This window comes from Mytilus edulis, chromosome 7 (genome assembly GCF_963676685.1).
Source record: "Mytilus edulis chromosome 7, xbMytEdul2.2, whole genome shotgun sequence".
In the NCBI taxonomy this organism is placed as follows: domain Eukaryota; kingdom Metazoa; phylum Mollusca; class Bivalvia; order Mytilida; family Mytilidae; genus Mytilus; species Mytilus edulis.
In genome coordinates, this window is record NC_092350.1 from 9,161,828 (window position 1) to 9,281,116 (window position 119,289).

The window sequence follows — 119,289 nt, forward strand, 5'->3', positions numbered from 1 at the left end:
AATTTGCTGAATCATGTCATAGTTGTTTTCAAGAAGACACAGGATTCCAGACAATAACTTGAGTATAAGTGACTGGATCTCTATGAAATTTTACCAGAAGATTCAATACACAAAAGGAAGATTAGAATTGATTTTTGGGTTGTGGTACATCATTATTGGGGTGGGGTTTTTTTTCAAAATTTTGAGTTTTTCTTCCAAAAATTACCTTATTTACATTGATCATGTTGATTATACTCATCTAGTAAATATAGATTCAACAAATACTGATTTTGCAGGAGACACACTCAAAATTGGGTGTTTTAAATATTTTATCTGTAGTTTTTCCTATGATTTGTACTTCTTGATAATCATGATAATGTTGATGTGAGTATCATGATAAAGAAAATATATTTGGTAACTGTAAGTTATATTCACAATTGACATGCACCTGAGCAGGAAAAGGATCTTCTGTCCCTTTATTTCCAAAAATGCACATGATTTTTTTTCACAGAAACACAAGTTATTTGGTAAATAAAACATTTGTCAATGTTTAAAACTTTCAGTAATAAAAAATTAGTTTAGCTTGTTTAAATGTTTCACTGATTGTGTGAAAATTTTAACAGCAATGTACAAAACACTTGATAAAATTGCATTATCTGCAGAATTATTGATAACTTTCCTCACAATAAATTCACAAGGACATAGAACTAACACATTGTCCATGCTATTCTGATCTGAGTTTTATACATACATATACTCATAATAATGGCATGGCTGTGCTGTTTCAAGTTGTCTTCTATTTCTGTTTCCTAAGAAGTATTTGTTTAACCTGTTCAGTCACTATAGAGTGTTACAATTCTTATTTAGACGCAACACATAAATAGTGACCAAAAAGGTTCTGCTTTCACACGAGAGGAGCTAGAAACAAAAATTAAATGTACACATTTTCAATAGTTTGTAGGACTTACTATCATATGGAATTAAGGAGATATGTACATGTAGTTCAAGACTTCTGCTGAATAGAAATATGTGGGTCTACCTGTGCCTGTTTTCAAATTAGTCCATATTGAAGTTTAAAGAATCCAAAACTAAAATATGTTTGATTTCAACTGACATAAAAAAAAATTGGTGTTATTTATATGCTCAATATACATCTGCGGTCGTATCAGGCTGTGCATGGCAAAGCATTTTATTGCCTTTAGGTTTATACTTTTATTTTTGTCATGAAAATAAATTTGCTAACATGAGAATACCCTAATTTTACCTAAATTGTCAGTTTTTTTTACCAAACTTTTTTTTATGTACCAGACAAAAGTTTATTCTGTGCTTATTTTGTAGACTTCCCTTGTTTACAATAGAGTTATACCAATTTAATTTTGAGTCCATGTAGAGTCATTGGAAATTGAGTTTGAAATAACATCCAAACAATCCATGATCCTGTAATGAGACCAGTACCCAAATTCCATACATCTTCACATGTATGGTTAATTTCAAATCCTTTAATCTGGGATATAAACAGAGATTTTGTTTTATTTCATGCTGTAACTATTATTTTTGGAAGGAAAGGATGTTCATGGTAACACATTTAATTTGCTCATTTTATTGGAACCCAATTGAACCTTTCCATAGATTCACCTGATAGTTAATACCTGTCCATTTAAACTTTTTGCAGTTCTATTGTCGGATGTCCCATTGAACAAATACAACAGGTATTGTTCTCCGTATAGTTTATAGTCACTCAGACTTTTAAATTTCTTCTAAGAGAAATCTATCACTTATTAATTAATCTACCAGAGTAAAAAGATGATAATAAGATAATTTCACATGGTGAAACAAAACTTGTATGTTTTTTGCAAGTATTTTTTGTTGAATAGGTGCAATTTGGTTACTGAGTACAATTTTTGTACTGTGATGTTATATCATAAGTGTGTATTGCTAAATTGGTTGAAATGTGAACCTGATAGTGATATAGTGATAAAGTACTTGGTAGAGTGAAAATGTTTTGATCAGGGATAAACTGATGCATAAAATATGCAGGCGACTGCTGCAGCTTGAATTTTAAAGGATGTAGCCCAAATTCTTCCAAGTAACATGCCCTATATACACATCATGGTTTATTCTCATGGGTTATCATAATAACTCCATCTTCCCATAAAATCCAATTTTGGACAATATTGAAGCATACAGTATATACACTAGTCAGTTCTAAATGTACTACTCAGACTCAAGTCTCCTTTTATGATTAAACTTAGAGAGAGAAAACAAAAAAGTTTCCATTTCCTTGGACTGTATAAGGTGTGACATAATCAATGAAAAGATGTCTTGAGAGTTTACCATTTAGAAAGTACAGAATAAGAAGATTGTGAATTATTTGAATGTTTTAACTTAAAAGTTTTGTTAAGTTTTGAATTAGTCTGTGGACTACCAAAGAATCCAGAGGGAGACCATTTTCTTGGGAAAAAAATGATGATTATATAGGGAATAACTGAAGCATGACTAGAGCCCCCCCCCCCCCCTTTATGAAAAATGCTGGATTCGCGATTGACTACATGAATAACCGTGATCACATTCAACTGTATAATGATCACTGTTCCTTGGTGTGGGGAATAATAATATGTGGCAGATGAACATAAGGAGTCATGGTCAACCAGTGCACCGGAGTTTACCCCGCATGCCCGACATGGCCAATTTGTAAAAAGAAATGCGAAATATATTGCTTGCAGAGTTTTTTGCTGTGTTCCCATGGCTGGACGGAACTTTTACGCTAAATATGTTATCGTTAACTATGATTTTGTGACTTTTGAATGAAGTACCTGTGATTATTTAGGACATTTGCTTTAACCTCACTGATAATGGAATGTTGAAGCAGACGAAACATGGCGTCGGATGTTGTTGTCATAACTTCGGTAATTTCCGTGGTACAATAAAATTTAAATAAGCTACACAAGTAGCCAACATTTCTGAATTCTTGTTTTTGCAAACAAATAAAAATTCATGTCGTATTTAACATCGAATTTGTTCCGTTCTGCCTGTTTTTACAAGATCGCGATTGAACGAGAATTTTGGCAGCCATTAAAAAAAAAATCGTACGAGATTTAACGAGAGTGACGAAACTTTTCAGATGGGTCGTCTAGCAAGAGTTATCGTTCTTTGTCCCAAAACGATGCTTCTACCATAAGTGCCAGCATAGCTGGCATATTACCATCTCTGTGTCCATTTTATTTAGTCAATGAGAATGAAGATCTATCTATCTTTAACTTCTTTATTAATTGATGTATTAGTCATTTTGCTTATATTTTCTATTATCTGTTCTGACATCGAACTCAGACTTCCTTTAAAATAAGTTTAACTGTGTGTATACTGTGTGTTTGTCAATCTATAATCGATAGAGGTTTAAGGGGAGGGTTGAGTTCTCACAAAACATGTTGAACTCCACTGGCGTTTAACACCGTTGGCGTATGGTAATTGTGTATAATTTTTTTTTTATTTTAGTTCATTTATATTTTCTGGAGATTAGTATGACTTACAATTTCACTGAACTAGTACATCATTTTATTAAGGGGGCAGCTGACGCCCATCACTTGGTGCGGGGTTAGCTCACTTCTTTGAAGACCCATTGGTGAACTTCGACTGTTATCTGCTCTTTTGTTTGGTAGTTTGGTGTTTCTTTGGCATTTTCCCGATTTCTTATTTTAATTTTATTTCAAACTAATCCAAAAGAAAGGCGAAAATACAAAAAGGACATTTAAACTTATAAATGGAAAACACATTGATTACTCAATGGCTAAAAAAGAAAAACTTACAAACAATTGTTCTCAAAACATAGCGTATGAAACTAAGACAGAACAACACAAACCCCACCAAAAAAAGGTTACCGTGGATTACAGTTGCACCCGTCATGTTGCTTATGTTAGTACATACATGGGTATAAGTCTTATTCAATTTGTCACATTCAAGGCAAAGGGGTGTGATAGTAGTTATATTTTTTTCGTGAAACTATTGTGTCAAAATGTAATTTAAGTTTTATAAAATTATAAAATATTTTCTTTAAGGAGTTTTGGTACTCAGTTACAAAATATAAATCATTTCACTGGCACTAGTATATATTGACAGGTGAATAATAAAGGAACCAAGAGCAAAACAAAATATAGGTCAATGTGCTTGTTTTCGAAATATTACCTATTGAAATTTTGGCAGGTATAAATGTTCACTCTTGATTTTTCATACCCTTATCATTGATAAGTTTAAGTTCTCAAAAAACTACTTAAAAATAACAAAATAATGTAAGACTTTTACAGATAGCTTATTATTAAACATGAAAAAGATTTATAAAAAGAAAAATGGAGGTTAATGGGCATTTTTTTTATTTTTTTTTTTTGGCATTCTTAGTATTTCGAAAATCTGACAACAATAACAAAACTTGACAGGCGAACATCCTTAATTTACGAGTACAAAACATTGACACATCTTATATGGAATGTACTGGCAAACAATTATCGTGCAAAAACTTGTCGGGTGCGAATTTGCTCGGTTCGTTGAAGACCTACTGGTGGCCTTTTGGTTGTCATCTGCTCTGTGGTATAGTTGTTGTATCTTTGACATATTTTCAATTTCCATTCTCACTTTTTTTTCATGTTCGTAGAAACATTTTTTTACATGCCTTCCATTCGAAATATTTCCGTTAATTCCTTATGAATAAGTTTCACTTTTTTTATGTTTTTGATTGAAAAAAATTAGTGTGTTTTTTTTGTGTTTTTTTTCCTTGAGAAATTTTAAGAAATTTGAGAAACACTATATACAAATAAATAACAGATATACAATTGAAAAAGCACCTAAATTATTGTCCATCTTCTACGTTGTATATACACGATTTCAAATCAATTCATCTATCTAAATATCCTACTTATGTACTAAGCTATTTTTAAACATCATAACCCATTATATAAAACAATAAAATGAGAACTATAAGTCTTAATCAGATATACAGCTATTGACAAATAAATCAGTTTATTCAAACATATACAAAGACAAAATACGGATGGGATCTATTCCTGAAATTTGTCCCTCAATTTAGAATACGCTTTTTAAGATTTATTACAATAACTGCCATACGTTAAGTTTTATTTTACTGCACACACAGTAAATTGCCAAAAGGAATTACTTTTAAAACACCACGACCTGTCAATATGCAGAAGTTCTTCGACTTTTGATTTTATATATTTATTCTCGGAACGGCGAACATCTCTAAATCGGTTAACGGCAATCATGGTGTTGTCAATAAGTCTCTATTCTCATCCCCTGTTATAGGGAAAACGGTAGTATTTAATCTGCCATAGGCGACAATACTAACATTTTCTATATTTACCAGTTTTTATAATAAAAACTTGGATAAAACAGTTATGTGTGGTGTTTGTACTTTATTACTGTATTCTAAAAATTGAAGCCAAATAGTATCATGACCAATTTCCAACGGAGCTGGTTTATGTTATCCATGGCCACCGTCATTTTGCACCAAATTTATGAAATTTTGGAAGCCTTTTCAAATAATTCTCTAGAAAATATTTCAATAGGTTTTAAAATTTATATTGTAAATATACAAACTGCAGTTATTCATAGATAAATAAAAAATATATTGTTCCCTTACATCCAATCACAGCGCTCATAAGTTGACTTCCTTCACCTGTCTTGGGTACACAAAAGGCCAACCTAATGCTGGGAAAATGTAATACTACCGTTTTCCCTATACTGTTATATGTCTGACATTTTTATCATTAATCAGATTCCGTAATTTATAGTTTTTCTCATTTTGACCTTGCCTATGATAAAGTCACCGTCTGACGTACGACTGTAAACCACTTTTTCGTAATGAGTTTCATTATACACGGACTTTTACAAGTTATGATCAACTTCGGTGTAATGTTCATACTCGTCTATTATACTACTAATAAGAGCTACTAAAGGTTTTGGTAAATTTTCCATCTAAACTTCTCCTTTACTGAACCTCCGTGTTTACACTTGAAGATTTAAACTAAAAATGAAGATTTACCTTGTCTATTATCAAGATTATCATTTAAAACACCTAATATAGTTGATTCTTTAACTTTTCTGTAGCATATACAATATAATGGACATTTTAAAACGTTAATGTTTGTTTCATAAAATTTTGATATATTACTCCACATCATCCTTATTGATAATGAGTATACAATATAAGTTTACATAAATGTCACAAATCGTTACGTTATGTTGTCTGTTTATCTTTTAATAAAACATATGTTCCCCTTAAGGTGATACATGGTTCTGAGATTATAATTCTTTATTTGTTTACTATTACTTTGTTTTATATAAGATATAATGTTTGTGATATGGAAGATTTCCATCTACATGTAGCATCATCTATAAACAAATAAAGTTGTTCCTCTCACACGTCCTCTATAATTATATTCCAATTTTTGCAAAGCTTGGAAAGTATAATGTTGTCTTTTGTACCAGTTTTTGTTTACGTCATTTATTCCCTGTCTCGTATGTGTGTAACTTCGTCACTTTTTATTCATCAATGTACAACATTAACATGTAGGACAAACAAATGCATTTCACACTATTTATCATTTAATTTATAGATACTTCTGAGTAATCTAGAATCACGGAAATCCTCTTTATCTTTGTACATCATATTAAAGATAGGATTCAAGCGTTGGCTCGAAGTTTTATTTAATATATACATAGCATAATGAATATAACGCATAATAACCCCAATGAAACGAATACAATGCGTGATACTAACAGTATGGATCAGCATATCTATTTAGATTTTGACAATAAACCCGACATTAAGAAAAGTAAACGTTATGTAAAAACAATTGGACTGTGCGTTATTGCCATTTTCACGACAGCTGTTTTATCATCAGGACTTACGTTTGCCGTTCTGTATTTTAATGGAAACTATAATTCAGAGGTAAAACATCGGTGTTCTGTGGTAAACATAAGTCAGTCTAACGAACATATGCCTTCTTTGGAAAACATAAGCAAGTCTCATGAACATATGTTTTCTGTGGAAAACGTTAGCCAGTCTTACGAACATTGGTCTTCTGTGGTAATCAAAAGCCAGTCAAACGAAAACTCTGCAGTGGCCATTCTCGGAAACAAAAACTGTACACTGTTTAATGATAAAACGGTTTCAAACTTGAATTTCCGTGTAAAACCTATAGGAACACGTTGTCCTATTAATTGGTATAAAAATGGAGATGCTTGTTATCTGATACTTTACGAAAAGAGAACATGGTTACAAGCAAGAGATTTCTGCCGAAGCCATGGATCTGATCTGATAAGTTTCCATAGTAAAACTGAAGTTGATACGTTTCCGAAAAAACAATTAAAAGAAGAATCGTATTGGACTGGATTGAGTGAAAGTGATCATAAAGGTACATTTAAGTGGAGCGATGGGACTCCACTGGATTATATTAATTGGAATCCCCACGTACCGAATAATTGGAACAACTTTGAACATTGTGTAGAAATGGAAAAAGTTCCTAACAGAAAATGGAATGATGGTAATTGCTATATTTCCCAAAGTTTTATCTGTAAATTGAGTCTTACTGAGAAATGTGGACACGGAAATTGGTCTCTATATAATGGATCGTGTTACCTGTTTGATGACACGAAGTTGTCATGGACAGCCGCTCGTAAATTATGTCTAGATAAGGGTGCAGATTTAATCAGCATTGGTTTGGATAATGAATTGTCATTTGTTCTGAGTCAAGCTTTTCGATTATCTACGTCAGTCAAATGGATAGGTCTAAATGATTTCGCGTTGATTGGCAAATATAAATGGCTTGATGGAACTGTTTCGAAAAATCTAACATGGGCCAATGGAGAACCAAACGATGACAATGAAAATTGCGTCTTCTTTACACGACTTGGTAATATGTATGATGCAGACTGTAAAACAATGAATGGGTACATTTGTGAGAAAGTTTTGTGAATTTCATTTTATGAAATTATAAGATGTTCGTTGGCTTAGAAAATAAAAAATGCATAACTATTTTGAATCTTGTAAATTCTATTATTTATTTTTTTATTCATTTGTCCTTTTTGCGTCTAATGTTTCATGTAATTATATTATGATATCATTGAAAAGGGGGACCATGCCTCGAAAAATAAAAATAAATTATCAACCTCGAATTAAAACGTCACTTTTTCTTCTATCTTTTTGCTGTTTTTATCTGACCGCACTTCTTTAAAAACATGATATTCTTCGACTTTTGAAGAAGGTATAAATGTTATTCCATTTAAACTGATTTATTTATTCCTCATCAATCAGTTAACCCGTGCAGAATTAAAATCAGAAAAAATTAAACTATTTTATTTCAATCTATGCACAGGAAATTGAAATTGTTATACAAGACTTGTACATGAACCTAAAATCAATTAAACAATTTTCAAAAAATATACATAAGAAATATTTTAGAAAGAATATCAATATTCTGACTTGTAGGCAAACTTAATTTGGAAATTAGTATGGCGTTCATTATCACTGAACTAGTATATATTTGTTTAGGGGCCAGCTGGAGGACGCCTCCGGGTGCGGGAATTTCTCGCTACATTGAAGACCTATTGGTGACCTTCTGCTGTTGTGTTTTTTTTATTTTGGTCGGGTTGTTGTCTCTTTGACACATTCCCCATTTCCATTCTCAATTTTATTATATATGTCTTACTGAATAAATGAGGCTTGCATTACATTATTAAGGCAATACCCTTTAGGGATTTCCAAGGACATTTTTTTTTCTTTCATTTTGGCTTACCTTTGCTTACAAAAAAAACAAAGCTTGTAAACTTTTTTTAATTGTTTGCTTATGTGTAATTTTATTGTACATAATACAAAGGCGTCAACGCATTACTCATTACGATAAAAAAGCAAATTCAGTGAATATATATTTCCCATGAAGAACAAAGCAGACTGGCAGAAGACTTTCCCGGTTTCGGCTATACTTGTTTTTCCATTTTAGCTTAGACGCTCTTCATCTTTTGTTAAGCTTTGGATTTTGAAATATTTTTGCCTTAAGTATCACGAAAGAGATATTGATTGTCAAAATACGTATCTGGTGTAGACAAATTGGTACCGTTTATGTGATTACTGCCACTAGGTCTAACTGGTGGACTTATAGTCCCGAGGGTATTACCGACCCAATTGCCAGTACTTTGGGTCCTCAATGCAACGAGAAACTTCCGCACTCGGATGCGTCTTTCAGCTGGCCCCTAAACAAATATGTAGTGCAGTGATAATGGACGTCATACTTAACTCCGAATTAAACACAAGAAACTAAAATAAAAAATCATACAAATGAAGACTAACAAAGGCCAGAAGCTCCTGACTTGGGACAGGCGCAAAATTGCGACGGAGTTAAACATATTTTCGGATATCTCAATCTTCCCCCTATACCTCTATCCAACGTAGAAAAAACAAACGCACAACAGTACGCACAGTAACACTTAATCTAAGAGAAGTCTGAGTCCGATTTAATTCTCGAATCTCCATTTTTCGAATTATTTTATTTTAATCGAAAAGGGAGCTTTTTAGCTAAAATATTCATTTTACAATAGTTTTAAATGGAGATTATGAATGTATCAGCTAGTTGATTTTTATTTTGCTATCTGATAGCGGAAACAAATTTCATTTGGACTTAATATGGCAAATTATCTTGTTTCCCTTTTTCGGAGATTTCAGGATAAAAATCTTAGTAATGACATAATACGAAAATGTTCGATGGACGTCAAGTTGATTAATTATTCCTTATTCCTTATTCATTACATATCCTTATTCCTTATTCGTTACTTATTCCTTATTTCCTGTTCGTTATCTATTTGTTACTTCTTCTTTATTCCTTAATCGTTACCTATTCGTTACTTATTCCTTATTCCTGGTTCGTTTTTTCATATCCTTCCCTCTTTTTTAATTGTTTATATTCTTCTCTCTGGTAATAGTTCTCAATTTGTTGAGATAAAATTACCCTTTTACCACCTATTTATACGTGTTTGTGCTCAACCGATCCTGTTACTTTATGTTCGATACTTATTTGTTCCTTATTTGATTTTCTACCGGTTATACCTTTTAACTGCTTTATATTGGTATATATGTTTGAAGATTGTTCTTGGTTATAAAAAAGAAGAAGTGGTACAATGTATGATTGCCAATGAGACAACTCTCCACAATAGACCAAAATGACACAGAAATTAACAACTCAAAGTTCAACAATGAGAAAAGCCCAAACCGCATAGTCAGCTTTAAAATGCCCCGACATGACAATGTAAAAAATTCAACCAAGAAAACTAACAGCCTAATTTATATATTAAAAAAAAGAAATAAACGACAACCACGTAAGTTCAGGCTCCTGACTTGGTACAGGCACATACTTAAATAATGTTTGTGAGATTTAAACCGTTTCGGAGCTAGATTAATACTTTGTTTTCAATGTTTTCCTTATTCGCTTATAATACGTGTATTATACGTTGCACCTTAAAATAAATTCTGGTGGTAAATATTTGTTAGAGATGGAATAACCCTATATCCACGTATGTACTCGTTTCAGCAGCGCTCGTCTGATACCCTGGTACTAATTCGTTACTTATTGGCTTATAAAACATTTGTAATACGTTGCACCTTAAAAAAATAAAATCTTGCGAATTGTTCTTGTCTCTGGTGGTACCTATGTATTCATACAGGTCAAATAATTGCTATTAGTGTGTATGTACCCGTTTCAGTGCTCGACTAATACCCTGTTACTTATTCGTGCCTTATTGGCTTATAAAACGTGTGTTATAGGTTGCACCTTTAAACAAGAAATATTTTCGTATCTCTGGTGGTAACTTTGGGTTCTTATAGGAGAAAAACCCTATTAGAACTTATGTACCCATTCCAGCGCTCGATTGATACCATGTTACCTATTCGTTCCTTTTTCGATTATCATGTGCGTGCTAAATGTTGCACCGGTCTAATCTATATAAACAAAACGAGAAACGAAAAACACGTATATATTACATAAACAAAAGACAACTACTGTACATCAGATTCCCATTTGCAGCGGGGTTAAACGTTTTAATGGATCCAAACCTTCTTCCTTTTTCTGAAACAATAGCATAATGTACCCATTTCTGCCCTCAACAGATACCCTCTTACTTATTCGTTACTTATTTGCTTATAATCTTGCCAATTATTCTTGTCTCTGGTGGTAACTATATATATTTAGAAGTAAAACATTGCTATTAGTGCGTATGTACCCGTTTTAGACCTCGACTAATACCCTGTTACTTATTTGTTCCTTATTCCCTTATAAAACGTGTGTTTTAAGTTGCACTTTTTATAATAAATATTTTTGTGTCTCTGGTGGTAACTTTGGGTTCTTAGAGGTGAAATAACCCTATAAGATTTTATGTTCCCGTTTCGGCGGTCGACTGATACCCTGTAACTTATTCGTTCCTTATTCGCTTAGGATACGTGTGTTATACGTTGTACCTTTTAAAAATGGTTATCAATCGTTTTCTTGTCAGTGGTGGTAGATTTGGGTTTTAAGAGGTGATATAACCCTATAAGCGCGTATGTACCCGTTTCAGCGCACGACTGTTACCCTGTTACTCATTCGTTACTTATTCGCTTATAATACGTTTGTTATACGTTACACCTTTTAGAAAATGATTTTCAATTGTTTTCTTGTCTCTGGTGGTAACTTTGTGTTCTTAGAGGGCAAATAATCATATTAGCGCGTATGTACCCATTTCAGCGCTCAACAAATACCCTATTACTTATTCGTTACTTATTTGCTTTCAATACGCTTGCGAAACGTTGCACTTTTAAAAGGAAATATGTGTGTGTCTCTGGTGGTAACTTTGGGTTCTTAGAGTTGAAATAACCCTATTAGAGCACATGAACCCGTTGTAGTGCTCGACTGGTATTTGGGTTAATTTGTAAAAGATATACTTTAGTTGCCGTTGTGCTATTCATTACTTTCCCTGCATTAAATTGTACTAAATTTACGTTGTAGTATACTAGTCAACTAAAGAAAAAAGTAAAATCACAAAAATACTGAACTCAGAGGAAAATCAATTTGGAAAGTCCATAATCACATGGCAAAATCAAAAAACAAAACGCATCAAAAACGAATGGACAAGAACTGTCATATTCCTGACTTGGTACAGGCATTTTCAAATGTAGAAAATGGTGGATTAAACCTGGTTCTATAGCGCTAACCCTCTCACTTTAATAACAGTCTCATCAAATTCCGCTACATTTACATGATGCGTTAAATAAACAGTCACAATTAATAAAATAGTCAAAATATGGGTACATCAGTCATCCTCGTATAACTATTTTAAAAGGAACAATTTAACAGGACACAAAAACATCTACTATCTACGAACACATGAATTGATACGATACACGACTTAGGAATCAAATTGATCTAAAAGAATTTAAATATAAATCAAAATGAGATGCATTATTTTAAAAAAAAATATACATTTGCCATGTATGTGCATATGATTATGAAAATCAAAACCTGTCGGACAGAAACTAAATTCCGCATTAATTATCACAGGATTCAAATTATTTTTGCGGAAAATTGGATTAAAATCGACCAACAATTTTCATAGTACTCAATAAAAATTCAAATTTGTTTAAAAGTATGCAACAAGCTAATCAAGTTATGTTCATATTGTAAATTATGGGTTGACATATTGTTTTGTTTTTTAAATTATTATTTTGTATGAAAAGTGTTTTTTGAAATCTCAAAAAAAAAAATATTGTTTACCATTCAAATCAATGCTTAAGATATGAAAACACGACTCTAAATTTAGAACCTTTCAGTTTTAAGTTTGATACCGTGTATTTGAATTTCATTTTACATATACTGTATATGCTAAATGAAAGGATAATGTAAACATTTTATCGATTTCTTAGGAGGCAAAATTAACTTTCACCAACTTACGAAGAAACTGTAAGATTTTTAAAAACAAATCGATGGCAATCATTATCTTTACCTTTAAACGAGAGGTTAGCATCATAAGTTGGAACTTCTGTGTTTAAAGTTGTCATGTTTTTGTAAATTTTGTCCCAAAAAAATGATTTCACCCAATGACGTCATGGGACGCTAAAAATATGTTTTGTACACGGATTTATATTTCCGTGGTCATTTGGTAGTACCATCTTCAATATTGGTCGTAAATAATGAAATTTTCATCTTGAATTCGAAAAAAGACTTGTCTCGTTTCTTTTGTATACTAGTATATATAATCTTATTATCATAGCCTTATACAACGTTTGTTATACTTTGCACCTTAAAACATAGATTTTCAATTGCTTTCTTGTCTCTGGTGGAAATTATGGGTTCTTAGAGGAGAAATAATCCTATAAGAACTGATTTACCCGTTCCAGCGCTCGGTTGATACATTGTTACTTATTCGTTCCTTATTCGCTTTTAATACGCGTGGTATACGTTGTACCTTGAAATAAATCCATTTTTAATTATGTACATGTCTCTGGTGGTAACTAGGTGTTCTTAGAGGTGAAATATCCCTATTAGGGCGTTTGTACCCATTCAAGCGCTCGATTGATACCCTTTTATATTATTGTGTTATAGGTTGTACTTTAGAAAATAAATATTTTCGTTTCTCTGGTGGTAACTTTTGTTCTTTGAGGTAAAATACCACTATTAGCGTGTATGTACCCGGTCCAGCGCTTAATTGATACCCTGTTAGTTATTCGCTCCTTATTCGCTTATGATACGTGTGTTATACGTTGTACGTTTAAAAAGAAATATATTTTTATGTCTCTGGTGGTAACCCTTTTTAGTATGCTTAACACGTGAGAATTAATATGACTTGTACGTGCTGAATTAGTGTATGAACGAGTTTACAGAATTGGCTTTATACCAATGATGTCTAATCGCACCGGTTACACTTTCAATAGTATGCAAGATAGTTTTGAATATTTTAAGTTCTGCACTCGACAATACAAAAATAAGTATACTATTTTAACGAATGGAGGTATTCAAAAAAACAGAAAACATAACAACATAACAACACAATAATACCACAAAAACAGATATTACATCATATGAATATATATATAATGTGCATTTGTTTGTATTAAAAAATCTGATGATAAGGTTAAGAAAATTCTATCATCATGAAATACTTTAACACTTTAGGACAAGTCGATGGAAATGATCATACAACTAAAGGAGGTGGTGTTAACTATTTATGTCTCCCTAATGACCCGGAGAATGGACAGCACCAACCGTTTGGCAATGACCAGATATTTGGAGGTGAGTATCGGATAAGTTCATCAGGCAAGCCGTCAGGATGGTCAGAAAGTACGAGATACAAGGAAGCACCATGTTCTTTATGTTAACAAAAACACAAATCAACGGTCCTTATGATTCCAGGTGCATACATTTTTCTGGTTCAAATAAATGTAAATTTGCGCAATCGTAAATAGTGTTGGTAGGATTTTACATTTTTTTTTACATAACTGAAGCTATGAATATTAGAAGTTGATTTTTTTGTTGGTGTTAGTAACAGAAGTTAAGATATGTTTGCAGATTTGATTGATTGAACGAATTTTGATTATTGGTGTTTAATCGCACTTTTAAGAGCCGCTTTTTATCGCCACTTTCGGGCAATTCTGTGGTAGTCAGTTTTTATCGTTGAAAGAAACAGAATGACTGGCGAAATCACCAATCATCGAATGTCGAATTTAAGTCGAGTAAACCTAACAGTTTTAAAGTTTAACATATTTTTATGTTTCATATTCTGTTGAAGTCTATATTTCCATAAATTATTCGTATCACATTGACTTATGTACCCTTAAATCATTTTATGAATATATCCAACTTTGTAGGTGAAGATGTTTTTGTCTCTCTAAAAATTTAAAACAGAGAAGAATTGTGTCCATCAACCTAAATGTTTTTGAAAATATAAGGTGATTTTATACATCTTAGAAATTTTCAACATATTTAGTATTGTAAAGGAAAAATTAAATATAACCATACCATCCTTATAGATGAAACATCATTCCTCAATATCATAATGTTTATGGTGGGGTTCGTGTTGCTAAGTCCTTAGTTTTCTATGTTGTGTCATGTGTACTATTATTTCTATGTTTGTCTACTCCTTTTTTAGCCATGGCGTTGTCAGTTTATTTTCGATTTATGAGTATGACTGTCGCTCTGTTATCTTTCGCCCCTCTTTGAAAACATATCCGGTGAACACAAAGTGCTTCAAAGGATGAAAATATAAAAAAGACAGGCAATACGTCTGACGTAAAATGTACGGAAAAAACCATTCGTGTTAAAAATTCGTATGTGAATACATCCTAATTTTTATGTACGATAGACAAGGATTTCGCATGTGTTGATATAAATCCAGAGACATTGGACAATAAGAATAAATATGAACATGGCATTTTGTTCTATCCTCTCCGAACAAAATGTGGCAGTTTGAGATGTCCTCCGTATACCAATGAAGCAGATGTTCTGTGTGTCGTTTGTTCAAAATAAACCATATTGAGATGAATTGATAAAACGATTATTTGTTACTTACACAGGGTATTCGATGTTTCTGAGAAATTTTTTCTCTGTATGACAGAATTAGTAAGAAGAAGTGGACTCGTAAACATTAATCAAAGAGCGACGTTATTTGCAAGTCGTTTATCATTTCCAAATCCACTTCTTACAAATTCTATTAACTTTACCCATTTCCGTTTAACTACTGCCTGTTTCACGTTTGACAATAAATCACTGATACTTCATCACCATTATCAACTATAGACATTGCGTATGTTGTCTTTTTTTATTTTTAAATAGTTGGAAATGATTATATTCACGCACTTCTCATATATATTTAGACAATTGACAAGTTACCATTATTTCAATTTAATAAAAAAAAAAAATCTTTGAAATTTATTATATTTATGGGCTTGTATTTCCTTTCACCATTTTCTTGACAGAGGGTTGCTGCTCACAAGGAAACTATTTGATCAAGAATTGGACTTTTTGATCGACAATATATTTGTTGAGTTGTGGGGATTTATACTTCAACAGACAGTCGGTATTCGAATGGCTACTAATTGTGCACCCCTACTAGTCGATTTGTTCTTGTAGTACTCGATTACATTACGAACCTTCTAAAAGACAAAAAGCACCTTGCAAAATTCTTTAATTTTACTCTCCGATATATTGATGATGTCCTATAATTGAATAACCCATATTTCATCCAATACTTACATCTCATATATCCCAGTGAACTTATAATTTAGGATATTACTGATACTAGAAGGACTGCTTCTTACCTTGATCTTTTCCTCAATATTGACACAGATGAACGACTTCACACGAAAATCTATGACAAATAAAGGCAACAGTAGTATACCGCTTTTTGACATTTATCAATCGATTTAGAAAAAAATAAATCCGGGTTATAAACAAAAGCTGAGAGAAACGCATCGAATATAAGAGGAGACAAATGGAATGATTTCAACTTCCCAATTATATATTTCTCAGCAGTAACATACCCTCTGCCCCTTTGTATGGTGTTTACAAATCTCATATGCTCGTGCATGTTCACACTATACGGACTTCATATGCATTAATGCAGAAACTGCTCCAACAAAGTTATGACAAGGAAACATTAAAGAGGGACGAAAGATACCAAAGGGACAATCAAACTCATAAATCTAAAACAAACTGACAACGCCATGGCACTCCGTAAATTTTTCGGACACCATCATGAAATTGTTGATCCATACGATGTGTTTTTGTCAGAACTAACTAAGAACATTTTTACCACGTGTTAGATTGTGGTTCGTCATTATATCGTCTGATCATTTCATAACCGAACGTGACTTATTCTCGATTTTGACTGTTTTGCTGAGTATGAATTCGCATTGCTGTAAACCGTGTCACGGTACTTTTCTATCCAAAATTCATGTATTTAGTTTTGATGTTTAATTTGATATTCTCATCGGATTTTGTCAAATGTCTTATCATTTGTTGATGTAAATCTTATTATTTTTTTCTGTTGTATTCGTGGATTATGGCAAAGATAATTTATCACCCTGTTTATTTATTAGATTTTGTTTAGGTCAACTAAATTTGTACGATATATTTTGTTTACAGTTTGATTCAGAAGAAACACCGACATAGCTAGATAATGCAATTGATTATCTAATTACTACTACAATTTGATATTAATTAGTATTGTAGTTTTCATTGTTATGATAAATGTTATATCAGTATTACAAATCTTATCTTGAATTCTATCCTAATTCTATCCTAAAAAAAGTTTTTGGGGGGATAAGAAATTCAAATATGACGTGACTTTGTGCGTTGATGCCTTGGGTTAACTCGGCTGTTAATTTTTAAGTGCTGGTTTAAGTTGTTTTATGCATCCGTTGTTTTCCTGTAGTTAGTCAATACTTCGGTTTTATCATGTAAATCTATTATATAGTCATCTTATACAAATTTAATGTTTGCAAAAGTATGAATTACTCTAAATAATAAGAATGTTCTTATCCCAGCGCTAGTCGTATTAGGCACATTTTTTTGGAAGTTTTGGTCCTCAGTGCTCTTCAACTTTATACTTGTATTGGCTTTCGAACCTATTTTTATTTATTAGTCCTGTGTGGACAAAACGAGCGTCTGGCGTGTTAAGTTTTAAATATAGTACCATTTATTAGCTATTAATCGTGTGTTTCTCTGTCCTATATGTTATCCCATTTATTTGTATTGTAGTCCTGTCTTTATAGAAATAACACATAGCTTAGAGGGTGATATAGCAGACTGTTACCCCGGGAAAACATTGTAAACCGCGGCGATGCTTTTTCGAGGGGTACCAATCTGGTCTATCACTCTCTCAGCTATGTGTTATTTAATCTTTTATACTGAATGTCCTATCATCATTGTCTCTTACAGATTACTTATATTTTAAAAGTATTTTCTATGATGTCATGTACATAAGAACGATACGAGTATTAGAAAAAAAAGTTAAATATTTTTTTTAACAGTCAAATAATAAAATCTGAGCCAAAACGTAGAATCTTAGCATTGTATTTTTAGTCATTCAAAAAAAATTGTCACCCGCTCAGCCATGTGATAGAGGAAATTAACACCCTCGAATAAGCCATCAAAATATGGCATTTTAACGTAAAGTGTTAAACGTAGCTTGTCATATTAAAGTTATATTTAACATTGCAATAAAAGCGAGAGGTTCGGCTTGCCACAAACCTAGGTTCAATCCGCCATTATTGTTCTACAATGTCCTGTACCAAGTCAGAAAAAGGACCATTGTTGTATAATAGTTCGTTTATGTGTGTGCTACATTTTAATGTTGTGTTTTTGTTGTATCGTAGTTCTCCTCTTATATTTGATGTGTTTCCCTCAGTTTTAATTTGTAACTCGAATTTGTTATTTCTCAATCGAATTATGAATTTTGAACAGCGGTATACTACTGTTGCCTTTATTTGTACTTGTCCTCTGCTCATAATCGGATGTGCGAGTCCTATTCCATTTAAGTATGGCAGTGTTTTGATTTCCGTTTGTGATTTAGTCTGAATAGGAGCGGCAATTTTCGGTACGATGATTTCTTGGATGTCTATTCTTCTATCATCAACTGTCTCAATTGCTATTTTTGCTTTAAAAAGATGACGAATGCAATGATGTGGTCGGCTCTCGTTGCGTTTCCTCTACAGCAGTATGTATTACGGTCTTGTTTGTACTTTTTTCGTTTTCGATCAAGCTCTTTAGCTCTGTGTTATGTACATGCATGCTCGTATGATGTCCATTTCCGCACTGTCGACATTTAAATTCAGACTTACATTCTGCTACGCCATGACTTCCGAAACAGTTAAAACATACCTTTATTCGCTTCACAATTTCTATTCGTTTCTTGACATCTTTCACGTTTTGCATGTATTTGGATGATGCAATTCCTCACAAAATAAACCTTTCTTACGTGACTGTTTTATGTTTTCCCGTTGTGCAGAAAATAAACGAGGCGGTCGGTAAAACTTCAAAATCTCCATTACTTAGACCTATAAATTGGCATGCAACCTGTATGCATAATACCCTCTTTTTTGCCGCTCTCAATGATTCGATGTCCCAGTCGTTGTTTCCGCGATCTCGGGTTCTATTTTTTCGTACTTCGGACGGCAACTGATTTTAAATAATATATGAATTCTCGCTAGTTCCTTACATTTCTAATCCGCGTTTGCTACACTCAATTCTGTCGAAAATTTAGCTCAAGCTGTCTGCGTTTGACCTCGGTGCAGGTTAATCAATCAAAATTTGAACATATGCGTTCGTGATTTTGTGGTCTGACCAAACCTCTTTCTCAGTATTGCTACGGCTTGATTTTTTTATAATGAATTTGCTTTATTGTAACAAACAGACTAGATCAACATGTATGAACAAAGGTATACAGAATGGAATTTTCACACAAAGGAAATATTAAATATTAAAACATTTAAATATATATGATGATGCAATAATAGGTTGAAAATAAATAAATATCTTATAACATTGACATCTTATGTGTGCTTGCAATATACATAAGTGGCGTTTCAATCAAATTTAAACATTTATTATTTATTATATGATAGGACTCCAGTATTTGTTATATTCCTCTACAGAGAGGTTTTTAAATTAAGTGTATTTTTCTAAGTTCAAGTGTTCCTTTTAAATAGCATTAAGCATTTAAATTTCGCCAAACTTCTTGTAGTTTTGTGCGGTAAATATAGTATTTTGAAAGAAGAATAATCTTATTTTTAACAAAATTCAATTCAATCAAATGTTTATTGCAAGAACACGTAAGATTTCAATGTTATAAGATATTTATTTATTTTCAAACTATTATTGCATCATCATATATATTCAATTGTTGTTTTATTATTTAATACTTCCTTTGTGTGAAAATGTCATTCTGTATACCTTTGTTCATACATGTTGTGCTAATCTATTTGTTACAAAAAAGAAAATTCATTATAAAAAAAAAATCAATTTAACATTTTCGTGGATACCAAAAAAAATAATCATAATATTCAAAAGCAGTTTAATATTTGTCATTTCAAAAATCCAGATGTTTAGTACATGCCAGAGACTGGCGACCATCGGACAGCTCCAAAATAAATGTTCTATGGTCTCTGGTCTTTCTTTACAAAATGAACATATGTTGTTACTATTTATTTTCATCTTGTAAAGTAGTGGATTAGTTTCCAAAATTCTATGGAAAATTCTATATTGGAACCAGCAAAGCTTAGTGCTTTTATTATATTTTGTACACGAAGTGTTTTTTTTTCAGTTAATACCAGTCATATATATATATATTAAGATGGTTCTCCCTTTTTTCCTTTGCAGCAAATGTAACATATTTTTTCATTCAACACTTTGTACATTTCCTTTGAACCTTTTTTTGATTAAAAAAAGATGCTAATGTTAAAAGGTAGTATTGCATGAATTGTTTTCTCCTTTACTTCAAAATTGATCGTCTTTAACCACTCATTAAAAGAGTGCACTATTCCATAATAATGTAAAATATTTGGCCTAAATTGATATAATTGTTGAAAATTTTGAAATGATATTACTTTGCCCTGGTCATTTAATAAATCTTGTACTGTCCACATTCCCGCATTTGCCCAGTTTTTATAGTAGACTCTTGAAACACCGATTTTAAAGTTTTCTACCTCCAATAAAGAATACGATGGAATTTCATCAATACATCTAGGTTTTCTAATTTGATTAAGGGTTTTCCAAGCATCAAAAACCTCTTGCCAAATGTATTTGATGACCTTTTAATAGGCCCAATAAAACTTATTTCAAAAAAAAGTATTTGCTCCACAATAGAGACTAACCTCACCAGCTTTGAATTCGAATTATACAGACGTCTTACCCATGTAAGTTTTAGTCCCTGTGAAAATACTTTTAAATTTAGCATTTTTAAACCACCCTTATAATAATTTTGACATAAAAGATCTCGCTTAGCCTTATCTGGTTTATGATCCCAGATAAACGCATACATTTTATTAGTTAAATTCCGTAACATTTTCTCATCGGGACTAGGGATAGATAGAAACAGATGATTTAATTTAGCTATAACCAAAGTTTTTAAAATAGTAATATTTCCAAAGGGGTGAGATACTGTTTTGACCATTTTTTCAAAGTGTTGTCTATATTATCTAAAACATGCCTATAATTTAAATTAATCATTCTATCTAGGTCGACGACTGAAAACGTAATTCAAAGCAGCTTACATGTACTGGATCCCCATTTCAATCCCCCCTTTACACAAATTGTATCATGGCTATGTTTTTGCTACCTATCCAAATATTACTTGTTTTTTCTATATTAATCTTAAGACCCGAGATTTCAGCATACAATTGGAGAACACGAAGAGGTGCATCGATCGATTATGGCGAGCCATCTAATATCAATGATCATCTGCATATTGAGAAACTACAAATTCTGTATCATCTATAGTAATACCCTTTATTTCCTTACTATTTCTTACCAAAATGCCCAATATTTCTGCACAAAGCAAGAAAATATAAGGGAATAAAGGATCTCGCTGTCTACAGCCTCTCCCTGTAGTGAAAAATTCTGACAGACAACAGTTTATGTCACCGCAGCTGTTATATATTGTTATAGAAGGTTTTAACCCAGGATATAACGGATTCACCAACATTAAAATATCTTAATGTATCATAAAGACTTACCAAGATATGATGTCGAATGTCTTCTCAAAATCAATTAGCAAGAGAATTCCTGGAAAACTATTTTTTTCAGTAAAATGTAAAATACCATATATTAATCGACAATTTTCGCCTATATATTTACCTGGAACAAAACCAGTTTGATCTGAACTTATTAGTTTTGACAAAACAGATTTTATTCTCTATGCTATACAGCTTGAAAATATCGGAAAATATATCTGATATTTTGTGCAAATTCTAGTATGCCTGCTGATATGTACCCAGGAGTATTCTTAAAGGGGCGCGAGCTACGAGATGTATGAAATACCTAATATATTATTTTTTTGGCTCAATCAGTAATGAAATACAAATGGTGAACTAATGATTCCTTTCTAGTAGCCAATAAGGTTCAATTTTGTCAATATAAGCCAAACATATTGATTATGACTTATTCACTTGCAGGTGAATAACTGGACCTCATTGAATTTGTATTCATGAGAACTGTAATTGATTCTCAGCTTGAGATGGATAACACGTGAATTGTATGTGTAAAGTTATTTAAAGGAAGAGAATGTCAACATTGAAAATCGTTTTACAGTGTTGCGAATGGCTTGATATGTACATTTTTTACATGAAATATTGTTTTGTATCCGTTTGTTTGTAATACATAAATATATGTATATATCTTGAACTATTTTTCATGAATTACAATTCATGAAAACGACAAAAAGAAGTTCAATGCTATGATATCCTGTGAAATCTATGTCTTTGTGTAAGTTACTTAAGATAGAATGAAACAGTTTTAGTTCTTCGTTTTGTATTCCATAAGATACGTGTTCGCAATAAAAACAACAAGAATATGTATGATATCTTGCTTTATGTCTTTCCTTTGACGATTTATACAAGGTTTTGTTTTAAATTTATTTGTCATAAAATGCTTCTGAAAATGATTGACTGAAACGTGCAAAAGACGTATTTCCCAATGGAAGAATCAATTTATTCAAACAAGTGAAACTTCTTGGAAAAGGCATGTTTGGGTCACTGTTGAATTCTACAATTATTTGTTCATTCGCTACTGGAACATCGCAAAGTCCTGTAGTGAAAGAAAACAGTAGCTTTGCATCTTCATCTGAAAACAGAAACAAATACATAATGTCTTGTCGAACGTTTTGACAAATGCATGTACATCAGTTTATCGATAACAAAAATGGGTAACTTAGCCCTCACATAACATGAAACATAATGTTAGTTTTCTTTTCTTTGTGGTTTTTTTTTCATCTGTAATTGTTTTAAACAATTTTTTATAAAAGAGCAAAGCCTCATTTATACTGGTTTTCCTGTATTTGACATAAGTTTAGCGAATTTAGTCGTATTTTGACGTTTTGTAGAATGCATATGGATACTCTTTTCTTTGGGCTTTTCTTGTATTGCATTCCAATATAAAATGATATTCGTCCAAATCTTTCGATTGTTAAACGATCACCTATCGTAAGATCTGTGAACCATAACTCATAGTTATGGTTTTTAATGTCAAAGTCATTCTAAAATGAAATTCCCCATAGAAACTCCTTTAACGTTTCAATATGTATCACTTTTACTATTAGATGAAGTTTCAAAAATGTTATATCCTAGAATAAAGCTGATAGAGCTGATATTGCCTTACCTCTTTTACAAGGTGAAAATATAGGGCTTTGTTGTATGTTTTCAACATGTATATGCCCCAACCTCTAAGAACTTAAGCTTGTATTTAAATTCTGTATTCCCCTACATTCAATTTTGGGTTACCACATAAATTAAGGCTGTTTCTGAATTGATTTATTTGTAATTATACCCCCGCTTTGAAAACAGGGGGTATACTGTTTTACCTCTGTCTGTCTTTCCGTCAGTCCGTCAGTCCATCAGTCCGTCAGTCCGTCAGTCTGTCAGTCAGTCCGTTCGTCACATTTTTCTCAGGAACTACACGACCAGGATTTCTGAAATTTGGTTTCAGGCTTGATATAAGTCAGCTATACCGTTTGATGCGTTTTCAGATTCATCACTCAACAACTTCCTGTTAACCGAACACTTGTTTGATTTTACACAATTAATATTATCCACTTGCGGCGGAGGTATCATCAGTGAGCAGTAGCTCGCAGTTTCACTTGTTATAACATTTCTAAGTAATGTCTCTATGAGATCAAACATAGATATCATTTCTAGGAAACCAGGACGTAAATTAAATGATTTATCTATGAATGTAATATTTTCTCCCAAAAAGAGGCGTACCTTGTGAAACAGCTGTATTTTTAAAATGCACCCAATTCATCATTTATAATTACGAAAAATAAACAGTTAATTGCTTCACAATATTTGAATGACTGAATGGATGAGACACTACTGGCACGACCAAAAAAATATATAAATAGCAATAGGAAAAGAATGATCGGTTCTTTGTTGGAAACTTTTGTATACCGTTTAATTTAAAATTTGTAATATCAGTATCTAGGAAAGAACAATTCATTTTGTTTATATAATATTTCTTTTAAGCCAGTTCTTTTAGGTAGTATTCATTAGTATGAACATAAAATACACAGTCTTGCCAAAACAGACAAGGATGTTGACAAGGAGACAATTAATTGCTTTGATTATCTCATCATAGTTCAATCGGGTAAGTCTGGCATTATTACCATTTTCATAATAAAAGAATGCTTACATTCTGTCTTTTGGGCTAGTAAATAGTTGTCTCATTGGTTATCATATCAAATCCTTTTTGTTTTCCTATTTATGAAAGTTGAAGTTTATTCCTCTGCAATCATGGTTTTCTAAGAACAACTTGGTTTAATTTAATTATTTTTGTTAGATTACAAGGTGTAGCTAGCACGAAAACAATATATTGTCCAAATCAAACTACAGGTCGAATTGGTTTTATTTCTTTTTATGTTTTGCTGACACATATAAAAATAAGAAAATAAGGTCTGATTGTCAATATGATCAAATAGAATAGAAAATAACATCTATAGGTCAGACTACGGCCTTCAACAATGATCAAAACTCACATCGCATGGTCACATTTAAAAGACCCGGAAATGAAATATGTAAAAAAATTAAACGAGAAAAATAACGGCCTATGTTCTGTAACTCATTCATCATTTGTTCTTCATTTGATCATCATTTTATACTGTTAATGTTTCATTGCGTACGTTGCTTTACGTGCTCCAGTTTTAGAAGTTTTATATAGGACAGTGTAGGAATCCACGTTACTTCCCCTCTCTTCTGAATGACGAAAACTGCTCAGTAGGCCGTGTGCACAACTGCAAAGAACATTCAGCGGACACGTTGTCCAAAGGAACAATTCGTGGCTTACCACAGCGTGAGTTACCTTTAAAACATTACAAATTATGTATTTACATCAGCTATGAACTGTTTAATATATTTTCCTATGCTGTAAAGAAACTATGAACATTTAACCGTTCAAACTGTTCGTATCTGCGCGCGATTACACAATTTAATTCAAACAGAACCCGACGTGTGCAAAAATAATCTATTTATCATTATAAAGAACATTTACAGAATTATATAACCATGAACTGTTTATTCGTATTTTTAATAGACTTTTAATGGACTTTGATTATCATTGAACACATTATAAAATTGTATTTATATTTGTATTTTCAGTTTTTCACCATTTGGATTGGTAGTGAAATAAAAGTCAGCTCCTGATTGTTTTAATATCTTTACTTAAACCCAATCATCTTGGTTACACTCACTGGTCCGGCCAGTACAGTGAAAAAGCTACAACTTGCCTGTTGTTTTTCTTGGATAACGTACGCCACGCCCGACAGTCATCAGACCAATACCGTAGTTTTAAGGAGAACGTTTTCGTGCTAGTAAATTGACAACAACTTGTCTACACATCTCCTGAACAGGAAATACAACGGAGAATCGTTCGTAGCTGTTACCTTGACACTACGCAACACAGCTTGTGCGTCCTAGGCAACAACTTTGAACAAACATTGCCTACAAATAGTTGATTTGCATCATGGATCCAAGTCACGCGGAACAGCAAGAAGAAGTTCAGCCCCCGGAGGGAGATGTCACCGAAGAACCAGAAGAAAATCCGTCCAAAAGAACAAATTTAGATAAAAATGCCGAGACCAGGCGAGTGCGTGAACTTACCGAAAAGGGACAGGGAGTCTATATAGAAAAACTTAACAAGTTCTATCACGACTAAGAGGCCCTATGGTCAAACCTAGAATCTCAGTTATTAGAAACGACCAAGCCCCCTAACGACCTCCAGCAATTGTTAACAGCACAAGAAAAAATTATACAAGCCTGTACTACTTATCGCAGGCTCACAGACGAGTACTTGAAATTTCTCAAAAACAAAAGAACATTAGACACCCTGCAAGACATTGATACGTGCAAATTCTCAATGGATATCCGAATGTCTAAAGTTGACCTAGCAATTGAAACTTTGCACGAGCATCCCCTTACCTTGACAAAGGCTAAATCAACAAAAACGAGGACATCTAAGGGCAAGACTACCTCGCACAGTGGGAGCTCACACGCCTCCGACATGTCGAGCCTAGCTAGGAGAAAGCGTGCCAAGGCAGAGTCCGCTAGATCAAAGATAGCCTTTGCCGAGCAAGAAGCTGCCCTTCTAAAGCAGGAGGCCGTTTTACAGGAACAGACCCTATATAGACAAACAGAATTCAAGGCAGTAATGGAACAAGAATCTATCCGTGCAAAACAAGAGGCCGCACATAGAAAAGCTGAAGCGGAACAAGAGGCCGCACATAGAAAAGCTGAAGCGGAACAAGAGGCCGCACATATAAAAGCTGAAGCGGAACAAGAGGTCACACGTAGAAAAGCTGAAGCAGAACAAGAGGCCACACGTAGATGAGCTCAAATGGAACTTGAGGCCACTCACTTGAAAGCTCGAATTGAACATGAGGAAGAGCACATCAAAGCTAAAATAAGAACAGGAGGCCGTTCGCAGGAAAACTCAAATGGAACAGGAGGCCGTTCGCAGGAAAACTCAAATAGAACAGGAAGCCGCACGTGCGGTCCTAGAAAAAGCCGAACGTAAGGCCGCTATGAACATTCTCGGAGCAAAAAGAGAAGCTGCAGCCACAGAAGCCGAGGCTCGTATCCTGGAAGACGACGACAGCCAAGCAGTTAGCGATCTCCCTGACGAAACGGAAGACCCTCTCAAGCGTGTGCAAGATTTCGTCAATAAACTTCCTGTATCAACTAATGTAAAGGAAGTAACAGGAACTCAAAAGATGAAACAAAGTCCTGTCAAGATTGAGCAGAGTCATGAGTCACCAGCGTTCGTGCCATCCGTGGAAATGAAATTGCCGCCACAGACATCTGCTGTCTTGCCTTCCGATGTTAAGTCCTAGGAAGTTACCTTAATCCCAGATCTAGGAATAGTAACTGGCATACAAAAACTAGGCCTTTCAGATGAGATCCCTGTCTTATCGCTGAATCAAGGCATTATACAATAGATCCCTGTCTCACACATAAGACAAGAAGTTCTGGAAGAGACCCCTTCTGCACACCTGCAGCAAAACAATCCTACGTTAGAGATTACCAGATTTTCCCGTCTAACAAGCTTTAACGACAAGGCAGAATCATTTCACACATGGAAAGCCAGCTTTAAAAACGTCATACACGAACTACAAGTTTCAGACTCGGAACAGATAGACCTACTTATTAAATGGCTTGGACCAGAGTCTGGCAAACATGCCATGAGTATAAGGGCATCAAATACCAACAACCCAACAAGAGGCCTACACAGACTATGGGAGAGACTGGACGATCGATATGGTGCTCCAATAATGTTGCAGACGTCTCTCGTCAACAAACTTGACAACTTTCCAACACTGACAAATAAAGACAACTCGCTCCTTTACGATTTGTCAGACATCATCTCAGAAATAGAATATCACAAAGAAAATCCCAAGCTGGGATGTTTGCTAGCTTACTTCGACTCTTCGAAGGGGGTAAATCCTATTGTTGAAAAACTGCCATACGGACTCCAAAAAAGTGGATAACAAGGGCTTCAAGATACAAAGTCCAAATATGAAGTTGCATTTCCACCCTTCACGGAATTCTCTGCCTTCATCAGGGAAATCAGCAAAATAAAGAACGATCCTGTGTTCATCTTTGGGTCAAAGGTCACGCCTAATACAAAAGGTGCTGCGCCAAGGTCAACGTTTACAAGACTGCGGTCAAACAACGATCTGGAGAGACTGCACAGCAACAAAATCTGTGCATAATACACAATACCGAACATTCGCTAAATGAATGTCGTGGGTTCAGAGCTAAAACTATAGAGGAACGCAAGGAACTGTTGAGGAAAAATAATCTTTGTTACAAATGCTGTGATTCGACTATGCACAGAAGTCGTGATTGCAACGCAAGTATCAGTTGCAATGAATGCGGAAGTAAACAACACACCACCGCATTACACACAAATTGAGTGTACCAACCCAAAGATCCACCGCCTTCACCGCCTAGATCAGTCGACGGCTGGGAGCAACTTGAGTTAGCTGAAACCAAGCTAACCTCTGTTAGTTCATCTTGCACTGATATCTCCAAAGACGGCAACAGTAGTAAATCTTCTGCCAAGATACGTCCTGTGAATGTATTTCACAGAAAAAATCAGGACAAAGTAATTCGTATGTATGCAATTATTGCCGACCAGTACAGCCTATCCATCTTCAAAATAATTAAAGAATAAAAAATATGTGATTTATCAACAGACGACAACCACTTGCACTGCATTGGAGACTTCTGACTTGTGACAGGCACATACAGAATTTTGCAAGGTTAAACATGTTAGCAGGCGACCAACCCTTTCCCTAACCTGGGACAGTGGTGTAACAGTTCAACATAAGAACAAACTATAAAAATCAGTTGAATAAAGTGTAAGGTAGATAGGGTGGTTTCCTCTATCTTGGATTTTGAAAAAGAAGATAACAGTGGTCTAGATGTAGAGTAGTATGTAATTCATTTGTAATACTTTTCATTTAAACATAGAAAATTGTGTGTTTGATAATATTTGCGGCTGTATTTTACCCAAAAAAAAATCATTTTTGTTTTATTTTATTTATTTTTAATTTTGCCATAGAAGGGTAGATAACTCAGATACAAGGGGAGAAAACTCGATAAAGTAACTTTTATAATATGAGCTGCGTCGAATAGAAATCGACCTTATGCAAATAAATATCCAAACATCTGTTAACTAACAACATCTATCTATAATTCCGCAATTGAATGTCACAAAATCAATCAAAGAATTAGCAATGTACATGAATACGTGCACTTGCATTAGGTCGATTTCTATCCGACGCAGCTCATATAATGTGTAGTGAATTTACCTATTTTACTATGTGACAAGAAAATGAGTCCCGTGACCGCATTATTTCTTTTTCTTATCTAAAAGCATATTATTAGAGCTTCTTATCCTATTTTATCTTAGAATTATGGTGTATTTTTTTTATCACCCAAATTTGACTTTTCCATGCATAATATTTACAAATCTGACCATTTTTGCTGAATCCGTAGTGGTAAAAAAAAAAGCACGATGACCCATCTTTGTATCAAAATTTAAAAAAAGCATGATATGAACTTCATCTTGAAAAATTATAAAACAAATCTATAGATATAAATTAAGACCTCCCTTCCACCTTACCTCATCAGAGAGATACAAATGAAAAAACATCTAACAAAATAAACGTAAACGAGTTCATGCACATCTTATCAACAGAAAGACACTCAGTACTGATCTGAGAGTGCTCGCAGTAATTGACATACAGTTTAAAGCCAGTAACCACAAATAAAAAACATGCATCTTGACTAAACTATCAATCAGTACACATACAACATCACTGTTCTTGGTTGGTGAGAAGGTTGGGAGTCCCTAACATGATTAACCCCATTCCCTATTCTTTATGTACCTGTCCCAAGTCTGGATCAGTAAACAGTAGTTTTGTTGCTGAACATCTTTATTTTTCATTTGCATATAAATCAAGCTGTTAGTTAGACTGAATTAAAAAGTCATGTTATACATTGTACGTACACAGTTCCAACTGTCTGAACTAAAATATTGAGGTAAGAACATTTTTCATTTGCTTTGCATAACCTCGAATTGAACAAAATCACAATGTTCAGCAAAATAATGCAAATGTTTCTGTCCAATGGAAACTGGTAAACATTTAAGTATTGTCCATAAAACTAAGAGCAAGTTCTACCAGACGTGCATTTTTATCAATCTTACTCAAAGAATTTTCATAACTACATCAAAGTGACTTATTTCTGTTGCAAACAAATGTAATTTTGAATAGTTTTTTTTTTAAATACTTAATAAAAAAAAGGAGCATGTGGTATGATTGCCAATGAGACAAATAAACACAAGAGACCAAATGACACAGAAATTAACAGTTATAGGTCACTGTACGTCCTTTCAATAATAAGCAAATCCCATACATTTTCAAATCTTTTTCTATAATATTTATTTATATTATAGTCCATTAACTAGTTTGTGCTTTTTTTTTAACTATTTGATGAAACCATTTCATAGAAAATGTACAGAATGAGACACAAATTTTTGTTACATTTATTTAATGTACAAATGTACACAGATTGCAAACAATATCTATTTATTTCTAATTATGAAGAGTTTCCATTGTAAAAAAATTGATTATGATCTAGTTAAAATATATGAAAAGGGTCACAATATTGAAAAGAATGTCAAAATTCCAATCTACCATTTTCTACGTAAGAAACTGCTTGTACGATGTCAGGAATATTACCGTTTTTTCATTCGTTTGATGTGTTTAAGTTTTTATTTTGCCATTTGATTATGGCGTTTTTGTTTTGAATTTTCATCGGAGTATTTTTGTAATTTTACTTTTCATTATAGTATAGCCCAGAGTAACGGTAACTGTAATAGTAAGGTCCCATTTTATTTTAAGTCATGTAACTGTTAAAAAATTAAAATATTTTTTAACTAATTGTTTAACATACATAACATATGTATGTAGTATATAGCATATTTAGTAAAAAGATAATTGATTTTTTTTTTAAATATAGTGTATTGAACAAATAAGTTTGTTCATGATGAAAGTGTCAAAAAAGGGACAAAACTCGTCATTCATATTGGAACCTTTTCGTCAGAAAATTTGACTCATTGAAGTGACACGTTTGCGTATTACAAAATATTAAGTGACACAATGTTTTTACACAGGCTAGTTCATTAAAATTCTGATACATATCTTAGATTCAGCATAGGATCCCTAGAACTTTCACTAAGAGAGCTTCCATTTCATTTTCTGTAGAGTGTGGCGGGAGGGGGAAATTAAAAGAAGGCAGAACAACAGTTTGAGTAAAAGAAAGACAGGTTGAGTCACTTGGCGATAACAAAGGTAGGATGTCAACTTATGTAAAAAAAAAACAGATTAAACTTGTAAAAGAGGCAGGCCCGAATAGAGGGAAAATAATAAATTAAAAAAGCAGGACAGAGATATCAAAAACAGCATAGATTATAATAGACCACAACTGATGAATTTTTTTTATGATGATACTGTAGTCATGGTACGCAAGTGAAAGTGTTGAATTTAAAGGACCTACACTATTTCTATAAATGCAAGCCATTATACTTATTCTTAATTTACCATTTAAGGAATCAATGTATTTCTTGGCAAACTCCATGGCCTTCTTTTGATCATCTGATTCAATCTCCATGTTTTCGATACTTGGCCCCAACTTTTCTTTCATGTATTTAGCTGTTATACTGTAACGATCAGTATATACAAACAGGCGTTCAAACAAAGCGTTGTATTTAATTGCATCTAGGAAACCCATGTAGTTTAAACCCTCTTTAAGCTGTTGTATTTCTGATTTTCTCTGGTCAACTATTATCCATTTTGTGATACATTGTATCAAATAGAATTTATGGTTCATCTGAAAAGAAAAAATATTGATGATAAATTCTTTATTTAACGAAGGTAAATCATTTAACTTACAATTGTTAATCTCACACAAGGTCTTTACACATTAAAATAAACAATAAATAATTATAACACTTAGTGCATAGAACACAATAATCTTTAGAGTTGTACACTCTACAAATGTATATATACACAAGCATGAACAAATACTGTTTAACTAGCTTGACAAGAATGTCTGAAGAAAAAGTCTGTCTTGAATCCATTATATCATTTCTTTCAGTTCCCATAAGCATACATTTGGACTATTAAAAAACAACAAAGATGTGCATATACATAAATTTGAATGAAAGGTAAATAAAAATGATGAAAATAAATGAAATGTCTGTAATAAATAATTAAGAAAACAATATACGATACAATAACTTTCAATTTGACAATATGGGCATGTATACAAACCTGACAATACAAAAAACAGAGGACATAACCGTTCTAATTGTAAATGATAGGGGACAACAATTTTAATACAAAGATATGCGTTCTCACTGAACATGAAATGCTACGCAGTTGCAAAAACTTTCACTTTCTCTCAAGACAATGCAATCACATTACTTCATGTTAATAGGACCTAATGTCATTCTGTATGTTTTCTAAAAACAAACAATTTCAATCTTTTTTTACGCAAGCCTCCTCATATATTGCTTTTAAAACAACGAACAATTATAGTATTTTTTAAAATTCATGTTAGAAATATATGTGTGTGTGTTATTGTAAGTGTTTTTACCGTCATTGCTAAATGTTCTGGCCATCCAATGTAATCGAGGAAGCTAGCACTGTCGTCCGAAATAATAACAGTCATTTCACAATCTGTTTCTGCATTTATGATCTGGAAACAGAATTCTAGAAGTTGCACTTAGTTAGATATATAGACAATGCAATTTTTATGAGAAGATCCTTCGATATTACTATGGTAAAAACTGTGAGACTTTTTTTATGAATGTTGTAAATAAAGTGTGGCATATCTTTAACATTTATACGACACGCACTTATAGGCATGAAAATACGGATTTTTTGTTATTAAAATTTGCTGTTACAAAATGATAGAAATTATTATAAATTAAGGAATGTATCTCCCTCATGCAAAGCTCTGAATCCTTTCACATATTTGGCTATACTTTTTGGACCTTTTGGATTATAGCTCTTCATCTTTTATATAGCTTTGCATTTCAAATATTTTGGCCAGGAGCATCACTGAAGAGACATGTATTGTCGAAATGCGCATCTGGTATTTGTGTCTCTATACATCCCGCCTCAAAAGAAGATACAATTTAGTTGTGTTTTAATTTGCTTATGACAAAATCGATATTAGTGCCAATGTAATTTATATTCAGAGATCTAATTACGATATTGGTACGATAACCTTTACTTATAAGTTTGTTTAAAGGTTTGATGAATTTACACGGATCACATAGTGATTGCCATGCTTTGTTAATAAATTGAAAGCATTTTCTTTAAATAGAAAATAATTATAACATTTTAAGATTATATAAATCAATCAACCCTTCTTATGTCTTTAGTCAGCATGTTACTGTCCAAAATGGTCAGTTTAGAAATCTTGAATAATGTTGAATAATACATAGTCATAATTCAATTACGCGAAATTAAATGCGGATCACAAACACATCAACTATAAAAGGAAACAAAAAAACAATAGAAGTATTGAACCGCAACAAAAACAAATGCCAACATTAAAGAAAACAGAATATTTTATAACAAATTTCCTGTCCTGATTTGCATTTGGTACATCACATTTTAAGAAAACATGTTAGGTTGAACCTGGTTTAATTGCTATCCAAAGTAATTATTCTCAAAGTTAAACATCCCGATAAAATGACAACGTTACGTAACGTTCTTTCAATATTCTCAATTTGCAAAGGTATAATTAAATAAATAAAATCTGAACGCTTTCTGTAAATGTTCGTTTAAGGAAGTCTCAAAATTAGAAATAAATCTAGGTTTTTATCTTTCGACATTTTAAAGTGCATCTTCTTCTGATAGTGTTTAAAGTCAACATTGTTTTGAATGCATAGTTTACTATATATCTTCAAATTAAAAAAAATTAAATGATGAATAATGTGTTAATATGATACTATGTGTTTTTTTCAAAAATTTAAAAGTTTTATTGAAGTGACAGTTGATATCTGTATCTTTACATAACTGCAAAGCATAGTTATGGTTTTCTATTAAAGAAAATACTAAATTGATTATTATAATGAATTATAGACTTTACAGGTTGAATTATCTGTTTTGTAATCCCGAGATGACTATTTTTTCTCTTTTTGCCATTTTGGTATTCTTCTGTGAAATGGAATATTTAGCATATTACAAGGTAAGATCACACTAGTGTTAGTTTTTATAAGTATTGAGTAACTCTTAATAATATTTGTTTTTATGGCGGTCACCAGAAAACACAGACAGGTTTTTCTGCATTCTTATGGACAAAAACACAAAAAACAACAATATTCCTCAAAGATCCATACAATGTCGATATGCTTACTTGTTGAATATGACAAAACAAAAAGAAGTCAAACATGTTTAATTCAAATTGTTGATATATTCTTCCTATGAATTGATATGTCAACAATTCCGGTATTAACGTGTTTCTATAAAATTTATTGTATTCCTTCCCGCGGCAACATGTTGTGCGTTTTAATGTCTGGCAAACGTTCTCTCACAACAATAACTATTAACACAGATCGATGGTATTTTAGTGAAAACAGTCAACACTATGTAAACACTCTCTTACTTTTTTAAGATTCTTTAAAAAAAAATACCATTTTTATAAACGGGGAGCTTAAGCTCTAGTAAATACAAATAGCGAACACAATCAACAGGCACTCAGGTGAACAAAATGTCCGTCTATTTAACAGTGAAATGGGAAATAATAAAAACTGCTGATTATAATTCTTAATTGAATTGAATTTTATTTTTATTTTTTGTTTAAGATCTAGATTGGTATAAGGAATTTTCATCTGTACTGACAAACGGTAGACAATCTCATTTGACGGGCTAAATATCTTAAAAGTATAACACTATTTTTAGAAGTTTGACATTGAAAAAAAAACCAAACACAAATTTATGTATAAATTTGTAAGGGTTGTCCAATATTCTACATTTCCCTGAGGGGCGTGTTTAATTTGTCTCTTCTGTACGTCTCCAGAATGTCTTCGGGTGAAGAGTCCAAAAACATGAATCTGAACCTCGTCTGGATATTCCACGAAAGATCAACAAAACAGAAATTCAATTTGCCGTTTATTAAAGCAGATGTGTGTCACGTTGGATGACATAGATTAAGGTAAGGTTTGCATGAAACGTGGATTTTTGTCTTAGTGATATTATACCAATATGATACATCATTTTGTTCAGGGAGGAGTGCCCAATCATTTAATGAAGAAAAATCGAACATCGCCCGTCCCGTTTTTTCAGGTGAAAAGCTCAAAATTCCAATTTTTGACGCTTTTTTGGGAAAATTGTATTTGAATTTTTCTGAAATAATAATGTATGCGAGTGACTATAAAAAAATAATACTAAATAAAACATTTATAAATAATTGTGGTCCATTCATTAATAATAAATTTTAATTAAAAATATCATAAAAAAAATCATAAAAACAAGATTTTTTTATTTTTGGGTTTTAAAAAAAACCGTTGCCATGGCAACAAAAAGCCGAAAATATCCCTTTTTCCGGATCCACTGTTTTTGTAAAAAAAAACTGTGAACTTAAGGAATTAACTATTTGCATTATAATGAGCTAATAAAATTGGTATGTCCCCGAACTCGTTTTTACGGAAATGGCCGTTATATGTGTTCATCTTGTCATTTCTGTAAAACACAAAAAAAAAATTTGTTGATCTGCAAAGATGAAAGTCATCTTTAATAGCATCTTTTTACAAAAAATAATTTTGTTTTGTAACACTTTTGGGATCGGCCATAATCAATGAGAGAAAACAGAGATTTACTTAGGAATGACATCAAAAGATCAATGTAGGATGAAAACTTAATTCAAATAGTTTGGGGATGGGGGATAAAAGTTGCTGCAAGTTTTGTTAATTTGACATCGATTTTACATATATCCATATCAGTTAATCAAATTTCCAAAATTAAGTTAAGAGGGGGAGGAGGAGGGTCAGTGAACAAACAATGTGAATTAAGTTTTTTTTTATCCTACATTAAACTTTTGATGTCATTCCTTAGCTTTTATGCACACAACTATCAGTCGGAAGGGGAGGTGTTTAACTTTGGTCATACTTATTAATACATGTACAAGACTCTGATTTTGAGGGAAACACTTATATTATTTCAGTGCTTCAAACTGTAATATTTTAAATCTTAGTAAAGCATTCAAATTGCCATTAAAAGTATTGAAAATTGCTTCATTGTCCAATGTTTGGTAAATTGTTTGTATGCAGCAATTGGATGAAAAGACATCAGTTTTGACTATAGTAAAGTCATTTACAGCAGCCGTGTTTATTCCATTCATTTAAATCTAACATCAACAAATATTTATGACTAAGCAGGGGAAAGTCTTACAGGAGAAAGATAGATTACTGGTATGATTTGTCCAATTGTTACACATGATGTTCAGATTTGAGGTCTTTGACCAAACAAACGTCAAACTACATGCTCCTATACATGATGAAAGACGAAACAGACGATGGCTTCGGAATACAAATGACCAGCTGCATATGTATTGTTGATATTTAAAATAAGAAATGCAGTTATGTAGACCTGTAATATGAAAATCTTCCACATTTCCATAAATTAAAATCAGTTCAATGAAGTTCACAGGAGTAACAGCACTGTAGTTGAGGAATCCCCATCATCAATTGGCGATTTGATGTTCGCAAATGCAGTTTTACTGTCCACGCGTAGGGGAGACAGTAAAACGGAAATTTGCGACCGTCAAATCAAAATTGATTGTGGCTACTCTTCAACCACAGTTATGTAATTCCGATTATTATGCATTACAAAAAAAAATAATACTTTAGAGCTTGGAATAAATCGGTAATGTGTCCATTTTACTCAATGCCGGACACTGATGATGCCCCCTCTAACATAAAGATGAAACATTATAAAGCATTACGTAAATATTTTATAACATTTGGTAAAAGCAAATTAAAGTTGGAGAACAGAAACGAAAAATTCAGAAAACGACCTCATAAAAATACTCCGAGCGTCGTCACTACTTTATTATGATCTCTTATATACGGAGAAAGACTAAAAACTAACAATTTCCCGGATTTTATAGTGAGTCCGTGCATGTGTAGAGACACATATCACCATCCTTTTTTTTTTAGATAAATTGATTCAAAGCTGACTGATATGCTTAGAAGTTTGTTTGATTAGAGGTTGTAAAATGTCCAGTGGCAAATACTTCAGGCATGTTCAGGACGACATAATACAATAGTTGTGTCTTAATGCATCCATAACCAATACTATTAGAACACTTTGAATGATGTAAACGTGGGGGTTGTGTGCGTATTTGCGGACAAACCTTACAAACTATACATTTGAAAAGTTCAAGTTCAACATTCTGTCATTCGTAAAAATTATGCAATAAAAACATCTGAGAATATATATATGCATCCTCTATAAGTAAAACACATGGCACATTATGTAAGTTTTTAAACTGAATTGACTAAAAGTGTCACAAAAATGTGCCGTTTTTCATTCAATCCTGCGTTTCTATAATTTGTATTTATACTGTATAAAAAAATCGGGAAACAGCGTGCATCAGACTTACAAATTCAATAAAAGAGACAGCTTAACAGTCAGTGAAAAAGTTACCAGGGTTCTTGAAGCAGAATTAACAACACTTCTATCTGGTGAAAGGACAATAAGGGGACAAGCCATAAAAACCCAAGATATTAGACCGATTTCTATTGAAATGAGCGGCTTCCCATACATTAGTTTTTTTTTACGTACATTCGGATCGACGTACAAACAGACAAGGATATAACTCAATGCCCCCTTTGCTACGGCGGGGGCATAAAAATGTACATTTATGAAATAAAATAAAACTCCGCGAAACTTTATGAATGGTTTTTGCACAAAGACGTTATTGCTAAACGTGACGTCATATAAATGAAAACTAACAAACTGAAGGTCATAACGTTACTTGTACGATTCAAAATTTGATAAGATTACATCAAAACAGCGATTTTGAGGTAGGTGTTGTTTTAACAGCGATTTTGAGGTAGGTGTTGTTTTATTTTCGATAATATTGTTGTTATCGAACATTGGTTAATCAAATCAATTCAAAATGGCGGGTCCCTCCTTTTTTCAATTATTTGAATTCGAGTTATCTCCCTGTGTACGCAAACCTTACCTTAATTCAACGACGAATTTATAGAACTTGAATTAAGATACGTCCGGTAGAGATAACTACGAAAGCTTATAGAAAAATGTACGTCGTGTCCTCGAATTACCAAGTTGTGGCCACGACTTACTTATTTGTAGCCACGAATAAGTAATTCATGACCACGAATAAGTAAATCGTGGCAACGAATAAGTAAATCGTGGCAACGAATAAGTAAATCGTGGCAACGAATAAGTAATTCGTGGCCACGGACAAGTAAGTCGTTGCCACGGACAAGTTAGTCTTTACATATAATAGCTATCAATGTAACCAGGATTATAATTTAGTATGCCAGACGCGCGTTTCGTCTACATAAGACTCATCAGTGACGCTCCTATCAAAATATTTATAAAGCCAAACAAGTACAAGTTTCGAAAACTTCAAAGTTTTGTAAAAAGGAAACTTATATAAATGACAACATTATTGATATTCATGTCAACACCGAAGTGTTGACTACTGGACTTGTAATACCCTCGGAGACGAAACGTCCACCAGCAGTGGCATCAACCAAGTGGTGTAAATAGTTATCAAAGGTACCAGGATTAAAATTTAGTACGCCAGACGCGCGTTTCGTCTACATAAGACTCATCAGTACAAAGTTGAAGAGCATTGAGGATCCAAAATTCCAAAAAGATGTGCCAAATACGGGTTGAACCTGGTTTTGTGGTTAGCCAAACCTCGCGCTATATTGCAATGTTAAATATACCGTTACAATGGATAAATAAATAGTATAAAAGTACATTTTGACAAGTTTACCACAGAATAACAACGAGTAACTAAAATCAGTTTAGGAAAAAACACGGAAATAGCTTAATAGAATAACGAACTGTGTGTCCGTGAAACGCCAGAAAAAGTGACGTCACATGTTAATTACTAAAAAATAGTTATGAATCGAAATTAGGTTTGTAATTATGTTATTTTATGTATTTTATAACAATTGCAAGAATATTAATATATAATTGTGTTAGTAATAGCACTAAATGCACTATCTAACTTTGTCGCCTTTTATTCCAGATCAAACTGTGTAACTAAAACAAATAAATCCTGTGCACAAAAGTTTTGAAATTATTTTAAATTAAGGTATGTATTAAAGCTCGGATTCCTTGCCGACGTTGGTCATACTTTTGTGTCTTTTATTTTTGTTTACAGCTCTTCATCCTTTGAATAAGCTTTGAATTGTCAAATGCAGTGACCTCGAGCATCACTGAAGAGACATAGATTGTCGAAATGTGCATCTGGTGCACAACAATTGGTACTGTTTACGTGATTAAATAAGTCAGTATCGTGCACCGTGTTGAATATATTACTAATGCCACTAGCTATATATAGTGACCTTATAAAAATGGAGATGTGAGAGTAGCCTGGTCCCCTTTTAAGTTTTCCTGACCATACAAATTGATTCTTATTGAGTATTTTAATCTTCTATATACCGAAACGAAATCAGTCGACCCATTTTAAAACTTAATACAAGGTTCTTTCAATGGCCATAATTTTTTGAAATCAATGATAATATGAAACAGTTAAGAAAGCTTTGATGTTTTTTTTTCTTTTCGTAGCTCTATCAGATAAATCAAATTAAGCAATACAACATATCTATATCGCATATACTAGAATACCTTTTTAACAACATCCAATACGGGACCCACTGGAATGTCATGTATGTCAAGACTCGTTTCTATTTCTTTGTTATCTTTTGACAATATTTCCATGAAAACAGTTTTATTTAGGTAAGGGAAACCGCAATCTTCATTTAATATTGACTCTACTATGGCAATACCCAAACCGACAAAGGTATCGTCGTGTCTGTTACCGTGTCTTGGTAGTTTGTTTCGCTCCGAACCTTCGAAAAATCTCTTCAAACATTCTTGAAAGAAAATAGAATAATACTGTCTTCTGAAACCACCACCATCGAATTCATATAACACTTTGTCGATTTCAATAAAATTGATAATGGGATTCACGTGCAATACTTCGCCTTTATCTCGCATATTCCTGATCATTCCTTTGTATCTAGACATAGCATGGTCAAAGATATCTTCTTTCTTTACTTTCATCACCTGTATTATCTCTTCATTCCCTCTTATTTTACGAATTGCTGGTAAGATGTTTTCACGGTACAAATCTGTTTGGTGTACAATAAAGACATATAAACAATATACAATATAAGAAAATAACAACTAAACTAACTTTTTTAACTAGCATAACAATACCCCAAAAGCCCCAGGAACTCATGTTGCACCATATAAAAGACGGATATCGTATATATATTCTTAAACTCTTTTTGTTTTATTACCATTATGCACGCCTTTCAACATTGATAAATATTTCTAAATATACACAAAACAGTCCGTTATACGTAAGGGATATAAGTTTCTAACAGTCCATTCTGTTAAATATTGGACAATATTTTACAGAATGGACTGTTAGAGGCTTATATCTTACTTAAAACATTGTTTAATGCGTCAAAAAGGGTAAAACAAAACAAAAAGCAAGTAAAGATTTATTTTCATCAATTACGAAAATTGTTTTGTGTATAAACTTTCTTTACATTAAAATATACCCTACATGTTAGCCCTTTTAAACAGTAGCTCAACTTATATAAAAACAATAGACAAAAAGAAAGTACAGCTGAAGGTAAACAAAATTTATTACTACATGAAAAATACATGAAGACATAGGGTATCCGTATCATAAAGTAGTAGGTCCAGTAAGACCCCTTTTTGGCCCCAAAATGTAGCAGTTTTACAAAATTGTTAAAATGTAAACTTTTAGTTATCTATTGGACAGTAGAATGCTTCTATAACATAAATATGGGCTGTTTTTGACAATACAATGCACATATATCGGGTACTAGTACCATTTAGTCATGCTAAATTACTGAAATCTTCACAATTCTAGCATTTTAGTTAAATTTTAGACAGTTTTCGTGTGAAACGAAAGTGGCCGCATTCGTGTTCATCCTTAATATTGAAATTTCAGTTGTATTTTACGATAATACATAACATATATAAAGGTTGAGGATGAACACGGATGCGGCCACTTTCATTTTTGACAAAAATCATCTGAAAAGTGACATTTTTCGGCATATTTGGTAGATTTTTCATATTTGAGCTTGAATCGGGTTGTTTTTAATGACTAAATCAGTTAAAATCTTTCACATAAATTAATTGATTCAAATGAAATAGACACTTAAGTGTTTAAAAAGTGGTAAAAATCTTTCGTAAGATGAACCTGAAATTTGAGGCCAAAATCGGTCCTTACCAAACCTACTCCTTTTGCTTGCGCAAATGCCTTCATAATTAATATATATTTTATTTTGTACAAAATGGCACCATTGATAATTATGCTAATGACAACACTGTATCATACAGTGACCATAATTTAGATAAAGTTGTTGAAGGTTTAGAAACTGGTAGTTTAAATCTAATAAACTGGTTTTCTATAAATTTAATGAAGGCTAATCCTGACAAATTCCAGGCTATAGCCATTGGAAAAACAACAAATAAACATAATTTGATATTTAATTTAAATGGAAACAAATATACTTGTGCAGAAAATGTTAAACTTCTTGGAATAACTATAGATTCGGACTTAAATTTAACAATCATATATCTGAAATATGTAAAAAGGCATTAAGACAATTTAAAATTCTAAAACGTATGGGTAAATATTTACAGGCTAGGTAGGTTAACAGCATACTACTCATTCATTCTCTCCAATGTTAACTATTGTCGAGTAACTTTGCACTACTGTAGTGAAAAAAAATCTTTTATAATGGAAAAAATTCAAGAAAGAGCTCTTAGATTCATTTATGAAGATTATGATATTCCTTACGAAAAACTGCTAGAAAAATCTAAATTACCATCTTTAAAAATAAGAAGAATAAAAACAATTGCAATAGAAACATTTAAAATAATATGCAAAACAAGTCCGAGCTACTTTCATGATTTCATTGATATAAAATTTAACAGGTATGATTTAAGATCACAGGAAACAGCAGTACTCCAAAGAGTTCGAACAACTAAGTATGGCTTAAGATCTTTTCGGTATAATGCTGCAGAAATCTGGAATGAGCTACCGAACCATTGTCGAATGGAAAAATTGACCAATTAAAAAAATGGTACAAACATGGGATCCAAGTAACAGCTCATGCCAGTGCAGTGCATGCTTATAGTGTTTATGCCTGTTTAATTTTACTTCTAATTTTTTGTGTGACTATATGATTTGTGCAATCTTATTATTAACTTGTGCTATGTTTTAAGTGTACTATATGCTTTTAACTTATATATGTCATTTATGGTATCTTACTATGCATTATATGTTTAAAATTGTGTTGTTTTCATGACTTTTTGTATATGTGTATTGTATTGTGTGTGTATTGTATTTTGTTATTAAGTCGATTTGAAAAGCTCAATAAAGCTTGTGTTTATGTAGTTTATTGAATATCGACTCTAAATAAAACTTTGAATCTTGAATCTTGAATCTTGAAGCAAGGACTACTCATAGTTTCCGTAAATAAATTTCCATGCGTATTATGTTTCAAAATGGATAGAGTGATGCAAGTTTATTCTTAATGCAAAAATGATGAAAGAGATTTTGCTATTAGTGATTGCACTGCTTCAAACTTTGGATTAAAATTATATGTGTATTTAGAATTCTATTCAGATATATCATTTCCGTGTGGATTACAAAATGGATATAGTCAAAGCAGCTAATAATGGCAAGTTTTATATATATTATATTTCAAAATATTGTCCTCTCCTATTAGTTTATTGTTTCTTTTACTACAATGTAAGATGTGTTTTGAGTTGTCGTTTGTTCTTTGGTTGTACTTTTGTTTACATGATGAAAACAATTGGAGTAATTTATAGTTTTTCTATTTCAATGAAAGGTAAAGGTAATTTAATGGTTTCTTACAGGTAAATGAAAGTCAAATCACTGAAATAAAGAACAGGTAAAACAATAGAATAACGTCACAACAATGTTTTAAAAATGAAGTCTCCATTTTAAAAAAAGTAAAAAATACGGCAATATACATTCGAAGTCTTCAAAATATGTCACCGACATCCATATCAATATAATAAAATGAAGAATGTGTCAAAGAGACATTCATTTTTAGATGATGACGTTCCCTTGTCACCATCTTACGGTGTTTATATATCTCAACTTGTACGATTCGCTCGTGTATGTACAACAAATATGTAACAATGTTTTAGATTTTAACGAGAGAAATTTATGCATTACTGAAAAATTATTACACCAGGGTTTTCGATATCACAAACTAGTCAAAACATTTACTAAATTTTATCATCGGTATAAGGACATCATTCGTAAATATAGCTCAACATGCAGATTTCTTATACGTTCATGTATTTCACATCCAATTTTTTATGGAAATATTCTTTATAAAGCACAAAAATGTCAGTATTGACCTCAGAAACTAACATAACCTTTAAATAGTCCTATTAAGAAGTTATAGTTATTAATTATTGCATATTTTGGCGTTTATATTGATTCACTTATACGGTCTTTACATCGGAACTTAACTTATTTATCCAAAAACCAGTTGTTGGCATGACACGGGTTATGTTCTTCTCATATATGCAATGATGGTATGATAATAAACCCCTAACGGGAAGGATTGTGCCTGATATTCATATGATGAAATCATAATCTGTTTAATTGAAGTCTGGAGCTGGCATGTCAGTTAACTGCTAGTAGTCTGTTGTTATTTATGTATTATTGTCATTTTGTTTATTTTCTTTGGTTACATCTTCTGACATTAGACTCGGACTTCTCTTGAACTGAATTTCAATGTGCGTATTGTTATGCGTTTACTTTTGTACATTGGCTAGAGGTATAGGGGAGGGTTGAGATCTCATAAACATGTTTAACCCCGCCACATTTTTGAGACTGTCCCAAGTCAGGAGCCTCTGGCCTTTGTTAGTCTTGTATTATTTTAATTTTAGTTTCTTGTGTACAATTTGGAAATTAGTATGGCGTTCATTATCACTAAACTAGTATATATTTGTTTAGGGACCAGCTGAAAGACGCCTCCGGGTGGGGGAATTTCTCGCTACTTAAAGACCTGTTGGTGACCCTCTGCTGTTGTTTCTTCTATGGTCGGGTTGTTGTCTCTTTGACACGTTCCCCATTTCCATTCTCAATTTTATCAACACGACCAAAACAGCACATGGCAACTAATGGGTCGTCAACTCACGGGAAAAAATCACGGGCTTCAGCTGGCTCCTAAACAAAACTGTGTACTATTTCAGTGATAATGGACGTCATAGTAGGCTCCGAAACATATAAATGAACTAAAACCAAATACACATGCAAAAACTAACAGAGCACAGAGACTTCTGACTTGGGACAAGGGCAAAAAACTGCTGTGACTTTTTGGTTATAACATTCCAATCTTCCCCCTTTTCCTCTGATTCAATATGGATTAAAAATCTAGTTTATGAAAATTAAAAGAGGGACGAAAGATACCAGATGGATAGTCAAACTCATAGATTTTAAGGTACACCTAAAAAATAAATACTGTACTTTTCATTGTTTCTTTTATAAAGACGATGGTGAACAACCTGTAAAAAAGGTGCAAATAGGATACTTTCACGTTATACACCGATTATTTAAATGAGTGCTTACTTTCTTTATTAAGATTGATAGGAAACAGTTATTATTTTTGTTAAACTTATATGTTTTTTCTACCATAATACTTTCAGGGCATTTATCATGAATATGTGTATCCAAAAAATCTCCACATAAAAACTAAGAACACGACTTGTACTCGTTCGTGCAGTATACCCCTTCGAAAGAAAAGGAAAACGTGAGATACTGTTTGACGGTATTTGTGATCTGGATTTAAAAGAAGTAACAATGTTTTTCTTTAGTAACATTCAAGATCTGAAGATCTTTTTATTTGTCGTGGTGGCAATTATGTCTCACTTTATCAAATAAGTGCTTTATGAGGGGTTATAGTTGCGACGTGACAATTGTCGTATCTGTTTAAACTATAACGTTTACATACTTAAAGGACACCTCCGTGTGCGGGATTATCTGCGTTGTGCTCCTTGGTCAAGTTGAAAAATTTCTAATTAATCATGTATATAATATGCATCTAACAGAATTGTATGTGAACTTAAACAAATGAAATCATCTTATATTTATAAAAATAATGAAAGCACAAATCGAAGGGGATCACAGCCTTTTGAAATACATGAAATGATTAATAACAAATAACAAATAACAAATAAAGGGGGAAATCCATTCCTTAAGAAAACATATTGACAACAAAACACTAATAAAAAAAAGGAAGAACAAAGAGAAACTAGATTTCCGAAACTAAACCAACAAATCCATGAACTTTGTCACGACATATCGTTCTTTTTACCTCCTGGCTACCGTCCTTTACTACAGATCGTCTATTATATACTAGTATGTATAAACATATGGACGCCCATAGGGGTTTTTTTAGGGTTTTGACTTAACATTAGCACATCAGACGAATAGATCAATAGATTTTTGGTGATGTTCAAATTATCACAGGTTAATTTCTCGAAATAAAATAAGATTTGTTGTATATATCTTAAGCTGTGTACAAACTAAAAAATGCTGTGCGTATTGTTGCTTTGAGAAAACATTATATAACTAAAGTAGCAAAGATTGTATCTTAACTTTTATATATGCATATAAAAATAGAAATGAAATAACTGTATTCAAAGATCATGTAAGACCATACTAAAAAACACATGAAAAGAAACAACATATAACAAATTACTGGAGAAAAACCACAGGTAATTAAATTGAGAATGGAAATGGGGAATGTGTCAAAGAGACAACAACCCGACCAAATAAAAAACAACAGCAGAGGGTCACCAACAGGTCTTCAATTTAGCGAGAAATTCCCGCACCCGGAGGCGTCCCTCAGCTGGTATATACTATCTACTATACTGACAAATGAAACATATATAAATGCAACAAAAGTATACCGTATATTCATAAATCGATTGCTAAAGAACAAATCTGGGTTACAAACCAAAACTGAGGAAAACACATAAAATATAAGAGAACTACGACACAACATAAATACAACTTTAAACTGTGTAATATAATTTTAAAAATCAAACCTCATACGAAATCAACAATTCGGCTTGAGACGACGTCGTCTCAAACAGTGAACATAAGACAAAAGATAGTACAACAAATATCCAACTGTACTCACAAAAGAAACATCATAACTAAGTTCATGGATGTTTTATATATATATAAAAAAAATCTTGTAGCAGTGCGAAATTAAAAAACAGTCATATTCGGGAATTTAGTCTGAAGTCGTCCATGTTTGTCAAAATTGGGGAAAAGCTTGATAAATGAACGTACAGGTAAAGATGTAAAATCTGTAGTAAACGCCCGTCAAATACTGACAAAAAGGAAAACGACTAAACGTGCTTTTACTCGAATATACATCATACATGTCTATGCATTTTGAACGCGAAAGCGAAATTGTTGTAAACGTGCGTTTTCTTGTAAAGGCTAAAATAAGAGTTTACACATTAATATGTGCACGAGGTGTTAACATGCGTTTGATAATGTTATGTTCGGTCTACATCAACTGTATGTACAACATTGACCGCACCTTTGTCTTTTATGTTTTTCATTCTTAAGGATGTACTTAGGTGAGGTTAGGTGAAAATCAATTAATTAAGAAGTTAAAATTTATACTATAAGCTGGTAGAGCATCATTTAAGGATAAAAATAAGCTAAAAACATTGATAGGTCATGGACCTCCTTTTCGAGATATTTGAGATATAAAATATGGCGGGAAAAGACTGACTTGGACTTTTACCTTATATTTGCATTGGTATTAGTGGGTCTCATAACAAAAGAAAGAAAATTAAGAATTTTCAAAAATTTGGTAAATAACCTTTCATGAGGTATTTAATCTTATATGAAAAAATAAATGGGTGTTATGGAGCAAAATATTTTTCATTGTGTTGTATGGAAAAACACCAAGGAGTCCGAACATTTGACACAAATTCCAAAACCTCACCAAAGTACATCCTTAAGTAACATCACGACATATAAAACCATAATATACAGCGTAAAATACTATTTTCGAGTGTAATCGATTTGAATATTGTAAATACATGGCAAAATTACAGAATGTTTTCACTTAAGAGTCATTCTCTGTAAACATCAAAGGATTTCAAAGAAAATGAGAAATGCATACTCATGGATATCCTTTTATTTTCATATCATGGGTTAGTAATGGTGCACTGACAACAAAAATATTAATCATTTCAAAATTTGAAGTGTTGGTTGCCATGGAAACAAGTTGCTCTGATTTTGGTTGAAAAACGCCAAAAATGCTCGATGAAAACTCTATTTTTACCCTTTTTTACCGCTTTGTTTGTAATAGACTGGACACATCTATCCCCAGTTTTTCTTTTGCTATCAAACTATTATCTATTAGTGTTTCAAAATACATTTGAAAGTTTGGAAAGTTCTTTCATCTAAAGTAAAAATTTTGAAATTTAAAATTTGATGTTTTTCCAAAAATCAAGATGTGCAAAAAATCACAAAATAACCAATTTTTATGGCTTCAAAATTTTTTTTTCAGATTTTTTGGCATAAACGAAGATCATCATTATAAAATATTGCATCTGATGCATTCTTGACAAAAATATCTCAGAGCGTATATTTTTAATTTTTTTTTTAAATTTTGTTTGAAAAATGGTCACTTTTGAATTTTTGGATTTTTTTTATTTTTTATTTTAGGAAAAAAACTCCAGGCATAAATGTTATTATTGCAATCCTTATCATATCAAATGATTAGTTATGATCAAATAATAACATGAAAATAAACTACACACATTCTGATACCTTACATACATGTAGTCAATGAAAAAAAAATAATTAGATATAAATATCATGTTTTTTATAAGAAAAATGACAACAACAAAAAATCCTCGAATGATCTTGTCTGTTGACTTTTTTCATATATTCCCTGATTAGACAACTGAAATCTACATTTTGCATGCAAGTTGTTGGAAACTGATAACTTTATAATGAATGACTGAATTGCAAGCTTTCAATTATCTGCCTTTTCTTTTTACATAGTATGTGTCGCAATTGTTTTCATAATCATACTAAACCATTGCTATCAAAACTTTTTATGTAACTTGACTTGATGGAATTGACAAAAAAATTAAACTGTAAATCAAAATTTTGTAAGCATTGTATTATATAAATATATGTAATTTGGTACTCATGAATAATTTGGTTTACAATTTGGCTATCTACTAACTTGCATTATTAATTGTGCTATTGACAACTGATCTCTGTCGAATAATGCATACATTTGTTGATCCAAATACTATACTAGGCTTAAATCCAACATAGTAAGATTACGATATTGTAGTTTTTATTCAGAGAAATATTTTTAATTTCTACAAAGTTGATACAGCAATGATTATAATAAGATAAAAAGTAAATCAAGCAAAGAATGAATAATGGATAACTATGTTATATGAAACGATAAACCTTTTTTTTATTATATATGACTGTATTAATCTCATGGAGTTTTAAGTAGAAAGACTTGAGTTCATTTTGTTATTGGGAAAATGGGTTAGGTGGTTCTTTTTGTTATATGATAACATGCCAGACTAGTTTGTTGATTGAATTAATTGAAACAAACATTATCACTATATGATAATTATAATTAGTTATCAAAGGTACCAGGATTGGAATTTTGTACGCCAGACGTGCGTTTCGTCTACGTAAGACTCATCAGTGACGCTCAAAATAGTTATAAAGCCAATTAAGTACAAAGTTGAAGAGCATTGAGGATTCAAAATTCCAAAAAGTAAAAACAAGAGGCTCTCAAAAGCCTGTATCGCTCACCTGACTCTACTTGGGTTTTTGAAATCATATAAAAAAAAGATAAAATTTGGCTACAAAGTAACAACACTTGGCCAGCACCTCAATAGGAAAGAACATTTATGCTATGTTTGGTTTCATTCAATTCAGTGGTTCTCTAGAAGAAGACTTTTATATGCATTTTCCATTGGGTCCTATGTTAAACTAAGCCCCCGCTGACGGACATCTTAGATGATGGATCAGCTACAAAATACTAACATTTGGTCAGCATCTCATACGGAAAATTCATGCTATCTTTGGTTTCATTCCAGTCCGTGGTTCTCTAAAAGAAAAAATGTGTATGTATTTCCCAAATGGTTCTATGTTAAACTAAGTCCGTCCACTGGCAGCCATCTTGGACGTTAGACTGGCAACAAAGTAGCAACACTTGGTCAGCATCTCATTAGTAACATTGATGCTCTGTTTGGTTTCATTCCATTCAGTGGTTCTCTAGAAGAAGTTCAAAATGTAAAAAGTTAACGCCGACGATGACGGATGACGGATGACGTGATGAGAAAAGCTCACTGGCCCTTCGAGCCAGGTGAACTAAAAATAAGATATGGTGTGATTATCGATGAGACAACTCTTTAAAGAGACTAAATTAAAGGAAACAGAAATTAACAACTATAAGTCACCATATAGCCTTTAACAATGAGCAAAGCCAATGCTGCATAGTCAGTTATAAAACTATTGTAATATATTGCTCTGTAGCCACATCATGTTTTGTTGCATGACTGGAAAACAGGATTATCATTTGTTGAATTCTTTTTTTATATTATTCATATCAAATATTTTACGCTATCAGACTTCATCGAATATATTGAGTACTTTCATACACTTTTATGGTTTTCTTGGTACACAATATTTATTGCTAAATTTTGGAATAAGAAATTCCCTTTTTTTGTTTGTAAATATCACATTTTTCTCTACCTCCCTTCAATTCCAAGTCTATCAGTAATATGTTGATAAACAAATGGTGCACTAGTATCTAGGCAATTGCTATTTGTTTTCTTAGATATATCATTGACTGCTTCAACTTTCTTTTCGTGTCAAGCTGAAGATGACTGTTAATAAGAGTTTTGTTCTGGCATTTCTCATTCAATGTTTCTCGAAAAAAAGTAATGGAATGATCGTTGGAGCAAACAGTAACATCTTTATTCGATTGTTGTTCTAGTGACACTACCATGATCATATTGTGTTAGATCTTGTAAAAAAGGAACAAGACAGAATCAGTAGGTTTCTGATTTACATTTCCTGAAAAATATACGCATTTTTATAAAAGATATCATTCCACCATATGTAATTTAAGTTCATAAAGTAAAAAATTATATACAATGAAACAAATTATTTATTTTCAATGCCTTAGGGTGATTTAAAGATTTGTTTACCCTAAAACAGTCACATTTTCCCACGGACACTGGAGAAACATGGTGAACAAATTAACATATCTCCTTTGGGCAAGGGAACCAATTGTAATTTGTATAATATTCAATTTTGATTCTGGTTGGTTGAGAACTGATATTCAAAACGTCTCGAAATATCACAATTATACATTTAATCTTCAGTAAAATTATAAATTAAATCTACAGATATGAATATAGAAAACAAATTCATTACCGGTCTTCGTCCAAATATGGCGATGTTTAGAAAATGTTTACCGCAAAGTGTAACATGAAAGCAATGTTTTTTTTTCGTTATTTAAATAAATTCCATTGGACACATATAATGACCTCGCTTGCATAAAGTTATAATGAGACATTACTGAGGGATGTTGTGTACTTGATACGAGTTTGTGGCAATAAGTATTGAGTATACAATGCATAACATTTTGTTTAGGTAAACTTACAGGTAAGTTGGAGAACTGAAATGAAAAATTTAGAAATTCTTCCATATGTTAAAGGACATATAACTCGCAGTCTCTGCACTAAACAACAAGTAAAATTCTTTTATTCCAACTAAACTTTTAAAATTATTGATCTTCAGGCTTGTGGTCTCAAAAGTTTAGCATGCAGGAAAAACTCTAGAATAGTTAAAGTGGCATCACAAAAATTCAAAATTGATCTGTATTTTGTGGTAATTATCATTAAGTATAAGTTTTATCCCATTTGGTTGAGGCTAACTTTAGAGAATGGAAATACATGTTCTGACCACATGATACGCCCATCACATTTTCAAAGCATTAAGATTAAAAACAGCTGTTTAGTCAACAACAGAATTGTGCTACTTTTTATACGCCTGTTTACAGGATGTATTATGGTAAACTGCATTAAAGACCCATCGCTGGCCATCAGCTTTTGTCTACTCTATGGTTGGGTTGTTGTCTCTTTGACACATTTTCATTCTCAATTTCATTTTCCGTCCGTCCGTCATCAAAATTTGGGACATTAACTCAAAAACGCTTTTATCAATTTGCATAAAACTTTGGTGAATTGTTTATATTTATTGACGTGAGCTCCCTTTCGTTTTTTTAAATTTTTGATTTTACCTTTCTAAGTTTATAGGGTTTTATTCATTTTCGGACAAAAATCAAAAATGCTTTTACCATATTGCAAATAATTTTAGTGAATTGTCTATATCTTTTGACATGGACTCTTCAGGCGCGTAGCTACGTTTACGTCAAAACGCCCGGGCGTACACTTGAATTTTGATCCAAAAAAATATTTTTAAATGATAGCATCTAGGTTAGCTACACGTTCAGTAGTCAAAAATCTATTAGCCCTAATATGTAGCTACAAAATTGAACGCAACCCTGATGAGATTCGATAATTTATGTGGTTAGCATTTTTGTCCAGCCTATGATTTATGTCGCCAAAAGGGAAATTAGAGAGCCTAAATTTTCGTCGGCGGCATCAGTTTAGTTTCAGTATGTGGTTAAAAAATTTTAAATATCTATAACTTTGTCAAATATTTGTGAAATTTTACGGAAGTTGCACAGAAACTGTTCATGATCAAAATATTATCTAGAGCTTAATGATGAAATTAATGTTTAATTTCCCCGTATTTTATTGAGAAAAAAGAATTTCTTTTTGCAGGTAAAAGGTAGTTACATTTTGGGGTTAATGTTTCTTATGATACATCAATTACTTCGTCAACTTTGGAAGAAGCTTTTTATGATTAATATTTAAAGCCAAAAATTTTGCCAAGTTGATCATCCTGCCTTTTTGTTTACTCAAAACTCCTGTCCTGTCTATAACTTAAATGGTAGCTTCCTTAACTTTGAAACCTGCATAGATGGTAATGAAACTTGTGCAGAGATCAATATTCCAGATTAAAAAAAAATATCTCTAAATAATGATTGATCTTTTTAACTTCTGTAAATGACTGATAAATGGATTCACTTTTTGCTGCAAGAAATCTCAGGCGAGAACAAGGGTTCTACAGAACCCTTAAAATGCAAATTTTAATATTGCACCTGAAAATTTCTGAAAATTAATTATTTCAAGTTCATTAACGATTTTTTACTCATATTTGAAATTAATTGCATGGTTTGGACGACTTCTCTAAAACCAATGACCATTAGATTCCAAATTAACACAATGAATATATCAAACATAAAAAAAACATTTAGATTCCGTGCACAGAATAATAATATTAATGATTATTTAATGACAGAAATGGTAACTCAATTTCGATACAATATTGCTTTTGTTGGCTTTGCCCCCTAACTTGGACCCACTACCGGGCGACAGGTCCTTAGACTCCTCGCCGAAGTTCGGGCGTACACTTAAAAATGACCTAGCTACGCCACTGCTCTTTTTTGATTTTTTTTAAATTCTAGATTTTACACTTCCAGTATCATACCTGCCAACTTTTCAAAATGCCCATGGCGGTTTTGTGTGCAATATTGCTTTTACAGTCCTACAAAACCTTTAAGGGGGCCTTAATATATATTTTAATGTTGTTTTAGGCTTCTTCATTCTGTTAGCCTATAGCCCTTATAAAATTAATTGTTTTGTTTAGAATTGTGAACAAAATTGCTCTTTCAAAATTTCCATTTAGAAGCCTCCATTGGGGAAATCCCCCGCAAATAGTGACAGTTGGCAGGTATGCAGTATACAGGGTTTTATTCATAAAACTAGAGGCTCTAAAGAGTCTATGTCGCTGACCTTGGTATATATACATATTAAACAAAGGACAGATGGATTCATGACAAAATTGTGTTTTGGTGATGGTAACGTGTTTGTAGATCTTACTTTACTGAACATTATTGCTGTTTACAATTATTTCCATCTATAATGAACTTGGCCCAGTAGTAGTAACAGTGGAAAATATTTTGTAAATATTTACAAAAATTTATAAAATTCATGAAAATTGTTTAACAGTGAATATAAAGGGCAATAACTCCTTAAGGGGTCAATTGACCATCTTGGGCATATTGACTTAATTTTAGGTCTTACTTTGCTGTTCATTATTGCTGTTTACGGTTTATCTCTATCTATAATAATATTCAAGATAATAACCAAAAGCTGCAAAATTTTCTTAAAATTACCAATTCAGGGGCAGCAACCCAACAACGGTTGTCCAATTCATCTGACAATTTCAGTGTAGATAGAACTTGACCTGATTTATAATGTTACCCCATGTCAGATTTGCTCTAAATGCTTTGGTTTCAGAGATATAAGCAAAAATCTACATTTTACCTCTGTGTTGTTTTTTAATTCATGGTTGGTGGGCCGAGTCACCGGACACATTTTTTAAACTAGATACCCCAATGATGATTGTGGACAAGTTTAGTAAAATTTTGCCCAGTAGTTTCAGAGAAGAAGATTTTTAAAAACGACGACAGGCGATAGACGACGGACGCAAAGTGATGAGAAAAGTTCACTTGGCCCTTTGGGCCAGGTGAGCTATAAGGGGGATTTTCCACTTTTCAGACAAAATCTCAAAAATGCTTTCAGCAATTCTTATGAAACTTTGGTGAATTGTTTATATCTATTGATGTAAGCTTCCTTTATAATTTTACAAATTTTACAATTTATATTTCCAAGTCATAAGGTTTTATTCACAAAAAGGGGGATTTACCATTTTTTTTTTTTACAATAACTCAAAAATGCTTTCTGAAATATCATGAAACTTTGGTGAATTGTTTATATCTATTGATGCAAGCTAACTTTTGATTTTCATACATTAGCTAATATGACATTGAGAAGTAATTGAACTTTATTTTTTGAAAATATGACGGACGTATCATGCACTCATGGCGCAGCTGTTTAATAGACAGGTAGATAATGCTATAAATGGTGATCTCGGCTTGAAGTCCCGTTCCTTGTCCCAACCCCCACATCAATAATTTCAGGAAAAATATTTTTTACTTACCAAGTTCATACAGTTAAAGATTTGATATTGTTTTCGTGTCACAAGTATGTCTCTTTCTGGCAGAACATTTTCTCTTGTCATCAGATTCACAGCAAGTACTGCTCGACCCAATCTCTTCTTTTAATTGTCTACATATGGTGTGTGTTCCAATTTCACTCAACACCAGGCACAGAGTTTTCCTTTTCCTTTCTCCATTAAATGGCATTTTGCATGAGCAATTGTTGGGAATGTGTTAAACATTACAAAAAAAATCATTTGTAAAATTTGTAAAATGTCATCTAAAATATTTTAGCACCAATAACCAATTGATGGAATGATTTCATTTTCACAAGTTCAGTAGAGCACTGGGAATGTTTTCAACAGTCTTATTTGTGGTTAAACCGCGAGCGGTAAACAAAACACATTCTATTGTGTTTATAGTACTTTGAAATACATTTATCATGGTCCTACAATTGGAATTGTTTTCTGTAGAGAAACAAAAACGTTTGTGTCTTCTTGTCTGAAGAGTAATTCAGGGGATGTTACTCCTGCTACACAGGGGTAACTAAAAGGGGCTTCAAATTGACATTTTAGAGTTCAGCAGTTGTTATATTTAATTTTGATAACATTTATTTTTTTCTGAGATCAAGATTAAGTATTTGCAGACAAATAAAGCATTTTTGTCAATTTCAATATTCTTTTTGTAACAATATCAAAAAGAGTAATTTCGAAAAACCATGTTTTCGAAAAATTAAATTTTGCAAAATTTTCAAATATACCCCTCCCAATTTTTTGTATTTTGATTAAGCAATGGTTAAACTATTTAAAAATTATTTTAGCCATATTGGGAAAATCTGGGTTGAAAATTTCCGAAGCTTTCAAAACAGGGTAAAATTGGATTTTCAATACACATGGAATTTGACCCTTTTTGGAGCTAGGTTCTTGACATAACTTTTATATAATATATTTTTTTAAATGCAATTTTTAAATATGATGTAACCATACTTATTCATAATAACAAACACAATATTCTTTTTGTTTCTCTTAAAGGCCGTATTCATCTAACTAAAGTTGCACATTTTTAGCCTTTTTTCCTTACCAAAATTGACAAAAAAGTGTTCAAGCCGTTACCATAGCAACCACAAAATTTTACATGAAACTGGTTGTATTTTTCAGTATATCTCAACTGTTAGATCATTTTTACAAATTTTGAACTAATTCTGTGACATGTCATTTCCACATGATTTTGATGCTTACAGAGAATGACTCTTTAAAATATTTAGGGCATAAAACAATAAGTAAGGTATTATTATACGATATGCCGCAAACATAAACTGTAATAGTAAGTATGATGCAATTTGAGAGCCGCGGTGTAGTGATTAGTGCTTCGGACTACTAAAACAAAGGTTTCTGGCTTGATTTCCGTTCCGCTATGAAAATTTCTTGGACCAAATTGTCTGCCCTCCCTAGACACCATTTGCGAGTATGGTAATGAGGAAACGATGATAGACCGTCGGAAAGGAACGATAAACGGCTGACCCTTGTTAAGATATTCTTATCTCTTGCACGTATAAGTCACCCTTGTACAATTCGAAAAAGAGCATGCCAATGCCCCAACAAGGTCGCACTCGCATCTGCAAAGTGGAAAGGGATTTAGATAAGTTGTTATAACTTGTTTTACAATCCACTATAAATAAGTATGTTTAAACTAAACTCATGTGGCGCAATTGTATAGGAATCGAGAAATATTCTGTCATGCTTAGTATTAATAATTATGTATTCTGCATATGTTAATAATCGTATTCCCTAGGACTTTACCTTACTGAATTGTCCCCTATAAATATTGCTATATGTAAATCAATGGAACAAATAGTAAGATATACATTGGATTCAATGAGGCTGAATTTTCAAGCTACACTTTATACAATTTATGTATAGAACAAATTATATTGAGCACTTAGTACCTTTTTACTGAGGTATCGAGTTATCTTTTAGAGACAGTCTACACTCACCTGTCCAACTCATGCCTAAGATACTTGCTGAAAAATTTCCGACCCCTTCAAGTAACTACAAATAGAAGAACAATTTAAATTCACAACTGACAAACGTTAATTATACATAGAAAAATTCGATAATTGAAACGAAACATGTTGCTGTACACTTAACTATTTTCCTTCTTTTATTTCGATAAAGTATTTAATGACAATTTCTGGTATCAAAAGTGAATATATAAATTGAACTCATATGTACACATGACGTTCTTTTGTATACAAATATGTTCTAAGGTAGCAAAATACAAATGCAACTAGTTTTTATCCGAATTTCATTTTCAGCTGGTTTTTGTTACTTCTTAATATTCCAAAACCTCAGAAGAAAAATGTATTTCTATATCTTGCACTGTAAATGAGATGGGTGATTAGTTTTATACCTGATTAAGTTAAATCCAGAAAAGCGCTTCGGACGCAAGAAATTAATAACGTGTTGTTCTCAAGATTTTACATCACTGGATCGATACCTCTGCCGGTGGACTATCAGTACCCGAGGGTATCATCAGCTCAGTAGTCAGTATTTCGGTACTGACATGATTTTTAAAAACAAACTTAACTAAAATTGTCCGTTTATAAATTTAGAAATTATTCAGACACTAAGGTTTCAACTCCCTCAGGCAAAGTTGGCTTTAGATGAATTTTGCTATTTATTTTAGGTATTTTTGACACGGTCTCGGTACTTATTTATCTTCGGATATCAAATATTTGGCTATGAGCGTTCCTAATGAAGGTAAATCCAGAAAAGCGCTTCAACGCAAGAAATTAATAACGTGTTGTTTTCAATATTTTATAAACAAATACACGTGTCTGATTTATAAAAGATAAGGATCCTTTAGAATGACTAACTGATCATATTCATAACTTAATTTATGTTACAATAAAAAAAAACTAAGTATATTATTGTATGTACTAAATGTAAAATATCTAAATTGAAAAAAATTAAATGCAAAGTGTACTTAAACTTCTTAGATCATTAATAATAAGGATTTGTCTTGGTGGATGGGGTTTTCACCATATCAGTAGCAACTGACTTACAGCAAGGTCAATGTAGATTAAAGGAACAAATCCACAGCAATACGCACAGTAAAACTCAGTTTAGAGATGTCTGAGTCCGATGTCAGAAAAGTTAACAAACTAAACAAAGCAACATTGGATTGATACATAAATAAACAAAAGACTATTAGCAGTTACTGAAAAGCCAGCTGCAGACCTCAAATAAACTGATTTAGAAATCGTGTCTGCATCATTTGCAATCAAGTACCATCCCTCCCGTTTTGAGATTTGTACCATACCATCATTGAGTATATGAGACGAACATAACCCGTATCATGTCTTCAACTACTTTTACAATACACGTGTTTATTTACGATGCAAAGTATTATTTTATACGTTCTTGCATTTAAAGCATCCTACAGTGTTCTTATTAATATTAATAAGCAACAAAAACACCTCTCAAATAAAGAGATTCAGAAAAACAAATTTATTTTTTTCAAAAGTTCCATCCGTTTCATACTTCAACCAAAGACAGGTATGTTAACCGTTAATCTATAATTATAACCATATAAATACTGGAGTATACTACTGTTGTCTTGATTTCAGAAATCTAGATATAACCCCCTTAATAGAAATACAGCTAATCTTTTTGCAAATGCAGGTTGTTTAAAAGCTGATTGTAAGAATAGGTTCCGACGGTTATACATACTTTTGTCGATACCAGTGCAGTTGTGTCCGTCATTAAAACCAAAACATATAAGGCATTGCAGGTAGACACAAACTACCCTATAGATAAATACGATTTGTTAGGTGTACGTTGTGTAAATGACAATTTTTCAGAGTGCTAGACACAGATACATTGGTCTTTGAAATATAAAAGCTCTCTTTATTTTACGATTTTTATATTTTGGAGGATGCAAATGTGCCACGTATTTTAGACCGAAACATCATGCATGATCGAAAAGCCGAGACACTTTTCCAAAACATGTTTCATCATTACAAAACGGAATGACAGAATTATCTTAAAGTCAGTGCTTTATAGAAAGTATAATATCTATCGAAGATTGTAATTCAAATTGAAATTCAAATAAAATAAGCTACAGAGATGGTATTGATCTATCAAAGTTCGGTTTAAATGAAACACAAAAATAAAAAAAAATATAAGTTATTGACTCTGTTAGAGCAACATAAGAAAGCATTTATGAAAACATTACCAAATTAAAGTATACCAAAATAGGCAAACCATCATTGATACGGATGATGCAAATCCAGTCAGACAATTTCCATACCGGACTATCTCAAAAACAAAAAGAAACAAACGTCCTTCTGGGCGAAATTGAAGAACAAGGTATTATTCGGCAGAGCATTTCACCATGAAACAGCCCCATCTTGATAGTAGCAAAGCATGAAGGAGTTAAGAGAGTATGTGTGGACTATTACACACTTACGGCCTGACAAAATTGTATACGCAATCGCTAACAAACCTTAAAAATGTCCTAGATACACTTGAGGAAAAGCAGGCTCAGATATATGGCGTCTCTGATATTTGAGATAATGATTCTGGCAGCTCGAACATGAGAAGTAATTTAAATAAAAGACTGATTTCATGACGCAGTGCGAGTTCAACCGACTTCCATATGTTCTGTTAAATTCGCCTGCAACATTCAACATGATCATAAATGAAGTTATCCGGGATCTCAACTGGAAAAGTGCATAAGGGTATATAGACGCAATCTTATTTCCAGTTAAAACTTTGAAGAACACCTTTGTCACTTATCAGCTCTATTTGATCAATTAATTGAAGCCTTTTAGAAATTAAAGCCGCCAAAGTGTCAGTTCGCATGTAAAGAAGTCCAATATTTGGGCAATATCATCACCACAGACGGCATATCAGTAGATAAAAAAAACAGTATCTTTGCAATCCTTTGCATCGCAGAAAAATGTTAAAGAAGTCGAATGTTCCTTTGACTATTCAATTATTCCCGGAAATTTATACACAACCACTCGAAAATAACGACGCCAATCTTTCTAGTATTTCTGGACTTCAAAAAGTGATTATTTTCGAAGGGTTAAATATTTCGCACTGGTGTCTTGCCATGGCTTTGTTTGGACTTGTTTCTTTGCTTTTTGGCCTTGAATGTTTGTCCCTAATATTTTATTAACTGTGCATTTACAATCAGATATCACAGATCAAATTTATTCGTTTATAGTGTATTAATTCAAGTTTTTTGATTGAGTTAATCCTGCCAATTGATATTTTATCGTGTGTTTTTCTATGTTGTGATGTTATGCTATTGTTTCAGAAAAAGGAGAAGGTTTGGTACCATTAACACGTTAAATCCCACTGCAAATGTTTGCACCTGTCCTAATTCAGGAATCTGATGTACAGTAGTTGTCGTTTGTTTATGTGTGTTTCTCGTTTTTTATATAGATTAGACCGTTGGCTCTTCAACTTTGTACTTTATTTGGCCTTTTTTTTTACTTTTTTCGATTCGAGCGTCACTGATGAACTTTTGTAGACGAAATGCGCGTCTGGCGTATATACAAAATTTAGTCCTGGTATCTATGATGAGTTTATTAACAACCACTTGGTCGATGTCACTGCTGGTGGATATTTATTTCCCCGAGGGTATCACAAGCCCAGTAGTCAGCACTTTTTGTGCTGACATGAATTGTCATTTATATGGTTATATTTATAAATTAACTGTTTACAAAATTTTGAATTCTTTTAAATACTAAGGCTTTTCTACCTCATACATAGATTACCTCGGCTGTATTTGGCAAAACTTTTAAGAATTTTGGATCTCAATGCTCTTCAACTTTGTACTTTATTTGGCTTTTTTAACATTTTTGGATTTTTGGATTCGAGCGTCACTGATGAGTCTTTGTAGACGAAACGCGTGTCTGGCGTATATTCAAAATTTAGTCCTGGTATCTATGATGAGTCACTTGGTCGATGCCACTGCTGGTGGAGATTAATTTCCCCAAGGGTATCACAAGCCCAGTAGTCAGCACTTTTTGTGCTGACATGAATTAATTATAGATATGGTTATATTTATAAATTAACTGTTTACAACAATTTGAATTTTTTTGAAATACTAAGGTTTTTCCTCCTCAGGCATAGATTACCTAAGCTGTATTTGGCAACACATTTAGGAATTTTGGATCTCTATGCTCTTCAGCTTTGTACTTTATTTGCCTTTTTTAACTTTTTTGAATTCGAGCGTCACTGATGAGTCTTTTGTAGACGATACGCGCGTCTGGCGTATATACAAAATTTAGTCCTGGTATCAATGATGAGGTCTTTTTCCCGTTTGAATGGTTTTTCATTAGTAATTTGGGGCCCATTGTAGCTTGGTGTTCGGTGTGAGCCAAGGCTTTGTGCTGAAGGCCGTACATTGACCTATAATGGTTTACTTTTTTAAATTGTTATTTGGATGGAGAGTTGTCTCATTGGGACTCACACCACATCTTCCTATATCTATTCAACTAAGAGTTTTTCTATATAGTGTTTTTATATGGTGGACGCATGCTATATAAACCAGAACAAAGATGGGACGTTAAAGAAAGTGAATGCCTCGCACTAGTTGTAGCGATTAAGCAACTGATGAGTCTTATGTAGACGAAACGCGCGTCTGGCGTAATAAATTATAATCCTGGTACCTTCGATAACTATTCCAAGATTACTTGGCAAATAGCAAATATCATGTTGATATAAAACATACACTACCTTCATCGTATTAAAGAGAGTACCGGATGTTTAGCAAGATGGTCCATTATTTTCAGACATACTATTTCGAAGTTCACTTACAACCAGGAGCAGATCGTAACTTTTGCGCTGACTTGCTCTCAAGAATTCAGCATCCCGAGAACCAACGTCAGTTTCGACTAAGTATAGATCAAATCGAAACTCCATATACAACAACCGGTAACTCCAGAAAAAAAATTTACAACGAAAATCAAAGTTCAGTATCAGCAATTAAGGCAGTCACTGAAGCAGATAATCGATATTGCAATGTTGATACACAAAGTTAACACAGGATACAATTCAAGCAGATCAAAATCTAGATGAAGGCACAGGACAAATGCTACAGAACATCGAAAAGAACACGCTTCCTCGCGACAAAAAGAAAGCTGACGTTCTAGCGAAGAAGTCAAATCACTATGTTGTTTCTAATGGAATATTGTTTCACCATTATTATCCTAGAGGAAAAGAACACTTATTAGAGAGGGTCACACAACAACGTGCTGTATTGAAATCCTTACGAAACGACGTACTTTTATCGTACCATGATGCACTTATTGCAGCTCACCCAGCGATTGACAATACCTACAACACCATCGGACTGAAATGCCATTTGAAGAGAATTTGCTCGGACATTGAGGATTATGTGAACACCGGCATTTATATAACAAAAAAAAAGAAGGTGTGATATGAATGCCTATGAGACAAATCTCCACAAGAGACCAAACGACATAGAAGTTAACAACTATAGGTCACCGTACCGCCTTCAACTATAAGAAAAGAAAAGCACATACCGAATTGAAACTATAAAAGGCTACGAAATGATATTGAAAACGATTCAAACAAGAAAAGTAACGGCAAATATATGTACAAAAAATGAACGAAAAACAAATATGTAACACATAAACAACCGACAACCCTCGTACTACAGGCTCCTGATTTGAGACAGTCACATACATACATAACATGACAGGGTTAAACATGACTCCCAACCATTCACCTAATCTGGGACAATGGTGTCACAGAACAAAATAAGAACAAACCGTAAAAATCAGTTGAATGAGGCTTAACTCATCAGATGGATAAAAATACAAATACTAAAAGTACAAGTGGACATTGCCGGGTACTTGTACATCCGACAAAAAGACACTAACTATAGATCTGAGAGTCATCGCAGTTACTGAAAGCTAGTTCAAAGCCACTAACAACTAATAAAACAAATCATGCATCTAAGACTGAATTATCAATCAGTACACATCCAACCTCCAATTAATTAAGGGTAAAGACGTCCATAACAATCATAGAAAAACATTACAATGTGCAGAGCCAAGATACAATTATCGACAGATTGCAGATTTTGGTATAATTTTGTTTGTCCCCCTCATAACAGCCCTCCCCCCCCCCCCACACACACACACAACACACCCTCATATGTATTTTTATTCAAAAGACCAAAATGAGTCTATGTACATCCGTTCAGCAACTAGAAAGATCAATTACTCACAGACGAATTATCAACAAATGGAATAACATTAACAATATAAAAACGAAATGTAGTACGAGTAATTTATTCTTGAAACGAGTGAAGTTAGGAAGTTTAACTATGTTTCGCAGATTGCTTTATATGTTATGGACTCTTTAAAATTGAATATTTCTCGTTTTAGTTTCAAATTTAATGTTTTTTGTTTTAAATATTTCTTTATTCTTAGATTTAGATATATAATGCCAAAGTTTCTTAATCTCAAGTACCCCAAAAAATTGAAGATTGAAGTAATGTTTTTCTTAATCCGGTGGCAGTTAAAAGTGCGAAAGATAATACATGTATCTTACACTCAACTACAAAAGAAGCAATTATCGCTATTTTTTCAAGTTTAACAGAAGGACAGTAATCCGATTAGTATGTCATAAGTTTGGACAATAATAGTTTATTAAATTAAATAGGTGGTGTAGTTTTATTTACTTCACAGAAATTATAAAAATTATAAGCTAGACAAAATAGGTAATACTGATTTAGGAATAAAGAATTACAAATATATCGCAAACACATTCCTGTTTTATGACGAACCCTTTAATCTGCCCCACTTATACAGTCTTTATTTTATTTCATATCATAATCGTTGAAGTCTGTACAAGTGAGGAGTAAGATACAAAAGACACAAGCAAATCTAGATAAATAGGAAATAGAAAGACAACGCCATTATAAAATACAAAAACAACAAAAGATAATCGCCAATATGCAAAATAAAATATACAACATACACAAATAAAGACTGCAAAACAATAACAAAATAAAAAAAAAAGAACTTGGTGATCTCAGGTGCAACGGAACATTGAGCAAATCCTGTTCAATGGCACCCATAGTTTTACAATATTTATGCTTTTATGCACATTAACAGCTTGTATTGCAACTGAAATTTAGTTTTTACATTTTACAATTTGAAAGATTTGAAATTTTTTCTTTATAAATCATAAATTATTTAATAATAATTTTTTTTAATTTGGTGCATCATATACATTTTGTATTTCGCAAGATACATTCATATGCTATTGCTTGGGGTTAATTTTTTGGTGCTGCTTTTTATTATTTATTTTTCATGCTGCATGCCTTGTTTTATATGTTATTGCATATGCTTTTATATTCGGTGAAAAGCTCATTAGAGCTTATGTTTGTACTGTTTTTCAATATGCCGAATCCAAATAAAGTTTTACTAGCTTACTTATTTACTTGCTCATGGTAGAAAACGCAAGCACTGAAATATCAACTGAGAGATATCGATTCATTATGCAGGCGCTGCTGAAATGTTGCTATAGAAAGTGTTCTCGACCGACCCTCACTGTTAATTAAGATACGAGGAAACTTTATTCGTATATGCTTATTCCTTTATTTTATGTTCGATGATATAGATGCGATTAACGTCGTTCTTAAACTATGAATTATCTAGTGATAGGAAATAATTTATATAGCAAGAAGTGAAGAAAACGGATAATGCTAGCTTTTATTATTCAAACGTAAAACATATGTTGTCATTCAAGAAATCAAGCTTTTTGACTGGACATCCCCAATTTATCTTGAAGGGTATAAGAGAACCTTGAAAGATTATTTGTTTTTAGAAAATCTGTATGAATTCTGCTCTGCAAGTCGGCCAGTAAAATGATGGATGAACAACTAAAACAACTAGAAATAGATAGTCTGTTGAAATAGCAACCCATGAAACTTAACCATTTACGACGTATATAGTTTTGAAATCCGTATGAATCTTCGGAGAAAGAAAAAAACAAGGGAATTGTATTTGTAAAAAACATATTATTAAAAATGTGATCGATATTTAATTTTAGCATTGTAAATAGTAATGAAAAATCATAACGATGTGGGAATAAGATTAAGAATACACATTTTGTAGAATAAACCTCGTCAAAATATTCCTGACGGACATCCTGTACTGTAGAAAACTGGTAGTTATATCTTTAGGAACACAAGAAAGATATTAACCAAAGAATGTGAAGTGGTGAAAGTGAAATCATCCCTCCATTAAATTGAAAGACACTATCAGGGGTTGGTTGATCGTTATGTAATATCCATTTCACAGATGAAAGCAGATATGTTCCAATTGTGGTAACCACAATACCGTCCACTTTTTTCTGAATGTGGCCTTCCGAATTAGACCTAATACTGGGTGTTTAGCAATACAAGCAACACAACGGGTGCCACACATGGAGTAGGATCTAGATCACCTGTTTTTGTTCCCTAGCTCAATAGTTAAATTGATTTTTTAAGTTGAAATTCAAAAAGCCAAATGGTATGTATCTGAAGCTGTCTGCAATGTTTCATGCTGCAACTAAGACATGGAGGTTATTTATTAAAATATTCTCTTTCATGAAAGAGTGTAGAAAATAAGTGTTGTATTCTTATATTTGTTGATAATTCTAATTTCTTTAGATGGACGTTATTGTCAACAATTCTTAAATACAAAAAAACAATTGAGTTTGATGATTTGTCCGAAAAATACAAAGCCATGTTTAACGTGCATAGAGATATTTTACAGCTTCTTTAATTTTAGATAATTTTAACTTGTGGATTGGATGTTGTTGTGTTGACTTATTCATAGTTTCTAGTTAAAATGTTATGCACAGGTTCTGGTGTTATCCTCAACGAAATAGATGTTGTTTTAACATGGTTCCAAATAATCTGTTATAGTGTTCAAAATTTAGGACCTTGAGATATCTACTTCCAACTTATGTTAAGGATATACGTTCAAATGATAATTATGTGCAAGAAGCTTCAGTGAACTTTTTACATTGGGGATTTATTTTTTAAAGCATGGTGCTTTAACATCATCATTATCTTAACTCACTTCTTCCAACGCTCCTCTTGCAGGTATATCTGGTTTTGGAAGGGCGGGGCCATCCGTCTGGCAACTTGTTGATGTCTTGTTGCGAGAAAGGTTTTCTTTCTTCACCATGGTCTGTGATGATTGCTTTCCACCCATATCTCTTTTGTTTTATTGTTCTTGTTCTAGATAAAATTACATGTTTTTCAAACACAAATCACTTTGTTATTTTGTAAACATCTAGTATTAGTTACCATATTTTATTTTATTCAAACGTATTACATCAGCATATACAGCTTGTAAAAATTGAGAAAGATGAATTAGTTGCATTAGTCACCATTTTTGTTTCTTCTGAAAAATAGGTACTTTTTGACATGCTGAAAACAATGACATTTAATTTGTAAACATATGTGAGTCAAATTAACTAAATGAAATGAATGTACCAAATTTGAGGTAACATGAAAAACCGTTGTTAAAAAAATATTTAGATGGTAAAAATCTAGGCTAGGAAGCAGCGAGACCTGTTAATATCTAAAAATATTTAAATTCGAAGACTGTTATCAATCCGTGTTTAACACACTTTCGCACAAGCGCAGCCGACTTTTTCCAGCCAATTAAGATGTGATTTTTTTCTATTGTGTTACTCATTTTGACCCATTTCTGGTAATGCCATCGGATTTTACAAAGCTCATATGGTTATTGAGTTAAAAGGACAAAACACTACTGAACATTACACTTTGACACATCTTTTTTTATGGTATTTAATATTTTTATGTTCCAACCGAGATTATTTTGATTTATGTCCCTCATTTTTATCTCTTATATAAAAAATAATTACATGCATTAACTATGTCCAGATATTCTTACTGTTACCACCTTAATGCTGTGTGCACACTCGTTGTTTCAAACCTTGCCACATTACACTAACTTAATTCAAATGATAGTATGCATATAACAGAGAGTCAATGCAATTTTAACATCACTGCAGTCTTTATGTATGTACATGTCTGTTTCAATTCATTAACCTTGTCATTGGTACCATGATTGTCAGTTATCAATATGTATGGGTTTTATATAAACCAAATAGTAGTATAGCGAATAATACATATAAAAAAGAAGATCCAGGATTCAGGATCCATTTTATTTATGTTACAAGGTTTCCCTTTATCACGCTACCAGCTGAATTAGGGTAATCCTGTGCAAGTGTAAAATATGCATCTGTCGTCTGAGTTCGGATGTAAGGCACGACCTGAAACTTAGACAACCAACAACACAGCACAAACACAATTAAGTTAAGTTGTAAACTAAATTTTCTTCGCAAATATTTAATGGTCCTTTTCGGACAAATTGTCAATGTTTATTAAAAAAACATGAATGTAGACGTGAATACGGACGTGTATTAGAAGTAACAGGAATTAATGCATCTTGTTTTAAATCTACTACGTTTATACTTCTTATGATCATTCTATCAATACGACTTTTTGGACCTTATACCTATTTCAAGAAACAACGGCATGCATTATATGTTAACCAAGCGCTGTTCTCTGCCTGTTTGTCAAAATTTAAAATGAGTATTGTCAATCTTAACCATTCCCAAAAATTGATCAACCTGACGATCATAAAAAACAAATTATAATTAATGTTTTGATGTTGCATACATTGCCGGTATCTTTAATGATCATTTCGTAAAAGAACAAATTTCTGATTATTTTGATAGTACTTAGATCCCTCTTATTTTTGTTTTACAAGACAACTACTCAGAAATAAAGTGTGCTAAGATGTCAAGATCAGTAACAATACACACATGTTATTAAAAGCGACCTTATCATTGTCCATGACCGAGGGTTGAAATTATCCTCATTAAAGGACCAAAATATCGGCCCCGTCAATTGTTAGTAAGAATCAGTATTGTATCATCAATTACGACTCACTCCGTACACACTGTACTAAATGAATAAAACAAGAAAGAGCTACAAAGAATCCTTATTTTTTATTTTATCTTATTCAGTAGTTAACATAGTTCTTAATCTTGTTAAACATTTTATAGGAGTTTATCTAACTCCTAACAACAACCATAATAGTCTTATTTCTCGTTTCAAACATAAGCTAAAAGAACTCGTCAAGGTATTTGTTTTTGTCACTGCTGATTTTTGCTGCCCATATTATCATTATTGTTAGACGTAACTAAAACATTGAGGTTTTGCAAAAAATCACCAATTTTCAGACTGACTCCATTTTCGGCGAATGACAAGCCATTACGGTTGTCTAAAATTAATGATTTCTGTGTCATTTGGTCTCTTGTGAAGAGTTGTCATCTTCTTTTAAAAGAATATGTAAAACACATAAACTTGTAGCTAAATCTTTACAAACAGAACCAAATACAAAGGAACTTCAGACTATGAAATGAAGTTGCACAAACACCTTTTAGATAAGGGATACAACAGATACAGTTAAGTCGGCCTCATATCATGACTTACATCTAAAAATTGACCATGAGGGTCGGTTGAAAACAAAACTTTACGACAAAAGAGACGAGTTCAGCTTTCCAATTGAGAACTTTCCTTTTTTTAGTAACAACATTTCAGCAGCACCTGCATACGGGGTATATATCTCCCAATTGATACGATATTCCCGTGCTTGCAATTCCTATCATGATTTTCTTGATAGAGGGTTGATGTTCACAAGGAAGCTATTAAACCAAGAGTTCCAAATGGTGAAGTTGAAATCATCCGTTCGTAAATTTTACGGACGCCATCACGAGTTGGTTGACTGTTATGGAATAACCGTTTCTCAAATGATATCGGATATGTTCCTTACGTCGTAACTACAATCGCCTTCCCTTTCATGAATGTGACCTACCGAATTATACTTTTCCCCAGGTTATAATAACATAAGCAACACAACGGGTGCCACATGCGAAGCAGGATCTGCTTACCCTTCCAGAGCACCTGAGATCACCCCTAGTTTTTGGTGGGGATGGTGTTGCTAATTCTTTAGTTTTCTATGTTGTGTCATGTGTTCTATTGTTTGTCTGTTTGTATTCTTTCATTTGTAGCCAGGCGTTGTCAGTTTATTTTCGATTTATGAGTGTGACTGTCCCTCTGGTATCTTTCGTCCAACAATCCAACACATTTATATATTTCTATGTAAGGTATGTCAGTCTTTTAAAGTTAATCCTCGTGCGAATTAATCATTTTACATGTGAAGGTCAATATATTTCACCAGCTAAATATAGAAATAGGTGGAAACCTATCAAAGTCGGTCAATATGAAATTAAAAGTATGTGTGTACATGTATTTATACTTAGGCCGTGTTCACACCAAATTCCATGTACAGTAAACTTGTTTACAATTAGTTTAATGAACTGGACATTGGTTTCACATTAAATTTGTTCACATCTATACACCTTGTTTAATTACCTGTACATAAGATTTGTTCACATTTGTAAACTCTATGTCATTTAAATGTTCATTTCGTAGAATCGAATGAAACATTTTCGGACAACTTTTCTAGCAGTAAGGGAACGACCATTTGACTCTAAATAGGGGGGATGGAAATAATTCGAACCCCAATTGGATAAAGAAAACAATTCTGGTCCTACAGATGATAAAAAATATTCTGAATCAAGAGTTTCCCCATACATTATAGTGTTAAATGTTGAAGAAAAAAAAATGATTACCAGCATCGAAAAAAAAAAAACCGGAATAAAACGTTTACGCGGAAAAATTCTGACTCAAATAAATAAACAAAATACCGCCCCCCCTCCTTTTTTTGAAGTTAAGTGGTTGCTTCTTTATGAAAGCCATTTTGATGATTTGCAGTAGTTTAAAGATACTATTAAAGATGTCTCGATTAAGCATTAGAAAACGTAGGCTGCAACAGCGTGCTTACAGAGGAAAAAGAAGGATTGATATATTAGGGATCACTATATTTCTATCTTTTCTGTTTGTTCAAATGGTATTTCTTCTCCAAGAAGTATTTGGCAAAGGGAGGTGGTAATGTTTTTTTTTACTTTTTAATTGTAATTTCACGGATCCGAGATACTAGAAAAACAATACATTTACCTCACACTTTTTAAGTAATTTTATGAGTGAATCGTTGTTTGAGTAAAAACCAGTGGCAAATATTTCTGTGCAAGTTAAGTCAATTCGGAAAGACTTTAATTTTCAAATGAATTATGTGTTCAGCAATGATGCTGCTTTGGGTCTTGATAAGGGCTTAATAAAGCTACGTTAAGTTTTATTTCTAAACAAAACAAATAAATATATCAAGTTGAGACAAATATTTCTGTAAAGAACTTCTTAAATAATTGCTATAAATATCAATTTTATTTAAAAATCGTTTCTTCCTTAAATATGCACGGTGAAACTAATGTTTTAAATGCCTAGTTTTGTGTACACTTAATCTAAACAAGGCCTACATCGAGTATCGACTGCATGTAGACAAAACATGATTTACACTACATGTAAACATTGAGTTTTATCAATGGGAACGTAAATTTGTTTAGTTTACGTGTGAGTTACACTTACACAACACCGAGTCTAGGTCAATGTGAACACAGCCTTAGTCTAGCAACTCACACAGTGATAGTCGTCAAAGCTGAAACTGTTATTAGAGATACACATTATTATGATTGTATTTTTATCTCTAAATTCTGTATATATTTGTATGTTTATCTTGCTTTTTATATTTGTAATCTATGTATCAAATACTTTTTTTAAAACAAAACGACGATGTCACTTAATCTATTGCATATATGTTCTTTAAATTGTCAGGGGTTAAGAAAATATGAAAAAAGAATTAGACTAAAAGAATGGATAAAACAACAAAAATGCAACATAATATTTTTACAAGAAACACATTTTTCGAATAATTCAATAGATAAAGAATTTACGGGCGATTTATATCATAGTTTTGGAAGCATACAATCAAGAGGTGTTTCGATTTATATTAACAAAAAATTAAACATGAAATTATAAATAAATATGTAGATCAAGACGGAAGAATTTTTTTTAATCAACACAGAAATCGATAAAAAATATATTTATGCCCCAAACACATGCAAAGATAGAAATATATTCTTTAAAAAAGCTTTAAGTGTCATTGAAAAATATAGTCTTTGTATAATTATCATAGGCGGTGATATGAATGAAACGCTTAATATAAAAGATAGAAAAAGTAATAGAAAAGATCAACAAAAAATTAAAAAATAAGACAAATGGGCTAAAAACTCTGATAAAAAAAACTAAAAGTTATAGATATATGGAGAGCAATAAATCCAAATAAAACGCCAAATCCATGGAGAAGAAAAAATAATGAAGTAGCTAGTAGAATTGATTATTTTCTAGTTAGTCAAGATGTGAGACCAAAGGTACTCAGCACTGATATACGACCTGCAACAATTCATTATACTACGAAAGCCGAGAAGGCTCACCTATAATTCAGATTTCAACATTCGGAATTCAGCATTCAGAATTCAGAATTCAGAATACGGAATTCAGAATTCGGAAATATTCGTTTTATAATATTTTAAACTTAGTTATTATTTTAATAATTACTATTTGTTTTCATTGTAATATAAAAATTTAATACCGGTCTTTATATCATCTACTCCTTCTTATATGAAGAAATTCTATTTATTTCTCCATGGCATAATCTATATAAGAGGGTTTGCTTTTATTTCACCTTTGTGTGTTTACTGGTTTGAAATCGACCCCTGTAATCCTATGGTTTTAACTGCCACCCTTACCACCATCCCAACATACACCATCCGCTATTTATATTCCTTGTCTTTATTTACTCTCTAAAAACATGCATGTTCACCAAACCCCGAAAATATCTTATTTCGAACAAAAAGCGAAAATCCGATTAACGTTAAAATTAAATATAGAATTACATAAAACTTAGGTAGTAAAAGCTTTTTCATGATCGAAAGATAATTTCTCTGGCAAAACTTTCTAAAAAAGTATCCTAAATTATCCGTATTTTGACATGTAGATACGGACCTCCATAAAGTTTATATCTATAATTTGGAAGGGATTATTTAAGGGGGGAAAGCAAGGCGACAAACAGGTGACTCGGATTCTAGCACTTTTCTAGCTTTAGGCTTGCCCTCTCTCAACACTATATTACATGCCTATGAGTCTAACTACAATCCCTTTTTTTTCTTTTGCCCTTGTATAAACGCATGTTTCTGAAGGGAATTTACTAGTTCCGTGAAACGTTTTCTCGGAAAGATGTTTGATTGTGAAAAAAAGTTCAGAGGTATATTATATCCTATATTTATTTGCAATCCCCTTTCCACTGACGCGATAAGAACGTGTACATATCTTGCTGAGAAAGACGATATCAATTTCCCGCGATTTTTAGTGTGGTGAAATCAAACTTACACAATACTGAGTACATACAAAAACGCAACACAACAAGTTTGAAACTTTTATTACAGTTACTCCATTATCTACTATAATAAAAGCAACAAAAAAAAATAATAACCTGGGGTATTGTACATGTTTCTTAACTTATTTGGATCGATCATAATAGTTTAACGAGTGAGTGAATGAATTCTGCTTAACGTACAGAAGCAAATAAACTATATGCATATTCCTAATGTGAACATTTGAATAAATGATGAATAAACTCTGCTTTGTGATTGTCCGATATGTTGAGCCGGAAACCAATTTCAAAGTCTTTTGATTGATCTAGCGGACAAAGGTTCGAACTTACGACATTTTGTACTCAGACAAGCATGCTAACAACGAGACCATCTAGTTTGTTTAGTATAATAATGGATGTTTAAATATTACTTCCATGGTATAATATATTCTTCCCTGAACAAATATTTTTTATAAAGTCCTGTTATTTACATAGCTACTGATATATTTAATGGGAGATTAATTGTTTCAATCTTCAGACAAAATAATGTTCCATTTGTTGTTGCGTTTTAATTGACACTTACTATACAAACGGAAAGCAATGACCGATCATCATAGACTATCAATTACAGAACTATTAAACTCATTATGTATGTTTATCTTAAGGCAGTGGCTATTCGTCCGGCTAGCAAATAGTCAAAAATGTCTATTCATCCGGCAAGCCGGACAAATATCATTTTTTACGGTTTTTCGCTATTTGTCCGGCCAAAATCTTTTCACATTTTTTTAACGGTAATAATTCTTATTTGTCTGTCTTGAAAAAGATGGCCATCCATCCCTCCATTTTTTGGGGTACTGAGGGAGGGGGAATGATTCTCTCTTTTGTTGTTCTGCATATGAATTTCCTGTAAAGTAAATAGTCGGCCAACAAATTCTCAAGGTTCTAATACTATAATCTGACAAGTAAATAACCTTGTGTATTCCTTATCTTTATCTTTATCTTGTATTTAATTTGAAGTCGGTCGCAGTTGACGGTTAGCTCTTATGATAATAATAATTACTGTATTTAAAGAATGCGACTCAATTAGCATTCACTAATCTACCTTGAGACCCTCACAAAAATAATACAGAACACATTTTATAGATATTACAGTCTTTGAACATATCATGCTATATATATTAATTATTGTCTGTAGAAAAGGAAAAATAAAAACAAATTATACATTTAATTTATTGCTCAAACTTGTATATCATGTATATAAAGATGTCTTTTTTTTTTGAACTCATAATTGATAATAAATAGTTAATATCTTTTTAAATATAACCATTATTATTTGTTCTAGTACTTTGATTTACGATACTGCAGTTAATGACGAGTGGTGTAGGGAGGCACGCGCGGGAAATGTTTATTTGTATCCGTTGATTGACATACAGTAACACATGCGATGATAATTTTCATTTTTCACATCACGTATCTTGAATTTTGACTTTACTGTATTTAACTTAATAAGAAAAAGAGACATGTAGAAAAAGTTGGCCAAGTTTTGTAATAAATAATTTTTGTTTTGAACATGCTCCAAATTGTCCACCTGACAGAACGGACTCCACCGGCCGTCAACATATACTCAAGGGGTACACCAGATGAGTAACGGAGTTTAACGGATATGAACGGACACGAACAAATTGTTTAAAGTAATAAATTGAGATGCTATCCGTTACTCTTCCGTGCGCGTTATCCGGTACAGTGATCAGGACACGGTCAAACGATCTGTATACGTTTTGGTATACGTTTTGGTGAAATTATGATTGTTCGTTCCAGAACTATGGGATTTTTTTTATTAGTTAACAAAATGGAAGGTATTTTTTCACATATCTTTAAAATGCCATATCTGATTGGCTTTAAACTTTACACAATTTTTTGTTATTATATATAGTCTTGAGGTCTGTTTAATTTTTTATGACATTTTTATTTAGGTATTTAGTTACAAGAGATACGGACTTCTTTTAATACTCATATTTAAAGGGGGAATATGTTTCGCACATGTCGCGCTGTATTTTGAAAATGCCTCTTTTAATATACACAGTGGTTATTGTGATATTAAGGTCTGCAGACTTTTGGGTGAAATTTTATTATTTCACATGACATGTCGTAATGCGTCTTGAGAATGCATTGTTTTATTTACTTTCGATTTTACACAGTTGTATGTTGTTATAGTCGGTCTGTATATTAATTAAAGCCGGGTCATACACACACGGTAGGACATTTACCAGCTGGACCATATGAGTATCAATACCAAATAGGTATTTTATACATGTATCAGAATTTCTTAAAAATATCTTCAAAAATGTAAAATTTAGATTCCACAAAAACGATGATAGATTTCAATAGTTGAAATTGAAATAGCTAAAGAAATTGAAGAAATTAGATTTTTAAAGGATCAAATATTTGTATATGTGCGTTTAAAAAAAACCTATTACGGTATTGTTGTATAATAGTTATCAAAAGTACCAGGATTATAATTTTATACGCCAGACGCGCGTTTCGTCTACATAAGACTCATCAGTGACGCTCAGATCAAAATAGTTAAAAAGCCAAATCAATAGAAAGTTGAAGAGCATTGAGGATCCAAAATTCCAAAAAGTTGTGCCAAATACGGCTAAGGTAATCTACTCCTGGGGTAAGAAAATCCTTAGTTTTTCGAAAAATTCAAGGTTTTGTAAACAGAAAATTTATAAAAATGACCATATAATTGATATTCATGTCAACACCGAAGTGCTGACTACTGGGCTGGTGATACCCTCGGGGACGAAACGTCCACCAGCAGTGGCATCGACCCAGTGGTGTAAATAGTTATCAAAAGTATCAGGATTATAATTGTATACGCCAGACGCGCGTTTCGTCTACATAAGACTCATCAGTGACGCTCAGATCAAAATAGTTAACCGGTGTCCGTCCGTCCGTCGTCCACACTTCAGGCAATATAACTCAAAAACGATTTTTTAACTTTAAAACATCCGTGCAACCTTGCATTATATTTTGCCTGATAGGAGCCGGCAAGGTGACGTCGCGTTATTAGGGCCTCGCCTTTAGGCGGGTCGCCCTATAGTGATCAGTCTGTCCGTCCGTCCGTCCGTCCGAAATCAATTGTAAACCTAAACATATATTTGCTTTTTATTAAATCTAAAGCTAGCATTGGATTTGTGAATTAACTGATACATGACGATTGCTTGTAGTAAAAGGAAGTATTAGGGCCTGCCTTTGGGCGGGTCGCCCTATAGTGATCAGTCCGTCCGTCCGTCCGTCCGTCATACTTTAACTTTGTGTCCGCTCCATATCTAGAGAACCATTATGATTTCATACTTTATACTTTACATGTTTATTAACCACCACCAGAGGGCGTGTCATGATGTATGTACAACTTCCTAGGTCAAAGGTCAAGGTAAAAAAACTTTGGTTTCAGTTGACAACCCTGTGTCCTGTGGTGAAGATCGTGCCCTCTCTATATCTTGAGAACCGTTATGATTTCAAAGTTTATACTTGACATGTATATGAACCAACACCAGAGGGTGTGTCATAATTTATGAACGACTGCCTAGGGCAAAGTTCAAGGTCAAAAACTTTGGTTTCAGTTGACAACCCCATGTCCTATGGTAAAGATTGTGTCCGCTCTATATCTTGAGAACCGTTATCATTTTAAAGTTGATACCTGAAATGTATATAAACCAATATCAGAGGGTATTCATAATTTATGTACAACTTCCTAGGTCAAAGGTCAAGGTCAAAAACTTTGGTTTCAGTTGACAACCCCATGTCCTATGGTAAAGATCGTGTCCGCTCTATATCTTGAGAACCGTTATCATTTCAAAGTTTATACTTGACATGTTTATAAACCAACACCAAAGGATGTGTCATAATTTATTTACAACTTCCTAGGTCAAAGGTTAAGGTCAAAAACTTTGATTTCAGTTGACAAACCCATGCCCTATGGTAAAGATACAATTTTTTAATGCACATTATTCACAGCGGGGCCCACAGAGATGGCTCCCATCTCAATGATATCTAGTTCCTACAAGTATTATTCCGACATCCAATTATTCCGACAACCCATTACTCCGACAGCTCATTATTCCGACAGCTCATTTTACCGACAATGCATCTGCCATTACTTTATGGGTTAAGTTTCTCTAAAATGACCAACTTCATTCTCCATATTATTTGTATTTGTCCGTTTTTATTCCCCTTATTCGCCTCATGTTGGATATTTGCTGGATATTTGTCTCAGTTCTTTGGAGATACACATTCTTATTAATTGACCCCATAAGGGCTATTGCCCTTTGAGGTATTTTTTTTTGCAATTTTTTGTACACTTTTGTAATCTTTTACAAAATTCTTATCCTCAGAAACTTCAGGGCCAAATTAAACCAAACTAAGCTTGAACTATCGTCAGGGAATGTTGTTAAGCAAAATGTATCTGAAAACCTCGCCCATCAACCAAGATAGCCGCCATGGCTAAAAATAGAAAAAAAGGGGGTAAAACAGTAAAGCTTATATCTCTGAAACTTAATCATCAAGATCTTTCTACCGTTGAAATTTGCACACGCATCGGACAACCTGCTGTTTGATTACTTCCCTGAATTGGTAATTTTTAGGACGTTTGGCAGTTTTATTCTTTATATTCTTGCCTATATAGTTCTTGAGTGTACTTTGTTTAATATGCACTGCAGCACATAGACCAAGGTGAGAGACGCAAAAGCCTCATGTTTTGTTTTGTCATCTCTTCTTTTCATATGTTCAGAAGATCTCATTGTAATTAACACCTCTTGTCATCTTTACAAAAACTTTCATTACCTTTGATTATGACTTAAGAGCTACCTTAGTCTTATAAACAATTGCTTGAAATTTTGTCTGATGAATTCGAGTCAACATCTATGTGTTGACTTTTGAAGAGGGTTAGTTACTTGGGGAGTATGAAATCTGCAACAAAATACAGATGGACAGTTTTTGATACGAGTCCGATAAAGTGATGCTTGATCTAAGGTCAGCACTGTAAAAAATATCTGTATCTGCATGATTCGCATCTTTTTCGTTTTACAGTGAAGATATCCACCTAGATTCGCACCTATAGTGAATAAGAACTAATTAATATGACGGTAAACGGTTGTTTGCTTCTTTTTTTTTTTTTCGAACATGATACATTCGGGGGTAGGGATAGGTAGTATTTGTATTATCGTGTAATGGACATATTTTGAGGGAGTTAATAGACTATGAAACTAGGAATTAAAAAACAGCGTAAGGATGTATGTTAGGACGGCGATGAGGGGGACATTTTGAATCAGAGACTTACAGGGGTAGATTCCAAAACGGCAAAAGCACAAAGATATGACGAAAAGAAACCCCCACTATAGATTATATTATGGACAACAAAATAGATATAAACTATTTATATAAGGTGGAGTAGTTAACATAAAGACAAGCATACAATTTTCATATCACAACCAAAACATATATCAATTAAAAACCAATTGTTCAGAGAACAATTGAAAGTCTTTCCACACCAAAGTAATTTGGATAAGAAGGTAGTTTCTTTATACTGATGCGAAAAATGATGGTTTAATTATCTTTTTGAGTGATATAAGGGAAATAATATGCTACTTCCGGTGAAATGAATGTCACATCCGGTCTCATATGATAGCTTCTTTCACACTGATTCCAAAAATATATAGTTTCTCTATACTTTTGTATGTAGAATGGGAGATAATTGGCCACTTCCGGTTTGTTGGAAGTTATTTTTAGTCTTCAGTAATCTGTTCATGTATCTATATGACAAATAATATGGATTCTGAGTACTTTTATGTGAAAAAATTGCAAAAATAGCTACTTCCGGTTTCCTAAAGGTCACTTCCGGTAGTCATTTTTCAAGGTCATTTCTCACTTAACCTTTTGTATAAGGTCAAATGTCTTTATAATGAACTTAATTGAAGTTATAATCAAATAACTTCATATCAAGACATTTCAGGGGCACCAACTCCTATAAGATGCCATTTAATTGTATAAGACTAAATGTAGCATATCTTCATTACAATAAAGCTGATATTTTGCACTTGTTCTTTTATATGTATCTCTCAAAGTGTCGGAGAAAATGCAAAAACAAGCAAAAGTCACAATTGAGAACTTGACCTTGACCTTTGACCTTGACCTTATTTTCTAAGTTAGGACCCAGGGGACTCAAATAAAAACATTCCAGGGTTATACGGTTAATAGTTTATGAGTTAAATAAACATACCGACAAATTTATTTTGTAAAGGTAGATAACTCCTATAAAATTTCATCGAATCGCTTCGATCCAAATTAGCCAAAAATTCCTGAGGATTTGACGAACAATGTGTAAAAAGAATTTTGTCGATATCTTTTTTTGTTACGAAGGAGATGCACACAGATGATAAACAGTGAATAGGGAGATAACTCTCACAAAGAAAATGGTTCGGCTTAGCAGGGTGAAATTTAAAAGCGCATAAACTAGACAATACAATATGAAAAATATCTAAGCGACACATTGCGAAACAAACATTTATCGCAAGAACAAAATTTGGCGGAAAAAAAAAATAATAATCAGAAGAAAAACAATAAGTCTTTCCACAGAAAAGTGGAAAGACTTAATTATTACAATATGTATGTTATAACATTTGATAAAAATGATTTCCCAATTCTGAATTCCGAATTCTGAATTCTGAATGCCGAATTCTGAATGCCGAATTCTGAATGCTGAATTCTTGATTATAGATGAGCCTTCTCGGCTTTCGTATTATACAGATCACTTAACAATTTCACTTAAAATTAATCATTGTCAAGGGAACAAAAGAAAGGGATACTTTAAACTAAACAATAGTATTCTCAATGACAAATCATACAAAATAAAAATAAATACTTTATAGAAAAATATGAAAAAATAAAAAATAAAAAAAGTCTAGCAATTTTGTGGGATCTCTTTAAAATAGAAGTAAGAGAGAAAACTATAGAACATTGTAAATTAAAAGCTAAACATAAAAGAGATGAAATTACAAAATTAGAACAAGAACTTAAAATTTTGACTGAAACTCATGATAACAACCTTGATGGAAAAAATAATAATTTGCCAAACATAATAGATTCAATGAATAAAACAGAAGAAACGCTACAAACTCTATATTCAGATAAAATAAAAGGGGCTCAAATAAGATCACGAGTTAACTGGATAGAAGAGGGCGAACAAAATACAAAATATTTCTTTGGATTAGAAAAATCCAGACAAACAAGGAAAAACATTACTGCTATTAAGGACAGCAAAGGAGAAATAACAGAAGATCAAGGCAAAATATTAGAAACGGGGAGAAATTATTATGTCAATTTATATAAGTCAACTAACCCTGAATTAAGAGAAATTGAAAATTATATTGAAAAAACTAAAATAAATCACAAATTAAGTACACAAGAAGGTAATGCAATCTGACAATAGAGATATGTACAAAATCTGTCTTGAAAATGAAACTTAATAAAACACCAGGTATCGATGGTCTCCCAATTGAATCTTATAGAGCTTTCTGGTCCAAGTTACAAAACTTGGTGTAGATGTTTTTAATAATTGCTATGAAAAAACGAATTGAAAAATTCTCAGAAACTAGGATTAATTACCCTTATATACATGAAAAATGACCCATTAAATTTAGATAATTATAGACCAATTACCTTACTAAATGTAGATACCAAAATTATAGCATACTCTCTTGCACAAAGACTGAAACCAATATTGCATAAAATTATTCATAGTGATCAAAACGGTTATGTAAAAAACAGATATATTGGATTTAATATTAGACAAATCCAAGATATTATAGATTATTCGGAAAAATTCAATGTAGATGGAGCAATCCTATTTTTAGACTTCACAAAGGCATTTGACTCGCTAGAATGGGAATTTATGTATTGTTCTTTAAAGAAATTTGGTTTCCAGAAATCTCTTTTGAGGTGGATAAATACTTTATACACAGATATAAAGGGTTGCATATTAAACAATGGCTGGATTTCAAGAACCTTCAACATTGAGCGCGGTATATGTCAAGGATGTCCCGCGAGTTCTATAATTTTCGTCATTGCTGTTGAAATTTTAGCTAGTAGATTAAGACAAAATAAAAATTTTAAAGGTTTTCAAATTAAACTAGATAATAAAACCCATACCTTAAAATTAAGCCAGCCTGCTTATTATGTGATCAATTGTCATTAACTTTGAATATTATATATATTTTGGATCACTTTCAGGCTGAAAGCTTAACCGAAATAAAACAGAAGGAATATGGCTCGGCAATTTAAAGTCCTGCAAAGATAAGGTTGAAAACATTAACTTGAAACAAAAACCTATAAAAGTTTTGGGAATATACTTTGGACTTAATAAAAATGAGTGTAAAAAATTAAACTTGCAACGACAATACGAAAAATCGGAAAAAATAAAACAAAATGGAATAAAAGAAATTTAACTATGTTAGGTAAGATAACTCTTGTTAAATCATTAATCTTACCGAATATTACTTATGTTGCATCTGTAACCGAAATTGATAACGAATACCTAGTAAAATTTTAAAAAATATTATATAGTTTTATATGGAATCATAAATCAGAAAAAGTTAAAAGGGATATAACAAATAAAAATTACCAAGCTGGCGGGCTTAAAATGATAAACATAGATAAATATCTAGAAGCGATAAATATTAGTTGGGAAAAAAACTCATCGATAACGAAGATCTATCACCCAAATGGAAAGTCTTACCAAAAGTTTATTTGATCAATTTGGACAAGAATTTCTTATATTTAAAATGAATTTCAACAATATTAACTTGGTCTATCAACTGAAAGAACTAATTCCACAATTTAACTTAAGAATTTTCATATCATGGATAAATTCAAAATCTGAAAAAGAATCAGATCATCCATCATATAAACAAATTAGACAGCAGCTTATAAGGGGCAATACAAACATCAAATTTAACGGTAACGGAAGATGTAACCAAAGAAAATAAACAAAATGACAATAATACATAAATAACATCAGACTACTAGCAGTTAACTGACATGCCAGCTCCGGACCTCAATTAAACTGATTGAAAAATTATGTCTTCATCATATGAATATCAGACACAATCCTCCCCGTGAGGGGTTTAGTATCATACCATCATACCATAAATGAGAAAAACATAACCCGTGTCATGCCAACAACTGGTTTATTAAGAATAAATGTGTTTAGTTCCGATGCAAAGACCCTATAAGTGAATCAATATTAACGCCAAAATATGCAATCTTTAATGACCTGACAACAGTATCGTAACTATATCCCTTCTTAATAAGTCTATTTAAAGGTTTTGTTAGCTTCTGAGGTGAATACTGACATTTTTGTGCTTTATAAAGAATATTTCCATAAAATATTGGATGTGAAATACCTGAACGTATAAGAAGTCTGCATGTTGAGCTATATTTACGAATGATGTCCTTATACCGATGATAAAATTTAGTAAATGTTTTGACTAGTTTGTGATATTGAAAACCCTGGTGTAATAATTTTTCAGTAATACATAAATTTCTCTCGTTAAAATCTAAAACATTGTTACATACACGAGCGAATCGTACAAGTTGAGATATATAAACTCCTGACTTGGGACAGGCGCAAAAATGCGGTCGGGTTAAACATGTTTATGACATCTCAACCCTCCCCTTATACCTCTAGCCAATGGAGAAAAGTAAACGCATAACAATGTCAGTTACTGCTAATAGTCTTTTGTTAATTATGTATCATTGTTATTTTGACACTCGGGCTCGTTCTTCTTTTAAACTGAGTTTTACCGTGCGTATTCAATTGAGTTTCCTTATTCTTATTGACAAGAAAGAAAGGGGAGGGTTGAGATCTCGCAAAATCATGTTTAACCCGTCCGTATGTTTGTGTCTGTCCAAAGTCAGTCAACTCTAGCCTCTGTTCGTCTGTATTACATTGTTTTTTTATTTCAGTATTTTTGTGATTTTGCTATTTATTGATCATGCAAAATTCAGAGGTAAAAAAAGAAAATTCAAAACGAAAATTCCTCAATCGTATACCGAACTCAAAAGCTCAAACACATCAAACGAATGTATTACAACAGTTATATTGCCGACTTGGTACATGCATTTTCTTATATAGCAAGCCCTCTCACTTGTATAATTTGGATAAAATTCCATTATATTTAGTACGATATTTGAACAATTCAAAAAGACATAATTAGCCGTACTGTGACCTATAATTGTTAATTTCTATGTCAGTTAGTCTCTTATGGCGATTTGTCTTATTGGAGTTCACCAGTCACAATTGTGCTATAATCCTAATGACTATAAATGAAATAATAGATAACAAAGAAGCACAAAAATACTTTAGATAAAGCACATTAACAAAACTGACAGACAAAAATACAAAAAAATACCATAGTACAATAACACAATGACGGAACGTGTAAGTATAGAACAACGTCATATGTATCAAAGACACATTAACAAGCATAAAGACAAAGAATATTAGCAAAAAATGAATGAAACTCAAGCACATCAAACGAATGTATTACAATTGTTATATTGCTGACTTGGTACATGGCACAACTTTTTTTCAAAACACATCTGTATCAAAACGGTTCAATGGATAAGCTTCATTCTGAGCTGAAATCATCCCTAAGACATACTAGTTGTAATATACATAAGAATCTATGGCACATGTCATCATATTACAAGTTGCTGTCTTTCAAATAAAACTTTTTTTTCAAAAGTGTTGCACTCCTGACAATTTGGCATCTTTTTTAATGTAATTTTTCTAATGCTTTAACATTTCCAAAGATATTTAGCAGGATTATTCTACACATAAAGCTACAAAATTCAGCCAATTTTAACATTGCAATCACTGCCATTTAGTAGCGAAATGTGATGAGATGTGAATTTATGTATACAATAAGTGATATGTATGATATAGCTCCAAAAAAATATTGTTTAAATGAAAATTAAATGTCAAATCTGAAAGGCATAAATGTATATAAATACTTAATCTAGAAATCATGGTATGTTTTGACGATGTATAAACTATTTTGTAATGATATATAGTGAATGTCAGGAGTGCAACAAGATAGGGGATATAAAGTACCTTATATAGGTAATATTTGTTTTAAAAATAAGAGTTCAGAAAAATTTTGAAGATTGGAGATCTCTTTTTAAGCTGTAAAACAACAATTCTGATGGATATTTAATGGAACTTAGTTCATAGTTTGGTAACTTAACCTCAATTGTATAAGAATGTGCCAGAAAAATCAATTTAAATATGGTCTGAAGTGCATAATAACATTAACGGTACCAATTTTTCTGCACCAGATGCGCATTTCGACAAATAATGTCTCTTCAGTGATGCTCGTGGCCAAAATATGTAAAATCCAAAGCGTATATAAAAGATGTAGAGCTATAATCCAAACGTTCAAAAAAGTATAGCCAAATCCGTGAAAGGAATCAAAGCTTTGTATGAGGGAGATACATTCCTTAATTTATAATAATTTGTAACAATTTGTAACAGCAAATTTGATAACACAAAAAATCTGTATTCTCATGCAAGCACCGGGGACTAACAGTCCACCAGCAGAGGCATCGACCCAGTGGTAGTAATGACATTAACGGTACCAATTTTTCTGCACCAGATGGCATTTCGACAAATAATGTCTCTTCAGTGATGCTCGTGGCCAAAATATGTAATATAGATGCATAAGGTAAAACAGAAATTACATTCAAATGACAGATGTAGGTCTCTATGAACCAGCAATGATTAAAAATTTTAAAAAAAATCATGAGTATTTTATTCTAGGTTCTGTATTTTAGTTTGGTGTATAATATGTCAGGAGTGCAACAAAAACAGGGGAAATTGGATGTATTTTCTGTTTGATACATCTTTTTATTAAAAGATTTATCTATTATTTTTTTTTTTCATTAGTGAATTTAAAAAAGGGTTAGAAGGTTTTTTATCAACTTATTGATGAATTATTTTTTAGTTAAAACTTTTTCAATCAACTTTAAATGAATTGCAAAAAAACATTAACAAAATTTATAATCAAAGATGAGATTATTTTAAAATGTTTGCATTAAAAGTAATGTTTGGATTTCTGCAATGAAATGGGGTGAACAAATATTAATATTTCATAGTATTTTTCTGAAATCATATTCCCAAAAAGGTATACTTGATTTATTTATTTTTAATTAGTTTATGTCAATAAAGTTTCAGAACTTTTTTTTTCTTACTACTTTTTTATACCCTTTTGGATTTATTAACTTAAATGTACATGTATCAAGATACTATAAAAGAAAATGCACTAAAACAAAGTTGATATTTGACCAAAAAAAAAAAATTTGGACCATGTTTTGTGACTTTGCCCTTGTGTTATGCCATTGTTAATTTATTTCGACTTCGAGTTTGAATGTCCTTTTTGTAAGTATTTATGTGTGATTTTATTCTTATCTATTTTAATTTCCACCAATGAAAGATTAAAAGCCGCAAATAAGTTAAATCATCCATTCATTCCTATAATATTATGTTGTAAATCTTTCTATTTCAAAATTGCCGAATAAATAGGTAGATAATGCTTTCTTACATTCAGATTATTATGTATCTTGTAGGGGTGACCGAATGCTTTAAACTACTAAAAAACTAATTTTGAAAATGAGTTCTACAGTAAAATTGATCTCATTGTTAGTCACTGGCGCATATTGTATTTAAATTTTATAATATAGTACATTTATTAATTTGAATAGACTCTTATTATATACTATATAATTGCTGTGATTTATTTGCGGTATTGGGTTACACTTGATAATTATATAATGTACTAGTTGAAATATAGAACCTTCAGAACATTGTAGTTGGTCATATTTATAGTTAATAAGATGGCGTGCAATCCAATCAGGAGTGCACATGAAATGATGTTTTTTATTATAATTCTATATTTTGTAAATTCTTTGCATGAACATGTTCAACGTATTAGTTTTTAAAGTCAATAGAATTTGAGAATTTTAATTAATTCGATGCCTCTTTGAATTTTTTTTTTACTAGAACATACCCGCGAAATCGCGGGCATATAAAGCTTGTGAACTGTTGTAGGATGATTTTTTGTTAAAGATATAATGTATGGAGAATTACATAAAAGGTATCTCCCTTTTTTCCAAAGTCCGATATTTGTTTCCTTTCTGTTAAATTCAATTATATTCGTGTTTCTGGCCTACGACCACAATTATTCTTCTTCTTTTGCTACATTGCTTCTTTTGGTAAAAGTCAAATCAAATTAAAAATTTGCACCGTTCCAAACATGAAATAAATGTAACTGCTTATATATAGACCATTATGAGTCTAAAAAATATGCTTCTATGACAATCCATCAGTCCTTTTTTGAGAGCCTTATTAACATGTCAATGGTAGGATTTGAATCATGTATAAATGACTAATACCGTCTAAGGCTAATTTGAGGGTTGTCTATCGGAGGGGTCCTAATCCCGAAATCCCGTGATTAAAACCATGAAATCCCGAGATTAAAAGAAATTCATATCCCGAAATCGAAAAATATATTCCCGGATCCCGTAAGGATCAATCTCCTAATCCCGAGCTTAAAAACACCCAATCCCGACGCCCCGAAAAAGGGCCTGCCTCCCTCTAATCTCTACCTTACTTTCATTTTCGCCAAATCACTATTTTCTCTTTTAACAATAAATTTTTATGCTCCAATTATGGACACTATTTTTTCTAGTCTATGCATCCGTGCGTTCGGTCGTCCGTCTCTTTTGTCTGTCCTACTTCAGGTAAAAGTTTTTGGTCGAGGTAGTTTTAAATGAAGTTGAGCATGTTCTACTTATTTTAATATATATGCAAGGGGTATGACCCCTTAAATAGTAAACATTTCAAAGAAAACAGTAAACAGAATCAGGTACTTTCTATACTATCATAGAAATGGTCTTATAGAATACAGAGAGTCTCTATATATTAAAGTAGTATAATCGTAGTTTACATGTAGATAAACCCGAATAATATGTGTCCTCTCTAAGGAGGAATAATAGTTGTGATTTTTGCGATCTAAACACCATGATATGGAGAACGCTCTACGATTGGTTGTACTTGTGTCACATGTTTTACTTATTTTAATATAAATGCAACTGGTATGACCCCTTACATTTAAAAAAAAAACAGTAGACAGAATACAGAGAGTCTCTATATATTGAAGTAGTATAATCGTAGTTTACATGTAGCTAAACGCAAAAAAATAATTGTCATCTCTAAGGAGGTATAATAGTTGTGGTTCTTGCGATCAAAACACCACGATATGGAGAACGCTCTGACTGGCTTATCTATTTTTCATTTTTGTTATCTATCATACGATCATATCCGGACTCCTTTTTTGTCGTTTTTCTCCAAAAATAACTCAATCTGAATAATCATAAGAATGGATGACAAATGCGACTATGCATGTTACCTATAGGACACAGAGGCATGATGATTGATTTATTGTGGAAGGAACAGAAGCGACACACAAAATGAGGTCTTCTCGTTTAATAGTATAGATATCATTTGAACGGTTCGTTGAAATTCTGTATACATTTAAACCTTTCTCATAATCTGTCATACGAATCATCTCACAACTACTTTTTCCAGAACTTCGAGTTTAATCAGAATTTTTTTTTATTGTTCAATGTACAACTTAAGATTGTAAGTTCGTTTATCTAATGAAATTTAGAATCATGAATTGTGAATTCACACTCAAATATAAGAGAAAACAAACGACACAACGTTAAAATGTAACACGCACAGAAACGAACTATATTATAATAATAACAATATAACTATAATATAACAATAAAAGATTAATTCCATTTACTCTGTCAGTGTTTGGTTGTTAATATCGTGATTTATTGTATTACTTGAAGTAAACAGCCGTTTAGAATTATATATAAAAATAATTCAAATGCTCACTCATATATAATCAAGTATTGCAATGACGTTAATAATTCATTCTATTTTTTGAAATATCTCATTTCATTGGAGTCGAACTAAGGGTAACTTAAAATATTTCTCTTGTCGTGATATTTATTTTGATGATTTTACTTTTGTCAAGCTAGACGTTTTATAATGCATTAACACAGGAGTGAATTGCTGTTTTTTTTTAAGAAATGACTCCCTCCATTAAATTTTTTCAACTTGAAAAAAAATAAGAGAAAAGTTATAATTTCATGTTGTTTTTTTTTTTGTATTTACCATCACTAAGAACGCTAAAAGCCGATTATTTGAAAGCCAATACTGTATAAGAAAAGAAACATTTGAAGAGCTTTATTATCAAAAACAAAGCAACAACAAACATCCAAATACATCAAAGATCTATTAGTTTCTCAAAAAGTTTATTTTTTAAATGCAGATAATTGTTAAAACTAAAATTAAAATTAATTTAGTCTTACCTTACTTTGATGTCAGTTAATCAAAATCAATATACAAAACATATATCATTGTATTGCCGATAAAATGTATTGTGTGTTCATTTGTATCGGTATATCAGGCCAAAGAATTTATGAACGCATGAAAAAATACCTTTCTTATGTAAATGTTTCAATATATCCCTACATTAAACTCTTTGGACTTTTTACAAACAAGGACAGGAAGTATATTTACTTATATAGTGTGTGATAATATTTTGTGAAGGAACTCGATGTTTGCTATACCACTGTTCATTTCAACGTACTTTATGACAATGCCACGATACAAATAAAAATGAAATTTTTGCATAGTTCAAGAAATTATTTTACTTTTTGTCACTTATTATTTGTGAAACATTAATTGTTTTCAAAAAGCGTTTTTCTGTATAAAGTCAATAACTATGTAGACTGTTGAAGCCCAGACCTTCTATTGCCTTAAATACGCAAAAAGAAAATACATTTCTTTTGGTGAAATCATTAATGAAAATGATATAGTGAGGTTATAATTCGCTTTTAGAAGCCAATTTGGTTCAATTTTGTCAAAATAAGCTAAGAAATATGACTGATGAGTCATTCAGTTGCAAATGAATATTTCGATCTCATCGAATAGTATTCATGTAACCTTCCATTTTACTTCTGAGTAAGAGATGGAATACGCATGTATTCAGCTATTCATAGGAACAAAATTGAAAGTAAAACACAGGAGATGAACCATTTGGTTGACTGATTCGATCATAAAAAAACATTCTATACAGATAAAAACAGCATTAAAACATACCTTTTAAGCTGGGGTCACACATTCACGATTTTTACTGCCGTCCTTGACAGGACCATTCCCGATTAAAATTTGTCAAAAGTCTGATCAAGATCCTGTGAATCGTGGATGGAAATTCGATTTGTATCTTTCGCCAGGTAAAATTCAACCGAGTCTGTCACGACTGCGTCCCGATTCTACCGACTGTAATCCGACAGAGATCAGATAGTGACAAGACAGTGAACCGACGCTGACGGAAGTTATCCGTTCGAAAACTGTCGGCATAATCGGGTTGATCAGGTACTGTCGGAACGTAATCCTATCACGGTCCGCTCTATCGCATTGCAAACGGCTTTGTCTGGTCTCAGTCGTATTGTATTCTGTTATTGTCGGGACTTTTCCAGATCATTCCCGTTCCAAAGGACACCGTCCCGAATACACAGAACATTGTTAGGAATTCGATCCGATACAGCAGAATCTGTCACGACATAGGCACGATTGTAATCCGACTAGACAAAATCGGCTGAGTTTCCCCGAATGTTACGGGACGCACTTAACTGTCGGGGTGCTTTGCCGAACTATTCGGACCCTTCCCGACCAGTAGGAATCTGTTACGAACTAAAACGACTGCGTTCAGACAATAATAGGACATTCCAGATAATTGAGGATACTAATCCGATTTTTTCACTTTTCGTGTCGTATCGCTGTCTGATCTCAAACGGGAGTAATAATCGGCAATGTGTGAACCCCGCATTAACCTATAGTTTGAAATCAAATAGACTTAGGAAAATCAACTTGCACGTGAAAGCAATGTGTTAAGATTTATATTTATATTTGTGTTTATATCTGGTTAAATAACGTTTAGAAAAAAAATATACTCACAAAATGTTGATACACATTATCAACTCCATGCATTTTTAATTGTTTATCCTAGAATTTTTGTAATTTTGATATACGTTTTAGTAAATTTATAAATCAAAGATGAGAATTTGAGTCATATCGGTGACCATGAATTTGAAGTTGCAATATTTTAAATACTTCATTGTTTAAGTCCCATGTATCTTTTAAAAAAAAATTTCATTCCACTGGAGAAAAGAATTGCATAATATAAGGCATGACCCTTGAACTTGAACTTACAATTGCCGAAAATCTTAATAGTCCTTCTTCGTGACAGATTTTGGGGTTTTCTGTAAGTCAGTCAAGGAAATTAAAAGTTCTTTATATTATTTTGACATTTTTATTTGACGAAAACATGTAGTGTCCGAACAAGATAATATAAAAGTCGCATTCGTGAAAAGGACACGGGATTTTAGTTACGACATCAAAACCACATCCGCAAGCATCTGTAAAACGTAACTATATTTCATATCATTCAACTAACTTGTAAAGTGTACATGGTATTCTTGAACAGCATGTATTTGCACATACCCCTATAGTGACGTACTGTGTGTACGTGTCAACTACGGATGGTATTTATATTTTTTTATATCTGCAGTTTTTATGTTCTTATTTACATCATGTTTTCTTTCATACTGCAACTATGCATTAGTCCTAAGTATTCAAGTACGTAAAACAAAAACCTGGGACAGTGTTGTAACGGCACAGCATAAGACCAAACTTTAAGATTCGATTGAAAAGGGCTTAACTTAATTTATCAATTTTTAATTACTACATATACAACTTTTTGCATATTAGCCTTACTTTGTTTTATCAAAAACATACAAATATCCTGTTTTAGGCAGGGACAAATCATTCTTTGTAAAATTACCATGACGAGTCAACATATTCATGATATTTTTGAGTTTAAATGTCCCTCGCGTATCTTTCGCATCTCTTATAAAACTGACATTTTTCAAGATTTTATTGCTTGATTCAGTCTTTGGTGAATATGTTAAAATAAAATATGTCTTGCCAATTAAAGGATTTTATAGCAATGTGTATGTGGTTATTTTATCCAATTTAATTTAACGTTTAATAAAAGTATCACCTCTCAGCAAGTACACTCGATATTTATAAATTATAAACCACATGAGAGCCATTCTAAACAGAATTATAAGAGACGATTTAAATGCATAGGAAATATTAGAACTGCCAAAAATGAATATTGACATTTTTAAACAATATCCATTACAAGTTGATAGATTTTTTAAGTTGCTGAATAGAGAAAAGGTTCGAGGGTCATATCTATACAAACAGAAAGATTGAGAATGTTTATCAAACCAAAAAAGTTCTACCCATTACATCCCGATTGATAAAATGCTGCTCATGGACTATAGGTGTTTAAAGCACAAACCGATTATTTAAAAGATGAAACAATTTATCGTTCCAAATCTGACCAGCAAACATTAAGACAGAAACAGATGATAAAAAAGCGATATAAAAAATCAAATATCGATATAAAAAAAAACAACAATAAGTAATGGAAAAAAAACGAAAAATAATCAGAAAAAATACAACATTGAGTAAATAATTACGAAGAAAACAAACGACTGAGCATAACGCAAGCCGGGTTGATCTTGGTTGTTCTGGAAGAGTAAGCATATCTTACTCCACATATCCGTAGTTTTGCATTTGTAAGTACAAACACGGTGATTTGGTAATGTCAAATAAGAGAACTTTGCAGGAATATGATTAATTGAAATAATAAAATTTTATATGAAAGTGATGCTCGATACAAATAATTTTTTTACGGATTCCGTAACGTGTGTTGTTGACTATTATTGATTATCTATTTCAAAGATGACAACAGATATGTTGCAATCGACGTAAACGCAATATGTACTCCTCTCCCAATTTATATTTACCTAGTTAGAATTTTCACCGGTTTTGTATGAGTAGGAGGGTGTCACATTTGGAGCAGGATCTGCTTACCCTTCTGGAGCACTTGAAATTTTCTATTTTGTGTTCTGTGTTCTCGAATTTTTCTATTGATCTTTTATTGCTTTTTGAAACTTTATTGCTTGAACGTACATAGCAGACTATACGCTATGGTTTTTCACATTGTTGAATGCCGTTCGGTTGTCTATAATTGCTTACTTTTACTTCATATGATTTTTAGTGGATCTTTTGTCTCATCGGCATTCATAACACATCTCCTTATCTTTCTTATAAAAAATTATGTGTCAAAGCGACACGAATGGCCCCGTCCCAAAAAGTTGAAAAAATCTGCAATTTCAATAACACATGTGGAAACAAACATGATGGTAGTCTCACAATTTGTCAATAATATATAAAACTAGAACACACCCGTGATATCACGGGTCCGTGACTGAATTAAAGTATATAACTATGCGCAAGCCTTATTTTAGTATAACTATTGCAGGCTGGTACAGGATTGGGGAAATGTTCGTAAATGTCGCCAACGTCGCCAACATTTTGAACAGTACCCCTGTTCGCCAACGTCGCCAACGTCGCCAACATTCTAACCTGTTCACCAATTCGTCGCCAACATTCTAACCAGTACCCCTGTTCGCCAACGTCGCCAACGTCGCCAACATTCTAACCAGAACCCCTGTTCGCCAACGTCGCCAACATTCTAACCAGTACCCCTGTTCGCCAACGTCGCCAACGTCGTTAACATTTTACCAGTATCCCTGTTCGCCAACGTCGCCAACATTCTAACCAGTACCCCTGTTCGCCAACGTCGCCAACGTCGCCAACATTCTAACCAGTACCCCTGTTCGGCAACGTCGCCAACGTCGCTAACATTCTGAACAGTACCCCTGTTTGCCAACATTCTAACCCATACCCCTGTCGCCAACATTCTTAACAGTACCCTTGTAACAGGGGTATTGGTATTAAAACCTTTAATCAAGTTGAACAATTGCAACCTATCCAGAAACTAAATAGTGCTACATTTTTTATAATTAAATAGCTATAGCCCATAAATAGTTTCCAAAAAGGAATACAAAAATCTTCAAAAAAGACTTACCAGCCTGCTAACAGCCATTTAAACATCATTATAAAATGTAACAAGTGCTTTTAAAATAAAAAGCAGTAACTCAACAGTGAAAATCAGGTCAATGACATGTACATATGACAGACATTTAAAACTTCGTAACATTATATATCTGCATAAAAAATTTTTTAAAAAGCATTCAATTCTTTAACTTAAAAATAACTATAGGCTCTAAAGAGCCTGTGTTGTTGACCTTAGTCTAAGTGCATATTCTACAGATGACACATACTCTCCAACATTGCTCTTGTCAGATTATCTCAATTCATTACAGTTAATAACTAAATAATAGACAAAATTTACACTGTGTTATTTTTTTTACCATGTCTGCCATCTTCATTGGCGGGCGGACAGGGTCAGAGTACATATTTTACAAAAAAAATACATACTCCAATTATTATTGTAGCCATGTCTGGTAAAATTTTACCTACAAGTTTCAGATTATACTTTTGTTAAAGTAAACCATGTAAATAGACAATTTTAAATGAACATTGTATAAATTCAATTTATATTCAACTAAAGATTTCTTGCTGTTGTGCAATACACTGTGCTGTTGCGCAATACTAAATATGCTGTTGGGCAATACTTAGTAAATCTTTTGTCAGTTTGACACATTCCCCATTTCCCTTCTCAATTTTATTCAATAACTTCTCAATGTTTCATCAAAAATTTATAAAAAAAACTAAAGGGAGGTTATCTTTATAAATAAAAATAAGTCATCAAATCTTAATAAAAACTGCTTTAAGCACTTTAAGGATATTGTCCAAACTCGGAAACGTAAAATCTTCAATTTATAAAAACCAAAAGAAAGCTTACAACAATATAGATATAAACAATTTAAATTGACATTTTTAAGTTACTGTCCGAAAACTGGAAAATCCCCCTTTTTGTATAGAATTAAACCCCATAAATCAAAAAAAGTATAGTCTAAAATTTATAAAAATCAAAAGGAAGCTCATGTAAATAGAATTTAACAATTCACCACAGTTTCTTGCAAGTTGGTGAAATTATTTTTAAGGTTATTGTCTGTAAACTGGAGAATCTCCCCTTTTTTAATAAATAAAAGTAGGAAACGGTAAATCCAGTATATCATTATAAAAAAGAAAAGCAACTCACGTCAATAGATATAAACAATTTACCAAAGTTTTATGCATATTAGTTAAAGCGTTTTTCAGTTAATGTCCAACATGTTAAAAACGAACGAACACACAGACGGACAAACTTTCAATGATAAACCATAATACGTCAGTCAGGAGTAATACTTGTACAAGTTATTTTTAATTACTTGCAGAAGTAATATTAATTTAAATATATTTTTAAAATAATATTGGCTGAGTTATGTCCCTTAAACATTCAGATTTTTTTACTTTTGAAAGTAAAAAAGTCATCCTATCTTCTTTTATTAAATTTTTATAATTTCTTTGCTGTAATAGAATTTTAAATTATCTGCCCTTTGCAGATGTCTTTACTAATCATTTAAGTGTAATTTAATAGACAATGAAAATCTCATTTGTCTGTTATCTTCAGAACACTGCTCATTTACATGCTCCCAAGGAGCAATTTTTGAAGGCCTTGCGCAATTACTTAAGATCTTTGTGCAATCAGTTTCTTTGTTGAACTAATGAGATGAAACATTGAACTCTAATAAAAAAAAAATCAGTAAACCAGGGAAAAATCATGAAAGGCATAAATTTACATCTCAAAACTTAATGACTTTTGTGGGATTGTAAGAAAAATTTACTTATACAAGTAAATTTTTAAGAAAATTAAGGGGAGATTATTCAAAAATTATTTATTTACTTATTTTTTTTACTTCTTCAAGTAAATAAAAATAAATTGTACAAGTAGTACCCCTGACTGTAAACAGGCGTACAACAAACATTCTGTGAGTATTGCATGGCAATGCAAAATCCCCTACAAATTAAAAAATTCATTGTATTGGAACAAAATTGTAACTTGATCTATAACTTGTCATTGTAAACATTAAAACAAATATCAAGTCAATGTATTTAAGCATGACAAAAAAAGTGTTTAAAACTGATTATTTCAGATAATTTTCTAATCCCAACAACCATTACTCTGCACAAAATTATCAGACCAAATAAAAAATTTAAACTTGAACTGTTACTTGTTATGATAAATTTATATACTAATTATCAAATCCATATATTCAAAAATGACAAAAAAGGTGAGGAAAACCTGGGAACAGTATATCTAACGTTAATATATATGTTCCTGGGAAAACTGATTATTTTAGTGAATTTTCAAAAGTAAAGGGACCATAACTCTGCCCAAAATCATTACACTGCAACAAAATTCAAACTTCTTTGTAACTTGCAATGATAAAATAAAAAACCAAACATCGAATTAATATCTTCAAAAAAATGCTTATTTGGACCCCTTTTTAGGACCTTAATTCCTAAACTGTTTGGAACGTAACCCCCAAAATCAATCCTAACTTTACTTTTCAAGTTTCCATCCTTGAGTTTAAATTTCATACAGATCCATTCACTTAAACTAAAGTTATGTACGGAAATTAACTATTCCTACTCATTATTTTTCTTTATTAAAGTTTTTATCTATGTACATGTTGTACATTTATGACAAATGTTAAGGTACATTGTAATACATTAAAAGGTAACAAGAATTAAGTTGTAAAATTTAATTAACATCAAATTGGGTTTCGCGTTTTCAGGCATTTATAACCATCAACATTCTATGCCTACTTTCATATTTATAAAGTACCATAATTCTTAAACAGAAAAATAAATATATTACAAATATTTAAATTGATCACTATTTTGTAATGCAGTAACAATGGTTAAAGCATATCAATAAACATAATAAAAGCATTGGCTTATAAGTTCATTAGTAAATTGCATAAAAACAACATAAATAGCAAATTTCCAATCTATAGAGAACTATAAGTCAAAAATAAAAATTGTCAAAATTTCAATGCATATATTTAACTTTACCATGTTTACTATTGTATTATTATTGAATTAATACCACCATTGTTTTCCTATATATTTATGATATCAGTCTTTGTTAATTTTTTTTTTTAAAGTGTGCATAATTTATTTGTGTCAACATATTCAAATAAAAAAATACTTGATATGAATAAAGTTTTATCCTGTCCAGTAAATCAGCAAAATTTCACATAAGATTTCATTGTATTTAAAAAAAAATAACCATCACTGCACAAAGCTGGAAGAGTGGAGGTAAACAAATTTTCTCCTGTTTACAAGCTTTTAAAATTAATTTAACCATGTATCCTCAAATTTCAAAAACATTTTATAATTTTATAAAAAAACTAAATAAAAATAAAATAGTGCTATAAAACTCCCAAGATATATGTTAAAAAAAAATTCTTAAATGAAAAGCAGGTTTATCTTGACATCATATGCATATATAACTGTCAAATTCAAGAAAACATATATTTCTATCCTTTTTTTAACTTTATATCAAACAGGATGTCATAGACATGATAGATAGAAGAAGATGTGGTATCAGTTACAATGACACAACTTTCCATCCAAGTCACAATTCATAAAAGTAAACCATTATAGGTAAAAGTACGGTTGTCAACACGGAGCCTTGGCTCACACTAAACAGCAAGCTATAAAGGGCCCCAAGAATTACTAGTGAAAAAAACAATCAAACAGGAAAACTAATGGTCTAATCTACATAAAAAACGAGAAACACTTATGAACCACATAAACAAACGACAATTACTGAACATCAGATTAAAAGAAAAATCAAAATCAAAATCATGCGAATAATGATAAAAATTAAAATATAGTGTAAACCAATGAATACACATGTAATCAAATATTTGTTTTATAATTTCATCTCCATTAAAACACCATAACATGATACAATTAAAAATCAATTGTTCAGAGAACAATTGAAGGTCTTTCCACCAGTAAGAATCTATTTAAAAATGAAAATATTAAAATTTGATTTTAAATGTCAGTTTAAGTATCAAATGACAGCTTATTCTATGCTGACTCCAAAAATATATGGTTTCTATATAGAAAAATATATAAACTAGAGGCTCTCAAGAGCCTGTGTCGCTCACCTGTTAATGTGTTTACTGATGTCGGCCATCTTTGTTGGTAGGCGGGGTCATTAGACACTCTTTTTAAAAATAGATACCCTAGTATTATGATTTTGGCCAAGTTTGGTTAAATTTGGCCAAGTAGTTTTAGAAAAGATTTTTATACAAGTTACAAAAATGAGGAAAAGTTGTTTAATATTGACTCTAAAGGGCAATAACTCCTTAGGGGGTCCTCTAACAATTTTGATCATGCTGACTTATTTGTAGATCTTACTTTGCTGAACATTATTGCTGTTTACAGTTTATCTCTATCTATAATAGTATTCAAGGTAATAGGTTGTCCGATTCAACTGAAAATTTGTGAGGGGATATATCTTATTCTGATGGACATTAAATTCTTGAAAGATTTGCCCTAAATGTCTTGGTTTCAAAGATATAAAGCAAAAACTGCATTTTACCACTATGTTCTAATTTTAGCCATGTCGGCCATTTTGTTTGGTAGGCTGGGTCATCGGACACATTTTTTAAACTATAAACCACAATGATAATTGTCGCCAAGTTTGATTAAATTTGGCAAAGTAGTTTTAGAGAAGAAGATTTTTAGAAAAGTTACAAAAAATGATGAAAAGTTGTTAAAAATTGACTATAAAGGGCAATAACTCCTTAAGGGGTCGACTGGCAATTTTGGTCATGTTGACTTATTTGTAGGTCTTACTCTGCTGAACATTATTGCTGTTTACAGTTTATCTCTATCTATAATAGTATTCAAGATAATAACCAAAAACTGCAAAATTTCCTTAAAATAACCATTTCAGGGGCAGCAACCCAACAACAGGTTATCTGATTCGTCTGAAAATTTCAGGGCAGATAGATCTTCACCTGATAAACAATTTTACCCCCATGTCAGATTTGCTCTAAATGCTTTGGTTTTTTGAGTTATAAGCCAAAAACTGCATTTTACCCCTATGTTCTATTTTTAGCCATGGCGGCCATCTTGGTTGGTTTGACGGGTCACGCCACACATTTTTTAAACTAGATATCCCAAGGATGATTGTGGCCAAGTTTGGTAGAATTTGGCCCAGTAGTTTCAGAGGAGAAGATTTTTGTAAAAGTTTACGGACGACGGACGCCAAGTGATGAGAAAAGCTCACTTGACCTTTCAGGTCAGGTGAGCTAAAAAGGGAGATAATCTTTTACTTCCGGTTTAAAAAGTTTACTTCTGGTATTGTTTGATAGTTTACTTGACACTGATTCCAAAAATATATGGTTCTATATACTTTTACATTGATTTAGTACAAAAAATAGCTACTTCCGGTTGACAAAATGTCACTTCCGGTTGTTTTTTTAAAGGTCACATTGCTTACAACCTAATACAAAAAGTCCCATGGCTTTATCATGTGTACATATGAGGTAAAAGCAAAGGTCAAAATCTAGAGCGTTAAATAAGCATATGACCTTGAGCTCAATTTTAAGGTCATAAACCAAGGACCTCAAATAAAAAGACTCTAGTCCTCTACTTTATATTGTTAATGAGTTATATTGCCATACATATGATATTAGATATAAAAAGGGGGAAAACTCGCGCCAAATGTCTACGTACCCTTTCGACTAAGATTTATGTGTTAGGACATGTCGTAACTAACAATTTTGTGAAAATATTTTGTCGATATCTCATATGATTTCTGAAAATAAGAGATAACAAGCCAAAATCAAAATTTTAATCATGACCTTGACCTTTGACCTTTACCTCATTTTCATTTTTTGGGACCAAGGACCTCAAATCAAAAGACCCTAGGCCTCTAACACTTATGGTTTTCCAGTTAAAAATGCATCACTAATATCAAATATAAAAGGGGAAATAACTCTCATATGGAGTCTCCGGATAGCTTCGGTCAAAATTAATCAAATCATCCTGAGGATATAACGAACAATTTGGTAAAATAAATATGGTTGCGAATATTAAGCGATAACAAGAAAAACAGTGTTTGGGGAGATAACTCTTATATGAGAAAGTGTTCGGTTAAGCAGGGTCAGTTTCAAAAGCGTATAAACTGTTCAATATGATATTCCAAAAATCTAAGCGACATCTTGCGAAACAAAGAAACAGCGAAGGAAAAAAATTGGCCAGAAAAAAATAATAATAATCAGAAGAAAACCAATAGGTCTTTCCACGGAAAAGTGGAAAGACCTAATAAATGTGTTTAAAATTATAAACACCATTTATGTTTCTATATATGCCTTCATTTTAACTTATATAGTTCTCTATTAAGTTTCAATCCTTCAAAACTATAACTTTTACCCTATAAATCATGCTAAAAAATATAAGTTTTAGTGTAAATGTAACGGTTTATTTCTTCCTCTGTGATATTTCATCCTGAGGATAATTTGTCCGGGTAATTTTTTTCCAGGCATAGTATTTCACAGGTTGATTTTTTCCAGAGGAGTGAAAATCTATCTGTGTTATGCGGATAGTATGTACCGGTATATATTTGCCGTACTATATTTCACAGAACCGTGTAAAATAGAGTTCCATTAACTACTATGTAAGTTATTCACAATCAATATATACCCGACTATAATAATATAATGTTTCACAAAGGTAGACCAAATTTGCATAATTTATCAAAGGGAGGTAATTGTGAGCTATTTAAATTTTAAAGATATTAATATAATATATTTCTAAATCTATTTTATAGTGAAATTTTTCATTGAATCTTATTTTTTATATATTCATTTATATAAAAAGATAACTTAAAACTTGATTTAATAAGACAGATAACATTTCACAGGTAAAAACTATCCAGCTGTTAAACATGCTTTTGTTCCAATATATTGTTCTGCTATGATTTATCTGATTTCCATATAATCAACAACTACATCTCTGTCCCCAGACAAAACTATTTATATAGTTAAAAATATCATCATAAGCAAATTCTTCTATTACTGTTACAGTAGTAATGCAACTATATTTCTACCTTACTTTTAAATTTATATTTGTACTAAGATCTGAAAACAACTCACTTTTACATGTATTTCACTAACCTTATTTAATCATGATATTATTTTCACAATTACGATCTTTGAAATAACTTCTGGTTTTCTTCCTTATGTTCATGAAATTTTTTCAAGGATAATTTGTGAAATTATTTCCCATTATAATACATTTTTTTTTAACAATTTCGCTTTATTTCAAATACACTATTATTATTTCATAGTAATTTTAAAGGAAAAGTTTTTTCTTATAACTATTCTATAAGTTCACTACCCAGATAGAATTAAAAAGGAAAAAATATCCCAGGAAAATATTTTCCTCCGGATAAAAAAATAAGAACAACTACTGTGACATTTTTTCCACCGGATCAAATTTCACCCGAATATAATTTTGCTTTACATAAATATCATTTACCCTTAAAAAGAGTAATATATATATCACAATTCTTTAATTGTTTCCCCCATTTTACTAAACTTAGTCTTAATCCTAATGTATATTGAGTTGTTATACTTAGTAGCTCTGACACTATCAGTAACTACACCTGTCCACTGTGAATCATTCCCTTTTGTGGGAAAAATTTGGTTGATTATATAGGGAATCATTGAAGCATGACTGGAGCAGGCCCCCCTTAGGAAAAGTTCTGGATCCGCCACTGAAGATTAAAGATTAAACCTCATGTTTCTAGGCTAGTTTAAAAGCCAAAAAATACTAGCAAAATAAGAAAAGGAATAAATAATAATTTTAAAACAAAAACATTAATTTATTTTATATTAACCAGTTTACTGGCGTCAAGGAGGGGTGGGGGTTTTAAATTTACAAACTATGCATTAAAATGGGAACATTTAGTTGGACCCTCCCCCTTTTATCCTAGGTTGGCATCCCCAGTCTTCAAGCTTAACCACAAGTCCTACGGCATTGGTTGTAAAATTGCTCTCGGGCTTGTAAAATTCTCTCTACAAGCCAACAGAATCCAACTAAAATTTTCAAAAAATTGAGTGTCTAGCTTGTGGACTCAAAAGTTAAGCGTGAACAGGTGAAGGCTGGAACTCCTCTTTTAAAAATGTCTCATTTGTTCCTGAGTGGTCTGACAGTAATAGAAGTAAAAAGGAATATTCTTATAAGTTAAAACATGCTAAAAACACTAACTTCATGTTTTTGACCATACAGTTAAATCAGTCTTATTGTATGGCAGTGAAATATGGGGTGACATTAACTTTCACAAACTAAACACTCAAGGGGATAACAATTTCAAAAAAACTATGTGGAGACCTGGCAGTAGAGAACGCTCATTTAAGCTTTTGTAAATTTATACTTGGAGTAAGTAAAAAAGCAACAATATTGCAGTTATGGGTGAACTGGGCAGATATATACTCTATTTTTGAAGGTTTTATTAAATATGTTTAAATACTATATACGCTTAAAAAAATCCGATGATTTATTATTAAAAGAGGGTTTCAACCTCTCAATATCTCTACATAATGAGCAGAAAAAGAGCTGGTATACCAGTATTCAAACTTTTTTTAAATACTTTAGTTTAGCATCAATGAAAATTATGCACTTCATTTAAAGACGAAGTTAAAAAAACTATTTATGCAAAAAGATGCAATCAAAATATGATTTAATATGGCAAACTGAGCTTAATAATGATTTCAGAGGCAATAAATTATATGGTAACAAGCTTAGAACTTATAGACTTTTTAAAAGCAGATTTTGCTTAGAAAATTACCTTTTGCAGGAAAATTTTAGATATAGACATTATTTAACGAAATTCCGTATCAGTGCTCACGATTTAGAAATTGAGAGGGGAAGGTACAACCAGATGCTCCGCAGGGCGTAGCTTTATACGACCGCAGAGGTTGAACCCTGAACGGTTAGGGCAAGTATGGACACAACATTCAAGCTGGATTCAGCTCTAAATTTGGATTGTGATTAAATAGTTGACACAGCATAGGTTTCTGACACAGAATGAATGTGTTCTAATGAACTTAAAATTTTTGTTTCTCTTAGAGCAATTCACTATGCTGTTGAATATTAATCCTCTCAAAAAAATGTTTGAAGAAATTTTCTTTTTTATTTATGAAATTTCAAATGAGAAAAATTGAACCCAATTTTTTTAATCACATCCCCCTTTCCCTTATTCCAAAACTAATCTCAATTAAAATTTCTAATGGAGTTTGCAACAATAACTACTCATTTAAATACATCATAAAATATTAAGATGTAAAAAAACTGCTTGTTATCACTGAATGGTAAAGATTATTTTAATTTATCAGTTGGTAGTAAAAAGTGAATATACATTGTATATTGTATATAACAAAGATTTAAGTTGATTCTGGACAAAGAAAGATAACTCCAATTAAAAAAAAAATCTTGCTATTGCACAATATTTTGCAATTAGATATTTCTTGCTTACTATTCTGGACAAAGAAAGATAACTCTAATTAAATTTTTTTTTGATATTTCACAATATTGTGCAATTAGATATTTCTTGCCATTGCGCAATACTGTGCAATTGAAAAGACTTGCTATTGCACAATACTTAATATAATAATTTTAGATCCTGATTTGGACCAACTTGAAAACTGGGCCCATAATAAAAAATCTAAGTACATTTTTGAATTCAGCATATCAAAGAACTTCAAGATTTCAATTTTTGTTAAAATCAGACTAAGTTTAATTTTGGACCCTTTGGACTTTAGTGTAGACCAATTTGAAAACAGGACCAAAAATGAAGAATCTACATACACAGTTAGATTTGGTATATCAAAGAACCCCATTTATTCAATTTTTGATGAAATCAAACAAAGTTTAATTTTGGACCCCGATTTGGACCAACTTGAAAACTGGGCCAATAATCAAGAATCTAAGTACATTTTTAGATTCAGCATATCAAAGAACCTAACTGATTCATTTTTTGTCAAAATCAAACTAAGTTTAATTTTGGACCCTTTGGACCTTAATGTAGACCAATTTGAAAACGGGACCAAAAGTTAAGAATCTACATACACAGTCATGACAGTTAGATTCAGCATATCAAAGAACCCCAATTATTCAATTTTGATGAAATCAAACAAAAGTTTAATTTTGGACCCTTTGGGCCCCTTATTATGTTGGGACCAAAACTCCCAAAATCAAACCCAACCTTTCTTTTATGGTCATAAACCTTGTGTTTAAATTTCATAGATTTCTATTTACTTATACTAACGTTATGGTGCGAAAACCAAGAAAAATGCTTATTTGGGTCCCTTTTTGGCCCCTAATTCCTAAACTGTTGGGACCTAAACTCCCAAAATCAATACCAACCTTCCTTTTGTAGTCATTAACATTGTGTTTAAATTTCATTGATTCTATTTACTTAAACTAATGTTATTGTGCGAAAACCAAGAATAATGCTTATTTGGGCCCTTTTTTGGCCCCTAATTCCTAAACTGTTGAGACCAAAACTCCCAAAATCAATCCCAACCGTTCTTTTGTGGTCATAAACCATTGTGTCAAAATTTCATAGATTTCTATTAACTTAAACTAAAGTTATAGTGCGAAAACCAAGAAAATGCTTATTTGGGCCCTTTTTGGCCCCTTATTCCTAAAATGTTGGGACCAAAACTCCCAAAATCAATACCAACCTTCCTTTTGTGGTCATAAACCTTGTGTTAAAATTTCATAGATTTCCATTCACTTTTACTAAAGTTAGAGTGCGAAAACTAAAAGTATTCGGACGCCGGACGACGACGACGACGACGCAGACGCCAACGTGATAGCAATATACGACGAAAATTTTTTCAAAATTTGCGGTCGTATAAAAATCTAACAGTGTCAGAACGTATTTGTAAATTGTGTGGTACTGAGGTTGAGGATGAAATTCATTTTCTTCTTCAGTGCCAAAAACATTCAAATATTCGTTTCAACTTTTAAATAAAATAAAACTACGGTTTAAAAATTTTATTGGTTTAGATATTAAATCACAATTTATTTGGCTAATGTCCTCTGAAGATATTTTCATACTCCAGAAACTCAGAGAATTATTGGAAAATTTATCCTCATAGAGGAAAGTTTCCTTAAATGATATATATATATAGTAATGTCCAGTGACCCCCCTTTTTTAACCTAATTATATTATTAAACACTGTGCTTGTTGTATTCTTCTACTTGTCTTAATAATTTTTTTAATTTTTTTTTTATAACATTGCGTCTTAATCATATTGAATCACTTGTAATCATTTGTATGTAATTAATGTTGATTGTTCTGCTCCTTGTGGGCGCTTTGATTAGCAATAAAATATATTTGAATTTGAATTTGCTGGTCATGGATATTCGCAAATAATTTAAATTAAAAATACAGTATGTGTCAATGTGATCACCTTTGTACTAAAATTTAATTCAACTTTTTAGTAGGTATTTAATGTTTGAAACTTACAAAAATAACTTAAGGGACATACTGTATACCATTTCACAGCATTATAATGTTCTATAGCACCAACATGACCAAGTAATACTCATTAAAAAGTTAGCGGTAAATTTATCATCATATAGGAAAGTTTCCTTAAATGATATATATATATATAGTAATGTCCAGTGACCCCCCTTTTTTAACCTAATTATATTATTAAACACTGTGCTTGTTGTATTCTTCTACTTGTCTTAATAATTTTTTTATTTTTTTTTTTATAACATTGCGTCTTAATCATATTGAATCACTTGTAATCATTTGTATGTAATTAATGTTGATTGTTCTGCTCCTTGTGGGCGCTTTGATTAGCAATATATTAGCAATAAAATATATTTGAATTTGAATTTGCTGGTCATGGATATTCGCAAATAATTTAAATTAAAAATACAGTATGTGTCAATGTGATCACCTTTGTACTAAAATTTAATTCAACTTTTTAGTAGGTATTTAATGTTTGAAACTTACAAAAATAACTTAAGGGACATACTGTATACCATTTCACAGCATTATAATGTTCTATAGGTGGGTCTCATTGTGTGACGAAGTCATTAATGATTAAATATATTTTATTACGTAATTACAAAGTCAAGAAAGATTCTAAAGTTCAAATGTTCGAATGTTCACAACTGTCTTTAAAGTAGAATTGTTCGAATGTTCAGTATCTCACACGGGCACGTGATCGTATAGTTTCAATCCTGATGGAGTACGTTTGGATATTAAGCGCATTAGTTCCAGCCTACCCTACGAGGGGGGAAGACCTTGGCGGAATCTCCGGTACCAATAGCTTGTACCAATCTCCCCCCTTCAAGTCCAAAGCTGGATCTTATATAGTCCAGTTGTCCATAAACATTGGCCCATAGCTAATGGCCGGTTACGTATTCGTCTGGATGTTAAATAATTCTAGTCTATGGTTAATTGTCAAATAATGTAATTAACCCCTGACGGATAAATGTTATTTTAAAGTAAACATGGTCATTTATGGGCTTCGGGGTATATATGTCCATAGTATACGAACAGATTGTTATTAGTGTCCAAAGGCTTCCTGCTATTTAATGTATTCACAGATTGTTATTAGTGTCCAAAGGCTTTCTGCTATTTAATGTATTCACAGATGGTTATTAGTGTCCAAAGCATACATGATTGTCATTGAATTGTTTATTTCCTTTTTAATAAATTTCCTAATTAATACTCCTTGATAATTAATTAATGTTACCAATTGTGTAACATTATTCCTTCCCTCGCAATAAGAACGAAAGTTCGGAAAATACGATAATCCTTCTTCATTTATGCTATTGTAAATCCAGTTGTTCCATTGTTAAGTTTTTTGGTAACCATCACCACATATATAGTTCATAAAATTCGGCAAGTCCAACATTTGAATATATTTATACATAGTTCATTTGAAAATAGTTCGATATACATAGTTCATGTTTTATTTCCGTCACCATCAAAGTATAAAGTTCATCAACTGCCGGAAAGGGCGCACATCTTTGTACAAGTGTCGTCATCATCATCTCCATTACGTAGTATTTGACGCATCTAGCTATTTGGTTCGTCCTTCTTAAGAGGCTGTTAACATCGACATTCGGTTAAGTTTTGTCCTTGACCAATGGCACGGAGGAAAACATCTCTCTGTTGTCAGTAACATCTATTCCAATTGCGAAGACACCATTTGTTTTTACCAAATTGTTCGTGGCATTAGAACCAGAACTCACAACATTCTTTTTGGCTAACCAAGATATATTCTTAATTAATTAACAGTACAAAAATATGGCTATTCCAATGAAGATGGCACCTAAACCCCACTGATAAATTTATCCCAATTTGGACAAACTAAAACTTGTTTACTTCCCCTTAATTTCCTATTTTTTTTTATTTATCAATCAGATAATTGACAGTTTGTTAGCTCGCCTTAAGTTCAAAAGTTATCTAAGCCTAGCAAAATTAAGTTTTCACAATTTCTACGTATATAAATCAATACGTTCTTTTTTATATCAAATTATCTATTTAAAACAAATACGTTCTTTTTTTTTATATTAAATTGTCTATTCAAAACAAAAACAAAATAAAAGGGGAAAACTGTCGTATACAACTTCTACAAGTTTTTAAGATCCTACATAATAAAAACAAATATATGTTTATTAACACAAAACATAAAAAATAGATTTAAAAATTCACAAATTAAAAAAAATATATATAATGTGATCCTTTTCTATAACCCCTACACCTACATAATACCTATAACAAATAATATATACTAAATATTATATGTGTTACTTTGTTCCCAATTGTAATACTTTTACAGTTTTATTTTGTTTGCTTCATTAATTAATCTTAACGTTAGATATAGACCAAAAAATTAACAACATTTAAGATTCCATTAATAAAATTTTAACTACCTCTTGCGCAATTTGTTACTGACTCTACATTTCATATTTGACAACAAAAACACCTTATTGCGAAAAAAATGTCGTTCTCTGTAATGTATTACATTTTTCTAAAATTAGTATATAGTTTCCTTATACTATTTCCTTTCTTTTTTATATATCTATTTTTCATTTGTTTTAAAATTTCAAACCTACTGCCTATCCCTTTTATACATTTACATACGACTATGTTGAGATCTGAGTTTAAAAATAGTATATACATTTAAAACTTAACTAACCTCTTAAAACTAAAACCATTAAAAAAAAATCTATGACTACTTATGAACAAAACACATCGTTAAGATTCTTTTTTTTTTCAACTCCTTAAATAATTGTTTCCTTATTCTTATTTCATGATTATAATCCTCATCATTGTTTACTTTTCAATTTCAATTTTACTTGAATGCTAGTTTTCCTTTTATATCAATTATCTATTTCACTAAAATTTTGTCATTAAGTTCTAAAGTTCATATATTTCTTATTTTTTCTTTACAAATATCAGTCTACTACAACAATACTAGTAAATCCCTAAGGGCAAACATATCCATGTTTTTCTTTAATGTGCTACTTTATGAAGATACTTCTCTTAATCTATTAACAATATGTAAATATGGCGTAATCTAACACCATAAAAAAAACTTGCACCATTTAATAACTTAACATCACTTATGTTAATCATCCGAAGAAGGGGTTGGAATCTAAAATTATAGACTATTTGTTTTCTCTAAACAAATGTGCGTAAACACTACCCAACTGCGAAACCATCACCCAATGGCTCTAACACGCAAACAATGTATCCTCAAAGTACCCTTAACTTCATCTACCAAAGGTTCTAAATCAACCTTAATTTACACCGGTGCACTACTAAATTTACGTAAAACATATGTTTTCTAGAATAATTGAATGTATCTTCAAAAAAAATAACCCATAATATGATCAAAACAAAAACCCAAAATACCTCCAAAAAATGATATTGTATCAAGACATATTTACTTGTTTTTTTTTACATATTACTCTAAACGAAAAACTAGCTTCTTCAAACTTAAAAAAAAAAATTTTTTAAGAATCATATTATATAATTTATCCTATCTATTAAATAACAGCCGATAAAAATTACACTTAAAAAATAACCTTGTTCTCTAATAAAAAAAAAATGTGTATAATATTCATAGTTTTTTAATCGACCTATAATACCTTAAAATATACCTAATAAAAACAATTTGTTCCTACCACAACTCATGTGACGAAGTCATTAATGATTAAATATATTTTATTACGTAATTACAAAGTCAAGAAAGATTCTAAAGTTCAAATGTTCGAATGTTCACAACTGTCTTTAAAGTAGAATTGTTCGAATGTTCAGTATCTCACACGGGCACGTGATCGTATAGTTTCAATCCTGATGGAGTACGTTTGGATATTAAGCGCATTAGTTCCAGCCTACCCTACGAGGGGGGAAGACCTTGGCGGAATCTCCGGTACCAATAGCTTGTACCAATCTCCCCCCTTCAAGTCCAAAGCTGGATCTTATATAGTCCAGTTGTCCATAAACATTGGCCCATAGCTAATGGCCGGTTACGTATTCGTCTGGATGTTAAATAATTCTAGTCTATGGTTAATTGTCAAATAATGTAATTAACCCCTGACGGATAAATGTTATTTTAAAGTAAACATGGTCATTTATGGGCTTCGGGGTATATATGTCCATAGTATACGAACAGATTGTTATTAGTGTCCAAAGGCTTCCTGCTATTTAATGTATTCACAGATTGTTATTAGTGTCCAAAGGCTTTCTGCTATTTAATGTATTCACAGATGGTTATTAGTGTCCAAAGCATACATGATTGTCATTGAATTGTTTATTTCCTTTTTAATAAATTTCCTAATTAATACTCCTTGATAATTAATTAATGTTACCAATTGTGTAACAATTGGGGTCTAAGCGTGACACGGGATTGCCGATTTTTGCTAAGCGTGACACGGGAAAGTCAAATTATTGTGTCGTGAAAACGGGAAATGAGGTCTAGCGGGACCCGGGAAATGACAAAAAAATGAGAATTGCTTACGTACATAGTGTAAGCGGGATACGGGAATCTGACAAAACAGTAAGCGGGATCCGGGATCGGAACCCCCCAATGAGACCCCCCTATAGCACCAACATGACCAAGTAATACTCACTAAAAAGTTAGCGGTCAATTTCCAGGGAAAGTTTAGAGGGAAAACGGTACTATTTATTCTGCCATAGGCGACAATGTTAACATTTTCTAAATTTACCACTTTTTAAGATAAAAACCTGGATAAAACAGTTATATGTTGTGTTAGTACTTTATTACTCTGTTTTAAAAATTAAAGCCAAATAGTATCATGACCAACTTCCAACGGAGCTTGTTTATGTTATCCATGCCCACCGTCATTTTGCACCAAATTTATGAAATTTTGCAAGTCTTTTCGAATAATTCTCTAGAAAATATTTCAATAGGTTTTAAAATTTATATTGTAAATATACACACTGCAGTTATTCATAGATAAATAAAAAATATATTGTACCCTTACATCCAATCACAGCGCTCCTAATTTGACTTCCTTCACCTGTCTTGGGTACACAAAAGGCCAACCTAATGCTGGGAAAATTAAATACTACCGTTTTCCCTATACTGTGACATAAAGATATAAAGAATTCTTATGACATTATTAATGCAATACTGGGCTATTGTGAAAACCTTGGCTATAATAAATACTTGTATGTCCCCAGTACTTAAAGAAACATAGATCATTTTATGTCCCCACCCCTACATGCTGGTTTACCTCATTCTCTACTTCTTTCACAAAAGCCTTAATAAACAACCTGTATCCAATCATATCTTATCTTATGTAAAAAGAATGATAAATATTTCCATTTAAACAGATAAAATGAACAGTTCCATTCAATTTGTATTCATTTTATCAAAAATTTACAAGAAATGCACAAATTCAAGATTTTTCAAACTAATCTCCATTCCATGCTTTAGTATATGCCATATTGTGGTTAAAAATTTTAGAGCTTGTTATAAAATCTATTATTCTGTCTTGAGATGATGAAAACAAAGATATTAGACACTTTAAACATTAAATATGCAAACTACTCAGCTGTAAAGTTGCCTTTGTTGCCTGTATTAATCAATGAAAAAGCTGAATTATGTCCCTTGGGAGTATTAATTTCCAACAAAAGTCCTTTCAAACAGTAGGAAATGAAAAATTATTTATGTCTGATAGAATAAAAGAAAGAAACTACAAAATGAAGCACTTTTGAAATATTTGCTGCATGCATTATCAAGAATGTGAACAATTCTTTACACAGGAGAGTATAAATTCTATGTAAATTTAGCCTCAAGTGGGCCTCTTTTTTTCTTAGATGAACAATTCTAACACTTAAAATGCTTTCAATGTGACCAAATATTGCCTAATTCCATAAACAGTACAAACTAAACCAGACAATTTCCCATTTTAATAGATTATGTTTACAGAAATACCCAAGTTATACATTTAGGGAATTACGCAGCAAAAAAGGCAAACATTTCAGTAAAAAATATTTGTTGCGACTTGAATTCTGGTGTTTCCAATTGAAAAAATCATTGCGAAAGGTGAAATCAAATACAAAAGAACTATGATATGGTGCATTTTACACAATATAGTTAATATTGACATCCTAGAATAAAGTTTTATATCATTACCAATCAATTTGACCTATCATGATGACTCAGCACCTTTCTCAACACAGTATTGTACTCAGTGAAAAATTTCTATTCTTTGTGATAAAAATCAAATGTACTAATCAAAAGCTTCAAAATAGTATAAAAGAATTGAAGTTTGAGTGACTTTGATTTCCCTTGCTATCTTCAGTATAGGGAAAACGGTACTATTTATTCTGCCATAGGCGACAATGTTAACATTTTCTAAATTTACCACTTTTTAAGATAAAAACCTGGATAAAACAGTTATATGTTGTGTTAGTACTTTATTACTCTGTTTTAAAAATTAAAGCCAAATAGTATCATGACCAACTTCCAACGGAGCTTGTTTATGTTATCCATGCCCACCGTCATTTTGCACCAAATTTATGAAATTTTGCAAGTCTTTTCGAATAATTCTCTAGAAAATATTTCAATAGGTTTTAAAATTTATATTGTAAATATACACACTGCAGTTATTCATAGATAAATAAAAAATATATTGTACCCTTACATCCAATCACAGCGCTCCTAATTTGACTTCCTTCACCTGCCTTGGGTACACAAAAGGCCAACCTAATGCTGGGAAAATTAAATACTACCGTTTTCCCTATAGAAAACGGATGTTGACAACTTGTGTATTTCCAGAGACAAGGACGGATACATAAGGCCAAAATCCGAATTTAATTTTTCGCCATAAAGTTATAATAATATATTTATATCTAAATTTAATGTTTTCAAACATGCTAAACAAAACATAAAAAATATTTTTTGCAAACTGTGCAAACAGTAAATAAAGAATAATGTTGGAAATGTTGGTGAATATAAAAAGATACAAAAATAAATGTTGGCGAACTTGGCTTAGTTGGCAAACTTCAGTAAGTTGGCCAACATTACATTTAAAACAATGTTGGCGAACTTGGTAAACAATAATTATTATGTTAAGGTTGGCGAACAATGAAGTTGACGCACACTTGGCGAACAGTAAATGTTAGTGAACAGTACAGGTTTCGTAAAGGTTGGCAATGATAGCGATACTGGTGAACAGTAATGTTTTCCTGAATGTTGGCGACATTGGCGAACAGTCATTAGTAATGATTTCGTAAATGTTAACGACGTTTGCAACAATAACGAACAGTAATGAGTTTGTAAAAGTTGGCGACGTTGGCGTTGTTGGCGAACAGTGTTGATTTCATAAATGTTGGTAACGTTGGCGACGTTGGCGACATTGACGAACAGTAATGAGTTTGTAAATGTTGGCGACATTGGCGACGTTGGCGAACAGTATTGATTTCATAAATGTTGGCGACGTTGGAGACGTTGGCGAACAGTAATGAGTTCGTAAATGTTGGCGACGTCGGCGAACAGTAATGAGTTTGTAAATGTTGGCGACGTTGGCGAACAGTAATGAGTTTGTAAATGTTGGCGACATTGGCGACGTTGGCAAACAGTATTGATTTCATAAATGTTGGCGACGTTGGCGACGTTGGCGAACAGTAATGAGTTTGTAAATGTTGGCGACGTTGGCGACGTTGGCGAACAGTATTGATTTCATAAATGTTGGCGACGTTGGCGAACAGTATTGATTTCATAAATGTTGGCGACGTTGGCGACGTTGGCGAACAGTATTGATTTCATAAATGTTGGCGACGTTGGCGACGATGGCGAACAGTATTGATTTCATAAATGTTGGCGACGTTGGCGAACAGTTATGATTTCGTAAATGTTGGCGACGTTGGCGACGTTAGCGAACATTTACACAATCCTGTACCAGAATCACAGGCACTTGTTTCTATCCATACGAAGGTCGACTATCCATATCTATTTATATGGATAGTCGACCTTCGTATGGATAGAAACAAGTGCCTGTGACCAGAATGTTATAATTACAATACTATCGTCATCTGATAAAGTCATGCCGATTATAAGATACACAGTTTTTCTCTGCTTCCAAGTCTTTCTGTTTGAACCCGTCGAACTGAAACAATAATATTAATTATTTGGAAAACAAAAGGTCATGGAATGGAGTATTTTTTAATCAACAGCATTGTCCTATATTTAAGTTATAAATAAAGTTGAATTTTTTGCTTCGCTGTTTTACGTCATGCCCACTAACAAATTGAAAACTGTACCTATACGCCTTATTTTTAGTCCAGATTTTTAGTATTCGTATTGTTATCTTAGAAAATACTACAATAGGTAACAATTTGACAATTTAGTAGTGTCAACCCTGTGGTTATGACCCGTGTATATAGCATATTGATCCTGAATACAACGTTTGGTGGTGCGCCTGTCAGATGCGGAACGTACAAATCAGGTAATAGGTAACAGGTGAATATACTATTGGTATCGGTAGCGGAATCGACCCGGAACTTCTTAATTATTGGCAATATTAATTACGTGGAAAACAAAAGGGCCTGGAGTGGTGTAATTTTTAATCTACACCTTTGTACTATATTAGTTATATATAAAGTTGAATTCTGTGATTCGTCGTTTTTACGTGATGACGGCTGACAAATTGGACCTCGTAATTTTAGTATTATAGATTTTATCGAGTCCAATAAAATTAACGGTACCAATTTTCTTGCACCAGATGCGCATTTCGACAATACATGTCTCTTCAGTGATGCTCGTGGCCAAAATATTTGAAATCCAAAGCTTATATAAAAGATGAAGAGCTATAATTCAAAAGGTCCAAAAAGTGTAGCCAAATCCGTGAAAGGAATCAGAGCTTTGCACGAGGGAGATACATTCCTTAATTTATATTAATTTCTAATATTTTGAAACAGTAAATTTTAATAACACAAACAATCCGTATTTTCATGCCAGTACCGAAGTACTGGCTACTGGGCTGGTGATACCCTCGGGGACTAATAGTCCACCAGCAGAGGCATCGACCCAGTGGTAGTAATAAAATTAACGGTACCAATTTTCTTGCACCAGATGCGCATTTCGACAATACATGTCTCTTCAGTGATGCTCGTGGCCAAAATATTTGAAATCCAAAGCTTATATAAAAGATGAAGAGCTATAATTCAAAAGGTCCAAAAAGTGTAGCCAAATCCGTGAAAGGAATCAGAGCTTTGCACGAGGGAGATACATTCCTTAATTTATATTAATTTCTAATATTTTGAAACAGTAAATTTTAATAACACAAACAATCCGTATTTTCATGCCAGTACCGAAGTACTGGCTACTGGGCTGGTGATACCCTCGGGGACTAATAGTCCACCAGCAGAGGCATCGACCCAGTGGTAGTAATAAAATTAACGGTACCAATTTTCTTGCACCAGATGCGCATTTCGACAATACATGTCTCTTCAGTGATGCTCGTGGCCAAAATATTTGAAATCCAAAGCTTATATAAAAGATGAAGAGCTATAATTCAAAAGGTCCAAAAAGTGTAGCCAAATCCGTGAAAGGAATCAGAGCTTTGCACGAGGGAGATACATTCCTTAATTTATATTAATTTCTAATATTTTGAAACAGTAAATTTTAATAACACAAACAATCCGTATTTTCATGCCAGTACCGAAGTACTGGCTACTGGGCTGGTGATACCCTCGGGGACTAATAGTCCACCAGCAGAGGCATCGACCCAGTGGTAGTAATAAAATTAACGGTACCAATTTTCTTGCACCAGATGCGCATTTCGACAATACATGTCTCTTCAGTGATGCTCGTGGCCAAAATATTTGAAATCCAAAGCTTATATAAAAGATGAAGAGCTATAATTCAAAAGGTCCAAAAAGTGTAGCCAAATCCGTGAAAGGAATCAGAGCTTTGCACGAGGGAGATACATTCCTTAATTTATATTAATTTCTAATATTTTGAAACAGTAAATTTTAATAACACAAACAATCCGTATTTTCATGCCAGTACCGAAGTACTGGCTACTGGGCTGGTGATACCCTCGGGGACTAATAGTCCACCAGCAGAGGCATCGACCCAGTGGTAGTAATAAAATTAACGGTACCAATTTTCTTGCACCAGATGCGCATTTCGACAATACATGTCTCTTCAGTGATGCTCGTGGCCAAAATATTTGAAATCCAAAGCTTATATAAAAGATGAAGAGCTATAATTCAAAAGGTCCAAAAAGTGTAGCCAAATCCGTGAAAGGAATCAGAGCTTTGCACGAGGGAGATACATTCCTTAATTTATATTAATTTCTAATATTTTGAAACAGTAAATTTTAATAACACAAACAATCCGTATTTTCATGCCAGTACCGAAGTACTGGCTACTGGGCTGGTGATACCCTCGGGGACTAATAGTCCACCAGCAGAGGCATCGACCCAGTGGTAGTAATAAAATTAACGGTACCAATTTTCTTGCACCAGATGCGCATTTCGACAATACATGTCTCTTCAGTGATGCTCGTGGCCAAAATATTTGAAATCCAAAGCTTATATAAAAGATGAAGAGCTATAATTCAAAAGGTCCAAAAAGTGTAGCCAAATCCGTGAAAGGAATCAGAGCTTTGCACGAGGGAGATACATTCCTTAATTGTCAAGGAGGATCAAATATAAAGACGTTTTATCTATTGCTAATATTTGTTTTAAGCATAGGGTATAATAAAGGTATCTTTACAATAACGATAATAATATGATTGGAAAATGATCTAGCTAATAACATGAACATGGGACAACAAACAGATGTGCTGATAATGGACTTTGCTAAGGCCTTTGATAAGGTCAACCACAGCTTACTAGTAAACAAACTACATACTTACGGAATAAAAGGCAACACAAATAGGTGGATAAAAAACTGGCTGAGTGGAAGAACACAAACTGTTGTACTAGAAGGATGCAATTCAACATCCGTCCCGGTTGACTCAGGAGTACCACAAGGCTCAGTCCTTGGGCCAAGCCTGTTTCTATACTACATCAACGATCTGCAAGAAGATTTAAATGCTACTGTTCGCCTGTTTGCAGATGATACCATCGCCTACCTGACAATAACATCAAAAGACAGTGGAAAAATACTACAAGAAGACCTTGATAAGTTAGCTGAATGGGAACAATTATGGTGCATGAAATTCCACCCCGACAAATGTAACATACTGAGGGTAACAAACAAGAAAACACCAATTCAAACTTCATACAATCTCCATGGTCACAATTTGGAAGAAGTGCAGGCAGCCAAATATTTAGGTCTCACCATTCAAAACAACCTAAAATGGGACCAACATATACAACAGATAACTGATAATGCAAATAAAACACTGGGATTCCTGAGGAGAAACATCAGAATATCATCAACAAAAGTAAAGAGCCAAGCTTATATTGGACTAGTAAGACCACAATTAGAATATGCAGCATCTGTCTGGGACCCAGCAACAAAAGAATCAATCTACAAAATAGAACAGATACAAAGAAGAGCTGCAAGATACGTGACAAATAAGTACAAACCAACTGCAAGTGTCACAGAAATGATAGATCACCTAAAATGGAAACCACTGCAACAACGAAGAAAGGAAACCAGACTAGTGATGTTCTATAAAATAGAGAAAAATATGGTAGCAATAGAGAAAGAAGGACGACTCACACCATCAGTAAGAATAGGGAGAAATATACATCCTAAGGCATACCAAGTACCGCACTCACGTATTGATGCACACAAGACATCATACTGACCACAGACTATATGGGACTGGAACGCCTTACCACCAGACATCCCACAGGCAGAGACACTAGGTGCCTTCAAGGCCCTAGTGTCAAACCTCTAGAGCCTTGGAGGCTCCTACTGTTTTTAGCCAGTTTTTAAAGTTTAATTCAAATTCACTGTATATAGTTAGTTCCACGGTTTTACTTCAACAATTTATTTACTTGGATGTCTTCTCCTGCAAACGGAACTCGTCAGAAACTTATATAGCAGAATCTTCAGTTTGTTGAAGGAGGCTATTACCCGACAGAAACAGAATCAAAAATAAGTTATACAATCTGTCGATACCTGTATCTTGGCATTGCACAAGGTCATGTTTTTCTTTGAATGTTTATGACGTCTTTATGTGTAAGGATTGATAATTTAGTCTTAGATGCATGATTTTTTTATTAGCTGTTACACTGTGTCTAAACCACACCGGCAAAATTTGCTCGGACTCGATGGTATCTAACATCCGGCACAATGACGGAACACTAATAGACAAAAGAAAGGTAGGTTTCTCCTTATTTTTTTATTTTTTTTATGATATCGAAGAATATATATACATATACAACTATTTTCTATTGTGAGATGCAATATTTTCTACAACCGTTCTATATTAACGGAGAAATAAGTCAAAATGCATGTCAAAATGACGAATTGAGTGAACCTTGCCTCGAAATTGTTTAATTTCTCGTTAAATTGTTCACATTGTATGAAAAGAAAGGTACGGGAAGATAGATATTGACACGGAGATTGCAAATTAAGTTATTATGAGCATCTCCATAATTGTATCTCTGTGTATGGAACGAAAGAAATGGGTCATGTCAAAATGGAACTGGCCGGTTTCGTCAATGTATACAACCCGGTTTCGTCATAGATTTCAAAATGCATAACCCGGTTTGGTCAAATAAAAAAAATCATAATCGCATTACATTATAATTGATTATTTAACTTCAGCGTTCAAAAGGAGTTTTGTTGGTCGTTGGAAAACAAGTTCGTTCACCGGACAACGACTTATTATTTATATGAGTCACAGATTCAAATAAATAATAAGCAAAAACTTGAATTCCTACTCTTATAGAACACAAATAGTTTAATATACTTTGCTTTCCGAAATTTTTTAACAGCATATTGAGATTAAAGCTCTCTCAATATGCGTTTTCTATATGAGTTATGGGAAAATATGCTGAACATGTTTAAATTTGAAATTAAAGTTTACGGTCTTAAAAATCGAAACACACAATTGATATGTGATTTTCTCGCACAAAAGGATGGACACCTTTATAAGTAATCTAATCATTCTATGTATGTAATCTTTTCTACAATCGTTAAAAATAAATCTTCTTAAGGATAAACGTTGATAATAAGACATTGGTATATGCATGCATAATCGACATAGAAAATAAATGTAGGATTACAACTACCATGCATTAAAATAATTTTTTTATCCCTTATTGTAACTATACTGCTATGTACAAATTAGTATAATAAATAGTCTCAGGTCATCGACAAAATTCAATAATAATTATTTTGTTAACATTACTTAAAAAAAAAAGAGTCTGTACTGTCACCGTTGTGTTATGATGATCGTACACTGACGTTGATCAATATATTTTGACAATATATACGGACAGACGGATTCAGTTTATTTCAAAGTGGACGTAATTCGAACAACTTTTACATACCGCTGAGCGTAGCGAGTCGAACAATATTTTGATTATTTTTTGCTTTACAAAATCGTTAAATACAGGAATCAATATAGTTTTGGCAACCAAAGGTGGGGTCGGGGCGTGCAACCTATACGTCATCTAGATTCGCCACTTATCTTATAAAGTGTATACCGAATTAAAATATTGTAAGAAATGAGAAAACAGGGATACCCGGGAAATCGGATTATGTGAGTTGGATTATGTTTATTATAATAAATGCCGAATATCAAGTTCTTTTTATCGATTTCTTTACATTTTTTCAAATATATATAAAAGTTATATAGCAAAAATTATAAGGCAGACAAATATACAAATAAATCGACTTGGCCGATATCCTAATAAAACTTATTGACCTTTAATTACGAGTTTTTTTTCTTCATTTCTTTGCGTTTTTACACGCCCGTCCCAATTTTAGTATTATTGTATACACCCGTCTGTCCGTACGTCCTTCCATCCGTCCGTTCCTCCATCTATCAGTCATTCGGTCCGTCCGTCTGTCCGTCTATCTATCAGTCTGTCCAGCATAAACATGTTGCACCGTAACTTCAGGACAGCTTATCTTATTTTCTTAAAAAACATAGTTATTTCTTATAATGGTCAAACGATCTGCAAACCTTTTAGCATGTTTAGTGAAAATCAAAAAATCTTTTTGAGTTACAGAAAATGTAAGTGAAACAGGAATGTGGGGTTTTTTAACATGTCGCGCCATATCTCAAAAACGAAGTATTATAACGGCATTGAACTTTATACACTTCTTAGTTATATATTTTAAACTTCTGTTTACTTTTTGGTGATGTTTAAAATTTTGGTTTAGAGTGATTGAATTTTTTTACATTTATAATTTAGGGCCCTGTTATAGCTTGCTTTCATGCAGTTTGTGTGTTTTTCTCATTGTTTAAGGCATACGCTGACCTAAACTTGATTAATTCAACATATTTTTTGTGTCTAAAAGAAAGTTGTCTCATTGTCAATGTTTATGGGATAAGTGGTTACCGTCACTTCTTCTTAATAAGACCTAGATATAAATGACGGTCATGTTTTGCAAACCACCTTTTATACACATTGAAAATACAAAACTGTCAGATGTTGTTTTCGAAAGTTATCTTGAAGTTTTAATTGATTTTGAACTGTACAAAAAATGAATTTGAACTGTAAAAATAATGTGAAAAACATGCCTATGAAAATAAATGTGCCTACCAGAAACGGGGAGAAAGTTACAAATCTCACTGCTATGTTATGGATGCTTAAGTGTGAAAACTCGCTTTAGTGCGCAAGTAACACAGTATATATAGTACCAGAAAATCTGGCAGGACTGCATGCATGATTAATTTGTGCAGAACAGTATAGACTATAGTCGGTTTGGGACTGTTCGTCAATGATTGAATGCATAAATGTATTAATAATTAATAGTAAATATTGTAAACTAAGTGTATATAATATAGTATAGTAAATTAAAATTATGGCACAATCAAAACACATCCTTTTATTTTTCATCTTTACATACTACTATTATAAACAAAGAAAATATAATAATGTTACAAAATAATTAGATACCAGTGTTTGCTATTCAGTATTTATATTCCATTTAAAATTAGTTTGAAGTTAGTGAAATAAGGAATACGACTTTCATTAGGAAAATGTGTATTATCATAATTAACTATGTCCAAAAGTGCCCGTTTAAAATAGATTTTAACACGCCAAGTTTACTTTACAATAAATATATATTTAAATTCTCGAAAGACAATGTTCAGATCCGTGCCAAAGTTTCTTTTCATAAATTGTTTGTTAAAAAAAACAAAAAAAAACCGGGTGATATATGTAGACGAAACCGGGTGATTGTGTAGTAACAACATTGACGAAACCGGTTTATTTTAATTTGACACGACCATTTTCATTCGTATCATACACAGAAATACAATTATTGAGATGCTCATAATAACTAAATTTGCAATCTCCGTGTCAATATCTATCTTCCCGTACCTTTCTTTCCGTACAATGTGAACAATTTAACGAGAAATTAAACAATTTCGAGGCAAGGTTCACTCAATTCGTCATTTTGACATGCATTTTGACTTATTTCTCCGTTAATATAGAACGGTTGAAGAAAATATTGCATCTCACAATAGAAAATAGTTGTATATGTATATATATTCTTCGATATCATAAAAAAAATAAAAAAATAAGGAGAAACCTACCTTTCTTTTGTCTATTGGTGTTCCGTCATTGTGCCGGATGTTAGATACCATCGAGTCCGAGCAAATTTTGCCGGTGTGGTTTAGACACAGTGTGTTAGTGATCTTTTATATCT

At 32.3% G+C, this 119,289-nt stretch overlaps 2 protein-coding genes across 2 annotated transcripts; one reads left to right on the forward strand and one right to left on the reverse strand.

Annotated features, from left to right (window-relative positions):
• Positions 1–6,739: 6,739 nt before the first annotated feature.
• LOC139529874 (macrophage mannose receptor 1-like) lies at positions 6,740–8,021 on the forward strand. The gene has a single exon (XM_071325814.1). It carries the CDS (start codon positions 6,749–6,751, stop codon positions 7,958–7,960), a length of 1,212 nt encoding a protein of 403 aa, XP_071181915.1. The 5' UTR covers positions 6,740–6,748; the 3' UTR covers positions 7,961–8,021.
• A 14,546-nt stretch (positions 8,022–22,567) lies between these two features.
• Positions 22,568–87,387, reverse strand: LOC139529873 (G2/M phase-specific E3 ubiquitin-protein ligase-like). Its single transcript, XM_071325813.1, has 7 exons — positions 87,268–87,387; positions 65,416–65,576; positions 56,290–56,344; positions 39,679–40,184; positions 32,429–32,530; positions 31,372–31,660; positions 22,568–22,838 (listed from the first exon to the last, which is right to left on the reverse strand). The coding sequence occupies exons 2-7, from the start codon at positions 65,548–65,550 to the stop codon at positions 22,630–22,632; spliced, it is 1,296 nt and encodes a 431-aa protein (XP_071181914.1). The 5' UTR covers positions 65,551–65,576; positions 87,268–87,387; the 3' UTR covers positions 22,568–22,629.
• Positions 87,388–119,289: the final 31,902 nt, after the last annotated feature.

What these genes read in the sequence shown, in the direction of transcription:
- LOC139529874 (XM_071325814.1), top strand. Translation starts at nt 6,749, where the DNA reads ATGCGTGATACTAACAGTATGGATCAGCATATCTATTTAGATTTTGAC.
- LOC139529873 (XM_071325813.1), bottom strand. Translation starts at nt 65,550, where the DNA reads ATGGGTGGAAAGCAATCATCACAGACCATGGTGAAGAAAGAAAACCTT. An exon ending in CTTAGGCATGAGTTGGACAG is followed by an intron (nt 40,185 to 56,289) that starts GTGAGTGTAGAC and finishes TACACCAAACAG; the next exon opens with ATTTGTACCGTGAAAACATC. An exon ending in CAGAACATTTAGCAATGACG is followed by an intron (nt 31,661 to 32,428) that starts GTAAAAACACTT and finishes TTTTCTTTTCAG; the next exon opens with ATGAACCATAAATTCTATTT.